General features: G+C 37.8%; 9 protein-coding genes, 2 long non-coding RNA genes and 1 other non-coding gene across 24 annotated transcripts; 5 read left to right on the forward strand and 7 right to left on the reverse strand.

Annotated features, from left to right (window-relative positions):
- Positions 1 to 20,483: 20,483 nt before the first annotated feature.
- On the forward strand, positions 20,484 to 24,506 carry LOC111888859 (probable pectinesterase/pectinesterase inhibitor 34). The gene is made up of 3 exons (XM_023884985.3): positions 20,484 to 21,636; positions 22,342 to 22,481; positions 23,601 to 24,506. The coding sequence occupies exons 1-3, from the start codon at positions 20,666 to 20,668 to the stop codon at positions 24,296 to 24,298; spliced, it is 1,809 nt and encodes a 602-aa protein (XP_023740753.1). The 5' UTR covers positions 20,484 to 20,665; the 3' UTR covers positions 24,299 to 24,506.
- A 1,885-nt stretch (positions 24,507 to 26,391) lies between these two features.
- LOC128132133 (uncharacterized) lies at positions 26,392 to 28,984 on the forward strand. Its single transcript, XR_008230074.1, has 2 exons — positions 26,392 to 27,298; positions 28,783 to 28,984. It is a non-coding gene; the product is annotated as an uncharacterized LOC128132133 (long non-coding RNA).
- Positions 28,985 to 32,514: 3,530 nt separating this feature from the next.
- On the reverse strand, positions 32,515 to 36,860 carry LOC111888815 (uncharacterized). 4 transcript variants are annotated; one of them, XM_023884929.3, is made up of 7 exons: positions 36,673 to 36,860; positions 36,278 to 36,509; positions 34,845 to 35,419; positions 34,565 to 34,753; positions 34,454 to 34,483; positions 33,273 to 34,364; positions 32,515 to 33,188 (listed from the first exon to the last, which is right to left on the reverse strand). In XM_023884929.3, exons 3-7 carry the CDS (start codon positions 35,262 to 35,264, stop codon positions 32,637 to 32,639), a joined length of 2,283 nt encoding a protein of 760 aa, XP_023740697.1. In that variant the 5' UTR covers positions 35,265 to 35,419; positions 36,278 to 36,509; positions 36,673 to 36,860; the 3' UTR covers positions 32,515 to 32,636. The 4 variants fall into 4 exon arrangements, with proteins under 4 accessions (XP_023740697.1, XP_023740694.1, XP_023740693.1 ...); XM_023884926.3 differs by having other exon boundaries at positions 36,278 to 36,566; XM_023884925.3 differs by lacking the exon at positions 36,278 to 36,509.
- Positions 36,861 to 37,147: 287 nt separating this feature from the next.
- On the reverse strand, positions 37,148 to 39,030 carry LOC111888816 (E3 ubiquitin-protein ligase SINAT3). The gene is made up of 3 exons (XM_023884931.3): positions 38,479 to 39,030; positions 37,827 to 38,213; positions 37,148 to 37,751 (listed from the first exon to the last, which is right to left on the reverse strand). Exons 1-3 carry the CDS (start codon positions 38,650 to 38,652, stop codon positions 37,347 to 37,349), a joined length of 966 nt encoding a protein of 321 aa, XP_023740699.1. The 5' UTR covers positions 38,653 to 39,030; the 3' UTR covers positions 37,148 to 37,346.
- A 16,551-nt stretch (positions 39,031 to 55,581) lies between these two features.
- On the reverse strand, positions 55,582 to 60,064 carry LOC111888823 (CLP protease regulatory subunit CLPX1, mitochondrial). 4 transcript variants are annotated; one of them, XM_023884939.3, is made up of 16 exons: positions 59,925 to 60,064; positions 58,872 to 59,381; positions 58,617 to 58,675; positions 58,300 to 58,400; positions 58,128 to 58,207; positions 57,967 to 58,017; positions 57,372 to 57,446; positions 57,198 to 57,275; positions 56,998 to 57,054; positions 56,835 to 56,905; positions 56,654 to 56,753; positions 56,475 to 56,579; positions 56,317 to 56,379; positions 56,101 to 56,223; positions 55,811 to 55,978; positions 55,582 to 55,732 (listed from the first exon to the last, which is right to left on the reverse strand). In XM_023884939.3, the coding sequence occupies exons 2-16, from the start codon at positions 59,370 to 59,372 to the stop codon at positions 55,691 to 55,693; spliced, it is 1,674 nt and encodes a 557-aa protein (XP_023740707.1). In that variant the 5' UTR covers positions 59,373 to 59,381; positions 59,925 to 60,064; the 3' UTR covers positions 55,582 to 55,690. The 4 variants fall into 4 exon arrangements, 3 of the variants coding, with proteins under 3 accessions (XP_023740707.1, XP_023740708.1, XP_052624716.1); XM_023884940.3 differs by lacking the exon at positions 59,925 to 60,064 and adding an exon at positions 59,482 to 59,789; XM_052768756.1 differs by lacking the exon at positions 59,925 to 60,064 and having other exon boundaries at positions 58,300 to 58,404; positions 58,872 to 59,787.
- A 415-nt stretch (positions 60,065 to 60,479) lies between these two features.
- On the forward strand, positions 60,480 to 60,551 carry TRNAQ-CUG (transfer RNA glutamine (anticodon CUG)). Its single transcript has one exon. It is a non-coding gene; the product is annotated as a tRNA-Gln (tRNA).
- A 1,425-nt stretch (positions 60,552 to 61,976) lies between these two features.
- LOC111888806 (protein DEFECTIVE IN MERISTEM SILENCING 3) lies at positions 61,977 to 65,051 on the reverse strand. 2 transcript variants are annotated; one of them, XM_023884914.3, is made up of 8 exons: positions 64,844 to 65,051; positions 64,202 to 64,418; positions 63,776 to 63,994; positions 63,589 to 63,703; positions 63,254 to 63,476; positions 62,671 to 63,174; positions 62,304 to 62,526; positions 61,977 to 62,219 (listed from the first exon to the last, which is right to left on the reverse strand). In XM_023884914.3, exons 2-8 carry the CDS (start codon positions 64,394 to 64,396, stop codon positions 62,178 to 62,180), a joined length of 1,521 nt encoding a protein of 506 aa, XP_023740682.1. In that variant the 5' UTR covers positions 64,397 to 64,418; positions 64,844 to 65,051; the 3' UTR covers positions 61,977 to 62,177. The 2 variants fall into 2 exon arrangements, with proteins under 2 accessions (XP_023740682.1, XP_023740683.1); XM_023884915.3 differs by lacking the exon at positions 64,202 to 64,418 and having other exon boundaries at positions 64,844 to 65,047.
- Positions 65,052 to 65,533: 482 nt separating this feature from the next.
- Positions 65,534 to 68,190, reverse strand: LOC111888807 (PP2A regulatory subunit TAP46). Its single transcript, XM_023884916.3, has 9 exons — positions 67,966 to 68,190; positions 67,762 to 67,884; positions 67,102 to 67,188; positions 66,929 to 67,033; positions 66,685 to 66,849; positions 66,560 to 66,595; positions 66,420 to 66,491; positions 66,054 to 66,340; positions 65,534 to 65,956 (listed from the first exon to the last, which is right to left on the reverse strand). Exons 1-9 carry the CDS (start codon positions 68,059 to 68,061, stop codon positions 65,710 to 65,712), a joined length of 1,218 nt encoding a protein of 405 aa, XP_023740684.1. The 5' UTR covers positions 68,062 to 68,190; the 3' UTR covers positions 65,534 to 65,709.
- Positions 68,191 to 103,383: 35,193 nt separating this feature from the next.
- Positions 103,384 to 104,009, reverse strand: LOC122196565 (uncharacterized). The gene is made up of 2 exons (XR_006188634.2): positions 103,881 to 104,009; positions 103,384 to 103,580 (listed from the first exon to the last, which is right to left on the reverse strand). It is a non-coding gene; the product is annotated as an uncharacterized LOC122196565 (long non-coding RNA).
- On the forward strand, positions 103,933 to 107,487 carry LOC111888852 (uncharacterized). Of its 4 annotated transcripts, none has more exons than XM_023884976.3 (5): positions 103,933 to 104,072; positions 105,041 to 105,136; positions 105,218 to 106,146; positions 106,212 to 106,921; positions 107,011 to 107,487. In XM_023884976.3, the coding sequence occupies exons 3-5, from the start codon at positions 105,237 to 105,239 to the stop codon at positions 107,317 to 107,319; spliced, it is 1,929 nt and encodes a 642-aa protein (XP_023740744.1). In that variant the 5' UTR covers positions 103,933 to 104,072; positions 105,041 to 105,136; positions 105,218 to 105,236; the 3' UTR covers positions 107,320 to 107,487. The 4 variants fall into 4 exon arrangements, with proteins under 4 accessions (XP_023740744.1, XP_023740746.1, XP_023740743.1 ...); XM_023884975.3 differs by having other exon boundaries at positions 103,950 to 104,721; XM_023884978.2 differs by having other exon boundaries at positions 103,945 to 105,136; positions 107,033 to 107,180.
- Positions 107,488 to 112,079: 4,592 nt separating this feature from the next.
- On the forward strand, positions 112,080 to 113,494 carry LOC111888811 (protein PLASTID TRANSCRIPTIONALLY ACTIVE 7). 2 transcript variants are annotated; one of them, XM_023884921.3, is made up of 4 exons: positions 112,080 to 112,237; positions 112,332 to 112,388; positions 112,465 to 112,518; positions 112,960 to 113,494. In XM_023884921.3, the coding sequence occupies exons 1-4, from the start codon at positions 112,175 to 112,177 to the stop codon at positions 113,302 to 113,304; spliced, it is 519 nt and encodes a 172-aa protein (XP_023740689.1). In that variant the 5' UTR covers positions 112,080 to 112,174; the 3' UTR covers positions 113,305 to 113,494. The 2 variants fall into 2 exon arrangements, with proteins under 2 accessions (XP_023740689.1, XP_042755586.1); XM_042899652.2 differs by having other exon boundaries at positions 112,135 to 112,251.
- Positions 113,495 to 114,943: 1,449 nt separating this feature from the next.
- LOC111888810 (uncharacterized) lies at positions 114,944 to 117,460 on the reverse strand. 2 transcript variants are annotated; one of them, XM_023884919.3, is made up of 7 exons: positions 117,285 to 117,459; positions 117,014 to 117,209; positions 116,530 to 116,612; positions 116,340 to 116,440; positions 116,089 to 116,184; positions 115,568 to 115,982; positions 114,944 to 115,477 (listed from the first exon to the last, which is right to left on the reverse strand). In XM_023884919.3, exons 1-7 carry the CDS (start codon positions 117,376 to 117,378, stop codon positions 115,296 to 115,298), a joined length of 1,167 nt encoding a protein of 388 aa, XP_023740687.1. In that variant the 5' UTR covers positions 117,379 to 117,459; the 3' UTR covers positions 114,944 to 115,295. The 2 variants fall into 2 exon arrangements, with proteins under 2 accessions (XP_023740687.1, XP_023740688.1); XM_023884920.3 differs by having other exon boundaries at positions 115,303 to 115,497; positions 117,285 to 117,460.
- Between the last annotated feature and the right edge of the window lie 17,022 nt (positions 117,461 to 134,482).

A 134,482-nucleotide genomic window follows, 5' to 3' on the forward strand; every position in this document is an offset into this window, starting at 1 on the left:
TAAGTTTACCCTTCAAAACCAGGAGTTGACCAAAAGTCAAGTCTGATCAAAGGTCAACATCTAGGGTCAAAGGTCAACTTTCCCCTCAGTCACCCTCACGTTGTGACCACTAAGTCTTACGTCATGAGGCTGGACTCGACCTAATCCTACTCAGCGAGTCGACTCAGTTTCACTCATCCTACAAAATCCTCAAATCGGGACAACCACCTTGATCACGTTGTGAGACTCCATTTCTCACGCCGTGAGATCGGTTCTGACCAACTTTGTGCATTAAGCTCTTAATCCTTTAAGACATACATTGGGAATTTCCAAAGCACCTTCCTCGACCCTAAGGACCATAAAAATCATAGCTTTTCGGTCATGCATGTCTAATGCATGACATAGACACAAACTAGGTCAAAAGAAAGGTAATAAGATCAAGACTCATGCTTTGATTCCAAAAACAACACCAAAACTCATATCGAAGGATTCACATATAGAAGATGTCCCAATCCATAAATTTGCCAACTTTATGGATCTCATGCATGTTACATAACCCAACCATGGAAATAAAGGCTCTAAAGCTTTAGATCTAGCATGCATGAGGCAAAAAGGTAAGAACTTTATGACTTATAAATGCCCAAAAGCTCAGCAAGACCAAAAGGTAGAAGCTAGATTGCCAAAATAAAGCACCAAAATAGCCTTCTTCCACTTCAAAGAACCAAAAGCCTCCAAGTAACCTCTTCAAGATCACCAACAAGGGCCAAAGGTCTCAAGGAGGTCGAATTTAGGGTTTTCAGGGGGCTAGAGAGTGATAGAGTTTGAGGATGGGAAACCCTAGCTCTCTCATTCCTTTAAATACTCAAAAATTAGGGTTTTGGGTCATCAAGCCTGGCTCACGTCGTGAGACCTTATGCCTCACGTCGTGAGGTTTGACGATACGGGTCAGATAGTCAATGGTCGCTTTGACGTCGTGACCACAATGGATCACATCGTGAGCCTCCTCCAAAATGCAAATATTCAAGAATTTAAGTACCTTAAGGTATCGGATGCTACACATAATCTACTAGGTCGGCATTGTCGTCTTTTCCCCACAAGTACAGTGAGAAAACCTAACCTTATAGTCAGAAAAGATAGCAGAAAAGAACGTTGCCCCAAATGCTAACTCTACAGGTCACTTATAAAATTAAGAGTGACCTAAACTCAAACTACAACTCAAAATACCCAATATTCCCCTAGGTCAAACTTTGTCAAACCTCGGGTCAAAGATCAAAGTCATAAAATCAAAAAAATCAAAGAAAGTCAAGCTAATTGAGTACGCCCTGCGTACTCAGTCACTATGTTGGGTGTAATCGTGGCTCATCCAAAACATGCGGTTCGAACCTAATACGCGCAACGTACCACTTGGTATGCCTGGATACTCCACCTGGACCAACTCTTTATCATTAAGTGCTTATTTCTTAAATACCTTTCACCCAAATTCATATCTAGAACCAAACCATCATTCGAATTCATAAAGTTTTTCCATGTCTAGAAAAGGTCCAAAAGCTAAAACCTTAACTTAATAATCCGTTAAGACATCATAAATCTTGCATGGAAGGAATAGAAGGACCAAGATCACATTTTTATGGCTCTTAACACCTAAAACTGTCTGAAAGGACAACTCTTATACTTAGAGTAATCCATACTCATGAACACCAAGCTTATGGGACCAAAAATGAACACAAACACTAGGTTAGCAAGATCTAAGCAAATAACTCATCAAGTTTCAGACTTTATACCTCTAAAGGATGCTTGAGGGTGAAACACTTCTACATCCAAGATTCCTTGATATTCCAAGATGATTTCCTTTCCTTCTTCTTCCTTCAAGAACACCAAAAAAGCACTCTCGAGCTCAAAAAGGCTCACACAAAGGATTAAGGTTTGTTAGGGAGGAATTGGTAGATGGAGGCTGATGAGGGAAAAAGTCTTGATAAGTTAATGATGCTTAAATAGTGTTCAAATCCTAAAAATTAGGGTTTGCACTTTTTCCACGTACACCCAACGTATATAAGACCATGCCCAACGTACGTGAGAAACCACACCTTTTTCATTAAGTGGCAATAGGACCGATTTTTCAACAAATTTCATTCTAAGGGGTATAAATGGAAAAATACCTGGATCAAGGTGTGTCACACCTTCGTCGCCATATTCGACACCCTCCTTCTTCATCACCACCCCTTCCAATCTTCGACAACATCTTCATTGTTCATCGTCTTCTCTTCCCATCTTGGCAGCCACTATCTCCGACATCTGTCGCCATCCCCTCTCATCGTCTTCAGCCCCTGCAAGATCTGACACCACAATTATTATTATTTGTCCTCACTACTCATCATCTATTGTGTTCTTCATAAACTTTATTCATTATCATGGTTCTTCATCTTCATCGGTGGCGGCAGAGGTCTCCGGTGACTCAAGCAACGATGGGGTTGTAAGTGGATTTCTAGTGATTTTACAGGTAAATAGGTTGTGGGGGAGGAAACCGGTGGTGATGTTGTGAAGGAGGAAATTGGAGGGGGTGGTGGTGTTGTAAGGGAGGATATCGGTGGCGATGATGGTGTAGCAGGTGGTTTCGTTTCTAATAATAATAATAATAATAATAATAATAATAATAATAATAATAATAATAATAATAAAAATAATAATAAATCCATCAGTTAATTGTATTATATATATACGAAATCATAAATAAAAGCATGAATTGATTGCTAGCTTAGTGGTTAAGGCGTTGGCCTCTTTTGTAAGAATTCACGAGTCCGATCCTCGGCTCCCCTGTTTTCTGCAAAAGCTACTTCTTAATTTTTCTTATTAGCATACCAAGCTAGGGATGAGAATTTGGCCCAAAAACCCGAACCGAATTAGGCTCGAATAAGCAATTCAATTCGGGTTTCGGGTATCTATATTATGTTTATTCGGTTCTCGGGTTATTTGGTTCGAGTTACCCAAATAAGAGCTTATTTGATTCTAAATACCCGACCAGAATAAACATTCCTCCTCCCCTTTTTCTGATCGACAAAAATTGTAACATCCCGCTTTAAATAGAATAATTAAAATAATAAACCCGGAACCTCGAGAAGTAATTATTATTATTTTTTATATTATTAGAGCTCAAAATTAAATAATAATTAGTGGGGTGTTGGTTCTGGGAAGCCAAACGACAAGAATTGAATCTCCGGGAGTTAAAGTGTAATTTCAGGATTAATTTTGCAAAGGAAATTAGAAGTCAAGGGGTATTTGGTATCTTTTGGATGGAACATGAAAGGATTTATGGGAACAGGGGTTAAAAAGTAAATTTTGGACCTATGTTGAAAATGATTTGTTGTGAGAGGTGTTGTTGGGTGAATTACGGATTTGATTTGGAAAGGATTCTTAAAGCCAGGGTAGAAATGGTAACTTTTGGATTAAAATTGAAAGAAAAAAAAGATGGAGGGGCTGGTTTCACTATTATGGGAAAATGTTATAAGGGAGCTGGGTATATATCAGCTGCCTTCTCTAACCCTAACCCTATTTCCCAACCGCCAACTTCACCACCATTATACCCCCTCTCCAGCCGCCGTTAATGGTGTAACCACCGTAACCTCGGATCCACTGCTGCATCGCTGGCGTCGAAGCTAGAAACCACAAAGCCAAGAGTCGGTCGCCATCTTTGCCGCCCACTACCCCGTTGTCGAGGTCACAACCCACCGGATGAGCACCTGTTGGAGAAACTTCTGTCGTGTGGGAACCGTAGGACCACCAGAAGCGCCGTCGCACGTGACTTTCCAGCTGCCACCTTACCTGTTGAAGTCGGAGGAGTCGGAACTTCGCTACTGTTGTTCGCTGCTGCTACGCCACCTCCTCCTTCGCTTCTTCCCGTTAGCTACCGCCGTAAACTACCGTGAGGAACAATTGAATTCGAGTTCGCCGTCGGGGGTGTGCGTTTGTCACTGTTGTTAGTCAACGTACGCATGTATGTGTTCGATTGGCCAGAAAAACTCGAGGGAAACCACCGTGGTTGCCGGCCATGGTGGTTGTTGTTGATGACGTCGCCGTTGCCCACTTTCCTGCCGCTGCCGCCGCCTTACGCCACCAGGTGGGTGGCTGGACTCCTTCTCCAAACAGAAGACTTGTATGTGCGTGTTTTTCAGGATAGTGAAGTGGTGTTGGGTGTTTAGTTGGCCGGAAAAAGCCACCACTACCATCGTGAGGTGGTGGTTGCCGCCAAGAACCACCACCGGCCACCACAAGGGGTGGTCGTGTGTGTGTGTGTTGTTTAGATATTATTGTAAATTGCATTGTAATTTGTATGGGAATAATGAAAGAAAAGTCTAAACCACCACCGTAGGGTGGTGGCTGCCGCCACCGGCCGCCGTGTCGAGTGGCGGTGTGCTTTGTTTGCGTTTGGACCTCGTTTGGGATGATTGGACAGAATGGGCCTAATGAAACCCTAGTGGGTCCAATAGAACCCCAATGGGCCCAGTAAAGCCCAAAGTGACCTAAAATCCCAACCAATTAATTAATTGGCTAATATTGGGTATGAAACCCTAATTAAGGTTTGGAAAACCCTAATGGCTTAAAACCCTAATTTTTGGGAATTGATCGGGACACATACACGTGAATTATTTAATAAACTTAAAATAATAAATTATAATCATTGGTAAATAAACCTAAGGTAATAATGGACTTAATGGATTAAGCCCTTAATGGATTAAGTCCTTAATGGGTTAAGTAGGAACACTTAACCCTAATTGCCATTTCATGTGAAAACCCTATGTTTCACTTAGGCCTTGAGTTGGGACTTCCTATTGGGTTTTGCTAGTTGGACTATAGATGGGCTATCTAAGAACAAGTTAATGGACCAAAATAATTAGATGGGCTTTGGGATAATGCCCATGTGAGGACTGGGGCCCAATTTGGAAAATTAGGCCATAGATGGGCCATAACAGGGCCTTTATGATTATAAGAGATTGGGCGATTAGTATGCCAAGTGTTTGGACCAGGAGAATGGTTGGGCCTAAGGGGTAAGGCCCATGTGAAGGGTAGGGCCCAATTTGGAAAATTGGGCCATGTGTTGGGCTTTGGCCCGTTACTTGACTATTGGGTTTTTGTAGGGTGAGTTGGACCTTGGGCTTGGAATGTAACATCCTAAAAACACAACCAATTTAAAATTTTCAAAACAACCCGATTTTCATTAAAATGTTCACAAAAAGGTTTTCAATATAATTCATTTAAGTATTCCCAGAATCACGTTGTTACAAAATCATGAGGAACGGTACGATCGCGCCTTCGCCTTGCCACAGTCTCCTGAAGAACCTGAAAAACATTAAACCACAACTGTAAGCCCGAAAGCTTAGTGAGATACCCCCAAAATACCAACCACGCATACGCCTTTCCAGGCCGTGACCTTCCGGTCCAAAGCATATAAATCATACATAACAAAACAGATCATAGAACAGTCATGCATATCGGGTCTATCGTGACTGGTCCGCCTTATCAGGCCTTCAGTCCGTCGGATCCATCCTCCGGGTCTAGTCATGTCCTCCGAGTCTACAGTGGGGTTGGTCCGCCCGCATTGGGCCTTCAACCCACCTGGTCCACTCTCCGAGTCTACAGTGTGACTGGTCCGCCCGCATCGGGCCTTCAGTCATCCTGGTCCACTCTCCGAGCCTCGGCACGTCTGGTCCGCCCTCGTGGGGCCTACAGCCTATCCGGACCGCTCGCTGGGCCTTCGGAACAACCGGTCCGCCCTGGGTATCTTGGCCTACAGCACAAAGCAGGACCCGCCTCAACCCATCTCTAGTCCAAACAACCATGTGCACAAAACATACAGTCATATAACAGTCATAATCAACAAACCGAGTAAACAGATCACATAGCATATCATTACCCTAACCGGGCTAGCGCCCTATTCGATCACTAGCATAGCATTACTCAGCATATCGAGAACTGACCTTTGCAAGGTCCCCTAACATGTACCATCCTAACTACCAGGATGCAGACACAACCAGCACTAACATGATAAACGTAACCGAATCTCAATACAATAAAGGGCCGGCCTTGGTGCCTTAGACCCTGTTGATATAGTGAGGATAACTCACCTCGAACTGACGGCTGAAAAGATAAGATCCCGCTGCTCCGAACTCTGACACAACTCCTCCACTGAACATCAACAATAACCCAATAAACTCCCATGATTACCAAAATACCCCTGGAAGACAACTGGTCAAATCCTTGGTCAAAGACAAGGTCGAAGTCAACCCCTGACTGACCCTACTCGCCGAGTCAACCCTATGACTCGCCGAGTCCCCATACTCAGAACTTCGCTTAACCCGCGACCTAACTCGCCGAGTCACCCCAAGACTCGCCGAGTTCAACGACTCTGAGTCCACTCGCCCTTGACTCACCGATTCCTTAAGATTCCCTTTCTACACGTCGAGTATCCCCTTTTTACTCGACGAGTTCCTCCTGGAAGAATCGTGGGGCCACCCCGACTCAACTTGCCGAGTCTGAAGAACGACTCGACGAGTCCCAGTTAATCTTCAAGCTACTCGCCGAGTCTGAAGAACAACTCGGCGAGTCCATGCCATGCAGACGAGTAACTGCTTCCTGGGTTAGGTCTCGTCCCGAAGTACACATGCATGGGACCCTCTGGACCTCTAAAGGTCCTAATGCAAGACTATAATCGTGGGGTAACAAGGCATTTCTTCATCAAATCACTAAATGGGTCTATAAACCCTAATTTCATAAATACATCAAAATAACATATTTGGTCCGAGTATTACCTGAAAACGCACCCTCTGTGTCCCCCAAATCTCAGGACTCAATCCTCCTTGATATTCCTTTAGCCAAATCCCTCTTCTTCTTGCCTAACCAATTCTTCCAAGTTCCAAAGCTTTCTCCCTTGCTCTAGGCGTCCACAACGATTAGGGTTCTTCTCAATCGACCAAAAGACGGACAATGACGGCCTAAGGGGCGTTATATACGATCCAAAACCGAACGATTAGGGTTTCTGCTGAACAGCGTCGACTCGCCGAGTCCGCATCTGGACTCGTCGAGTCCAGTCGCGAACCCGCGACCAAATCTGCGATCCTACTCGGCGAGTCTAGGCTCCAACTCGCCGAGTCCCCTCTTAAATCACCCCCAAAAACATAATTATATCAATATCTGAAATTCCGGCTGTTACAACTCTCCCCCACTTAAATTAGGCTTCGCCCTCGAAGCCTTCGGCATCTCATCTTCAATCCACTTCCCACTCTGCGCCACTTGACCTTGACCGAGCCAAGCCCCTCAAAGTACAACCATAGAACCAGAAGCTCACTTTCTCATCCCATGCGGTGTTCCCACCACCTACTCAAACCGGCACCCATTGTACCCTCCGATAACCACACTCAACAACCGAGAATTACCCATGATGCCTTACTGCTCCTATTCTCATCTTCCACTTGACTCACATGGCTATAAAGCCACGCACCCTCGGATTCCCGATCCAAATTCCACTCTACCCTTATCATAACGACCGAAAGACTCATTCTTCCATTTCGGAGCAACTCCCCCGAGTTCCCCTATCGCAATCACACCTACATGCCGATCTAGCTCTAGCACCCTCAGGTGCGGATAACCTGATATATAGACGATATCCTCAACATCCTTCCAGGATAAACCACTGATACATACCCAGAATCCCTGATCATGATCTCACTGAGAGTCCAAGACTCTTGCTCTGCATCCCTTCCTAACTCCTCTCCCTGACTCCACGTCGCGATATTCCCTCTGCGCCCAAAGCAACATATCGAGTCGAATAAACTCATATTCCGCCGCCGCAACACACTACTCAAAGATCATCGACGGACCACTGCGATCGCAACTCTGCACTGCCGCTTTCACCTCCGTGAAACCCCACTTGTCTGCCCAGCCACCATGGGGCTCATCCTACGCCACATTACCACTTTAGGGCGTACCCAATATCCATGCATTACCGCTACTCTGGCTCTTAGCACAAGGACTCTCAAGCCCATGCACTACCTTCACTGCTCAAGATCGCTAGCCGGGGCCAGACCTCCCAATGTAATCCCATCGCGACATACGTAACCCGTAGCCTCTAACCGATTCAATATTACCCGCAGAGTCTTCAGCATGACTGGACCGCCTCCCCGGGCCTTCAGCCAATCTGGACCACTCTCAGAACCTTCAGCCAATCTGACTGGACCGTCCTCCGAGCCTTCGGCCTGACTGGTACGCCTACCGGCCTTCAGTCTATCCGGACCGCTCCACAATCACTCATCATTCCAACTATCTCTTCGGGAAATCCTCCCGTGCATACCGTTCTAGCCCTCTAGGGTTCCGAACTCTACCTCCATCATACATACTCGATCCCGGCCTGCACCCATGCCTTCCTCAATCAACTGCTCTAGGTCTGTATTTCGCCCCGCACGCCTACTGCTCACCCATCCGAGCCTGCTCCCATCTGATAGAAATACCGCTGAATTCCCAAGCGGCTAAACAACCTCCCATGCCCAACGACCATCCAGGGAATTTCCAATTCTCCCCCACTTAAGACGCTGACAGATAATCACCGGTCGCCATCACCGATCTCCCAAGGCACCTCGTAGGAATCAGCACATGCACTCCAAGTGCGTCTCACCAGTACCGACAACTTTCATACAAATCATGCTCCTACGCCGTACAACCCGCTCGAAAGCGACTCAATCTTCATCTTCCCATTCCTCAGATTGCAGAATCCAACTAGCCTCCAAACTAACACCGCATCCGCCACCAATCTTCTCAAAGATAATCAATGATGGCTCGAAGTACAATCCCAAAACCATAACGATCCCTCAAGGGACACAAGATACTAAAACCAAAATTCCGATCACCACTCGCCAATCCCTCAAGGAACAACGAATACCACAAGAAACCCGAAACGCAATTCCATAGCCAACCAACGAAACTAGCAGATAACAATACTCCACAACAAGCATAAATAATCAAAACATCAGAAAGAAACATACCCGCAACAGCAGCTGAAAAACACGACCCTAAGCCCTTGGGGGCTCCGCTCCACCCTGACCTCCACCTGTGATCCTCAACGTAGCCGGTGCTGGAGCCTGCACCGATCCTGCAGCAATCTGTGGACAGTTGACCTTCAAATGTCCAACCTGATGACAATGATAGCATATCCTCAAATCCCGAACCGGCACCGACTGCCGACAATCCCTCGCATAGTGTCCCTCCTTCCCGCACTTGCGGCATGCTCCACCGGACCGACAAACCCCGGCATGACCCCTTCCACACTTACCACAGACGTGGCCACCCTGATCTCCCATCCTGAAATCAACGGTCTTAGACCGTTTCGTCGCCGGCTGCGACTGAACCGGAGCTTGCCTCAGCTCACGCATCTGCAACTCAATCTCTAACTCACGCCGCCTGGCGGCCTCCTGCAACTCCAGCAAAGTCTCGCACCTCTGCGCAGACACAAACTGTCTGATATCCCTCTTTAGCATACTCAGATATCGGGACATCTGAGCCTGCTCCGAAGCGAACTCAGGACAAAACATCGCCCTCTCAGTAAACATCCTGGTGATTTCCGTCACCGATTCCGAGTCCTGCTTTAGCTCCAAGAACTCCTGAGCCAACCTCTCCCTCTCGACCTGTGGAACATAGCGAGTACTGAACATCTCCCTGAACCGATCCCATGAAATCGCAGCCCTCTGCGCATCCGAATACGATCCCGTGGTCAATCTCCACCAATCCTTTGCTCCGAGCCTCAACAGGTTCAAAGCACACCTCACCCTCTGATCAGCAGGGCATGAACAAGTGAAGAAACATCCTTCCACATCTGATAACCACCTCATAGCAACGATCGGATCCTGAACTCCATCAAAAGTGGGAGGCTTCGTATTATCGAAGTCCCGATACTGAAAACCTCTACTGGCTCCTCCTCCTGCCGCCGCTACTGCTGCGGTAGCCGCCGCGGCAGCCGTCTCCGTGAGAGCCGCATAACGCTCATCAAAATACTCCACCATGGCGGTCTTGATCGACCCAAACAACTCTGGCAGCTCGGCCCGAATCAATGCGGCAACCTCATCATGCAGAATCTCGCGAATCCTCGCATCCAACTCGTGCGTACTCATCTGACTGACAACCTCTGGCTGTGCAGACCCACTTGGAGCTCCCTCTCCTGCTCCTGATCCTGACCCGGATCCACCCCCAGCGTGCCCTGGAATCTCCATACTGAAAATAAAACACCAAACTCAGACATATTCCACTAACCGGGAACCAACTCTCATCCCAACCCTAGAGGTCATGATTTCCCTGATACGCGTATGAGTCCGTGCTTTCAGTAGTACGGGCCCATACTACCTTCCGCACCAACCCATATTTGTATGAAGTACTCCCACAACACTCTAGCGACACATATAACAACGCTCTATCCTCACCACTAGAGGAACACTAGAAATCTCTCGCAAGGAACCCTAGGCTAGCAGGCATCATAAATCAGGCAACTCATCAATAAATCCTGAAGATCCCTAGCCTAACTCTAGCATGCTGTTCTATCAAAGCTCAATAAAACAATTGCCATGTATGATATTTTGGGGTTACTTACTGGCTCCGGCTGATCGTACCTCCGCGTCCTCCTTTACTTGTTTTGAAAACCATTTTAATTTCTCTTTTTGAAAACTCTCCTCGATTTGAGACTGGAGTCACACAAGTGTTCCTCCAATTCACTCAAACCAAGGCTCTGATACCAACTTGTAACATCCTAAAAACACAACCAATTTAAAATTTTCAAAACAACCCGATTTTCATTAAAATGTTCACAAAAAGGTTTTCAATATAATTCATTTAAGTATTCCCAGAATCACGTTGTTACAAAATCATGAGGAACGGTACGATCGCGCCTTCGCCTTGCCACAGTCTCCTGAAGAACCTGAAAAACATTAAACCACAACTGTAAGCCCGAAAGCTTAGTGAGATACCCCCAAAATACCAACCACGCATACGCCTTTCCAGGCCGTGACCTTCCGGTCCAAAGCATATAAATCATACATAACAAAACAGATCATAGAACAGTCATGCATATCGGGTCTATCGTGACTGGTCCGCCTTATCAGGCCTTCAGTCCGTCGGATCCATCCTCCGGGTCTAGTCATGTCCTCCGAGTCTACAGTGGGGTTGGTCCGCCCGCATTGGGCCTTCAACCCACCTGGTCCACTCTCCGAGTCTACAGTGTGACTGGTCCGCCCGCATCGGGCCTTCAGTCATCCTGGTCCACTCTCCGAGCCTCGGCACGTCTGGTCCGCCCTCGTGGGGCCTACAGCCTATCCGGACCGCTCGCTGGGCCTTCGGAACAACTGGTCCGCCCTGGGTATCTTGGCCTACAGCACAAAGCAGGACCCGCCTCAACCCATCTCTAGTCCAAACAACCATGTGCACAAAACATACAGTCATATAACAGTCATAATCAACAAACCGAGTAAACAGATCACATAGCATATCATTACCCTAACCGGGCTAGCGCCCTATTCGATCACTAGCATAGCATTACTCAGCATATCGAGAACTGACCTTTGCAAGGTCCCCTAACATGTACCATCCTAACTACCAGGATGCAGACACAACCAGCACTAACATGATAAACGTAACCGAATCTCAATACAATAAAGGGCCGGCCTTGGTGCCTTAGACCCTGTTGATATAGTGAGGATAACTCACCTCGAACTGACGGCTGAAAAGATAAGATCCCGCTGCTCCGAACTCTGACACAACTCCTCCACTGAACATCAACAATAACCCAATAAACTCCCATGATTACCAAAATACCCCTGGAAGACAACTGGTCAAATCCTTGGTCAAAGACAAGGTCGAAGTCAACCCCTGACTGACCCTACTCGCCGAGTCAACCCTATGACTCGCCGAGTCCCCATACTCAGAACTTCGCTTAACCCGCGACCTAACTCGCCGAGTCACCCCAAGACTCGCCGAGTTCAACGACTCTGAGTCCACTCGCCCTTGACTCACCGATTCCTTAAGATTCCCTTTCTACACGTCGAGTATCCCCTTTTTACTCGACGAGTTCCTCCTGGAAGAATCGTGGGGCCACCCCGACTCAACTTGCCGAGTCTGAAGAACGACTCGACGAGTCCCAGTTAATCTTCAAGCTACTCGCCGAGTCTGAAGAACAACTCGGCGAGTCCATGCCATGCAGACGAGTAACTGCTTCCTGGGTTAGGTCTCGTCCCGAAGTACACATGCATGGGACCCTCTGGACCTCTAAAGGTCCTAATGCAAGACTATAATCGTGGGGTAACAAGGCATTTCTTCATCAAATCACTAAATGGGTCTATAAACCCTAATTTCATAAATACATCAAAATAACATATTTGGTCCGAGTATTACCTGAAAACGCACCCTCTGTGTCCCCCAAATCTCAGGACTCAATCCTCCTTGATATTCCTTTAGCCAAATCCCTCTTCTTCTTGCCTAACCAATTCTTCCAAGTTCCAAAGCTTTCTCCCTTGCTCTAGGCGTCCACAACGATTAGGGTTCTTCTCAATCGACCAAAAGACGGACAATGACGGCCTAAGGGGCGTTATATACGATCCAAAACCGAACGATTAGGGTTTCTGCTGAACAGCGTCGACTCGCCGAGTCCGCATCTGGACTCGTCGAGTCCAGTCGCGAACCCGCGACCAAATCTGCGATCCTACTCGGCGAGTCTAGGCTCCAACTCGCCGAGTCCCCTCTTAAATCACCCCCAAAAACATAATTATATCAATATCTGAAATTCCGGCTGTTACAACTCTCCCCCACTTAAATTAGGCTTCGCCCTCGAAGCCTTCGGCATCTCATCTTCAATCCACTTCCCACTCTGCGCCACTTGACCTTGACCGAGCCAAGCCCCTCAAAGTACAACCATAGAACCAGAAGCTCACTTTCTCATCCCATGCGGTGTTCCCACCACCTACTCAAACCGGCACCCATTGTACCCTCCGATAACCACACTCAACAACCGAGAATTACCCATGATGCCTTACTGCTCCTATTCTCATCTTCCACTTGACTCACATGGCTATAAAGCCACGCACCCTCGGATTCCCGATCCAAATTCCACTCTACCCTTATCATAACGACCGAAAGACTCATTCTTCCATTTCGGAGCAACTCCCCCGAGTTCCCCTATCGCAATCACACCTACATGCCGATCTAGCTCTAGCACCCTCAGGTGCGGATAACCTGATATATAGACGATATCCTCAACATCCTTCCAGGATAAACCACTGATACATACCCAGAATCCCTGATCATGATCTCACTGAGAGTCCAAGACTCTTGCTCTGCATCCCTTCCTAACTCCTCTCCCTGACTCCACGTCGCGATATTCCCTCTGCGCCCAAAGCAACATATCGAGTCGAATAAACTCATATTCCGCCGCCGCAACACACTACTCAAAGATCATCGACGGACCACTGCGATCGCAACTCTGCACTGCCGCTTTCACCTCCGTGAAACCCCACTTGTCTGCCCAGCCACCATGGGGCTCATCCTACGCCACATTACCACTTTAGGGCGTACCCAATATCCATGCATTACCGCTACTCTGGCTCTTAGCACAAGGACTCTCAAGCCCATGCACTACCTTCACTGCTCAAGATCGCTAGCCGGGGCCAGACCTCCCAATGTAATCCCATCGCGACATACGTAACCCGTAGCCTCTAACCGATTCAATATTACCCGCAGAGTCTTCAGCATGACTGGACCGCCTCCCCGGGCCTTCAGCCAATCTGGACCACTCTCAGAACCTTCAGCCAATCTGACTGGACCGTCCTCCGAGCCTTCGGCCTGACTGGTACGCCTACCGGCCTTCAGTCTATCCGGACCGCTCCACAATCACTCATCATTCCAACTATCTCTTCGGGAAATCCTCCCGTGCATACCGTTCTAGCCCTCTAGGGTTCCGAACTCTACCTCCATCATACATACTCGATCCCGGCCTGCACCCATGCCTTCCTCAATCAACTGCTCTAGGTCTGTATTTCGCCCCGCACGCCTACTGCTCACCCATCCGAGCCTGCTCCCATCTGATAGAAATACCGCTGAATTCCCAAGCGGCTAAACAACCTCCCATGCCCAACGACCATCCAGGGAATTTCCAATTCTCCCCCACTTAAGACGCTGACAGATAATCACCGGTCGCCATCACCGATCTCCCAAGGCACCTCGTAGGAATCAGCACATGCACTCCAAGTGCGTCTCACCAGTACCGACAACTTTCATACAAATCATGCTCCTACGCCGTACAACCCGCTCGAAAGCGACTCAATCTTCATCTTCCCATTCCTCAGATTGCAGAATCCAACTAGCCTCCAAACTAACACCGCATCCGCCACCAATCTTCTCAAAGATAATCAATGATGGCTCGAAGTACAATCCCAAAACCATAACGATCCCTCAAGGGACACAAGATACTAAAACCAAAATTCCGATCACCACTCGCCAATCCCTCAAGGAACAACGAATACCACAAGAAACCCGAAACGCAATTCCATAGCCAACCAACGAAACTAGCAGATAACAATACTCCACAACAAGCATAAATAATCAAAACATCAGAAAGAAACATACCCGCAACAGCAGCTGAAAAACACGACCCTAAGCCCTTGGGGGCTCCGCTCCACCCTGACCTCCACCTGTGATCCTCAACGTAGCCGGTGCTGGAGCCTGCACCGATCCTGCAGCAATCTGTGGACAGTTGACCTTCAAATGTCCAACCTGATGACAATGATAGCATATCCTCAAATCCCGAACCGGCACCGACTGCCGACAATCCCTCGCATAGTGTCCCTCCTTCCCGCACTTGCGGCATGCTCCACCGGACCGACAAACCCCGGCATGACCCCTTCCACACTTACCACAGACGTGGCCACCCTGATCTCCCATCCTGAAATCAACGGTCTTAGACCGTTTCGTCGCCGGCTGCGACTGAACCGGAGCTTGCCTCAGCTCACGCATCTGCAACTCAATCTCTAACTCACGCCGCCTGGCGGCCTCCTGCAACTCCAGCAAAGTCTCGCACCTCTGCGCAGACACAAACTGTCTGATATCCCTCTTTAGCATACTCAGATATCGGGACATCTGAGCCTGCTCCGAAGCGAACTCAGGACAAAACATCGCCCTCTCAGTAAACATCCTGGTGATTTCCGTCACCGATTCCGAGTCCTGCTTTAGCTCCAAGAACTCCTGAGCCAACCTCTCCCTCTCGACCTGTGGAACATAGCGAGTACTGAACATCTCCCTGAACCGATCCCATGAAATCGCAGCCCTCTGCGCATCCGAATACGATCCCGTGGTCAATCTCCACCAATCCTTTGCTCCGAGCCTCAACAGGTTCAAAGCACACCTCACCCTCTGATCAGCAGGGCATGAACAAGTGAAGAAACATCCTTCCACATCTGATAACCACCTCATAGCAACGATCGGATCCTGAACTCCATCAAAAGTGGGAGGCTTCGTATTATCGAAGTCCCGATACTGAAAACCTCTACTGGCTCCTCCTCCTGCCGCCGCTACTGCTGCGGTAGCCGCCGCGGCAGCCGTCTCCGTGAGAGCCGCATAACGCTCATCAAAATACTCCACCATGGCGGTCTTGATCGACCCAAACAACTCTGGCAGCTCGGCCCGAATCAATGCGGCAACCTCATCATGCAGAATCTCGCGAATCCTCGCATCCAACTCGTGCGTACTCATCTGACTGACAACCTCTGGCTGTGCAGACCCACTTGGAGCTCCCTCTCCTGCTCCTGATCCTGACCCGGATCCACCCCCAGCGTGCCCTGGAATCTCCATACTGAAAATAAAACACCAAACTCAGACATATTCCACTAACCGGGAACCAACTCTCATCCCAACCCTAGAGGTCATGATTTCCCTGATACGCGTATGAGTCCGTGCTTTCAGTAGTACGGGCCCATACTACCTTCCGCACCAACCCATATTTGTATGAAGTACTCCCACAACACTCTAGCGACACATATAACAACGCTCTATCCTCACCACTAGAGGAACACTAGAAATCTCTCGCAAGGAACCCTAGGCTAGCAGGCATCATAAATCAGGCAACTCATCAATAAATCCTGAAGATCCCTAGCCTAACTCTAGCATGCTGTTCTATCAAAGCTCAATAAAACAATTGCCATGTATGATATTTTGGGGTTACTTACTGGCTCCGGCTGATCGTACCTCCGCGTCCTCCTTTACTTGTTTTGAAAACCATTTTAATTTCTCTTTTTGAAAACTCTCCTCGATTTGAGACTGGAGTCACACAAGTGTTCCTCCAATTCACTCAAACCAAGGCTCTGATACCAACTTGTAACATCCTAAAAACACAACCAATTTAAAATTTTCAAAACAACCCGATTTTCATTAAAATGTTCACAAAAAGGTTTTCAATATAATTCATTTAAGTATTCCCAGAATCACGTTGTTACAAAATCATGAGGAACGGTACGATCGCGCCTTCGCCTTGCCACAGTCTCCTGAAGAACCTGAAAAACATTAAACCACAACTGTAAGCCCGAAAGCTTAGTGAGATACCCCCAAAATACCAACCACGCATACGCCTTTCCAGGCCGTGACCTTCCGGTCCAAAGCATATAAATCATACATAACAAAACAGATCATAGAACAGTCATGCATATCGGGTCTATCGTGACTGGTCCGCCTTATCAGGCCTTCAGTCCGTCGGATCCATCCTCCGGGTCTAGTCATGTCCTCCGAGTCTACAGTGGGGTTGGTCCGCCCGCATTGGGCCTTCAACCCACCTGGTCCACTCTCCGAGTCTACAGTGTGACTGGTCCGCCCGCATCGGGCCTTCAGTCATCCTGGTCCACTCTCCGAGCCTCGGCACGTCTGGTCCGCCCTCGTGGGGCCTACAGCCTATCCGGACCGCTCGCTGGGCCTTCGGAACAACTGGTCCGCCCTGGGTATCTTGGCCTACAGCACAAAGCAGGACCCGCCTCAACCCATCTCTAGTCCAAACAACCATGTGCACAAAACATACAGTCATATAACAGTCATAATCAACAAACCGAGTAAACAGATCACATAGCATATCATTACCCTAACCGGGCTAGCGCCCTATTCGATCACTAGCATAGCATTACTCAGCATATCGAGAACTGACCTTTGCAAGGTCCCCTAACATGTACCATCCTAACTACCAGGATGCAGACACAACCAGCACTAACATGATAAACGTAACCGAATCTCAATACAATAAAGGGCCGGCCTTGGTGCCTTAGACCCTGTTGATATAGTGAGGATAACTCACCTCGAACTGACGGCTGAAAAGATAAGATCCCGCTGCTCCGAACTCTGACACAACTCCTCCACTGAACATCAACAATAACCCAATAAACTCCCATGATTACCAAAATACCCCTGGAAGACAACTGGTCAAATCCTTGGTCAAAGACAAGGTCGAAGTCAACCCCTGACTGACCCTACTCGCCGAGTCAACCCTATGACTCGCCGAGTCCCCATACTCAGAACTTCGCTTAACCCGCGACCTAACTCGCCGAGTCACCCCAAGACTCGCCGAGTTCAACGACTCTGAGTCCACTCGCCCTTGACTCACCGATTCCTTAAGATTCCCTTTCTACACGTCGAGTATCCCCTTTTTACTCGACGAGTTCCTCCTGGAAGAATCGTGGGGCCACCCCGACTCAACTTGCCGAGTCTGAAGAACGACTCGACGAGTCCCAGTTAATCTTCAAGCTACTCGCCGAGTCTGAAGAACAACTCGGCGAGTCCATGCCATGCAGACGAGTAACTGCTTCCTGGGTTAGGTCTCGTCCCGAAGTACACATGCATGGGACCCTCTGGACCTCTAAAGGTCCTAATGCAAGACTATAATCGTGGGGTAACAAGGCATTTCTTCATCAAATCACTAAATGGGTCTATAAACCCTAATTTCATAAATACATCAAAATAACATATTTGGTCCGAGTATTACCTGAAAACGCACCCTCTGTGTCCCCCAAATCTCAGGACTCAATCCTCCTTGATATTCCTTTAGCCAAATCCCTCTTCTTCTTGCCTAACCAATTCTTCCAAGTTCCAAAGCTTTCTCCCTTGCTCTAGGCGTCCACAACGATTAGGGTTCTTCTCAATCGACCAAAAGACGGACAATGACGGCCTAAGGGGCGTTATATACGATCCAAAACCGAACGATTAGGGTTTCTGCTGAACAGCGTCGACTCGCCGAGTCCGCATCTGGACTCGTCGAGTCCAGTCGCGAACCCGCGACCAAATCTGCGATCCTACTCGGCGAGTCTAGGCTCCAACTCGCCGAGTCCCCTCTTAAATCACCCCCAAAAACATAATTATATCAATATCTGAAATTCCGGCTGTTACATGGAACCTAATTATTAATCGGGTATTGTTTGATGTTGACAGTTCGGGAATCTGTCAACCAGTAGCTGGGTTTTATTCGCGGGACTTCAGCAGTGTCAGGTGAGTTCTCCTCACTATACTGACAGGGTCTATGACATTAGTTCGGTCCCTCCAGATTAATATTCAGGTAGTTATTGATATGTTGTATGCATATATGATTCGTTAGATTGGCATCCTGGTAGATAGGATGGTATTATGTAGTATGTGGTATGATATGTTAGATCGGTATCCTGGTAAATAGGATAGTATTATATGTTATGTGGTCTGATCTGTTAGATCATTTTGTTGTTTATAGACTGCTATGTGATTATCTGTTATATGTGCACATGTTGTTTGGCGATTAAGGCTTATCTGCTTTGTGCGAAAGCCAATATACCTGGGCATTCCAACCTGTTGGTTGTAGGCCGTGAGTATTCCATCCCGAGGATGATTGGACTCGTAGTATGTGGGCATTCCAACCTGGTGATTGTGGGCCTGGGGTATTCCAACCTGATGGTTGATTGGACCCGTAGTGTTTTGGCATTCCAATCTGTTGGTTGAGGGCCTGAGGTATTCCAACCCGATGGTTGATTGGACCCATAGTATGTTGTTCTTGTTGATATGATATTGTTATGGTTTGTATGAGTTTTTTGGGGGTAACTCACTAAGCCTTCGAGCTTACATTTATCGATTATTGTTTCAAGTTCAGCGGATGACCGCGGGAAGGCGAAGGCGTGACCGTACACTTCCTCATATTTGATTTGGGTTTCTTGGATACTATAATATGAAACTATTTTGAAAACAAGTTGTAATAAAATAATGGTTTTTTGGATATTTGAAAAAGTTTTTAATTGGCTTGAATTTTATGGGTGTCACAAAAATCAAAATCACGATTCACACTTCTGTTCTCGTCATTCATAACAGAAAAAAAAACCTAGGCTCGCTCTCATTGTTTCAAAATCAACCAATCTTCTCATCTATTTCCAAACTCGAAATCACTTATGTCAATCCTTCATCTTGTTTCAAACTTTCAAAAATTAACCATTCATATTGTCTCTAAGGATTCACGAATTCCTACTTTGTCTAGTTATGGAAAATTGGGGTCTAATTCAAGAAACTCAAGTAAGAAATTAATTCTCATTATGTTAATCTACTATGTAAATGTTATTATTTCAATGTGTTATTATGTTATGTTAGTCTTTGAATGTTTTATGTTGATGTATAAAAGTACATTGTTATTCTATTATTCGGATTATAGAATCTTAATACGGTTTATTTGGGTTTTTTCGGTTATATTAGGTCTTTAATCATCTTGTATATGTTATTTGGGTAATAACCGAACCGAACGGATTAATACCCAAACCGAACCGAACCCGTATTGGTTAATCGGTTCGGTTTTCGGTTCATTCAATTACCCTTATTCGGTTTTTTGGTTATTTGGATTCGGGTTGGGTCGGTTCGGTCCGGTTCCGACCCGAATAACATCCCTATACCAAGCTGACATGGTATGTCATATTAGCAGTTACAACTAAGTAAGCATTTGAGATGAGGTGGTGGCCAGAAAATTTCATAAAATTCCAAAAATGACAAAATCTTGGCAAATATGAAGCATTAAAAGACCTAAAAAACCACTTAGGGTAATACCGACAAAAAGTTACAAAATTAAGGGCTTTTATGATATTTGGCCATCAAACTAAATATAATATAGTTATGTTAACTGAAGTATTTATTATTTGAATTTAAATATATTGAAATCTAGACTAAATATAATTCATTTATTTTTTTATTTTTTAGTTTTTTGAACCACAAATATAATCTACTATTAAACTACTTTTAATTTACAATTATATTGAACCCTTAACCTGAAAAAGAAAGCACAACATAATACCGTTGTGGGGGAGAAACCTTGGTAATTAAATATTTTAGCTGAATTATTTAGTTCTTATATCGACTATATTTGAATATAATCTTTGTAACTAATACAAAAGTAAACAAGAAAAAACAATACGGCAAAAAAAAAAAGGTAAACAGGGGAATGGATAATTGGGTGCCGGTAGTTGCCACCAGCTAAGCCCTCAGACATCGACTTCACAACAACTGCTGCTACTGCCATTGCTATTACTACTGCCGCCCCATATACATATATATAGTTTATAGTTTATATACACACACACACCAAATCACTTCACTCATTTAACCATCATCACCACTTTCGATCGATTCTCATCTGAAATTAAACATGGAGTACGGCAGGCTCGGCAAGTACCAGCCGGGAAAGAACCGACCTGATACTCCATTAACGCCAAGTGATTATTCCATCCACTCATCTTCAGGGTCAACAACCAACTCTAGTTCAAAAATAAAGCTGCTTCTCATCTTTGCATTCACACTCATTGTCGCGTCGGCGGTGTCGGTGGGTTTGGTGATGCGTCTCCGAACTAAACCCCACGAAGAATCTCAGTCAATAATTCACCCCCGGCCGACGGAAGCCATGTCACGAGTTTGTGGTCGGACACGTTACCAGAATCTGTGTATGAAGTCGCTTCTGGATTTTCCGGGATCACTGAGCGCGTCAGATAAAGACATGATCCACATTTCGGTGAACATGACGCTGCAGCGCGTCGGAAAGGCGTTGTACACGTCAGCCGGGATTAGTAATGTTCAGATGAACACACGTGTACGATCGGCATATGAGGACTGTCTCGAACTTCTTGAAGACTCCGTGGACCAGCTTTCACGTTCACTGTTTTCGGTGGCTCCGTCTGTCGGTGTCGGTGGCAAAAACGGGCAGCAGCGCGTCGGGTCAACACAGGACGTGATGACGTGGCTCAGCGCTGCGCTCACGAACCAGGACACGTGTACGGAAGGTTTGTCGGAGGTGGAAAACGGGTACGTGAAAAAGCAAATGGAGGAGAAGCTAAAGGACTTGTCGCAGCTGGTGAGCAATTGTTTGGCGATATACGCGGCGGCGAGCGACGGTGATGATTTCAATGGAGTTCCGATACAGCACCGACGTAGGAGGTTAATGTCGTATCCGAAGTGGTTGGGTAGGAAGGAGAGAAGGTTGCTGCAGTCGCCGGTGGCCGCCATTCAAGCCGACATAGTGGTGTCGAAGGACGGCAATGGGACGTGTAAAACGATCATGGAGGCGATAAAGAAAGCGCCTGAATATAGTAGCCGCCGGATCATAATCTACGTGAAGGCAGGAAGGTAATTTTCCAAATCACTTTTTAGGTAAAACGCGTCATTTCATTATTTCCTTTTTTATGTTCAATCACATGCATTTCTAGTTATTAGCATTTAGCTACATGGATGATATTAGGAATTATATATCCTCTTAAGCTTAATTTTATTAATAATGATAATGGTAATTGGTAACTTATTTTTTATATAGAACTGAATGACGTACCGAACAAACAAAATGTGGGGACAAGAATAACTTTTTTATTAAATGAAAAGGTTGGACTTTAAATACTCTCATAAAATGTGATTGATATCACGTTAAAACTTAATGATGGTTCCTTTGTGTTGAATGCAAAAAGATTAGAGAAATTTTGTTACGTAAGGTAATAATTATGCAATAAGATCTAGTTGATTAACTTGCTTCCTTTTGACTAATTAATTGTGGCGTTTTTGTTTCAATATAAAATCGATAATTATATAACAAACTATGTAAAAATAGATATAATTAAAGAATGTTGGTGGATATATATGATGTTGAAATTGGAATGGAAAATATGTCGCGTTCCAATTTCTCTCGAGTACTTTTATAACGAACCAATTTAATTAAGATTGGGACGTGGGTCATCATCATATATTTATGATGATATTTTTATTAACGCAAATTTGCTAAAAAGTAAATTTGCAAATTGTCTTTGATGCTAACGTTTCATCTTTGTGTTTTGGGAATGCCAGATATGAAGAGAATAATTTGAAGGTAGGGAGGAAGAAAACGAATTTGATGTTCATAGGGGATGGGAAGGGCAAAACCGTCATTACAGGAGGAGTAAGTGTAGTGGCTAACAATGTCACAACTTTCCACACCGCGTCTTTCGGTAAATATTCCTTTTTTCCACTTTTATCCCCGTTTCCCTTTTTGTCGTTTTTATCTTCACATGTTAATCTCCTCTACTCGTTTGACTAAATTACCCTCCTGTTTTCGTGTAAAAAGGTAAAAGGGAAAAGCTACTTTCCAAATCAAGGATAATCCTAGAATTTTGCGATTATTACCATTTTGCCCTAATGACTTTTTCAAGTACTATAACCCTAATGACTTTCTCTTTTGGGAATTTGATTTTAAACATATCAATTTAACATAATATCATAAAATCTTATGATTGTTTTTTGTAATTTTATTATTTTTTTGGTTTGTATTTTCATTATTAAAGAAAACCTGAGGCTAGAAACTGAAAACAAGAATATTAATGGAGTCACATTACTTGTTGGGGGTCATGGGTATCCAATGCAATGCAAGTAAGTCCATATGGTCAAGGTATTTTAAATTCAAATTATAATCATCAACACCCACCTCCCCATCTACTCTTCTATCCATTCCAATACCTTTTTTTTAAGATAAGTATTAATTGAATTATATGTTTTTCGTTTTATTAAGTATATAAATGGTTTAACTGTAATTGGTATTTTCAATTTTGGTTGTTACACACTCACAGTTTTTACATGAAAGTGTATTGTTCGATTTAATAGGATTGTCGGTAGTGGAGCAGTAAGTCTACAAATAAATAAGAGTTAATTACAACTTTTTTTTTCTTTTGATATTATAAGTTTTTTGTTTTGTACCATTTAACTTAACTATGTAAATTGGAAGGAAGACAGCCACAAACTTGCTGACCCCACTCTGACACTGTACAACAGGATGAAAGCTTAGTCCAACTAGTAAATGTATATGACTTATTTGGCACATAAAAATAGAAATTAAAAAATCATTAGTCAAAAAGTAGATTCTTAATTAGTTTAAAGTAAACATAAAACCACATGTGTAAGTGTAACCGATCATATTAGTTTTGAAACATTCGAACAATATACCAAAAAAAGAACCTTTTGTTATTAAATTATATATAGTTGTTTATAATGTATTAAAAGAGCACCATATTCATATCATATATAAGATTGCTGACGTGTGTTGTGTTAAAAACATTGAATAATTTGAAAAACAGCGGCGACCGGCGCTGGTTTCATAGCAAGGGACATGACATTCGAGAACTACGCCGGCCCTGCGAAGCACCAAGCCGTAGCACTAAGAGTTGGTGCAGACCACGCGGTGGTTTACCGCTGCAACATCATCGGATACCAAGACACGTTGTACGTTCACTCTCAACGCCAATTCTTCCGTGAATGCGACATCTACGGGACCGTCGATTTCATCTTTGGAAACGCCGCGGTGGTCTTTCAAAACTGCAGCATGTATGCCCGAAAGCCCATGGCCCTCCAAAAGATCACCATCACCGCCCAAAACCGGAAAGACCCGAACCAAAACACGGGGATTTCAATCCATGCTTGCCGCCTCCTCGCCCAACCGGATCTGGAGGCATCGAAGGGTAGTTTCCCGACGTATCTTGGGCGGCCATGGAAGCTGTTTTCCCGGACGGTGTACATGTTAACCTACATGGGGGACCACATTCACCCTCGGGGTTGGCTCGAATGGAACGCAACCTTCGCGCTTGATACACTCTACTACGGTGAGTACATGAATTACGGGCCAGGTGGCGCCATCGGCCAACGGGTCAACTGGCCAGGGTATCGTGTTATCACCACCACTGTCGAGGCCAGCCGGTTCACCGTTGCACAGTTTATATATGGGTCGTCCTGGTTGCCTTCTACCGGAGTTGCGTTCTTAGCTGGTTTATCTGAGTAATTAATTCTATATATATATCTCTCTAATAATTAACACTTGAAAAAAAAATATTTTTCCATTTATATATAGGTGTTGAATTAAAAATAAACATGAAAGAGAAAAACTTATGCATGTTAATTAGTTGGATATAAGGTTAACGGACGTTGCAAAACATAGTCGCATAGTACCATCTTGTACTATAAATAATATTCCTTTGTATTTGATTTAATATTTTCTTTGGATTACGAATTCAGTAAACAGTCTTGAATTATTTGAAACGGAAACAAAACATCTTTGTACTTGTACGTACGTAAATCAATATCATGTATGTGCTTACGAATTCATTATCAGCTTATCATTTTTTAACACCAAAAATATCAATATTCTTCAAATGGTGCGTTAAAGCATATTTAGGCTCAAAAAATTAATTGACGATTTTTTTTTAGTTTTTTGTATGACTGCTGATGAACACGATCGGCAGTCATATAAACTGTTGATTGCTCATCAGCAGTCTATATGGTTGTCGGTTGTTCATCATCAATCTATATGATTGTTAATTGTATACATTAGTAGTCTATATAACTGCTGATTATGCATACATGCATATTTCAAAGAAAAAAAAATTCTTAAATCTTTTTTTTAATCTAGATATAACTTAAACACACCATTAAGAGAAGATTAATGTTTTTAATTTTGAAAAATGATGAATTGATTATGAGTTCGTAAATTAAGATATTTTTTTAGCCTAGATATGGCTTAAACACACCAAGGAATCATTATTTTTTCAACTTTTAGATCTTATTATTTATCGAATAAAATTCAGGAAATATAGAAATTCATAATTTCTTATCTTCTTTCCATTGATATCAAATTTGATTAATAAAACATTTCTTTTACTTTTTTTATATGTTTAAATTCAAATTGTGAATCTGAACTATAACTCATTAATTTTGTATAAATTTGCACAAATTCACAATGTGAATCTGCATAAATTTATAGTGTGAATCTACACAGATTTCACTGGGTGAATCTGTACAGATTCACAATGTGAATTTGAACAAATTCACAGTATAAATCAGAACAGGTCAATTTTTATTTTTATTTTTTTATCACATTTGATATCAAAGATGGAGAATAAAAAATTATGAATTTCTATACTCTTAGTTTTTTTATGAAAAAATTGCTCTAAAAGTTGAAAAAAGATTTGTTCCTTGGTTCTAAAATTTAAAGTGATTCATTGTTGAACATGTCACGTTATATATATATATATATATATATATATATATATATATATATATATATATATATATATATATATATATATATATATATATATATATATATATATATATATGGGATAGGGAATATACATTACAGCCTCATCTAAGCTTAGGTATTAAACCTCTAAAATATGTCGTTTTAACATGCTAAATATATGCCCGATTTGGTTTCACTTGGTAAATATATCATCCTCCATAACATTTCTTTCTTTCATTATTGTTTTACCATCTTTATTTTCTTTCCTCAATTATCGTTTATTTATTACTTCACCCAAGTGAACTACTAAACCCTAAACCTAAACCCTAAACCCTAAATTTAAACCCTAAACCTAAACCCTAAACCCTAAATCTAATCCCTAAACCCTAAACCTTAACCCTAAACCCTAAACCCTAAACTCTATTGTGTCGATCTTGAATTTACATCTTGAAGTATTAACCGTGAATCCATTAACCGTAATCTTTATTATAGTAAAACAATGTATTTTCAAGAGGTTTAGTACCTAAGCTTAGGTGGGGCTGTAATATATATATATATATATATATATATATATATATATATATATATATATATAGGAATGAGTTCTATAGAAAACAAATAACTAGGGCAACATCTACCGGAACCAATAATCAAATGACACGTGTCCATTTCTTTCTTCACAAGTAATGTATTGTGGAAGTTATTATGGAAGTGATGTGTTGTCATGTTTTCATTGGTTCAAATATGTGTTGCCCTAATCATTCATTATATATATATATATATATATATATATATATATATATATATATATATATATATATATATATATATATATATATATATATAGGTTGGACATGTCACGTTACTTCGTTGTTAGCAAGCTAATTAATTTTCCACAAAATAAAAACAGATAACATGGTTGGGACACGGGACATGTCATTATTAGGTTGGTTGCAGTTGACCCGTTCTCCACCTTCACTTCAAAATACCATACAAAAAAGGCAGGTGAAGTAATTTGGCCATTTGGGTAACCTATTAATTAATACAGTTTCGACTTAAAAGACGCTAAATATTTAGGCTGATGCAATACGGGTCTGTCAGGTTTCTTTGATCCATGATCATCTTTTTTTCTTCCATACTAAATGACCTTAAACGAGATACGTTTACGAAAAAAATAATAATAAAAAAATACATGGCTCATTCTACATGCATTATAGTCAATTCAAACCATACAAAGACTCCAACTACAAACCACATATATATAATATATATGCACCATCATGATCATGTATACACCATACTTACATGCATTGACGTTATAATAAAATGAAGGTCTAATCATATAAATGTTACGCCTGTTTCTGGTATTATTTAAAATCATAATTTATTTATTTTTGTATAGAAACTCGACAAGTTGGAGGCCCCAAACTGGTCGAGTAGGGATGTAATTAGGACGCAAGTTAAGAAGTCTACTCGACGAGTTGAGAACCCTCAACTCGACGAATAGACTGACAAAATGAAACCCTAATTTTCAAGGTTTTGCACCCTATTTAAATATCTTAATCCCCATAAGCTGACCTCATTTCCAACCTCCATTGTCACAAACCCTAGCCTTAAAACCCTAATTCACTTTTGAGAGTTTTGAGCCAATTTTTGTCTATTCCTGGTGATTTTGAAGAAGAAGGTACTTGAAGAAGGAGCAATTAAGGACGTGTAGGAGGAGAGTAGATCCAGAAGTTGGGCTTCATTTCTGGTTCATCTGAGGTATAAAGCTCCTACCTTGTCAATAGCATGCTTAGATCTAGTTTTAGGATGTTTTCTTCTTGTTTTGGTCCAAGAATATTGGTTTATGGGATTCGGATGCCCTTTGTGGGCAAACCCTTCAAATCTAGGGTCTTGATGGGACTTCATGGCATAAAAGCGCTAACTTTATGGTCATGGAAGTCTCATGCAACTTTTAGACCATCTTTTTGGTCTTTTGAGCCAAGTAGGCCATGCATGCAAGTAAATATAAGAACTTTACGTAACCAAACCATCCCTAGAGTCTAGATCTATGACCCCCACGACTTATCTTGAAGTTTTGATGGCTTTTGGAGTTGGATCTAAGCCATTTTGATTTAGGGTTAGAGCTCATTTCTTCTAGGATGGTCTTAATGGGTAAAGTCGGAAACTTTACCTTACTAGATGAGTATTCAGCCCAGATCTGGATTATGGGACTTAGATTCGAAGAATAATGGCTCAATGCATTAAGAAGGCTTAATAGACTGAAGAACTTGATGAGTTCATAAAGGAACTCGATGAGTTGAGTCGAAGTGTCCCGATTCTGTTAGAGGAAGGACTCGACGAGTTCAACGACAGACTCGACGAGTTGATTTGGAAAGTCCCGATTTTGTTGATAGGAGGAACTCGACGAGTTCATGAAAGAACTCGACGAGTTGGATCACGATTTTAGGGTTTTATGATTTATGGACTCGGCAAGTTGAAGGGCCAACTCAATGAGTTGAGTCAACTCGGAATGTTGACTTTAACTTTGACCAAAGTTGACCCTTAAGGGGTTATGAGTATGAAAGGATAATTAAAGGGCATCTTTTATGTGTAGGAGTTTGAGTGGGGTTGACTTCAGAGCTGAGGACTGTCCAGCTACTTTACAACATTTGAGGTGAGTTACCTTCCAGTAGAAGTGGGTCGAAGGCACTAATGTCGACCCACTAGTAGTTGATTATAGTAGAGATGGTTGTCTTTGTGATAATTTTCCGGTATGCCACTACCAGTTATGCTTTATGTGCTAGTATGCTATGATATTATGTGATAAGGTAGGAGGGGTGGGATAGACTCTGTAACCGGTCGAAGGACCGAAGGGGTAGCCCATCACCGAGATGTGCTAGGCATTATGTGACTTATATGTTTATGTACTAGGATGATATGTGGTAGTGTAGGGGGTGAAATAGTCCCCGTTATCGGTTGAAAGAGATTAAAGGGGTAGGCCGACACCCAGATATGCTAGGTAGTTAACGGTTGAAAGAGACTGAATGGGTAGGACAACACCATAATATGCTAGGCGATTACCGGTTGAAAGAGACCGATGGGGTAGGCCAGCAACCTGATATGCTAGACGATTACCGGTTGAAAGAGACCGAAGGGGTAGGCCAGCGCTCGGATATGCTAGGCATTATGTTTATTGTATGGTATGTGGTATGATGTGGGAACTCACTAAGCTTTGTGTTTATGGTTTTCAATTTTGGTTTCAGGTACTTCCTCTTCGAATGGAAAGGAGTCAGCATGATCGCAGCGCATCACACTAAGTTTTTCGTACATGAGATCTTTGGGAGTTATACTCTGATGTTGTTTTATCATGACATGTTTTCACTATTGATATATTGGTTTTGATATGAGTTGATGCTATAGATGTTTTCAGACAAATGGTTTTATAATTATTAAATTTAAAATGAATTTTTTGGTCTTAAATTTTGGGATGTTATAATAAAAATCCTTAAGTTTTACATAAATGTTTGGGTTTATCCTTTTACATATTTTCGGTTCATTAAAACTAGAAATTTGCAACTTTGTTTTTTGTTTTTCAAGTTTACCCTTTTGCGCTTTGTGGTTTATTAAAAGTTTTAAGATGACATGGATGTTTAGTTTTACCATTTTTTTTCTGGTTTATTAAACCCTTAATTAGTTTGACATATATGTAAGGTTACAAAATAAACCAGAAAAAAATTGGTAAAATTGAAAGAAAAGAAAATAGCAAGCCTCTAGGATTAATGACCATAAATAGAGAAAATTGCAAAATTAACCAATAATGTTAATTACTTTGTAAAAAATAGCCAAAAAATCCAAATTACATTTTTAGCCATCAAAATCGCAGATGGATTAATCTCATCTGCAACTTTGGCTACCCATCTACGAGCGTACAAGTCACTAAAGCATTGTCGGGCTTTAGCGACTTGTATATTCACAGATGGACTAGTCCATCTGTAAACATAGAAACTCATCTATGAACATAGTTGTGCTAAGTATAAAAACACAAAAAAAATTGTTTCATTTTTCACTATTTTTCATTGAGAAACTCTCTCTAATAAACGATTTTCTTAGCCCATCTGTGATTATGGACGAGTTAGTAGTCAATCCCTATTTATTTCATAGTTAAAATAAAAAATTAAAAAAAAAATTGAAATCGCAGTTCGAATGAGAGGAAATCGCAGATACGCTTAGTCCATGTGTGATTTTAAGCAAACAAAGCAGGTATTTATACAGCAAAAAAAACATCTGCAGATATACAAGTCACTAAAACAAGATTGTGTTTTAACGATTTGTACGTTCGCAGATGGCTTGCTAAAATCACAGATGAGCTTAATCCATTTGTGATTTTGATGGCTAAAAATGTAATTTGGATTTTTTTTTTTTTTCCACAAAATAATTAACATATTTGCCTAAATTTGTAATTTTTTCCCATAAATACGCAAAACGATAAATATTTGACTTTTATATGATTAGGCCTAAAAAGAATGTATGGTCATGTTCCTTTACCCTATGGATTTATAGATGGAGCCTTAATTTGAAAGTGAAACCTTTATCTTTGTTATTATTATTATTATTATTTGGAATAATTCCAAAAATAAAATAAAAATATTAAATAGAAAAGTGAATTTAATAATAATAGAGTGGTTGTGACAATTAAACGGATAAATGGACCAATTAAGTTTGGGCAAGTTGAAGGACAGCCGGTGACAGGCCCACCACTCAACAGTCCACCACTAGTTACTTCACCATCACCAATGACCAAACCAAACCTTCACTCCACTCCACTCTACTCCACTTACAAAATACAAAATACAAAATACAAAATACAAATGGACCAATTTACAAACTCGAACTTCCTTATGAATTATGCCCTGTAACTAAGGAAAATATAATAATTAGCATTAGGCTATATAGAATAGATAAGCTAATGTTTGAAAAATATCCATATTTTATAATCTTACAAGATAACTAACTAACTTTAATTTATAGGTATTCTAAAATAACGAATTCACAGATGAAACTGATCTTGTCGACCAAAGCTGTCTAAAACTATTCTTAACAAATTGAAATGCATACCATTAGGAAGGGAAGGACTGTTCATTGTACATGTGGTTTGGGAAACGTCTTTAATTTGTCTGGAGAGGTTATTTATTTATTAATGAGGACTTGGGGCGTTACGTTATTAAACTTATATATATCATCCTATATATGTGATAAAAGATGAGGATGAAAGCGAGCGGACATTTGAGAATGAAGTTAACGTTGTCTATTTTAGTATATTGTTACTTCAAACTTAAGTTTGACCCACAATACTTTATCTTTTTGGATTTTCATTCTTTGCTCTCAACCAGAATAATAAACATCAATGATAAAATATTTTAGTTACATGTTTAAATACTTTTTGGCACAGAGATTAAACTTAGTGTTGTTATCATTTTGTAATAATTACAACAAAGGAATAAACTTAAAAATAAACTGTTATAAAAAAAGAACACAAACATATATGTTTGAAACAAATTTGAAGTAATGTTAAATTATTTTAGGAGCTAGGGCGGAAGGAAAGATACGAAACAGAGGTTGGTCTGTGGTAAAAAATTAAGAGTTTTAAGTTTGAATTTTACAAATGTAATCAATTCTCTAAAACTACTACTTCAGTGGTTATATATAATGCCAAAATTCTGTTTTGTTTACATGTTTTATTTATTTTTTAAATGCCATTATGCCTTAATAACATAACTACAGAATAGTTAGGTGCAAAGTAAGGATAATATCCATTTATATAATATTTTTAAAACGTTCTTTTTAATTATATGACATCATGCATGACATGTACATGAATCACAGGAACATATTTTATTTTATGTATAAAGATTATGTCTTTTGAGTAACAAAAATTACATATGAAATAAACCCCAACAATCCAATCGATCTCGGAAAATCATATATGTTGATATCAAAGAATTTTCAACAACTACGTACCGTTATATATAAGATAAGATTACCCATGAAATTGAATATCCGAGTTGGTAGTAGGAAATTCTTACTTTTTTTTTTTTTTCACAAACTATAATTGTATTAAGGGTGGTGTTTATCTATCCTACATAATTATTTTTTTAGCATGCAAATCTCGACGTTCAGTTTTAAATCATCTCAAACCAACTTGTTCTTTTATAAATTTTATGCAAAAACCAGTTGTATATTAAATTTATACATGTTTAAGTATGTCGATTGTGTCTATGATGTTGGAAAAGTTTTGTGTACATGTAATCGAAGTCTGCACTTTGGATCGTGTTGTTGGATATATTTCCCGAAAATAGGAGAACTTTGGATCCTATGTATGGTCAATTGGTCATGGCCTGGTTTATATGAAATCTTGACCGGAAGAGAGAACTTGACGTTGTTGGCCTATGAATAAACAATAACGGTGGTGCTGGTGCATGAAAAAAGTATTAAACATAACAATAACACTTGGTTTTTTTTTTTGCATATATCATTCTAAAAAGTTATTTATTATTTATAAAGCTGAATTCGAAAACAAAACAATACAATTATGGTATGGTGGTGCACAAAGGGTAGTTTGGGTAGCATCCACTAGTGGTCACAACCATCATAAAAGAGAAAAAAAATCAAAATATAATTTACAAGTCAAATCAAATTTATGAATGATTTTAGATGACACGTCGGCCCATTCATACTGAAAAAACGAATTACATAAGTGACTTATCACAGAACAGAAGAGAAGAAAAATGAGATAAGCTTGACGTTTTAAAAACAGAAACTAAATGGACCATCCATCACCAACGCAATCTCCACAACTCAAATGCCCTCTCACCATAACTATATTTTAATTTTACTTTACCTTCCTCGCAAGTATTTGTACGTAATTTATATTTCTGATTTTGTAAGTTTTTTTTTTTTAATTAATTAATTAATTAATAAAAAGAACCAGCTGGAGGTTGAGAAATGAAATCTTGTTTGAGTCCAACACCATCCAATCCATCATATTTTTGTATATTATATGGTCATAAAATAAAAGTAAAACAGGTGAGCTGAGAAAAAAAAAAAAAAAAATAGTTATTCATAAAGCGGTTTGAATGAAGTCCCAAATTCTTTGTTCCATGTAAAGGCGATCCTTGAGAGGGCGAGGCATATGGCGTGCATCCGGGAACAGCAACAGCTCGTACGGCTTGCGAGCAGCCACCAAGGCATTCAAAAGGCGGGCCGTATGCCTGAAATGAACATTCTCATCAATCAACCCGTGAACCAACAAAAGCTTCCCTTTCATCTTGCCCACATGGTTCATCACCGACCCGAACCAATAACCCGTTTTGTTTTCATCCGGCATACCCATATACTTCTCTGTGTAAAACGAATCATACCCGTCCCATGAGCTCACAGGCGCACCGGCAACCCCACACCTGAACATCTCCGGAAACCGACACAGTGCCATGGCCGACAGGTATCCTCCGTAGCTCCACCCGTACAGCCCAATGTGCTCCGCTTTCGCCAGCCCTTCTTTTATCAGCCATTCCGCTCCCGCCACCTGGTCCTCCGCGTCATAACGCCCAAAATTGTACTTCACTGCACTTTCAAACTCCAGCCCTCGCCTCAAGCTACCCCTGTTATCCATCTATAACAACAACAACAACACATTTTAGCATATTTATTATAGATACCACTTTAAGGCTTTAAGCTAAAAGGTTTTTGGACTAACCTTCCATACTAGGATGCCTTTACTTCTAAGAAACTGAGCTCTCATATCAACAGTGTTGGCCCACGAATCGCTCACAAGCTGTACACCCGGACCACCATACACAGCAATCATGGTTTTATAAGGCGGAGGTCCGAATTTTGCTTCGTCCGGTTTATATAAAGCCCCGTATAGAAGCGTCCCGTCTTTCGCTTGGATTTCAAACATCTTTGGAGGGTCGATCTGTAATTTCTTCACTCTTGGGATTGTAGCCGCTTGTTGCTCATAAAGACACCTAATCAGGGACCCATCATGCAACGAGCAGAGTGACACTCTAGGAGGCGAATCCAGAGACTCATGAATATCTACAAATTTCTGCATCTGATGATCAAGCACCACAATGTGTTTTCCCTTACCAGGTGTCAGCTTCACCGGCCTTTCTAATTCATTTGCTGGAAGAGACAGTTTAGCACGATAAAGATGACACTCGAGAGGCCCGTCTAAGGTTCCGGTGAAATATATGAACCCGGAGGCTTCATTCACCCCGACAATCTGTTCAACCATCCATTCACCTTGCGTTATGGGTCCCATGCACACACCGTTTTCATCATGCAGATAAACATGTCTATATCCAGTTTTTTCACTGGCCCATAAAAACCCGCCTCCTTTATCCAAAGGCGTGAAGCAATCGTGCAGATTGATCCACTTGTCGTGTTCTTCAACAAAGATGCATTTTCCTTTGCCTGTTTTGATGTCAAACTTGAGGAGCTTAAGTTTGGAATGAGACCTGTTTAATACTTGGGCGATCACGGCATTTCCATGCATCCAGTTGACTCTAGCTAAATACTCGTTTTCACCATCGGTCCCACTCCCACCGCAGCAAAGATCCATCCAGGTGACGGCCCCACCAATAACAGGGACAACACCAAGACGGACCTTCACATTTGTGGCCCCCGCAAAAGGGTAGGCGTGTTCTTCTTGAGCCTCTGAACCGGTTGTAGTCTTACCCTGGTGCATGATTCTGTAAACAGGTATTTCAGATGAATCCACCTCCGTAAAAGCTATGCATTTGCTGTCTGGGGACCACCAGTAACCATTCCTTCGATCCATCTCTTCCTACAAAACAACCTCAAAACAAGCTCATTTCCATACGCCAAAACAGATATATATAAAATTAACAACCAATTTGGGTGTGTGACTCTTACCTGTGCGATATACTCGGCTACAGCATGTGTCTGTCATCATAAAACAACAAACAGATTGTTATAGTCATACAAGTAAACACAGCTTTTGGTCATGCAGTTACATTGCCTAACCTTAGTGGTCCCATTAGCGCCAGATGTCAAGCGTTTGGACCTGTTGTACAAAAGATCTAATGCGTGTAGTTCATGGTTTCTTACATAAGCAAGCATAGTACCATCCGGAGAAAGATGTGGATCAACAATGGGAGAGGTATCACTGGGAAGCTTCAGCTGTGGTTGTAAAGAACGATCCATGAAATATATCTGCAAAAAAAAAAAAAAGTAATGCCATAAAAAATAAAAGAAAAAGAAATAATTCATCAAGTATAAAATAGTAAAAGAAAAGGACACCAACCCCAGCAGGCAAAGGCACCATGATTGTGGTCTTCTTGGAGCTTGTTTTCACCCATTCATAGCGTGTCACCCCCAAACCACGCTCTCTTGATCTTTCCCTTCTAAACTTCTCTTCTTCTGATAGATTATCTTCATCAAGACCACCATCGGGTGGGCTAAAAAACACTTCTTGCTTACAAGTTGTGAGATCAAAGATGAAGACTTTTCTGTTTAATGTTTGATCCGGACTATACAAGTAAGATATAAGATTATCATCAGGACTAAAATTAACTGAAGTTGGAGAACCGTAACCGGGTAATGGGTACTGCACTATCTTCTCAATTGAAAAAGGAATCTGCTCATCAACACTGTCTGGCTGAGGCATCTTGCTCTTGCATGTCAAATTCGAGTATTTCAACTTCTTGTTTTCACCGGATTGCATCAGATTCACGTGTTTACCACAACAATCAAACTATAAAATTCAATATCATCATTGTAACCATCACAAATCTTCTTCGATGTCCAAGAGGGATCAGATCACACACAATTTGGTGGATGAACTGCCTAAGCAATTACTTACTCATTACATATATGACTCTGCAGAAAAAGCCAGCAACAACTCCTAAGTAAAGATGGATTTGATTAGAAAGAAACAGACATCATTTTTTTTCCATTTGAATCACCCACAAGGAAAATAGCATTTGAAGTTCAATGATTCAGACACACAAGGCCACATGACCATATCCATTTTAGTGAATTATTATATTGGAACTCAATTAGGATGCTAAAACAACCAACTACTTGACACTTCAGCAAACAAAAATTAGCCAACAGTTTTTTTTTTTTTTTTGAAAAGAGAAAATCAGCCAACAGTTGAAGAACTTATGGATTAACAAGCATAAAACTCTTTAATTATTGGAAATGATAATGCCAGAAAAAACTAATTTTAATTTCCAATAACTTAACATATGACTTGATAGATCAAAAGTATTGTTTGGGAATTAACTTTAGGCCAAATGCATATCCCAAAAGTGATCTAAAAAGGTTTCTACTTCTATATGATATTTTTGAAGCTTAATTTCCTTTTGGGGGTTTGATTAAGTGAGATTTTATTAGGTTTTATCGCCCAAACACTAAGAATTACAACCGCAGAAAGAAACAAACAAAACAAACGGCAAAGAGATTAATCATGAATCGCAAATACAACATTGATAACACAAAGGCAGTACGACGCAATCCAATGCAATAAGTTTCCTACAATCAGTGATACCGAGCGGATACCTTGGTTTCGTCAATGCCGTTAAAAAAAAACAATAAACTAAAAAACGAAACCGATTCAATCTAAGAGGATTGAAATAAACCCTACCATAAAACCCCACGCAAATCGATTTGTTGATGGAAAACTGCTGTAATTAAATGATAAGCATTAAAAAACTTATGAAAACCGAATCGAACCTCAGAAAAGATACGATTTTGTGATCAGCAAAAGTTCCGACATGTCGATAGTGACTGATTTGGAAATGGGATCGGATAAATTAGTACCGACTATGGAAGTTGTGAGGAGTATTCTCTTCTGAAAATTAGACGTATATTGGAGAACTAAAAAAGTTCAAATAGGGTGGAGATCACAATTTACGATGCATTGACTTTCTGGTCAAATAATTTCCAATTCTCCATTACCTATATTCTGCATTATTCATCTATCATGAGCAAAATTATGCAACAATTTGTTTTGAATCTGATCCTACATCAATAAAGGATTGATTCGGTTTTTCTGATGGAGAAAACAGAACACTGAACAGGAGAAGCGATAAGAGAGAAATAGAGAGAACTGAGAAGGGAGAACATACCTGATTGATTCCAGCGGGGAGCGGACGAGCGGTGATCACTGATCAGCGAAGGATTGAGCGAGGGTTTGAGCGGGCCGACTGACGAGCAGGGGCCATGATTGTTGACGATCGTTGGACTTTTGGAGTTCTGGTTCGGATTATTGGAGAGCACAACCCTAAGTTTAAATATTCAGGCCTGATTTGCATAAAAAATGTTGGGCTGTAATAAATCAGCTGGCCCTTATAAAGATGCGCCCCCCCTGACAATTAATTAAATGGTTTTGAGACACAACTGTATAGAAACATAGCAATAAGGACATGATATCATCACTTCTCAAACGTGAATGAAAATACAACAAGTAAATTTGAAACAAATATGGTCTAAGTTGATGACGTTTCTTGGATTAGTAATTAGCAAAAACAACAAGGACTTTTTAAGCCACCTTTTTGTTGGTACGAAGAATGAATTATTTTGAAAGGAATTGAAATATGTACATATGGAAACAAGAAACAAATTCTTATATGTTTTCTCAATGTTTGTTTGCGGTATGCACAATAGGATTGGACTGTGGTTGACCTGGCAAAAATATGCATCTATCTATCTATCTTCAACTCCACACATTACATTCGAGATATGTAAATGTTGTTAAGGTACAACCACAAGAGACGTGTAAAAAAGATAAGATGATATCGAGTCATATAAATTGGTTGGGTATGGGTATGCAGAGCACCCCAGCAGCAGCATCTGTAGTAGTGGTAGTAGTAGTATTGGTCTGTTGTTGTTGTTCTTTCCATATCCTCCCTGTAACTCTGAGTTTGAGCTCCTTCCTGTCACCACCTGAGAAAAAAAGTGCCATGTTTCTCTGTATTATGAGCCCATCATGACTGTCCTTCACCTTCCTATGACTATCTCTTATGCTCCTCGGTGTTCCTTCCCAAATCAGCTTCCTTCCATTCCCTCCAACCTCTAAACTGTAGCTGTAGTTTCGAGCCGCCACCTCATCACCCATAAACCGCACAAACGCCATGTACACAGGCGCCACTCCCAACTGAAACGCTTCAAAATGCAGACAGAAATACTCTCCAAAACAATTGAACACCTGAAATCAAACACAAAACTCTTTTCTTTTGTTTTAAACAGAAAGAAAGAAAGGTGTTAAGTCTGTCTGTCTTACAGTCAGCATCCAGGTGGCGTTTTCAACTTCACGTGGGTTAGATTTAACATAACGATGGTTAAAGGTACAGCCTGTGTGCATGTCTACTTTATGGTCGTCTCTCAGATGTGTAACAAGAAAAGGAATATCACCCGTGACTGAGCATTCTGATCCAGCGTATGGGCAGTTATAAGGTCTGAAGTTGCATGACATTTCGTGTTTCAGCTTGCTGTAATACGGGAATGTTTCTGGGCATCCTAATGAGTAATATCTGCATGGGAGTTCAAGAGATTCTGCAACTTTCTCCAATGCTAAACATCTGATATCTCCCAGTTCTTGTCTGCAAGTTGGGCATCGGTTGTGCACTTGTGTTTTACAGGTCGAGCATAACGTGTGCCCATTCAGACACTGCACCAAACCAAACCATATTTCATAACTACAAATGGCACAACCACAAAATCTACCATCACAAATTCATTTTAAGTTTTTCTGTTTCGATGGTGAATGTTCGTTAATTAGTCTGTGATTTAGGGCTAAGTAATCGGTTCCCGTTTTGATACAAAAACTCAGACATGGGATCAAATTGCGATGAACTTGCCCTAATTATACATTTATACTTGTAATCAAATCAAGAAAACACCATGATTCAAGAATTAAGGTAATAGATCAAAACCTGATGAATTGGAGGGTACATTGAACCGGTGCAAACTGGGCACTCCAACAGTTCATGAACACTTGTAGCAGGAGGCATTCCCGTGTTATTACGAGGCTTCGGACCGAAATTTTGGATCTCTGCACCTTCTACTCTATTGGAAGATGATACACACTCTATATTATCCAAATCCATAATCTCTAACCAAGAATATGCTATGTTTTCGGCTCGATTTCCGAAATCCGATACGAAATCCAACAAAAGATTCAAATCCTAATCGAATTTTACTAAAAGAGACAAAGCCTTTTTCAAGAGATCATCAGATCGATGATATCCAGGGGACATGAAGAATAAGGATCAAAACTCAAAAGGCGAAGGAAACAGTTATGAAACAATCGAGAATGAATCAAAGCAGCAACGAGTGATATTTGGCGTTTTTAAATTGGATATTTGGAACGAGTCATTATGCTAGTTGTTTGAGAAGTTTCCAAGACCAAATGAATAGAGAATTGGCAAATGGGGATGAGTTGGAGGGAAAAAAAACAAAGAAATGATTGCTAAATTGAGGGGTATAGGCTGGCACTTGGCATGGCACCAATCCATCAAGAAACCCTTGTAAGTTGTAACCACTCTCTGAATTAGTGTAACTGAATTTAAGGTTAAACCACCTTTTTCTTAATCATTCCTATTTAAAATTTTAAATTCTAAAAATTATTAAGTTTTACCATATAGAAAGGGAACTATCTTTAAACATAGTGGGGGCGGATGCTCTTTAGGGCTAGGAGGGCCATGGCCTCCCCTATTAAAGTTCATTATACCTTATACATATGTAGTTTATCTATATTAAATAAATCAAATATTTAATAAATTTGTAATATAGGCGGATAGGACCCCTATAATAAGCTATAGTTCTTAAAATTCAATAGTTAAATAAGAAACTATGTAACGATTATTCAAGAATCCAGAAAATCACTCCAAAAATAAAACAAATCTTATTTTATTAGGAGATAAAGGTACTATATCTCTTGAAAACTCTATAAAAAAACCAAAAATCTAACTAAATTATCTCGGTATTTGAGTTTAGAAAAACAACAAATTCTGAAGAGTTTATTTCAGCTGCAGAAAAAGTAATTTTTATCGTCCAACCGCCCATCTCCTTTACTAGTAATCGTTATTCTCCATCGATCATCCTATAATTCGCCACTTCACCGGACTGCACCCCACACCTCCATTAGATGTGGTTCTTGTATGCACCCCCTCCATGCACCCATTTTTTGTCATTTTGTTGTCTTTAAACCTATTTTGATTTTACATATTTTGGCTTTTTTTCGTCATTTATTATTCTTATTATTATTAAAATAATTAATTTTATTTGATGTCTTTTTAAGTTTAACTTTATTTTTAATAATAAAGAAATTGATTTGATGTTTTGTTTCCTTCTATAATTATGTACATATAATACAATCGATCGACTGAATACATTCTAAAGTTTTATATATATCATATGTTTGTCTAAATTAATATATCTATAATGATTGAATCATATAGCAAATTTTCAAACTGATTCGGTTTGTTTCTTGTAGATAATTTTAGTATATTTTATTTGTCGAGTATTTAGCACTCATGAAAATTTGAAGGAATTGGTTGACAATGTGGCACAAACTCTTGAATATGTGGACCTTGAAGGTTATAAATGATGAACATAATCATGAGTCTGCAATGTATATGGAGTGTAACATCCCAAATTTTAATACCAAAAATTTCATTTTTAATTAAGTTAGTATAAAACCAAAAGTATAAAAACACTCATAGTGTCATCCCATATCAAAACCAATATGTCAATAATCAAAACATGTCATAATGAAACATCATCAGAGTATAATCCCAAAGATCTCATTTGCGGAAAATATAGTGTGATGCGTTGTGATCATGTTGACTCCTTTCCTTTTGCAAAAGAAGTACCTGAAACCAAAACTAAAAACCGTAAGCACGAAGCTTAATGAGTTCCCCCATCATACCACATACCATACAATACACATACTGCCTAGCATATCTGATGGGATTTGAGCATTCTAACACTCCTATGGTGTACATGCAACCCTATAAACCTTGGATCTATGTTTTCTCTATTATACATGCAATTATTCAATATTCCAAGGTTTCATCCTAACTAGCATAATGTGAAGCAACTACACTACAAGAATCTAGTAGAATGACATACATTTTGATGGAGCTTGAAGTCTTGAATCTTTAAGAGCCTAGTGCCCCAAGTGTTGCACCTCAAATAGTTCACACAACACCAAGAACCCTTGGAATAACTTGAGAATAAGGATACTTGCACCAAATCGGTTTTACCCTCTTGTGTACACACACTAGTGCTCATTTCATGAGCTAGGGACCTTTTTATATAGTGTGGAGGATTGGGGTTACATTCATAAAAACCCTAATACCCATGACCTTTCATTTCCATAGGATCCATGGGTTAAACACTCCATGGACTATCCATGAAAGCTTAGCCCAACCTAAATGAATTTGGCCCACCTTATATATATATATATATATATATATATATATATATATATATATATATATATATATATATATATATATATATAAGAGTCCATACTTAATTAGTTCCTTTTGATCACTAAATTAATTCTAAATTAATTCTTGATCAATACTAATTAAATAATGTGATTTCATATTAATATATTAGAACTTATAATATATTAATATAAATCATAAGTATCCTTTTTCTCATTTTGTCTATCCAATTGTTCTGATGCCATGCAACCCAAATGGACCATGCCAAATCGGGTCAAGTACATACTAATTATAGTTATGGACTTAGACACTAATCCAACAGTCTCCCACTTGGATAAGTCTAAAACTATTATTGTGTATGACTCAAAAACCCGACTAGCAATCGTAGCTCTTAAAGTCATTGTCGAACTCTGATCTAGCCAATGACTTGTCAATTAGATAAGGGATCATATATTCCTCCATTCTAGATATCATATGGACTGAGACATGGATTATAATCATTCTCTCTATCCATTTGTTGTTTCCTGATTTCCGATTTATGACAAACGACTAATTGAACGAATCAAATCAGTCCAAGCTTGGCCAAGCACTTAGGGGTGTCATCACTAAATCATCGAGGGGCCCAGAGATATCGCTTTTATCCCATCAAGGGTAAAAGGAATGGATAAATTTCGACTCATATGCTTGTTCTACCACTCGTTGAATCATACACAAAGACACGTTTTATAACATCGAGTTACCAATGCGTTTTCGTACAATCAATGTATAACTAACTCATAGGCAACAACTCATATCTCTATGTTTGTCATAGGCAACAACTCATATCTCTATGTTTGAAGAATATAAGGTTTGAAGAATATAAGGTTTGAAGAATATAAGGTTTGAAGAATATAAGATATTATTGTCTCATGATCACTCGTGATAAAATCCATGAAGAAAGTCAAATAAGTGTGGGTTTAATCCAATACTCAGAACTTATGAGCACTCATGAATGTTGAAGCAACTCTTGCTATGTCCAACACCTTAGACATCTACAAGCCAACTTCATGACAGTCTTGCCTTAATACCTACTTCCAACGTATTATCGACTGTGGATGGTTTGAATAACTTAGTCATTCGGGAAGAATGACCTAGTTATTATGGAAGTCAAAACATGCAAAGTGAAACACAAGAATAATTGAATCCAATATGGTCTCAAAACTTATGAATATAAATAGAACACCTTTTATTTATCACCATATTTATTACACATTATTCATTGCATAACGTTTCAAATCATCAACTTTATACTTGAATCAAAACAATAGTCATGCCATGCTCTAAGCATGCACACTATGTTTATCCAAACTATATTTATGCCATACACCAAGTATGCACACTATGTTTGTCTATGATCCTTACTTTGTGGAATATATCAATTGAACATAATTACAATGATTCTCATTTCACAATCTCAAATCCTTATCGTAAATGTAAGAATTCTAAATTCCTGCCATTTACCAAAATCTGTTAGATTCTAAACTCAAATGCATTGATCCTCTTGTAATGACTATGCACAAAGTCACAAAGATTTGGCAACAGACATTACAAAGTACTCCAATGGAGATCAATTCCATGGAAATGAAGTCTCAAATTCAAAGTACATTCCTTTGAACATCCTTCTTGCATTAAGTTTTCTAATCTTACACAGATTAATGGATAACTTCCACCTATGAAACATTTCCATATTCCCATTCTGATTATCACTTCTGAACAAGAATTGCCTCTTTTCAGAATATGTCAATATGGTCCTTTCCAAAAAATTTACACCATACTTCCAACTATCCATGAGCAACCAATCTTTGGTAAACCTTAGATTGTCCTCGACAATTGGTTATTCACCTTAGTCATATCCAGTTCTAGTACTTTCTCTCTCTTAATTCCATAGGCATTTGGAAAAATTTATAACAGATGAATATTATAGCACATGCAATCGATCCTATATCCGAAGCATATGGGACATGATTCATGACGTCTCACATAAAGACATGATCCTAGATCAGTCTTTTGCTACATTGTTTTTATTTGCCATGTTTTCATAATTCGACTATGAAGAGGGATGTTGTAATCATAATCGAAATTGAGAACGCAATATATATAGAATTTCCTTAAGTTGAACCATTCCAACATAAAATTCATATATATATATATATATATATATATATATATATATATATATATATCCCTAACTAAAGATGATTAAAATCTCAATCTAAGCTTTTAGGATTGAAATGAAGTATAATTTCCTCTCCCTTAGGTATAGCAAAACAACTTTTCCCAATTGAAACTTTTGTTTTGCTATAATTAACATTGCTAAATTACAACACTTATTATAATTATCATGCTCCCACTAACATGATGATTATTAGCATAACACTTATGTTCCCACTAGCTTTGACATGTACTCAGAAATCAGCTGGACTTCTAGAAATCAATACTTAATTGACTTTCTTACCAAATTCAAATTTCTGATACGAGATGCTTTGATAAAAGTTTATCAAAATCAAATGCCTTTCCTTAGATAGCACACATGTGTGTCTAAATAATTTCAGAACTATGAAAAGGGATGTCGTAATCATAGTCTTAATTGTTTAGACCTTTGACATTCCTCACAAGTCCATGTTAGTGTACCGGTTAACCACACACGCTCCACTAACGACTTTGAGAATGCAAATATCACAATTGCTATCTACTTAAAACCACTTAGTGAAAGCGTTTCCTCACCATCATTTTCATGAATCAGAGAGAAACCTTATGACACTTAGATTTTATGGTATATGTGTTCCTATCCATGTGAATTTGTCAAAACCATAATCACAAGACAAGGTTAGTGACAAATCCAAACTCATATGGACTGAACTTGTGCAATCTTAACTTCGTGCCACCTAGCAGCACAAGGGCCTGTCATTGCTTCCAAGTTGTTATGCAACCAATTGAGAACTCTCAAAACTCATATGCAAATCCAAATTTAACTGGAATGGGCACAAAAATAGGAATATGCCAACATGATAGGTTATAAACCTCAAGTCGTGTGCTAGTGATAAACTACAGGTTTTATTCTTGATTAGATCTTGAAACTCTTTCAGGATCTTTTAGACTCCCACTGTCCTCTTGACATATAAGACTCTCTTGCCAAGACCTATTCCTTGACAAACAAATATTCAAGAGATAGTGTGGATTCTTATCAAGACAAACACTTCACATAATTGGCCTTAGTTGGTCTTTGTTTTATCGAAAACATCACAGCTTACTAATTTCAAATGTACAAGAGTAGAACACATTTTACTCTTACATTTGACAAGTGTTAATAACCTTCTTTAGGATGTGTCACTCAAGTTACAATCTTGGAGTATGACTCTAAGACTTGCTTTGGAATGAAGTATGACTCATCTTCTTGATTTAACCACTTCAATAATTCATGACTCCTCTTCTTAGCCATAAGAAAGCACTAACATGTCCTTAGAGGATGAATTGTGATATGGTCTCACAATCATTAAGATGATCATAAAACATGATACTAAAGTACTCTGGCATCTTTTCAGATTTGAGAAACGTTTATCTTTCTGCCAAATTTGATTCTTCTCATTCGTTCTGCCATACATCGAAACTTTTCCAACGTTTCAAAATTATACTTAAACTTGTAAGTATAACCATATTTACTAAACTTTAGTAAATCATGACGAATAGTCTTATCGATCTTTTGTGGTGGACTTGACCAGTGCACAAGAATGTGTACTCGATCCCTTAGTCCTTCACATATACATGTGAACAAGGAATTAGTCTTAATTTTCCAAAGCTGAAAATTCTCATTCATCATACAATACATCTTGCATGATTCCAAGTTTCGATCCAATTGAAACCTTGGGTGATGAGAATCTTTCCTTATTTGATTGCAGTACAGTGGATGGGTCCCTGGTGTGATGTGACCCTTTCGTTCCTTGGAGTATGATCTGAATCGTTTAGTACGTCTGGTATGAGTGATTGGTAGCTAATTTTTGGGCATTGACTTGTTTCTATCAGACACAACAAGAGAATCAGAGGGGCAGTAAGTTATCGGGGTATGTTATTCGAGGGACGAATAACATGGTGATATCTTGAGAGGGCGGTCTGCAATGAGACAGACCACTAGAGTCTCCAGGTTCTGGAGAGTCAGACTGGGTATCATAGCGGCAGAAGGGTCTGTCCTTTTCCAGGTTTGGGAGTTCCTATTTGGATTCAGGTGTCCATGGAGGAAGATAGTTGTGTGGTATGAGATCCTTTCGGTGGTGCTTTTCAGGTTATTGGGTTCGATCTATGTGTTTTTAAGGAGCGATTTCGAGGGCAAAATTTAATTCAAATGGGGGAGAATTGTAACATCCGGACTCCCAAGTATATTATTGTGTGTTTAATTTTTGAGATTTATTGAGTGACTCGATGAGTTGTGAGTCCAACTCGTCGAGTAGAGTCAAGTTGACCACGTGGGATTAAGGAATGGACTCAGCGAGTCAGTGAGCCGACTCGCCGAGTTGGTGCTGTGTTGTGAAACCCTAATTTCCTGGGGTTAGGGCTTATATAAGGGAACTTATGCCCCCATTTCTGCCTCACCAGTTGCCTAACCTTCTTGTGTAAAACCCTAAGCATGTGTAGTGAGCTAAGAGAGTCTTAGAAGCTAAAATTGGAGTAACCTAGTGCATCTTTTGAAGAGAATAGGAGATTATCCAACAAGGAACCAAGAGAATCGGTTGGATCTAGAGTATCTTCATGTTAGGGCTTCAGTGGGAGGTAAAAGCTTGCACCTTTCTCATTATTTGCCTAGATCTCATTATATTGGAAGATTAGGGTTTCTTCCACCTTTTGTTAGGACTTCGAGCATATAGAGTTATCATGGGGTTTAAACCTCAGATCTGGACCTTGTGAGGTCCCTAGATTCCAAAGGTCCCAACTTTATTCATCCACATGAGGGCTATTGTGCTTAACACCTTGTGAGAGCATGTTTTGGTATATTGGAGCAAAAATTACCATACATGAACGTAAAGATCGAAGCTTTACGTGACAACTGAGTCTTGAGATGCTAGATCTAGTGTTTGGAGTGGTAGATTTGTTTTGAATCGTCTGAATAAGGAATGAGTTTGAATGGACTCGTCGAGTCGATGAGCCGACTCAACGAGTCGGTGAGGTTTGTCCCAATGAGCTTGATCATGCGATAACTCGGCGAGTTGGGGGTCAACTCGACGAGCTGAGTTGGACCTTCACGAGACTTCTGAGGAAAACGTGTAGACTCGACGAGTCACATGGGTGCACTTGGCGAGTCGGGTCAAACATGGGCTATTGACTCGAGTTTGACTTCTGTTGACTTTAGGGTTGGGTCAAACATGAGTAATGGAGATCATGGAGGGGTAAAATGGTCTTTTATCCACTTCAAGAGTTAGAGAGAAAAAGAATAGCCTTTGGGTATTAGAGTCGCGAAAAGAGTATTAATTAGAGATATTCATCCTTTGTGTTAGGCGGAGGTTAGTTCGAGATTCGAGTACGAGGTTATTTGCTTGCTTGCTTGCGAGGTGAGTCTTCTCACTATACTTACCATAAGTGGTATCTTTGTGTGACTGAGATGATTTATGTGTTTATAGTGAGTACTGAGTTATCTTGCATTATGTCTATGTGATTTATGATGTGTATTATTCAATGCTTACTGACTTAGGACCGGAGGGTCCACCCGAGTTATGGGACCGGAGGGTCCCACTAAGACACATCGACCGGAGGGTCTTACTGTGTTATAGCCTCGAGTGGCTAATGAGCCATGTGTGGTATTTTGGGGAACTTACTAAGCTTCGTGCTTACCGTGTTATGTGTTATGTGTTTCAGGTTTTTCTCTGGATCGCGGGAAGGCACCGACTTGATTGTACACACCAGTGAAAGAGTTATGTTTTGAGGATCATGGATTTTAATCAAACAATTATGGAGTTGCGAGTTGTAAATTAAATAAATGAGATTTTGTGAAATGTGTTATGAGAATTATGTGATTTTAAATGAAAAAATTTGGTTGAAATTTTTCAGTGTTACAGTTGGATGAAAGGACTTAAGAGATTAAGCACTTAATGGAGAAGTGCAAATTGGTCGGGTACACCGGGCGTACCTTCGAGTACGCTGCGCATACTCGTATGGGCTCCCGATTCTGGTTGGTAAGTACATCATGCGTACGAGCTGAGTACGTTAGGCGTACTCAGCCTAAAGTTTGACTTATACTTTGACTTCCGTTGACCGTTGACTTTTGACCAAATTTGACCTGAGGCCAAACTTGAGGGTTATGGCCTATTAACTAAGATTTTATATGGTTATGGTATTGATAGCTCAGGAAGTTGGCGGGGCAGCAGCTAGGGATTTTTCAAGTAAGCTTCTACAATCAAGGTGAGTCTCCTCACTCTTTGTATGGGCCGAAGGCACCAATGTTGGCCCATTTGGTTTATATATGGTAGGAAGACCCGGGGGTTAACCCTAGGCATTATGTATGAAAGACCAGAAGGCGGCTCCTGGCACACTGTATTCTATTATGTATGGTAAGAAGACCCAGAGGTTAGCCCTAGGAATTATGTATGAAAGACCAGGAAGTGGCTCCTGGCATACTGTATGTTGATTAGCTAAGTAGAGTAGTATGTATGCTAGTTGTCTTTGTGGTGCTTGCATGGAACTTGGCACTTGTCTGTAAGACCCAGGGAGTGGCCCTCGGCTTGGCAAAAAAGACCATGAGGCGGACCATGGCATAATGGCAAGACTATGTATCGGCACATAGCATCTTTATTGATTATGATATATGAATGATATGTATGGCTCATAGTTATGTATGACATTATCCAATTGAAAGAGATCGAAGGGGTAGGCCAACACCCGGATATGCTAGGCAGTATGTTTATTGTATCGTATGTGGTATTTAGGGAACTCACTAAGTTTCGTGCTTACGGTTTTCAGTTTTGGTTTCAAGTACCTCTAGTTTTCAAATAAGGGAGCTCGGGGCGATCGCATCACATACACCTATGTTTTCCGCAATATGCGATTTTTGGGAACGAACTATGATAAATGTTTTCTTTGAAATGTTTCCACCTTTATGACTTCCATGGATAGGGAAGGTCCAAAAGATAAAACCAAAACTTATTAATCCATTAAGACATCAAAACTCTTGCATGGAAGGGATAGAACGACCAAGATCACATTTTTATGGTTCATACTAGCTTCATAATGGATAAAGTTTCCAACTTTATCCATTATAATGGTCCAACAAATAAGATATAGTCTTTATGTCTCAAAGGGATCAAAAGGGCATCTTTTATCAACTTAATCCATTAAGTCCAAGTCTCCAACTTTCATATCTAAATCAATATGATGTTTAGATGGATAAAGTTTCCAACTTAATCCATAACAATGTCACAAACTTTCAAGATCTAAACTTTATGCACTTAAAATGACCAAAAGCTCATAACACCCAAAACTAGCTAGATCTATCAATTCATCATCAAGATTCAAACTTTATAACTCCAAAAGAAATATCAAGGTGAACAAGGTCTAGATCTATGTCACACCCCTAAACCAAGGATGGCGGAAACGTCCGGGGGTGGAGGACTTCATGTATAGTATCACAACAACGAGTATAATAGTTCTCAAAGTAAATACAACCATCATAAATATAATTGAAAAGGTTACACCATAGTATATGTTTACATGTTCAAAATCAATTACATTATGATGACAAAATGAACTATCTAACGATTTAACGTCCCATCCTCAAAATGCTGCTGATTTCCTGTTTTACTGATTTCCTAAGAATACAAGTAGTTTTGAAAGAATGTCAACAATTAAGTTGGTGAGTTCATAAACTTTTGAATGTGATGCTAAAATCTTTTTCTTTGTAAAAGTGATGTTTGTTCAAGAAAAATCCAATATTTCCCTTATAAAACGTATTATAGTCTTAAAATTTAAGACCGAAATATACAAATATCTTTCCATACTTAAAGTAATTTTATGCAAATTTAAATCGACCTAAACTCGTTAAATTTAAAAGTAAAAACCCGTAAATCTTATGTTTTGTTAATACCACATGTGAGATATTATAACCATACTATGACTCAGACGGCCTCGTAATACGACGTTCTTCAGGCCTCGCAAGTTAAATGACACTTGTCACCTCAGACCTGCCGGCCTAGCTGTTGCATGCAGCTCAGGTGTGGGTTTGTCAGACCCAATATAGATCTATACACAACTATCACGTTCTCCCTACAAGAGACTCTGGTTATAATTTACAGGACTTTTGATTTCGTTACTTGGATGTAATGCGAAGCGAAATGTCTCACAAATTTATTCATTAACAGATTTACGTGAACTGAAAACCTTAGGTAATGAGTTTGAAATGTAATGAAACATAAACTATACCTATTATGTTTTATTATAATTTTTTATAATGTAAAAGCAACATAAACTATACTTCCATAGTTTATCAAATGTTTGTATACAATGGATGTAAACTTTGTTTATAACAATTAATTAATTATCATACTTATTAAGGTAAAAATCCATTTGTTTTCTGATGTATGTCAATAGACCAAGACGAAATGACATATAATGTAAAAACATATATTCACATAATGATACACACCTTGCTCAACAAGTTACAAGGTGCAATTGAAATTGATAGCATTTTTCTAGTGTTAACATTTCTATTACTGTTCTTATAAAATTTATAGAAAAATCATCATAGGTCCAAATCAGAATCCGTAAATTCTGAGAGTTTGGAAAATGAGTATAGTTTATTCATAAATTTTATTATGATTTTTAGTGACCTCCAACTTGTGTGAAAAATTCCATAATCACAGACTGGTCCGGATTTATTCTTGAAATGATAGGCAGTTTTGTAAAAATCACCATAAATTGTAGAAAAATCGTATGGAGATGTGCAAGTAATCATTTTAAAGGTATAAACTTTAACTATTTGCACCTAATACAGTTTTGAAAACTAAAATGTTTAAGTTGACCAAAACAGTCTGTGAATGGAGTTAAACTTTTCTGATGAAAGCTGTTGGATGAGTTTAGTTGTGTTCTTGGTGTTTTAACTTGTATCCCCCCCCCCCCCCCCCCCCCCATTAAAACTTAAGAAAAACATGAAAAGATAAGGGTATGAACTCACCTTGTGTGATTTCAGTAGATGGATGATGAAGAAAAGAAGTGTTCAACTCAAGAACACTTGGGGTATGCTTGAAGATTCGAGGATCTAACAACAATTATGGCGATATTTGCGTAAGGAACTCATGATTTGAGTGAAGAAGTGTAAGGAAATCAAGTGTGGGAAGAGATTTACTTACCAAGGTGTGTAAAGAGCTCAAGATCAGCCTTGAATCTTGAATTCTTGGTGAGAGGGAGTGAGAGAGAATGTGTTTGTTCTCCTTGAGAAAGAGTGAATAAAGTGGGAGGAAAGATAAGGATTTCTCCAGCTTTTGTTCAAGATTATGGCTGAAAAAGAGTGTAAAAAGGACAATGATTGACTAGGTATGGGTGAATAGTGACTGAGGGTTGTACTATGAAGGTATGGGGAGGTTGCTTGTGTCATTGTCCAAAGGAGAAGTCAACACTCCACCTAAATATCTCACCAAATAGATTTTATTCTTAGACTAAGAATTTCCCTCAAAATTGATTAAAATATGAGTTTAGAGAGTTTAAAATGATAAAAATATAAATTTTGTGGAAAATCCTCGTCAAAAACGTCAAAAATAGGCTTAACAGGCGAAAGTAGTCGAAAACCGGACATTTAGGGGTGAACCTGCGAGGTTCGGCTCCTAAGGAGTATGGACCGAATGTAAGGGAGGAGGAACCGAGGCTGCAAAGTTCGGTCCTCTGAGGCTCGGTTCTGACAAGCTCGCTTCTGACAGGTTCGGTCCTAAGGAGTTCGGCTCTAAGAGGGTTCGACTCTAAGAAGGTTCGGCTCTAAGAGGCCGTTTTTTGCATAGCCTTCCGTTTTCGAGCGGTTTTTGACTAAATCAAGGGTCGGGATGCCCTAAGTGATTATAAAAAGTTGAGAGAGATTTGGGAGAGATTTCACATACTTGGAGAGATTTCTCATGCTTAGAGAGATTTGACAGAGATTTCACATACTTAGAGAGATTTGGTAGAGATTTCACATACTTAGAGAGATTTCACATACCTAGAGAGATTTGGGAGAGATTTCACATACTTGGAGAGATTTGGGAGAGATTTCACATACTTGGAGAGATTTGGGAGAGATTTCACATACTTGGAGAGATTTGGGAGAGATTTCACATACTTGGAGAGATTTCTCATACTTAGAGAGATTTGGAAGAGATTTCATATACTTGGAGAGATTTCTCATACTTAGAGAGATTTGGGAGAGATTTCACATACTTAGAGAGATTTAGGAGAGATTTCACATACTTAGAGAGATTTGAGAGAGATTTTACATACTTAGAGAGTTTTGGGAGAGATTTCACATACTTAGAGAGATTTGGGAGATATTTTACATAGAGAGAGATAGAGCGAGAGGGATTTAGAGAGGCTTTATTTGTGACTTTTGTGAGTGTTTTAACTTCGAAATGCAAGGTTTGTAAACCCTGTTATGACTTGTTATGAGTGTTATACACCCCCGAAGGGTATATATTAGTGTCTTATCGAGTAGTTCCATCACTTACCCTAATTTGGGTTTAGATTTTCTGAACACGTGAAACTTCTAAGCGATGCTTTGTATTAAGATGGTGCGTTGTACAATAGTAAACATAAGGTAAACCCTAATATACAAGGGTTAATTAAGTTGACCGGTTTGACTTGTTGACTTTATTTGACTTTGACTTGACCAGAAATTGTCGATTGTCACAATCTACAAGCTCCAATGCGACCAACGCTTCTTAAATGAGTTCCTTCTTCTCCAAGGTGCACCAAGAACATTCCAAAGCAATTAAAAACACTTTTTTGCTTATAAGGCTCAAACTAGGGTTAGGGTTTCAAGAGAGGGTGTTAGAGAGGTGGAGGCTGAGAATGGAATGGGTGTAAAGAAGTTGAGGAGCTTAAATAGGACTCAGACTACGAAAATAGGGTTTGGGCATTGATCGTGTACGCCCAGCATACTAGGGATGCCCTAGTACGCTTACCGTATGCGGCTAACCCAAAAATCGTACTAACTTCAAATGGTCGTAACTTCTTCGTTACAACATTATCTAAATATTATCTAAATAACATGGACTAAAAGCTTCTCGACTAACATTTCCAATAGTAGAACAGGTGTGGGATGACATCACAGTTGTAACATCCGGAATTTCAGGTATTATATTTTTTAATTTTATTTCAAGTTTTGTGGAAGAACTCGGCAAGTTGGTGCGTAGACTCGCCAAGTAGAGACACGATTTCTCACCCGGATTAATGACCGGACTCGACGAGTCGCATTGGTGGACTCGGCGAGTCCGCACTGTTTAATGAAACCCTAATTTCTCGGGTTTGGGACCTATTTATAGGGCCTTATGGCCATCATTTGTGCTTACCAGCCCCCAGAGCGAAACCCTAGTGAGCTTGAGCGATTTGAGTGAGAGAAGGAGCCATTGTCGACTTTGGAGGTGTTGTCTAGCAAGGAAAAGGAAGCTATAGCCAAGAGGAAGCAAGAGAGTTAACTTCCTGAAGGTCTGAGGTCCAAAACATCACGTTTGAGGTACTATTTTCGAACCATTTTCTGTTGTGGTGATGTTCATGTTGATTTAGGGCTTATTGAGCCCTTTTTGTTTCTAGATCTAGTGCCCCCATGGTCCCTTAGCGAGTTAGGTTCTGGATTTGGACCCATGGAGGTCCAGAGTGCCTCTTTGTCCAAGCTTTATATGAGTCTATGGAGGTTTTGGTTTGGGATCATTGTATTTGAGGTTAAAACACCATTTATGAGTCAATAGGTGTGATATGAGCGCCAAGAAATAAACTTTACGTGTTAAATAAGCTTGGAAAGACTGGATCTATGAGTTAGAGGAACAGATCTGACCTCAGAAGGTCGTTTGGGGTTGTGCATGGAATGCACTCGTCGAGTCCATGGGCAGACTCGACGAGTTGGAGCGAGTTGTTCCGTGTTTTCGAACCAGGGGTTGAGTAACCGAGTTGGGTGAGTGACTCGGTGAGTCGGAAGGGATTCAGAGGAATCGGGTCCCCATAGGGACTCGGCGAGTCTACGCCAGACTCGGCGAGTTGGGTTAACCGTTGACCATTGACCAGAGTTGATCGGTGTTGACTTGGTAGAATTAGTCCACCATAGTTGGGATAGTGTTAATTAGAGATATACTTGTGTTATAGGAGGACGATAGCTCGGGAGATCGAGCACTAGTGATTTCCGGGATTTACGCGTTACCGAGATACGCGAGGTGAGTCTTCTCACTATACTTTACCTTGAGTAGGTAATTAGAGTTATGTGATACAATGTTGTATGCTATATATGTGTTATGTGTTGCACTGCATTATTCTATGTGATTTATGTTGTGCATGCTACAGAGTTAGAACCGGAAGGTTCACAGAGATAGAGCCTGAGGGTTCATAGAGTTGGGTGCACGGACCCACAGAGTTATAGCCTCAAGTGGCTAATATGTGTTATATATATGGTATTTTGGGGAACTCACTAAGCTTCGTGCTTACAGTGTTTTGTGCTATTTGTTTCAGGTACTAGTGAGGATCGCGGGAAGGCGCCGGCCTGATCAGTACACACACGGGATTTTTATGCTATGAGATCTTGGGATTGTTATATGCTATGAATTTGAGTTTCAAACAATGATGTTTTTATGAATAATAAATGAATTATGTTTTTATAAAATGCGAAAAATTGTTTTGAAATTTACGGTGTTACAACAGTACAAAAGTATGTGATAGGAAGTTGATGTGTAAACATTGTAATTCAAAATCCATCAGTGGGATCTACATATTAAAACATCACTTAGCATAAACAAGCAACAATGTTACACCTTGTCCAAAGGTACCCAAATATGTTAGACTTCAATTTGCTACTTTGTTAAAAGAAAATACTTTGGCGACAAAAGAAGAAAGAGGTATATTCTCAATCAATGAAGATAGAGAAAGTTGTGAAAAGAACGATAGAGGAAATATGAAAAAAAAATTACAAAGAAAAAGCAAGGTTTAAAACACATTGATTTCAATCTACAAGAAAGATGATCAGATGTATTTCCCACCAAAAACTTGTTGATGACGTCATCATGATGTAGGTTGCGGTTTTGTATATAACTACTCTCAACCAACCTTTTTGGTGCTAATTTAGTGTGTAACCACCATTTAAACACCTTCTTCCTTATATAAAAGGACGTTGAATGTTACAGAAAACAATTACAAATTTTCATACTTGAAATTTCATCATAGCATCCCTCTGTCTCTCTAAAAACATATCACAACAAGTATTCAGTGTTTCTAATCCTGATTAGGCATGTAATCAGAAGTGAAGTTCTTGGATTATCCCACTTTTGAATTCGTGAACCTCAGACTATAAGGACGAAGTATAGATTTCAGAAAGTGATACAATTATGATCCTTGAAACATTCAAGTTATATTATTATTTGAAATCCCTAAACTGTAACAAAGGGGTGGTTTACTAAAGAGGAATCTTCTAATCATCCTTGAAACATTCATATAAATTCCATTCTAGATTGCAGATTCCTTTGAAGGATCATAGATTGTAGATTCCTAAAGAGAAATCTTCTAACCATCATACAAAATTACAAATGAAGAGTTGATGAACCCCTTTGATGGTTCAAGTTCAAGTCAACCTCAAACGTTTTTGCTTGTTGGTGGTGAAGATGATGACTTTCTTTAAAGAGCTATAAAAGATCAATTGTGTGAGTTGTTATTACTTATTCTTATTTATAAAAGATGATGACTTTCTTTAAAGAACTATTTTAGTTTTATGTAATGTTTTCATTTCACTGTAACTATAAGTGTAAGTGTAGGCTGTGGAAAGAAGAAGATGATTTGGATTTAGAAGAGAGAAATGATATAATGCTTCGTTTGTTTTGTTAGAGTAAACTGAATATGTTATGTAGTAACTATCATGAACGTTTTAAACTTTTTATAACTTGTAAAACTAATTGATTAGTATGTATTTTTCATAATTTAGACTTATAACTAAATTATTTTGATCCCAATTCAATCCTATGATCACGATCTTGTAAAGTGAAAATCAATCTTATGTGGGATTGTGATCTTGACATCCTTACATTAAACTAAGACCCGATGTCAAATGAACAAAACTTACAAATTCATGTTCCATCCAAAAAGGTGTACAAGGTTGGGCATGTTCCTAACGTGCATAGAGTTGAGCTTTATTTTGTAGGTTCTATTTATACAGTAGCTAGATTGATGAAAAAAGGGAATGCCAAACATGCTACAAGATCATATCTTAAAATGGACTTTGCTTATATATATATATATATATATATATATATATATATATATATATATATATATATATATATATATATATATATATATATATATATATATATATATATATACATACTAGAGACTAGAGATGACAGGTGGTGCTGGTTTTGCTGCAGAACTGGTTGTTATTACAACTTTATATAATCTATTATTATGCTGTACAGTACACATAACACATGTGAGGCTACTATCAAATATCAATGAAGAACACAATTTACAATGCAGCAATGGATGGCAGTTCAGCTTCTCCATCCGCCTGCAAAGAAACAAACATGTTATGTTTAATTTAATAATTCAATGTTTAACAGATTGTAACAATGGCAGCTTCACCTACCTCTAAATCTTTATTATTATTATTATTATCATGCTGTGATAGATAATGTTCCAGTGCCCCTTCACCATACAAGATTTTGGCCCCACAACCCTGGCCTTGGACTCCCACAGCCTCCTCATCAACAACAACTGCATCTATTATGTCCTTTCCTGTTCTTACATCAGGAATCTGCAATGGAGTTTTAAGCAATGAGGACTTAATGATCTGTGACTTTCTCTATCAAGCCATTCATTTTTTCTGTATTAAGTCGAGCAAAAAGAAACAACACCTAAGAGTAGGAGTAAACAAACCTCGTACATGGCATCCATCAAAATGTTCTCTAACAAGGACCTTAAACCCCGAGCACCAGTGTTTTTGGTTATGGCTTTTTTTGCAATTAGTCTCAATGCACTTTCTGTATAATGAAGCTTAACCTAAAAAATAAAGAACAAGAGTAAATGGTTGGAAGTGAAGTTGTTTGTTATAGTGAAAATATACAAGTGATATCTGAGCATGCAAGAAGTTACTCCGTTCATCTGAAATAATTTCTTGTATTGCTTCCCCAACGCATTCTTTGGCTCAGTTAGCACCTACAGAAAATTTGGTTTGTTTGTTTGTTTTTGAGTTAATCTGATTGATATATTAAAAGCAAGATATGAGTATTATTGACCAAAGTGGTACCTACCTGGACAAGTTGATTCTCTGTAAGAGCTAATAAGTTGACAAGAATCGGAAAGCGTCCAACAAATTCAGGAATCAATCCGTAAGCAATGAGATCACTACTTTCAACCTGAAAAAAAAAAATAATAATTCATGATTAAGGTTTCAAACCAAATGTGAAGAAGCGAGGTTACACTGTCTTACAGTTTCCAACAAAGATGAAGTGACTGCAGCAGTTGTAACGCCTGCGGTTCTCATGTTTGCACGGACAGGTGCCCCAAAACCAATGGAAGAGTCTTGCCGTCTGAAATAACATCACCCAACACAAACCAAACCACATTATTTTTTATTTTTATTAAAATAATTAATATACATGTATGTATACCTTTCAGAAATGGTTTTCTCAAGATCTATAAATGCACCCCCACATATGAACAGAATATCTTTCGTATCAATCTGCAAAAAATACATATATATATATTAATAAAATAAACTAGGAAAACCAATGTATGAATGAACTTTTTTGGTCATAAAAGAGTGTGATTTACCTGAATGTTGTCTCCTCTAGGATGTTTCCGTGCACCCTTCTCAGGGACATTGACAACCTGAATGACATGACATGACATTAATTTTCAACATAACATGCAATGCTATGCTATGCTAGAAATAAATAGTATAGCATTAGTGTGGACTCCAAACAATGTTTAAAAAATAAAAAATGTGTAGCATAAAGAAAGCAACAACATACAGTCCCTTCCAGCATCTTCAGTAATGCCTGCTGCACACCCTCACCCGAGACATCTCTGCTAATGTTAAGACTCTCAGCCTATCATATGATGCAACCAATTAAGACAACACATCAAACTCAAACATGCTCATCCTTACTCCTTAGATTAAATTTTTATTTTTTTTTTAGCAAAACCTTCTTTGTAATTTTGTCAACTTCATCTATATACACAATGCCCTGCTGAGCAGCTGCTACATTATAATCAGCAACCTGAAGTAAGAATAGGTTATAATCAGATACATCATACATCTAAGGATAAATGCAACACATAGCAACATTTATTTGTCTATTATATACTCTCCTACTTCCAATTAATCTAATTACAGCATTCTACTTTCAGTTTTTTCTTATTAGGGTATTGTACTTTGATAAAATCTACCCAACTATCACATTTGACTTTCAATTTTTTTTCTTATTAAACATTATACTTTGAAAATCAACCTAACTGTAGCTGTGAAAATTGGTTTCTACTTACTATTTAGATGACATTAGTATTATTGGGTAGTTTTTTCAAAGTGCATCCTTGTATGCTTGTAGATTGCTATAATAAACCAATAAATGCAAGTACATTGCTATTTCTTGCAATTAACTCATCTGATATATATATATATATATATATATATATATATATATATATATATATATGTTGCATAGATTCTAGTATGAAAATAGCAAAATTGTAACTAAAGGGTATAGAAATTGGTGCTAAGAAAAGGCACAAGTGACATACTGTGAGAAGCTTGTATAGAATAGATTCCACATCTTCCCCAACATAACCAGCCTGCAAATAAATTTAAAAAAAAAAAAAAAAACATGTATGAAAGCTGAAAATATGCACACATAATAAATCATAACCCCTAAATGAATAATGAATAATGAATAAATAGTTGCCTGAGTAAGTGTAGTAGCATCTGCAATAACAAAGGGAACGTTCACTAAGCGTGCCAATGTTTTTGCAAGCAGTGTCTTCCCTGTCATCAATATTATTTTGCAGGTGTAAGGAAAAACAGGATTGCATTCGAATATGAATTAAAAAAAAAAAAAAAAAAAAAAAAAAAATTACCTGAACCAGTTGGGCCCATTACAAGAATATTACTTTTCTCAAGTTCTACTGTTTCACCATCCACACCATTCCCCTTGTCATTTCTTGAATTTCCTGCAGGCCTAACTTTGCAAGTTGTAATAATATCATATATCAGAAGCATTTACCACAAACTATTGTCCCCATGCATGCTCCACATTCCACTCAATTTATTATATATATATATATATATATATATATATATATATATATATATATATATATATATATACATATTTTTTTAATTATCTTTTTCATACTCAAAATGGAACAAACAGATCAGGGAACAATGTGCTTACTTTTGTGAACTGTCCATAAAAATCCTCTTGTAGTGATTGTAAACTGCCACTGACAGCACCTGTATGTATGCATGAATGGAATTATAAGCAGACATCTTTTCATATCCAGCTAAATATTTATTAGGAGCAAATACACAAATTCTTTTTTCAAATTATTCCAAGTGCATTAGTGAGTAAACTAAATAAGCTTCAAAATCACAAGAAAACAAAATTTATTTTAGGCCACCAGAACATTACAGATAGAAGAAGGATAACCTTTTTAGCTCTTTCTTGACCAATAACAAACTTGTCAAGTCCTTTACAGATCTCCTTTGGAGTTGGGAAACTGTTACCCAAATTAGACCCTCCCCAATTCCCATCTCCAGAACCTGACCCGAACCCGTCGGTTGTTGGGTTACCCGCACCGGACAATGGAACAATCTTACCACCATCTCCATGAGGTTGCCAGACCTCAGGCGGCTCTCCAAAACCACCGCCACCGCCAATACTACCACCATACATATTACTTAATCTCCACTTACTATTACTCTTTAAAAATCCATAACCCTTATCAACAGATTCTCCTGAGACCAAAAAGGGTTTATACGATTGGTATTCATCTAATTTGGTTGTTGCGGGCCTCGAACAAGTGAGATGGAAATTAGGAAGAGGACCAGTGTGAAGATCGTGCGTTAGCAAACAGTTTCTCAAGTGTGAGAGCGATGATAAAGAAGCTGTGGCTCTGGATGATTTTGATCTTAGAACAGCAGCAGCCATGACGAATGACTGAAACCCAAAACACAATAAGAAAGATCGATCTTGTAAAGGAAACTTTTGTGGGAATGAAGGTATAAAATCAATGGGATTGAGAGACGAGAAGCTACACCTAAATTAACAATAACAGAAACATTTCGGGGGGAAATTTTGGGTCTTTGCGAATGGGGATGGGAAAGAACACCAACCGACCAAAAATAAATCCAATTTATTGTTTTACAGAAAAAAATTGAGGGAGTTTGATTAGAGTAAAATCATGGATGAAGGTGAATGTTGGATTCCTAGAAGATAATCTTGGGTTCTTTTTCTTTTTTTTTTTTATGAATTGTGAACTGTGAATTGTGAGGGCGAGCAGAATGTAGAGGCACAAACGACTACGACAAGCAAGATCAGATGGAAGACAAATGTCGTCAAAAAAAAAATTAATAATAATAATTTTGGTAATAGTTTACAACAACGGTCTTGTGTAATCTACCTGAATTCCTTTTTATAACTTTCACGCAACAAAATATTCAGTTTTCTTTTTCAAAAGAAGAAAAAAAAGGGTAATCTTACCCTAATCTCTCTCAAATACTGATTACAAAACAAACTTCAAAGATGAATGATTCCATGCCATGCGTTTAAGTCTGATAATAAAAGGTTAACAATTGCAAAATTTCTCCTCGTATGAAACTGAAAATATGTGGTGTTTTCTTATCATTTTAGATTCGGAATCTTGATGACATGTACTTTATGCATCTCGGAGGGTACATTCACATTGTCGATGGAAGGAACACAAAATATCCAACTCTTAGAATGGATGGCCATCACAAATTGATGAGTAAAGATACAAACAAAAATTAGAACTTGTAATAGTTAAATAAGAAAAAGTGACGATTTCGTTAACTTTGAAAATAGAATTTATTATTATTTTTTTATCAAATTTAGATCATAAATAGATGACAAATCTGCATTATATAATCTATATTTATTTATATGGAAAGCTCAATTATTAAATAAGGGATGGTATTATATTTCATATTTTGGGTAAAATCTGACGAGTACCAACTACTATCTTTGTATCTTATTTAAATATGTTATAATAAATATTAACAAGAGAGTAAACAAATTAGTTCTATGGTCTAGCGGTTAGGACATTGGACTCTGAATCCAGTAACCCGAGTTCAATTCTCGGTAGAACCTTCCTTTTTCTATTCCCCTTCTCTTGCATCTAAATTAAATCACTTTTTCCTATAATACTATATAGTATATACATGTTATTTTAATTTAACCTACCACAAAATAAAGGTTATTTTAATTATATGAAAATTGAATTGAATTGTATTAAACCCACGCTAACATGGAAGGTCGGTCAAAAAAAAGGATATAACTTGGGTTGTTATAGAAGAGGGACTTAAGTTAACGCTCCTAAAACCAAGTCTTTTGTGTGTATTTTGGTTGCCATGTTTCATTTAATAATCTCATCTTCAAGGTAATATTTTTCACCTATAATATTGATTGTATTTTTTTTTCACCGGTAAATGTAACATAGGGCATTAAATTTTTATTTTATTTTTTTGATTTTGACACACATTATAGTTTTCACAAAAATCACTATTTTAGTTTTTTTTTTTTCACTTTTAACAGTGACATATCATCATGTCATATTAACGCCACACCATCAAAAAATGTCACATCATTTTGAATCCGTTGACCGGAAATATGATCAAAACCGAACAAAATTGAAAAACACAATGTTCGAATTAAGAAAATTTAATAGTGTCAAAATCGAAAAGATAAAAAACCTAGTATTTTTTGACGTTTGATTAATTGAGAAACCAATATAAGAGACCATCTTTGGTTTTAACTTCTTTGGTTATGTCAAAGATTTGGAATAAATGTAAAAATAAAGACCTTATTTATGGTTATATTTTCATTATAATAAAATAAATAATTAATGAAAATTGAGTAAAGTAACCATTATAAACGAGGTTTTCAAAGCAAATAACCATATTTTTTCAGTTTTTGAAAAATAACCATTTTCTCCGGAATGCTTAATTCCGAAGTATTGTTCATAGCGAAGTATTCTTCATCTATTTTCATTTTTTTTAATTTTTTATTTTGAAAGAAATTATTTTGTTTTTTGGGATTCCGAATGCTACATTTTGTTACGTTTTTCAATAAAATGTCTAATCTGATACACTTATATTGTATATAGTTCATATTATTATGTTTGTTTAATTTTTTGTTAAATTAAGAAAAAAAAATGATTTTTTCTTGAAATTCAAGAATTGTTCTTCAGGTTTCGAACTTGTTCTTGAAATTCCGGAGTTTTTTTTTTCCGAAATCCGAAATTTTAGTCCAGAATATGAACAATACTCCAAAGTTAGGCATTCCTGAGTACTGTCAAAAAAATGTTTTTTCTTGGTCCGGAATGCCTCATTCCGGACAAAATGGTTATTTTGCAAAAAAAAAAAAAAAAATTGGGTTATATTTTTTTCAGATACACGGTGTTTAAAATTTATTAATTTCCCATAAAAAAAATAATAATAAAGACCAAATCTTTTTTGAAAAAACCACTGGGAAATCTTTTTACCCCCAACTAGAATTTTTAAGGGTCCACCAATGTACAGCATGTTGTCCTATGCAGAAACATGCTTCAATCAGATGTATGTTTATGGTTATGTTGGGCAAACAACAAACTAAATAAGAAGCACTACTTGGCTTGGCTACCCTTTATCACACACTCAAAATCATAAACTATAGACTGACTTGCATAACCTAACCTACAATTTTAATAAAATCTTCATTCAGAAATCAGTTATATCATCATCTAGGCGTTGATCTTCTTGGAGTAGCTGGAACTGGGTACTGCATAAGCATAACATTTGAAAAAGAAATTTTTATCAAGATCTTGAAATTGTCAAAAATAGGAAAGGATGTTGATTCATTTACCTGCATAGCAGCATACGGTGAGCATTGGGCCATGAACCTGACAAAATCTTGCTTCTTAAATTCAAAAGTGTAGCGAATGTTTGCCAAGATTGGTTCTTCAATCTGCAGTGTTTCCACCAGTGTTTCCTTTTCCCATTTCAACTCCTTCAACTTCTTTTCAATTTCAACCAAATTCTCAGGCAGATAACTACTTATTGCAAATCTAACATCCATCTCCTTCTCCCTATCAGATCAGATGAACAAACAACCAAACTAAGAATTTAATATATATATATATATATATATATATATATATATATATATATATATATATATATATATATCTTGATAAACAAACAAAAATATAAGCATCTAATTTCTTACTTACCGATTGCCAAAAACAAAGACACCATTGCTCCTTATGATCCCACCATCAAGTGATATGGCTCCATCAGATATACAAGGGACTGCCTGTAGCATATGTGCTCTGCTTCTGTAAACCTGCAGCCTTGAGAAGAGGCTATAAAAAAGAGTCTCTCTAAGACCACATCCATTGCTTGTGAGAGAAGACAGATGTGGAATATCAATATGGATCATATTTACAGCAAACCCTAGAAACCCTGGTGGAGATCTGTCATTGGGTAGCCTTGGTTTCACAAGAGCAAGCCTCCTTTGTGGGTCATCAGCCATAAACTCCCCTACATATGGTCTCAGATTTTCAAGACATATCACATTGAATCGCCCTTCCATGGAAGCTCCAACCCCATAAATCCCACAGCTTTTACTTACAGCTCCTTCTGTGTCATAAGTTTCAAGAGCTTTAACACCATCATCATATGTCATGCAAACTAATGCTAACATGGTATCTACCCCAAGGTACTCGGATAGAAGCCTGCCATCCATATTCCATACAAGTTTCATAATTCATATCAATCAATGATCTACAAAACTATATTTACAATCTGACTAACCTGCTAAGTTTATCATCATAAACTTTTCCAAGAGTTGCAACAACACCTACAACATCTTTAATAGCAGTTGGATGATCATCATGAGCGCCATCATACTTGAATTGGCATACAATGGAAGCAGCTGATTTGCGATGCTGCATTATATGTTCAACTGTTGCCTGCTCAGACAGATCCTTATCTTCTGTCATATGTGGGCTTGATGAATGTTTCTTTCCAAGAGTAACTAACAGATATTTACATGACATGAGAAACAATTTCTTTTTTTTCTTTTCAAAAAAGAAAAAAGAAAAGGGGATACTGAACAGATATGGCTATTTAAAGAAAAAAAGAAAAACCTTGAATATCTGTAATCTGGTCATCTAAGCTGCTTATTTGAGTCTTTAGATATTCAATGTTTTCTTCATGGTCTTTTATATTCCGTCCTAGCAAAAGCAGTTCATCCTCAAGCTTCTGCAAAGATAAATAAGCAGCATAAGTGTTAAGATACAAAAAAATACTGATTAAAAGATTGGAATTTACGACCTTTGAAGAAGAGACGAGTGATTCTGCGTGAGAAAATGCAGGGTTTGGGTTTGGCATTCCATGGATGGCATTAGCAGCAGCAGCATAAGGTGAGTGTGAGTATGAGTCATTCTGAGCAGCAGCAGCAGCAGCATAGTTGGTTGGTGTTGGTGAAGGTGAAGGTGAAGGTGAAGGAACTTGTACACTTAACAGCTTTGCTTGTGCATGTACTGCTGGCATCTGAAAGTAAGAAGAAATGTTTCTGAATATTCATTCTAAATCTGGATGAAACAATTTCATCTCACACCTGCTCTCCTTTACAACTACAAGCTGTTTTGCATTCCCACTTTGACTTGTATATGAAGCATGCAATTAGGCTCGCTAACTTTTTCAACTTTAATTTTGAATACATATTTAAAATTTAATTTACCAAATAACTATACGTACAAGATGATCATGTCTCTGTGCAGCTTCACGATCTCTGCATAAAGCAGATTTTTTTCTTCTTTTACGTGAACTTTCGGCTTCATCAACCAACATGTTGATTGTTTCTTTTACCATTGTTGCGGCAAACATTGTTGCCTTCATCACCCAGTCATCCGATGATGAAGAAGAAGAAGACGAAGAAGATGACGACGACATTTGTGTTGTGTGTGATAGAATACTGAAGGGGAGGAATAGGATGTGAAAATAAAAACTGAAGGGTTAAGTGTGTGTGTGTGTGTGTATATATATATATATATATATATATATATATATATATATATATATATATATATATTTCAACGGTCAAACATTTTGAAAAATGGGAGTGTGTGTGCGGTGAAAAAGGGAGGAGGGGGACTACAATCTAGTTTTCCCCTTCTCAAGGAAGAAGACGAAGAGAAGGAGAAGATGAAGAGATACAAAATTCAGAAATTAAATATAGCCCCCAGCACCAATACTACTAATTAACGAAGCAATTGTCCTATACTCACTCCTACACAAAATTTCAACCTAGAAAACATTTCAATATCTTTCCAAAAAAAAAAAGTATCGACCATGTTGAACAAACAAGAAGAAATGCGAGCCCTAACGGAAAATCGATACCTGTTGGTTAGGTGAAAACATGATGATGCTCGAAAATCGAAATGAATCGGGGTTGCGAAGACTGTGAATTTGTTTGTCTCTCGCACGCACAGTCAGAATGTGGATATGTTACTTTCTAGTTGAACACTTGTTCATCGTCACCAACTGCCCTTTTTGCACTGCTTTCCTTTGCATATAGGTCTGGGTTTGGGTCTGGGGGTGTTTCAAGTTTCTAAGAGTAAATTACGAAAATTCCCTTCAATTACAGCGGTTGGACAAAGCTGATTCTACAACTTTTTCAACGGACATTCTTAGTACTTCCAATTATTGCATTTTACCGAATTGATCCCCAATTTATAATAAATAAATATGTTAAGTCGATCAACAAAGATTACAAGGTCTAAAAAAACTTTTATTTGATTGCATTAGCCATAGAGTCAAGTTGGAGTGCCTAAACCTAAATTAAGTATTATAGTGTGAATAATAAAGAGGTTTTTTTTTTTTTCCATTAGAGAGCCTAAACCTAAATCAAGCGAGTTCATGTACAATGGGGTGTTATTTACCATTGAAATGTGTAGTTGCGGATCCTATTAACTAATGCCCTCAAAAAGAAATGAAGAGATACCACCCACATTGTTTCAGATGAGAATTGAGCCTGCCCACTGCCCAGCTAAAGTGGTGGTTTTCCATGGAAATACTAAAGTAGACAAGTTTGTGATATGCATAACATAATCTTTTATAGTGATTATTGTTTCATCATTAATCTACATAGCAAAAATATATAATCTATCCACCAATCTCCATATGATCTGCCTTAAATGATTATGAATGACATGACGTGTACAACATGAAGCAGCAGTATTCAGAAAAAGCAAAGCAAAGCAAAGCTAGCCACAAGGAGTGAGCTTTGAATTGCCTGCGCCTCGAGGGTTCTCATCTTTCCAGTCATCAAAAGCTCTTGTCCTATCTTCATCTTCATCTTCATCATCCTCACCACCACCTGCCCTGGGCTTCCACTTGTCGTTATGCCATGAAGTATTGGCTTCTTCTATCATCTTAGCAGTCCTCTCTTGCCATTTATTCATCATATCCATCTCCTTCAACCCAGCTTCTTCTATGCTCATTGTTGGCATTCTGAAACACATATCATCCATCAATCAATTCAATATATTGATATAAAATAAAATAAAATTGGTAATTGCAATCATTACAATTATGATGATGATGATACCTGTGACCAGGTTGGAAAACCTGTGCAGCAATCCTTTCCCTGTGGCTTGTACCACCACCGGGTCCCACAAGACTAGCCGGCCCAAACAAGAGCGGTTGTTGGTGTTTGTGATCGTGTGGCTGTGATACTTTGGCCCTTCCCTCCAAAACATCTTGAGCAAAAGTAGCACATGTAATTGGTGCTGCTGGTTTCATGTATCGAGCACGAGCAGCGGCATTTCGATGCCAGTCTTCTACTGTTTTCGCACGTTCCTCGAGTATAGCCTCGGAAATTTCAATTCCTCCTTCCTGCAAAATGCAAATAAAATACACAAACTCTCAACATCATCATCATCATCATCATCATCCATTTCTCATCAGCTTATACCTGCTCTTTCTTTTCCTTTATTGCAGAAAGCATTTCCTCCTCTTTCTTCAGCATTTCCATTAGATCAAGAGCCTGTCATCATTCATATGGTTTCATCAGAATGGAAACAAGAAACTTACTCAAAAACTACACACACTAACCTTGCAGATAGCCAATGAGATTGTTGTAAGCCATGCCTACAAATTTACCAAAAACAAATAATAATATAAAATAAGTGAAGCCCAAACATAATCATGAATTCATGCACTGAAAGCCTAAAACTCACCTCCCTTTCCTCTTCACCATCATCATCATCATCTAGCACATCATTGACATCGGCAGGAGTAGACAGTGGGGCTGCAGCTTTAGTTGAACGCCCACGTCGTTCTTTGCGTTCCTTTAATTCTAAAAGCTTTGACTCTGCAGCACGTTGGCGCTTGAAACGAGCAATCTACAATCACCCAACTTATGTTAATTGTTATTGAAAGCAGTAGTTAGTTTCAAGGGAATTTAATATAATATAATATTACCTTCTTAGCCCTTCTATCTACAAAACTATTCTGACCTCCTTGTTCAGATGTTTCCAACTCATCTTCAGGTACAAGCTCCATTGCATCACAGAATGAAAGAAACTCCTACACAAGGACATGTCCTTCAAAGTTAGGTACGTATGCAAAACACTGCAGACAGTTATTAACAATACCTTTGACTTGGCCTGTGCAACCTTCAAAATCTCTATCCTGTCTTCCTCACCAGTCTTCTCTGTCAATTCAGCAAGATAAAACGGCACCTGTTCCCATAACAAGCCGTATTCGTTACAATTTAATAACCTCTTCAAATCTTACTTATTCACCACATAAAAATGACTCTTCTAACACTGACAGAAGATTTTAGCATTCAAAGGGCACCAAATAAAGTGAGTCATAATAGTTAAAACCATATAATACTTGCTAAACACAGTCCTAGAGGTTTGTGTTTGTCACTAGCAACGACAAACATTTAGCCATTAGTCTCAACTTCACACAAATCATTTTGTATTATTATAATTTATACCAGGCTACGTTTTAACTTTTTGGTCTAATCCGCCCACTCTACGTATTGCCCAATACAACATAATGCAATTAGGTTTACATAAGACTTTTTCATAACACAAAAAAGTTGGCTATCCTTTTCATACTGAAACTTTGTGTAAATTGATAAATAACAAAACCAAAAGACTAAGATACAGCATTTCCTGTTTAACTGATCCTAAAGCTAACCTCAAACTATATCACATAAAATCTACCCAATAATAAATGAACACAAACACGTAAGTTCTCAACGATCTATATAACAAACAGGAGAATTACAAGCTTGTAATTACCAGAATATATTTGAGATTTGTAGTGCTGATATCTTCCTTGGTCTCGTTAGTTGAAAACAACCCTAATTTGCTAATCATTTCCTCGCACTGTTGTAATGCTTCACAGCCCTTTCTCAACACCTCCTATAAATAACAAATTATGATCGCATAATATGCACATGTAAATAAACTCGAAGAAGAATATACATGTATACACATACACACCTTGTCGGCGGCAGAGTCGGTTGCCAGAAGGTGAATTTTACGAGCCTGCTCGAAGAGCGTCGGCAGAGACATGTCTTCCATTTTGAGTGAACCCATCGGCGATCGAAAACTGAGATACAATTGTTGTTTCGTGACAGAGCGATAGAGGGAAACAGAGAGTGGGGCAAATGGCAGGGTATCGGGTGAGAACCCGCTGCAATCGTAGATCCGAAAAAGAAAGAAGAGCAGGGTTTTTCTCCGGTACGAGCACCGACTGTTGTTGACAAATCGTCATGACCGTCAGATCATAGACTATGGACGTTTTAATCAAGCCCAACCGTTAGATGATTTTTTTCGTTAGAGCATTAAGTCATAAACAAATCCATTTAGTAAATTTGTAAATACTATTTTTCTTTCAGGGAAAGTAAGTCTATATAAATAATTATTTTAATAATAATAACCAATTTAAAAATTAATCATCATTATCTTCGTAATAGAACATTTCGGAACAGAAGTATTCACTTAAGAGTTTCTAGTCTGAAACAAAATCTCCATTTCATACCGATAAAGTTTATTCCGATGTATCACTGTCTGAAAGAAGAATCTAAGTACGATTATCAGCTTTGTACTTAGATGTGATAATACTGAGTCACAGACAGACATTCCGGATTATAAAAACGTCATTTTTTAACCCCTACATATAAACTAGGCGAATGCTCACGCGTTGCGCAGAAACACCTATATAATTGAAGTCTTTACAAATATATGTTTTTTTTTAAATATAGCAATAACGTTATTGTTAAATTTGATATAATAATTCGTATATTAAATTAATATAATATATTGATTATTTTGAACTATCTGATAATATATACATCTATTTTAATTGCATAATCTCAATCGTTTGACTTAATTCTATCCGCGAATTACACATGAATAAAATTAAATATAATATATGATTTAATGTTATTTATAGTTTTTGTTATTGTTAATTAATTTTTTAAATTTTATTTGCTTAATGTTTTAATTTCTATCATTATAATTATTTAAAACATCAAACATTATTTTTTGATTTTAAAGGTAACAATATAATTATTTATATAGAGTTATTTTTAACTATTGTTACTGTAAGTTATTTTAAGCTATTTATTTGAAAACTTTTAACAATTATAAAAATATATTTAGGAAATAGTTTAGTTAAATTAAGATTACAATTTAGTTTTTGTATTTATCACTACAATTTATCACTTTTAACTATTTAAAAAATATGTTTTGGTTTTTTCAGGTGGAACTGAATTTTATATTTAAGTTGACATTGTAATGTTATTTTTAAATTAACAATTTAAGTATTCTATCCAAACTGTTCAAAAGTTGTAGTTTTAAACTGATAATAGTTTACATACAACAACATATTAAAATCTAATAAATTAAATATAATATGTTAAAAGTTAAAGACATAACTTTATAAGTAGAATTAAAGATATTATTTTAAAACTGAAATTTATTATATTTATGATTACACTTTAGATTTGATATTTATTTAACCTTATTAACCAACTTATAATCATTATTAGAAAGACACTACAATTAATCACTTTTAAATATTTACAGAATATTCTTTGGGTTGTTTAAGTTCAACTAAAATTTATATTTAAATTGACCCTATAATATTATATTCAAATTAATAATTTAAATATTTTATACAAATTGTTCGAAAATTGAATCTTTTAAAATAATAATGGTTTACATCCAAAAATATATTAAAACTAATAAATTAAGTATAATATGTTAAAAGTTAAAAAAAATAAAAAAAAAACATAACTTTATAAGTAGAAGTAAAGATATTATTTTAATATTGAAATTTAGTTTATATATAATTACACTTTAGGTTTGATATTTATTTAGCCTTATTAACCAACTTATAATTATTATTAGAAAGAAATTGAAAAGTCATGGGAGTTTCAAATGAATGTGATGAAAGGAAAATGCATGAGAGTTTCAAATGAATGTGGTGAAAGGAAAAATGTTTCATTTATAATATAGTATGATATGATGATGATACCTCATGTAGTTAGACGTTTACTTCGGATCATCCGTAATTATCTCTTATAACTGCTTCAAGATGAGTTTTTCAGAGAGTGAGCACGTAAAAGCTTTACCAAGTTGTCTGTTTACCTACACAACCTTAGGCGAACCAATCTTCATACTTACACAAACATCAAAACTTATGTGATGGATCATTTCCAAATATGTTTTGTGGCTACTGGATATGTGGAAATTTGTTTCATATTTTTATTGCTTATTTAAAACTAGTAAGTGAACCCGTGGTGAACCACGGGTCGGGTTTTTTTTGGGGGTTTTTTCTATTTTGAAGTGGGTTTTGTTCTTAGGCCCATACAGTTAGTGTTGATGCTGGTAAATGTTCTATAATTTTTTTTAGGTTTTCTCTTTGTTGAGTGTGAATCATTATAACTATCATACTCATAGTTTTCTTAAAAACTAACTATTGAAATTATATACTTTGTGTATGTTTTTTTTAATTTAAAAAACTATTAGTGATTAGTTTGCACATAAATTTCAGATATAATAATTATAAAACTATTTCACTTTGTTATATATAACTCCCTTACAAGGTAAAATATTGTTGGAGTACTGGTAAAAGAAACAATGTGATGTTTCACAAAAGATAATTCCTTGGTAGGCCTAAACTGTGATGGATCTGCACATGAGCATAAATGGTTAAATTAGTCATTTACAATTGTTATTCAAAAATAAACTAAATTCATAGCAAATACATGATGCTGATAATAGTACCTGCGCCATGGGGTACAAGTTCCTCAAAAATCTCTTTTTCCCATAACTTCCGCTTACGTGTCTGCATTCAGCAAAATTGGCGCTTTTATTTAAGTGATTCCTAATTTTTTGAAATAAGTAGGACTTTTTTAATCATCATATATATTAGAATTCCACGGGCATATTATGTGTGAGGTTGAAGATGCATTTTAAGATTTTTGTAAATAGGTCAATGGCATCCATTGTAACATTTTAATAAAAAAAACAATATTATAATATGTAAAAATAAATTAAGATTCTAACGTTTGCTCTTCGAAAATTCATTTTGAGGGCGTTATAAATTACATGAAACACAACCAAGAAGAGAAGAATATAAAGATATGCAATTGATGCAGTTGCTCAACTCTTATGATCTCCTAATATCCCTCGTCACAATAATGCAATATATATATATATATATATATATATATATATATATATATATATATATATATATATATATATATCGTTATATTTGTTAGAATATGAAATATGCAAGCTAAAGTTTGTTCATTATGATGATCTCCAACTCAAGGAAGCCCCAAATGACGTTACACTTTCAAAGTTCCACCAATTTATAACATTTTAAGAATGCTTTGTAAATATTTAGTTCCTAAGCCTCTATTTCAGCCTTTATCTGCCGCCTTCTCAATAAATAACAATTTCTCTTATCAATTTAAAATCTAACCCTGTTTTTAACATTACTCCTATAAAAATTCTTCATTAGCAATGAAGTAATCCAAGGTGGGTCTTGTATATCATATGCATTAGTAACTTTAAACATTCATGTTCTATAGCCACCCTATTAAACTCAAAGGTTACATCAACATCAGATTATTTTTGTATTCTTGAAGTCTTCTTGATAGTAATACATGCAAAGATGTAGCTAAACGAAGAAGTTGATTATTTTATCATTTAATAATAACGAAGTATACAAATAGTTGTTTTACAAAACACATTATCATTCCATTTAATTAAAAGGTGTAAGTAGAAAGGCAAGTTACCAGTGTTGAACATAAGCTACACATGCATACTGAAACATTACCAATTATTTCTTGCATTTGTTTATTAACTTGTTTAACAACATAAAATAAAAAAAATGGTAAAACTGAAAAGTATGTTGTTATTTGGTGCAGTTCAACAACACTTACAATACACTGCTACCATGCATACTTTATACTTTGCCTTAGATGCCTGCAATCATCCTACAGTTTCAAAACCAAAAATATGAACAATTTAAAAGTTACCATTAATTCTATAAAATATAATAATTTATAACGTAAAAACAAAAGGAATTAAGAGAAACTAATGGAAACATGACTAAACCATTCAACCTCTCCTATGGCATGGATGAAAATATAAAAAGCAATATAACACCTGTGACAAAGGGTAGATTAGAACTGACATGAACCAATTGAGTAATCCTTAATTGCTATTTACAAACATTTAAGTCATGGGACTTGTTGCAATGATCTAACTTACAGCAACAAACAAAAGAAACATGAAGAAATCCATCAAAAACTCAATCAAGTTAAAAGATTCACATTTCACACACCTGAATTCATACAAAACAAAAAAAGAAAGGTTGTGTAGCACATATTAGACTCATTGGAGAGAATCAAGATGTTTTCCGAGAACACTGTAAGATAAAATAGAAGAAATAGGAAAGATGTTAAGATATTTGAAGTGATGACTGAATTTCATGGAAGACACTATGATTTGAAAGAAAGTTACGTTGGAGTAAGCAACCAGTTTTGAAATCAAGTAAGTGAAGTTCATTGAGACATATGAACAAAAAGTTGGTGTGCAAATCAATTTTTTTTTAATTCCACCACCAACGATACCACTATTTATGATATCCTTCTATACCTCGAACATAAAGGGCAAAAACAATGGAAAACTTATATTAAAACTACATAAAACACAAACATATATAAGAATTTGAAGGAAACGCCCACACGAAATTGAGGGTTCAAAGAAAGTGATGTATGTTCTGGTCAATACCAACCGATAGTTGCCATCAATGTTTTTTTATGTAATTGGAAATCCTTAGCGATTACATACCTGACTTGTCGGGAAATTTAGAAATATTTGAAGAACGCACGTTGAATTTCGTTTGGTTACTGCTCCTCTTTCGATTTCGATTTCGAATTATGGGGTTCGTTCGCTGATTATTTTGATTTTTGAAGGATAATTGAGATTGTTTTGGTCCGACTGGTGATGTGTTTGGATGGTTATTGAGATTGTTTTGGGTTTCGATTTGTTGGTGAAGCAGAGGATAAGAGGAAAGACGGTGGAGAAAACGTGGAAGCATAAACTGTGAAACATGTAGCCGATGAAAAGAAATTCGACCGGTAGAGAAGGCGATGGGTTGAAACAACCAACAACATACCGAAATTCCTCAGATTACATGCACTTGGTTACAGGCGTTTGGTGGCGGAAATAGAGCGCAAAAGTTTTTGGTGAGAGAAATCGAAATCCTATATTTTTGGATGAAGTCGTCGGGAGAATCAAAGGAACAGTGGGAGACGAATGAAGAAGAAAGGAAGATAGTCGGGGAGATGAATGAAGAAGAAAGGGGCGGAGGAATTTACAAAGTGATGTGGATGGTTACAAACTGATGTCGATGTTAAACTTAGAAGGATGTAAACAATAATTTTGTTAAAGTGATGTGGCGAAATTCTGAAACGCTGGAAGTTTACTGTTGTCAGATGCGTTGGGTTTTAATATATGTATATAATTGATAACATTTCTACACCTAAAACTAATTGTTTTGTTTTTCCATAAAATACAGCTAAATGCATTCATAGGTTACTATTTGTCATATTTATAGGTAGTGTCCATAAACTGTTTTATGAAAAATTGATAGTGCAAATCATATTGATTATTCTCTTAATGTAACCTAGAAAACCCATCACCTAAGTCAAATTATTTCAACACTCCATCCTTTTGAAGTTAAGTGATGCACTTCTTATTTATATGTCCAATACGACAATGTCATAAGCATGATTTGTCTAAAACATTAGAATAATAAATATTAAATACACCATTGCTCATGTTATTAACATACACAACAGCTTCATATGTTTCATTACAAGGATAAGCTTTAGAAATAAAGACATCGTTCTTATAAACCAAATTTGCACCATTATCATTACCAAACTAGTGACAATATCCTTGTCTAAATAAAAGCATGAAATGAAATTATGTTCCTTGTGTTGGGTTATGAGCAAAACACCAATCATACGGTGCACATGCAAACCTTAAAGCTTTGGATCTAGGTTTTTCTAATTGTACATGCAATAATCATCCAAAGCTTACAAACCATAATACTAGCATACCAAAAAATCAAAATCAACATCTAATAAACATGTTAGAATGTTACTGTAACGCCCATAAAAATTCAAGCCAATTTAAAACTTTTCAAACAATCAAAAAACATTAGTTATTACAAAACTTGTTTTCAAAATGTATAATATCAGAGTATCCCAGAAACATAAACATAAATATGAGGAGTTTTACGATCACGCCTTCGTCTTGCCGTGATCCCCTGATGTACCTGGAACAATAAACTGAAACTGTAAGCCCGAGGCTTAGTGAGTTCCCCCAAAATATCGATACACTGCACATAATACATAACCAAATAACAACATGTATTGGGTCCACCACTTTACAGACTGGATTACCCCTGGGCCCACAGTGTGAGTCTGGAATGCCTACCAGGCCCTCAACTCACATTTGGATTGCCATCGAGCCCTCAGTACGAGTCTGGAATGCCTACTGGGCCCCTCAACTCGTATCTGGAATGCTCTCGAGTCCTCAGTATGAGTCTGGAATGCCTACCGGTCCCTCAGCTCATATCTGGAATACTCTAGGGTTTGTTGGCTACCATACAGAGCAGTACCACCTCAACCCATCCCACATAACATATCAACATAGTACATAACGACTGAACATGCGGATAATCATATAACAACACAGGTAGTCCTACAGACCTACCTAACTAGCATAACCACTAGCATGCCACACTAACTCATACTCAACATCTAACACTCCTATGATCACATATCCAATGGGACGGCCTTGGTGCCTTAGACCCCTTAGTATAGTGAGGATAACTCACCTCGCAAGTAGTGCCGAGATACTACAAATCTCTGACTGTTGTCTCACCGGGAATCCCGAATTGTCACCTAATAATAATAAATACTAAGTTAATACCCATCATTACTCCCTTGACTAAGTGTCCTCATATCCCATTAAGTCCATTCCTTTTTTGTTGGGCCAAGGTCCCACACCATGTCCTTAACTTGAAAGTCCATACTTATAAGTCCATTATTGGCCCAATTTACTAAATTGGGCCCAACCTCCTTATTAGGCCTAACCCCATGATCCCCTACCACCAACTAGCCCAAAACATCTTATTTACTAAGTCTAGCTGTAACGCCTGTGTTTCGGGCTTGCCATTTGTAGCAATGTAATAGTCTAGGTTGACCTTTGTAACCCGTTTTGAAATAATAAAAGTGTATTATTTGAGTATTATGTGTTTTGTGCTTAATTGCTTAATTATGTGATTTGATTAATTAAGAATAAAAATAAGCGTCAAAATTTAAGTGTAAAATAAACTTAATATCTTTGGTTAATGTTGTAGTAATTGAAACGAGGTTTCCGAATATATATAGAACGCCCAAATCTGACTTCGTATGAGGAAGTTATGTTTTATCAAAGTTCCGGCTTAGCGATATACAGTCTGTTTTACTCGATTTGAGATCGAGCGGTTGTTAGCCGAAGCAATCTAAATGAGAATCGAATATCTCATTGTTGGTATTGAAATGATAAAAAGTTAGGCGAGAACGGACGTCAAACGAAGAAGTTATGAATTTATAACGAAAGTTTCTGTCCCGGCCTATTAAAAATAATTAATAAAAATAAAGTCAAAATTAGCCGACGGAGTCTAAACGAAAGTCGTAGAGCATGGTCTCACCTTTCCGTGGATATAAAGAACGTCGAAAACGGAGTTCGTATGAAGAAGATATGAATTTCCGAAGTTTATTAATCATTTTGTATTTATTTTTAATTCAAAATTCGGAAGCATTATCCGAACGAGTCATTGATCTGATCCGAGGTACGCGCCGCGTACTCGAGTACGCCCCGCGTACTCCGAGGGTGTCGACATTGCTGCAAGTGGCTTCGGATGACGCATGCGCTTACGACCATTGGAGCAGTACGCGCTGCGTACTGCTGTACGCCCCGCGTAATTGAGGCTTCCAGCCTCTATATAAAGGATCCGAAGACAGCCTTATTTGTTGTTCATTTTCTTCTCTTCTCTCTAGTCTTTTGCATCGTTTTTCGTGCCGAAGCTATCCCGAAGCCCCGGTATCATACTCTAGCCCCGAGGCAAGTCCCGAGACCCCGAAGATCCCGAGAAGTGCGGTTCCCGAGTCGAAGCTCTGCCCGCGAGAAGTTCGATTTTCGAGGAGATCTTCCAGATCTGCTGTGGATTACTACTTCTATAAGCCGTAGTGCTGTCCGATCATCTTCTGATCAAGTGAGTGTATACTACCTTTCATAAACACAATAATAATACGAGTTTGGTTAGAGTGTATTAAGTATATTGTTGTTTATAAGTGTGAGTGTGTAGTTATTTTCTTTCCAAATACAATAATACGAAGTATTATATATAAAATACGTGCTATGTGTATATATTTGGTTGTGTTATGTGTGAATGAGTATTCACTCTCTTCTATCTTATAGATCTGCTTATTTCTTTATGAGATATGTGTTATGTGTGTGTGTGCCTCATCTGTTATGTGATATATGTGTTGATTAAAGCATGCTATACAGGTTTTCTTTAAACTATGTATACAAATGTATATTTTTATCTACTAATATGTTGGGTAGAACATGGGTAGATAGTTGGTGTGTAATAAACAGATGAGAGGCCTCGTTGTTGTTTGATTGAGTCATCTAGCGGAGTTTAGATGACGACCACTGGCTATTCTAGACAGTCTTGTGGAAACATTAGCAGGTTCGCCACCTGTAGGTGTTAATGAACTTGGGTGTTCATTCGCTGTACTCCATCCCCCTCATGGTTGCCTTATTTGACTTATATTGCTGAGGTACCCCCGAAGCATGTGTTGTCGCCCCGATGAAATATTCTTAGACTAGGTCCCTTATGTTAGTTGTTTTAGGGACATTAAAGTGAGAATAACGGGAATGGGTAATTGGGTTATGGGTTTAGACATTTAATCTAACAGTCGCCCACTCAGATAAGTCGAATAACTATAAATTCAAGTACAACTTCAAAATCCGGTTAGCAATCGTAGCTCTCAAAAGTCGTTGTCGAACTCTGACACATCCTTTAGATAAGGGATCGTATAATCCTCCGTTCTCAAGATATCGTGTGGACAATTACATGGAACAAAGTCATACTTATTGTCCAGCAGTTTGTTTCTCGATCTCTAATTTGTCTGACATATAACTCAATTAAACACATAAATTCAGTCCTGACCGGGCCTAACACATAAGTCAAAACAAAATCATAGATGGGCCCAAGATATCGCTTTTAACCTCGTAGGATAAAAGGAACAGATAAACTTCGATTTATATGCTTGTACTGTTTACTCATCAAATTATACACAACAATATGTTTTATAACATCAAGTTACTGATGCGTTTACGCATTATCAATGCACAACCAACTCGTAAACAACAACTCATATATCTAGGTTTAAAGACTATATGATATTATCATCTCACAATCACTCATGATTATATTCCATGAAGTGATTCATGTGAGCATGCGTTTAATCCAATACTCAAATCATATTTCATAAGCACTCATGAACATTGCAACAAACCTTTGCTAGGTCTAAACACTTAGATAATCTACTAGCCAATTCATGACAGTCTTCTTTCATACTTACTTCAAACGTATGATCAACTGTGGATAGTTTAAATAATCTTATTATTTAGGAAGTCAAAACATGCAAAGTGAAACAATAGTAAATAATTGACACAAGACAATAACATTACTTATAAATAAAACACCTTTATTTAATCATCAAAATGTCAATTACAATTTATCTATTACAAGTTTATAAAAACTATCTAATCACTAAAACTAATATCATCCTTCAGCCCAATGCTTCTAGTGTGCTGCAATTGCTTAACCCTACTCAGTCCCTTCGTAAGCGGATATGTTGGGTTCTCTTCTGACGATACCCTCTTTAGTATGAGGAGTCCCTATTCTACCCAATGTCTAATGGAATGATATTTTCTATCGATATGCCTGGATCAGCCATGATTGTGACATCCCCAAAATCACGGCCAGAAAAGACCGATTTTCATTTATGCTTTTAAATAATTTCAGAGTAAATCCTTTTGATTTTGAAAGAGTTGCGGAATTTGTTCCCAAAACAAAACATGATAAAATAATATGTATCAAAGCATTTCATCAAGAGATGCATTTTCATTATATAATCAAAACTCGGGATGTCATGTTCCGATACAGACCATAAAGCATAAACGATAACATTACAAGTCATTCAGCAAATATATACATATACAAACTTGTAAACAAAACAACTTGATGATTCAACCATCTTATGCCCTCGTGCCACTACCTGTAATACAAATAAAACTGAGTGGATCAGGCTTGGGAGCCTGGTGAGCCTATAGGGCTTTCAACCCACAATAAATAAGTTATATTTAATTTCACCAACCAATCACTATCCCGATTACCCATTCCCGTTATCCTCACTTTACGTCCCTAAAATAACATCTATCTCAAGGGACCTAATCTAGGATTTTCATCGGGACAGACATCACTGTTAAGGGGTTTCCTCAACAATAGATATCCTAAAGGCAACCATGAGGGGGATAGAGTACACCGGTGAACACATCGTTCACAACACCTACAGGTTATGAACCTGCTAGCGTTCCACTGGACTGTCTAGAAAGAGTCCGTGGTCGTTATCCATACTCCGCTGAATAACTAGATCAACAACAACAACAACAGCATCGAGGCCTCTCATCTGTTTATTACACACCAACTATCTACCCATGTTCTACCCAACATATTAGTAGATAAAATATATATTTTCATACATAGTTTAAAACCTGTATATCATTTTCATTCAATATATATTCCACATAACAGATGAGGCATACCCACATAACACGTATTTCACAGAAGGCAATTCAGATCTATGAGATGGAAGAGGGTGAATATACATTCACACATATAACAACAAAATTATACACATAAACAACAATATACTTAATACACTCTAACCATACTTGTATTATTATCGTGTTTATGAAAGGTAGTATACACTCACTTGATCAGAAGACGATCGGACAGCACTACGACTTGCAGAAGTAGTAATCCTCAGCAGATCTGGAAGATCTTCACAAAAATCGAACTTCTCGCGGGCAGAGCTTCGACTCGGGAACCGCACTTCTCGGGATCTTCGGGATCTCGGGACTTGCCTCGGGGCTAGAGTATGATACCGGGGCTTCGGGGTATTTCTGGAACGCAAAACAATGCAAAACGGGAGAGAGAAGAGAAGAAATTGGCAAAAGACTCGGCTGCCTTCGGATTCCTTTTATAGAGGCTGAGCCTCGCACGTACGCGGGGCGTACAAGTCCGAAAAACGTCACTGCTTACGTATCCGAAGCCACTTGCTGCGATGTCGACACCTTCGGAGTACGCAGGGCGTACGCGAGTACGCGGCGCGTACCTCGGATCAGATCGGTGACTACTCTTCGGATAAGGCTTCCGATTTAATGATTTAATTTAATTCCAAAATAATTAATAAACTTCGGAAATTCATATCTTCTCCATACGAACTCCGTTTTCGACGTTCTTTATATCCACCGAAAGGTGAGACTACGCTCTACAACTTTCGTTTAGACTCCGTCGGCTAATTTCGACTTTATTTTTATTATTTATTTTTAATAGGCCGCGACAGAAAAACTTCGTTATAAATTCATAACTTCTTCGTTTGACGTCCGTTCTCGCCTAACTTTTTATCGCTTCGATACCAACAACGAGACCTTCGATCCTCATTTAGAATGCTTCGGCTAAAAACCGCTCGATCTCAAATCGAGTATTTCAGGCTGCATACCGCTAAGTCGAAACTTTGATAAATCATAACTTCCTCATACGAAGTCAGATTTGTGCGTTCTATATATATTCGGAAACCTCGTTTCAACTACTACAACATTAACCAAAGATATTAAGTTTATTTTACACTTAAATTTTGACGCTTATTTTTATTCTTAATTAATCAGACCACATAATTAAGCAATTAAGCACAAAGCACATAATACTCAAATAATACATTCTTATAATTGCAAAACGGGTTACAAAGGTTAACCTAGACTATTACATTGCTAAAAATGGCAAGCCCAGAAACACAGGCGTTACAATGATCCCTCGGTTCCTTGGTCAAGGCAACCGCACTTTCGTAATCGTAGAAAATCTCCATAGGTTCCTTTTGTTTGATTAGTGTCTAAGTCCATAACTATTTTGGTATGTACTTGACCCGATTGTGAGCATGGTCCTTTTGGGTTGCCTTCACCATAACAACTTGTAGGATGAATTAAGGAGAGAAATGATTAATTATGATTTATTAATATATTATAAGAATAATAAGTTAAAGGAGAAATCATAATGTTTAATTAATATTAGTCAAGAATTAATTAAAATTAATTTCGTGGCTAAAAGAGATTAATTAAACTTAGGGACTGGAATTGCAATTATAAGATAGTTGCAATTGGGCTATGGATCACCTTGGAATATAGGTTGGACGAAATCTATGGGAAGCCCATATGATTTTCGTCCAAGGCATGTTCCAGAAGGGTCCATGGGTTGCTTAGGGCTTAAGCAGTCAAATTAGGGTTTCCTTGTTAGATAACCCTAACTGCCTACTTATTTAAAGGCCCCTTGAGACCCAAAAACGTGGCTATCTTTTTCAAGAGGGTTTCTGGACGTTTTTGGAGTTCCCATTCTCTTTCATCTTCATCCTTGTTGTTTAGTGGTGTTTGTGACTCCATTAGAGGTGCAACACTTGAGGCACTAAGCTTTCTGAAGCCAAGGAATATATTGTTATTGCTACATAACAATCAAAGGTAATTTCTAAACCCTTAATTCAGTTCATATTATGATAGATCTAGGGTTATGGATTTGGATGATTCAATTGCATGTTCATTAGACAAACTAGATCCAAAAGCTATTAGGGTTTGCATGTACACCATAGGAATGATGTGGTGCTCGAAACCCATCACCTTTATGGCTGGTACAACTCCAAGGTCTCTGATGAATTTCTTTAACCATATTGCCTCCTTTGACACTTCGCTCGCTGCTATGTACTCTGATTTGCATGTTGAATCAGCTATGGTCTCCTGCTTGGAAATTTTCCAAGTCACTGCTCCTCCATTTAGGGTAAAAACCCAGCCAGACTAAGAGCGGAAATGTAACACCCCGAATCCTAGATGAGAAATTTAAGATTTATAATGCACTTTGGAGGACCTACTCGACGAGTTGGTTGGTCCCGACTTGTCGTGTAGGGGATGAGCTGGCCATGCGGGTTATGAAACCTACTCGTCGAGTCGAAGGGCTGGACTCGACGAGTTGAGTCTGTATTGAGAAAACCCTAATTTTAGGCCTTGCACCCTATTTAAAGGCCCTTAAGCCCTCATTTTCACCTCCCTGACCATTTAGACACACTGAGAGAAATCCTAGAGGAGTTGTAGTCGTTGTGTGTGTGTGTGTGAGAGAGAGAGAGAGAGAGAGAGAGAGAGAGAGAGAGAAAGGCTAAAGACCTTGTGTTTAAGTGCATTTTTATAAGAGGGTTGAGGAGCAAGAAGGTTTGGAACAAGAAAAAGCTTTGGATCCAGTGTTCTTTCGGTGCTAGCTTTCAATTGGAGGTAAAATCTATCTCTTTGATCATTCATTTTGTTAGATCTCTTTATAGAGAGTTTTAGGGCTTTATCCCATCCATCTTTTGGTTTGGAGTTGTTGAGTTGGTCATAGAAGTTGAGACTACAGATCTGAGCTAAATGAGTCCCTATGAGCCCTAAGATTCGAGCTTTATCAAGCTTTGGGCAAGACTTCAAGCACAAAGAACTTTATGGAGCTTGTTTTGGCATCTTGAGCCCTATATGTCATGCATGAACGTAAAGGTTGCAGCTTTACGTGATGATTCAGCCTTAGGAGGCTAGATCCAGAGTATGAGACCTTATTTCTGTCTAAATTCGTCTGAATGAGGAAATAAACTGAATAGACTCGATGAGTTGGTGAGCCGACTCGACGAGTCGGTTAGGGTTTACCCGATGGTTTGCGCGTGCGACAGACTCAGCGAGTTAATTAGACAACTCGACGAGTTGAGAGGGTTTTACCCTTCTTTGGATTCAGAGTGGACTCGACGAGTTGATGAGACAAATCGACGAGTAGGTAAGGTTTTCCTGATCTTTTGGACGTTGCATGGACTCGACGAGTTGAGTCAACATGGATTGTTGACTTTGGTTTGGACTTCCGTTGACTTTTAGAGTTGGATCAGTTTTGACCGTTGACTTTCATTGACTTTAGGGTTTTGGTCAACTGTGCATTTTGGAGGCCATGGAGGGGCGGAGATTTGACTAGCAGCTCGAGTGTGGGATACATTGCTTTACTCCGCGAGGTGAGTCTTCTCACTATACTTACCTTGAGTGGTAATTTGTTTGACCAGAGGGTCTTGTATGCTATTATTTAGTATTGTGATATTATGCATTATGTATTTGTGATTTATACGGTGTGTTGTTCTGTGCTTCTGTTGAGTTAGGACTGGAGGGTCCAAACCGAGTTGTGAGACCTAAAAGATCATGGGCTTGGGTTGCATCGCTCCTCACATCTTGAGCTCTTATTACTCACACCGCGAGCTCAGTCCCGTACAAGGGTCTTCAAGCAACCCATCTCACGTTGTGAGCCTATATGTCTCACGTCGTGAGGCTCAATTTTATCCATGACTCAACCTTTTGACTCCTTGAAACCCCAATTCGATTTGTCAAGGAAAACGGGTGTTACAAGTTAGAAACCTAGACGTTCCAATACAACGAAAACAACTTCTGAAGGCGATTTTTTGCACTTTTTCATCACTTTATGAAGTTCTGAAGGCTGTAGATCATCTTAATCATCCAGTTTAGTAAGAATTAATAGTAATATGTTAAGCCAAAAAAAATGCAATGTTTAATGAGATTTCAAAAATAAAACATAATTTTGTTAGTCACAGAAAGCAATCTTTAAAATGTTGTATTTACTGTACATAAACATATATAAATTAGAATAATTTTAGTTTAACCCTTTATGGATTAAATTGCTTATAAAATACATCTGCTTAATAGTGAATAAAAGATAAATTAAAAGAGACATTTAAAAAAACGAAAAAATAACAACATATTACTGTTAAAAATGGTATAACAATGTTCTTTAAAAGTACATTCCTAAAAATGGTATAATATGAAGTTATTTTATTCGACAATGTAACGCCCGTAGATCAGGGCTAGTCAATTTAGAGACGATAAGCATCAAAAATAACTTTTTGATAGAAGATTATTTAGAATGAATAATCTTAACTAAGTTGTAGTATATGTTACAAGGATTCCGTACATATAAAGAACGCCGAAATCCGAGTTATAACGAAGAAATTATGACCTGTCGAAGTTTCGCGACAGAACCGGCACGACACAGCGCGACGTAAAAAGTGAATTTACGTTAGAGCGATATTTAGCCTTAGCAATCTAAATGAAAGTCGTAGAATACCGTGAGCGTGCATAAAAAGAACATCCAAATCTGACTTCGTATGAGGAAGTTATGATTTTTCTAAGTTTCGACTTAGCGGTATGCAGCCCGAATACTCGATTTGAGATCGAGCGGTTTTTAGCCGAAACAATCTAAATGAGAATCGAATATCTCGTTAATCGTAGTGAAACGATAAAAAGATAGGCGAAAACGGACGTCGGATGAAGAAGTTATGAATTTATAATGAAGTTTTCCTGTCTCGGCCTACTAAAATAATATAATAAAAATAAATTCAAAATTAGCCGACGGAGTCAAAACTAAAGTTGTAGAGTGTAGTCTCACCTACGCGTGGATATAAAGAACGTCGAAAACGGAGTTCGTATGAGGAAGATATGAATTTTTGAAGTTTATTAAATATTTTCGATATTAAATTTAATTATAAATTTTCGATATTATCCAAGGGGGGGAGTCACCGGGCTTATCCAGGTTACGCCCAGCGTAACCTAAGATTACGCCCATCGTAATTCAAAGTTCCAGACCCTATAAAAGGGAGTCGAGTGCATCCGATTCATTTGCTCATTTCTCTTCTTTCTCTTGCGTTTTTGCATCGTTTTTCGTGCAAGAAATATCCTGAAGCCCCGATATCATTCCCGAGCCCCGAAGCAAGTCCCGAGGCCCCGAAGATCCCGAGAAGTGCGATTCCCGAGCCGAAGCTCTGCCCGCGAGAAGCCGATTTTTGTGAAGATCTTCCAGATCTACCGAAGAATACTACTTTTAGAAGCTGTAGTGCTGTCCGATCATCTTCTGATCAAGTGAGTGTATAGTCCTTTTCATAAACACGATTTTAATACAAGTATTGTTTGGATGTATTAAGTATATGTTTGGTGTGAGTGTGTAGTTACTTTCTTCTAATGCATAAATACGAAGTATTTACTATGAAATACGTGTTATGTTTATATATATATATATATATATATATATATATATATATATATATATATATATATATATATATATATATATATATAACGGTGTTGATTTGAAGGGGGTACCTAATCTCTTTCAAATGCACGATTTTATACAAGTATCGATTTAACGTACTAAGTATATGTGTTATGTGAGTGTATCAATGTTATCTTCTAATCTCATAGATATGATTTATTCTCTATGAAATATGTGTTATGTTTATGTGTCTCATCTTTTATCTGGAATGTGTTTTGAATGAACATACTATATAGGTTTTAAACTATGTCTAAAAATGTATATTTTATCTAATAAAATGTTGGGTAGAACATGGGTAGATAGTTGTCTTGTGATAAAAGGATGAGAGGGATCGATGTCATTGTAATCCAGTCATCTAGCGGAATTTAGATGACGACCACAGACTTTTCTAGACAGTCCAGTGGAACGCTAGCAGGCTCATAACCTGTAGGTGTTAATGAATTTGGGTGTTCATTTGCTGTATTCCATCCCCCTCATGGTTGCCTTATTTGACTTATATTGCTGAGGAACCCCCGAAGCATGTGTTGTCGCCCCGATGAAATATTCTTAGACTAGGTCCCTTGTGTTAGTTGTCTTAGGGACGTAAGGTGAAAATAACAGGAACGGGTAATTGGGTTATTATTGGTTGATGAAATTAAATTAATTATTGTGGGTTGAAAACCCTATATGCTCACCAGGCTCCCAAGCCTGACCCACTCAGTTTTCTTTGCATTACAGGTAATGACACAAAAGTACAAGTTGGTGGACTTGACGAGAGGTTTTTGATTATAGATTAGTAGTTATAAATAACTGTTGTAAGGTTTATTTTATATTGTTTATGCTTTTGGTCTGTATCGAACATGACATCCCGAGGTTTTATTATTTAATGAAAATACATTCTCTTTGAGAAATGTTTTGATAAATGGTTATCATATTTTTGTTTTTGGGAACAAATTCCGCAATAGTTTTCTTTAAACAATTACTCTGATTTTAAAAATAAAGTATAAACAAATCGGTATTTTCTGGCCGTGAAATTGGGGATGTCACAGACAACAAGGTCGAAAACAATGACCAAGCTGAGATAATCAAACAAAAAGAAATAGTAGCAATAACCGATTTGATCTATTTTAAAATTAAGTTACCAATTAACCCTTCTGATGGACATTGTTCATACTAAATTAATGATTTACCCTGTGGATATAAAATAAAAGTATCATGCTAAAAGAATCATTTTAGTACATGTATCATCTCAATATCTATTGTTGAATTGCTTTTTCAGTCCAATGTTTTTCTAGTTTCCTAAGTCGAATTACCCTTTTGCCCTTATATTTCCTTATTTAAAGGTTTCCTGCATCTAATTTGCAATCAAATTAAAATAAATCACATACATTTAGGAGTTTATTGATATATTCAAAAGGTAAATTCGAATCTTCTTTCTTTATTCTATCCCAATTAAAATTACCTTTCTGCTCCTAAACCTTAAAATCATACTTAACATTTAAAAAAAAGTTCATCCAACAATATCAATACCCTTTAGTTATGATTTGAATTTAAAGTCACTACTAGAAAAACAACCTTTTACGACGCTCATTGCGCGTCGTAAAACGCTCAGACGACGCGCAAATACGCGTCAAGGAAGGCCCTGTCATAAAGGAAGACAACACGCATTTGTGTGTCGTAACCTTACGACGCGCGTGTTTATGACACGCAATGCGTATCAAGGAAGCCCCTGTTAAGAAAGGCCATGTCATAAATGAAGACGACACACATTTTTGCGTATCGTAATTTTAATTTTTTTTAATTATTTATATATTTACTGATTTTCAAATTAAATTTGCATTTCATGTCTCATAATAGAAAATAAAATACCATATACAAAAAATAAAATACCATATACAAAAAATATAATACATTGTAATACATTGATATTAAAGGGATATGATTGTACATTGTTATTAAGAGGTTTTCCCTAACTATATAACCTAATACTACATTACTATAAAGGGCACCTTCTTTTTTAAGTAACTCATCATTAAGCTGTCATAAGAAGCTCTGAAACCCTTCATGTATCCAACCAATGATCATGTCTATTAGCTTAAATATGAATCCCAACTCTTAATGAAGAACAACACGGAAATCCTACACAATAATCATGTCAGTTGTGCAATATCAATATCAACTAATTAATAATACACATGGTATGTATGTATGAGAGTGGAATCAAAATGATCTACCAATAAGAGTTTTGTATGTATTGACCTCCATGAACTTGAGAAGCAGCCTAAAAGAGCCAATACATACATATTCACATAAAAAATATATATTAGAAACAATATCAAATAATATAAAACAATGGGGGTCAAGTTCAAAGTGAACCTACCAAAGCTGAAAAGCTGCAATCTGATGTTGGGGGAATAGAGCTCACAAGTTGCTCTTTATCTAGGTCCCAAACCATGGTTAATGAAATTTCACCGTAAGCAAACTACATTAATAAGTAAAACATAAGCATATGTTTTTATAAACAAATTAAAGCCTATAAAAATCATCAAAGCGAATGAAAAGTAAGAGTAGTTGATACCATAAAGTCCGATTACTGCTGCCAATCTAAGGTGGGACAAGGACTCACTCTTGATCATTAGAAAAAAGAGAAATAGAAAACCTGGAGCATAGTGAAATTCAATACACCACATGTGTTAATAAAAATGAATTGGAATTAGAATGGAATCTGTCAGAGGAATTGAAATTTGAGGGAATCAGGATCAAAAGGAAATGTGTTTGGTTGGTTAGACGGATGGAATGAAATTCAATAATAAAATTGAATGATTCGTAAGTTTTATTTTTTCTATATTTATTATTTCAATACATATAATGAGGATATTTTGGTCTTTTAGTAAAAAAAAGAAAGAATGGAACTAATTTCCATTGATTTAGCAAACAAACATGCCATGATGGAATGGAATATGGAATTCCAGTTATATGAGTTTTAAGTACTCTAAAAAACACACCTGATTCGTTAATTCAGTTATCTAGGGTCATTTTTCCAAGTTTTCTCCTGCATAACAAACATATCATAAAATCACTCATATATTATTCATTGTTATTTTAAGCATTTGGTAAATAAATCCACAGTCAAATATTCAATGGATTATATTATCCACTTCATTTTTTGTTATTTTTACGTTATTTCAACTTTATTCAGCTCTTCTACTTCATATGAATCAAGGAAAAACCTCCTGTTAACTGGAGGTTTCCAGCTTCGAGGCCTAAGCAAATTAGATATAACTTGCAATGCAAATACATCATATCATAAGTTTTCCCATACATACATACTAGCAACTAGCGGTTACACTTTTTGTGAAAAGTAGTTGTAAACTTACTTTTTTGTGCAGGCCTTGAGGTGACTTTTGCCTAGTGAAATTTTTGGTTAGATAGGAAAGGTCATTTTGGGTAGGAATCATTCGTCTACTCTCGTTTTCAAATTAATCCAAGAATAACTGCCTTACCAATCCACCAAGGTTTCCTACAGTCTCTTTAGCAACTACAACCTGCATCATATCATATTAATAAAAAATAACACTTCTTTGTCATAAAAAAAATAACACCCATGTATTTAAAAATAAAAAATAAAAAAATACATACAACTCTAGGGTGAAGCCTAACGTCTCCCTTTGTATCAACATGCTCTGGAGCATGTGAGTCATCTGAAAGGGGTAAGTTGTTGTCTGAATTTGCAGCTTGTGATTGGGTGTGTGCCTGTGCAACTTACCAAACAGGATTCACATCCTTGGCTTCCTGAGCAGAAGCTTCCACCATCCTCTCCATAGATTCTCTACTGAACAAAATGTATTTTTATGAAATAAACATATATCGCTAAATAAACATATTTAACTTATTTGGAAAATATAAAATATGAATTTCAAATCAAATAGTAAAAAATAACACTTCACGTTAGTTTTTTTTTCATTCCATCATGCACATGGAATGGAATTTTGTAACATACTAACATAACCATTTTTATTTATGTAACTTATAAAATGACATGTTTTTTCTGCAAGTATCCTCCAAAACGGATGCATGTCTATTATATAAAAAAAAATAGAAAAATAACTGTAATTTGTGAAGAGATTTATGAATTATGGGTATAGTTTGCAGTTATATGTAAGTAGCTAAGTTAAGATAACAGAACTAGAAGTCATCAATAGCAACCCACCTTTTAGTATTTGTTTTGCCTTGTGATAGGTTTACCTGATCATTTCAACAGAAAAAGATATAATATATCAGGAAAAGAGAAAAGTTAAAAAGTAGTCACCTATCAAGATGTCTTTTGTCCAGGCCAAGAGAGTGATTCACCGAAATCAAACACCTGCTACATGAACATGAAATCGGAACGTCAAAAAAAATATAACAGGAGTAGTAAAACAGATTAAAATGCCATGCCATGTAACTCATTGCAGAACAAAAAAACATCACACTATGGATATATAACAGGAGTAGTAAAACAGATTAAAAGACCCACTCTTCTCTTGTCTAATTCTATGTATGCATCAAAACTCCAACTACTATCTATTAAATCTCACATTGCTACATTAAAACCAATATATTAGCATACATCATAGACCACTAACTGATGCCACCAACTTATAAGGAAAACATAGCAGCATAAATGTCCAATCTGCTAATTACCTAGACTTGGATACTCTCGGCTGCAGATTCTTCACCAGCTGGGCCAGAGCCCATAACTTCCTATTCTAATTCCTTGTCTTGCTCAGATCTAGCAACAAGTATAAAATATATTCATAGTTATTATTGTCATTATAAAAAATATATTTATTACTACATAACACAACAAATTTATGTAGGCAACTTAAGAAACAAGTCACAAACCTTATTTTCCGAGTAGGCTTTGCAGCCCCTATGACATTGACAAGCTCAAGCTCCAACTCCAACCCCCATAATAAGAAAAAACTGAAGAGGGATACCAATGTAAACAAAAAATCCATGAAAATATGTTGTTGTTTCATGCACTTAACCTAAGCAGAAAGGAGAAATTAGTCAAATTACATACAAGCTCTTGTAGCATATTCGAGTTCAAGAAAGAATGCCACTACAACGCTTCTTTATATATCAATGTCTTGATTACATTAACTTAGGTTTTTTGGCTTAACCCAATAAGGGGCAGCTAAATCTACAGATGTACGATTATCTTCATCATCTGTGAAATAACAACAATATAAGACAAAACATACTAAGATTATACATAAAAAGAGAAGCAAAAAGGATAATAATGGTGGGTGTATTTTGTGATGAAGTGAATCTGTAAGAGGAAATTGATTTGATTCTAAATTTGGTGTTGGTCAGGGAGGGTTACCAACACTAGCAGCACTGGGAGAAGTGACACAGTCTGCAAGACAATTGCTGATTGAAGAAGCTGGAGAATGCTTGATGGTATCTTATTCTTATCTACTAAACTAAACTTCCTAAATTTAACTATCAAGGTTATGTTGATGATTTGTGGTTGCGGCAATTGACATGACAATTAGGGGATCAGAACAATGTAAGTGATCCTGTGACACGGTTAAGGATGCAGTTAAATGCTTTGAGGTCAGGTGCTTTATTACAGAATTTGGGTGCTTTTCTGTTGGAGCTTGGACGAACGACCATGACACTACGATTGGGACAGTCACCCGTGGGTTTTCATAACTTTTAACTATGTTTCCAAGTTTCGTATATTAATTAATTAAAAACAAAAACCAATATATATATATATAATTTTACATATATATATATATATATATATATATATATATATATATATATTACCTTGTTGTTGTAGAGTGATGCAATGGTGAATGTTGGACCTGCTATTTTCATATCAGCATCCGAACCAAATCCAATCATGGTGCAACCTCTACCTTTTCAACCTGGCACGAGTTTTGGAACAACCACACATCCACCTCCACCTCCAAATGTAGTTGTGACAAGGTCAGCCTCTGGCACTAGTAGTTTTGGTTATGCTTTACGTCCAAGGAATATTGATATCAGAATACATACAAGTATGTATTACTTACACTATTCTCATATTCTGATTTTAATGGGCTTCCATTCCATTTATTTCTTATATGCCCTTTCTTTAGGTTCAGCTTCAAATTTCATTAACAACTCTTCAACTGCAAACAGAAAAGAAAATTCTAGTTACTGAAAACCAAATCCATTAATCTACTAAATATTATTATAGATATAAACAGGGAACATGTGATGCAACTAATTCATCCATCCATTAAGGCATTACCAACCACACAGTACTCTCATCAAATTACTATAATAATCTGATCTCTTATGTGAAATACCTTTTATAACCCTGACCTGGTTATGCTCGATAACATAATAATTAATAGTAAGTCAACATTCAACTATTATTTTAATAATTGAAGTAAAAGAGCTCACTGACACGCTGGAATTCAGAAGCCCGACCCCCAGCACCATTTTGTCGTTCAAAGGATAAAGCCCAAGCATTCGGGTCCCCATCGTGTTGTTGTGAAAATTCACTTAACAGACCTTTACGGAACAGCTCCTGGCCTTCCCTTAAAGGATCAGGATGCCCAACATAAGGATTTAAATCAGAAAATACATACAACCCCCTTGAACTCTCAGATTTTTGCTTCATAACAACTTGTTCGTTTAAGTACCTACAAAAACAATACCAATTTACCCAATCCATTCTCCAATAATAAATATAATTATTCTTCCATTGCTTCTATGCTCCAACTCACTCAACTCTCAAGGACTTCAAATACATTTTGGAAAACATAAATTATTCAACGTCAACCACCAGATGATGAATTTTATTTTCTTATTCACTTTTACTCGTATCATCGTGTTGTTTATATTATTATAGTAGGAATTATCTTGTACTTTTTTCTAGACCTATTCTCCTTGAATTTGTATCTTATTTTTATGCAGCAACTAAAACATCCCACTTCTTTCAGGCTATGTGGCTAGGAATTAATAGGAAACTAATAGCTTAAGAAGGAATATGGGGTCAATAATTGGTTAGGGAAGGAATACAAGTTAGTTCTACTTCTACATCGAAAGGAAATGAGTGTTTCTCAACTCAAGGAAAAGGGGTGTTGAGGCGGCCATAAATGTAAGGCAGTAGGTCGTGTTGGTCCAGGTATGTTGTATGGATTAGAATGTTTACAACTTAACTCAAAAGTCAAAATCAACAAGCATTAATGAATTTTGAAAACTTAAAGTGATTTCGTTGTCTTGTCCCTCTTCTTCTTTTTTCATCTCCTCCGATTATCTTTTTTCCAATAAGTTAAGAGAGAGGCAATCAGACTTTATTATAGTCTGTCTAGGTGATTAAGATGTTTTTCAGTAAAAATGACAACTTAATGAACAAGAAAGCTAACTGCTACTAACTCACTTACAACTTAGAAGAAGAAACCAATGCTCAGGAAGGAACAAATAACAAAACTTACTCAAAGAATTGATTAAACACTCAAATCAACAAAGCTAAACCCCTAGTGATTTGCTAGAGATTCTCCCAAAGGTTCCAAGACCAGAACTAGAACTTGACAAAAGATAACACTCCTTCCATCTACTACTCCTTTATAAGCATTCTAAAGAAAATACCTAAAATGCCCCTCCACTAATAAGATGTTATTTATTTTCTCATACTACCCTTTTCTATAATTGGATGTGTAGCAGTAACTAACACGTTTATCTATCCAATGTCTGGCCCAATCAGACTTTAGACATCTATTTAGTGCTTATTGCAAAATAAAAAATATGCCTTGGGGTGAATATTAAGGGTTCTGGATATGAGGAGGAATTCTAAGGTTACTTATATACAAGGGAAGCAGGTTTTGTTGAAATGATTATTAAAACAGCAGATTGTTTTATGTGGAGAAAAGAGGATAGAAGTTGCTCGTCATATGCAGATACCCAATTATCAGCAGAATCATCTTCCAGAATCGCTTCACCAACCTGGCGACCAAATTCATCTGCCCAGTCGTTGGGAAAATTCATCAGCCCATCCATCTGCAGGGGCCCCATGACTTGCGACTCCCCCCAATACTGATCCAGTTTTGCGTATCTACCAGGCATGTGCTCCCTAACCAACCCCCCATGATTATCGATCTCTAAAGAAGATAACAGAGCATTCACCTAAACAAGTATTTGTTAACTTAATTTTCATGGCTTAGAATTTACTAGACTCCTGAAAAATCATTACACAAACATCAAAACAAGAAAGATATATACATAGAGAGAGAGAGATAAACATGTAACAAGGGTGAAGGGGTAGTTTAGACATTTACCAGATGGGACCGTATGCGTCGATTGAGTCGATATAATTCTTCACAAAACAAAAATTTCTATTCAATTTAGAGAAACTAATCAAATTTGTTATAAGAAATAATGGAAAAGTAAAGAAATTATAGGTGTTACACGAAAAATTAAGATATCGGGGAAGAAGAAGAAGAAGAGAATGTTAAACAAGAACCCTAGGTTCGCTCACAATTTGTCTCAGAGAACTGTAGTGAACTATCGATCTAAATCAAGAATGTTGCTTAATTTTTGATTAATAACTATAAAGAAGAAGAAGAAGATGATGAAGACCAAGGCCTAGGGCTTTTTCTTGCTAATTGGAAGAGGCTGGGGGTTTAATTTTTGGGATTCGATAGGCAGGTGAAATCCCCCTTAAAAACGCGTGTTTCATTAAAATGTTATAAAGCGACACATTTAGACGATGCACATTTTATGAAAGGCGCCCTCTGTATTTTTTTTTCTTTTCTGACACTAATTTTAGGCACACACAAATGCATGTCCTTTATCCTTCAAATTTTGCAAAACTGGCATTATTTTTTAGGGCGCGTACAAATGCGCGTCCTCTATCAGTGAGTGTCATTGTTTGCGCGTCATTAAAGGCCTGTTTTCTAGTAGTGAGTTATTACTGCTATAATTCAACCATCGTATTAAGATATTGATATATCACATACATTTAGGAGTTTATTGATATATTCAAAAGGTAAATTAGAATCTTCTTTCTTTATTCTATCCCAATTAAAATTACCTTTCTGCTCCTAAACCTTAAAATCATACTTAACATTTAAAAAAAAAGTTCATCCAACAATATCAATACCCTTTAGTTATGATTTGAATTTAAAGTTATTACTGCTATAATTCAACCATCGTATTAGGATATTAACTTACATTCAAACACTAAAAAAATATATAAATATTCCTATTATACCCTTATCCTCTATTTTCTATTCGATATTACCATATATTTTATCTTAACAAATTATTTGGGTTTTATATCAAGATTGCAATCCATGTAATTCAGCCAATAATTTAAAATATTATATACAATAAAAAACAGTAACCAAGTTGAGATAATCAAACAAACATAAATAGTAGTAGCTCACGATTTGATCCATGTTTAAATTAGATTACTGATTTATCCTTCTGATGAACATTATACATACTAAATTAATGATTTACCAGTCGGATAAAAAATGAAAGTATCATGCTACACAAATACACAAAAAATTTGATTACCATAAATAGGAAAATGGGTAGGGTGCATTTGTCATTCCATCAAATTACTTTGCTATAATGTGTTTTAATTGGTTTCCATCAAAGTATATTTTTTTTTTTTCTGTATTAAAGGTACGTAATATCTTTTTCCTGTTTATTTGAAAAGTTTCAGAAAAGTAGCCAACCGATTTCATGTAATTTGTGACAAAGAAAATCGAAATATATATATATATATATATATATATATATATATATATATATATATATATATATATATATATATATATATATATATATATATATATATATTTGATACAGGAACAAAAAAACAATCGAAAAAAATATAAAAAGTGAAAGAAGGTACTGACCTTCTAGTGCACGACAAGGAAGGTTTGAAACATAGAATGATGATGGAAGTTATAAGCAATAATAATGATATTGTAGGAGAATGTTTGAAGAAAAACAACGATTGAAAATAAGTGTGACCCGCATATTCATTGATGAATCGTGTATATATATATATATATATATATATATATATATATATATATATATATATATATATATATATATATATATATATATATATATATATATATATAATTTGAATATGATTTTTTGGTATTAATGGTTTCCTAATAAAAATTGATTTTATATTAACGGTTTTTTAATATAAACAAATTTATATTAATGGCTAATATTTAATGCTTTAACTGAAATGATTTTTAGTAATATGTTTTTGAAGTTGACCATATTAAAACTTTTATAACTGGAAATTCAAAATTTAAAATATGAGAAACCTTTATTGAAATTAAATACATTACATTTTAACGGATGTAAGTTAATTTTGTTTGACAATTGGAAAGTTTTTATTGAAATTAAATACATTTTATTTGGGGAAGATGATGTCAACAATTTTATTTAAAAGTGAAAAACATAGGATTGAAATACAATTAAGGGCCCAAATTGTTTAAGATTATTTCATAAGGTTTCTATGCTAATTCTTTATATATATATATATATATATATATATATATATATATATATATATATATATATATATATATATTAAAGATGACCATCTTTATGAATAGTGAAGTTGTGTGTTTTTTTGTCAAGAATGGCCCTTGGGTGTTATTTGTTTTTTAAGTGGGTGTTTTTTTTTCTTTAAATGTGTTTTGGGTGTTATTTGTTCTTTCTTTTAAATTAAACCCGCGTTTTCCCTTTGTGTTATCCCGTTGTCTTATGTTTATCTTCATCCTAGATAGTTGTGCTTTGACTGGTGTTTGTTTCTTCATAGGCTTGCTTTTCTTTCAATTTTCGCCGCATCGGTCTTTTCCGTTCCCTTCCTTTTCTTCGTTCCTCTATTTGCAGGTAACATCTCCGTTTTGTGTTGGGTTTTCTTTTGTTCTTTTGGGTTCGTTTTTGTTTTTCCCGCGACGCATTTTTTTGTTGCCTTTGTACGTTTGGTTTGTTTGCAGCCATGGAAGTCCCTATCTATCCAATTAAAGCAATATCAATAATATTTTTTGGAAAGTTGTATATGGAAGGGCTATGATGATCAATTTTGTATTCTTCTTATGAGCAAATATGAAGAGACATTGAAGATTGGTTCTCTGTAGCTTGGTTTGGCAACTTCCGGATGACAAAGTCAGAAGTAACTTTGCAACTGTGTTTGTTTGCAGCCATGGCAAAGTCCCTATCTTCTTTGTCACCACTCCTTAATTACAAATTTGAGCCTAAGGATTTTTCTGGGCAACTTCCATTTTTAGACCTACTCTCCTTTCTTCCGCTTTCGATTCAGATCAAACATGTTTCCGGTTTTTCTTTTTAGCAACTTTGCTTCTTTATTTCTCGGCAGGTACAAGCCGATCCTTCATCTAGGTATGGTTTCTATTTTGGGTTTAATGTGATTTTAATTATACATAGCAAAACTAGCAGCGGAGGTGGTTTTCAGCCAGCTCCAATACCGACTGGTTTTGAAGGAGCTCCGTGTATCCGTTCTCGCATCTGGAATCAGTTCAGGTAAAGGGCTTCAATTACTAATTTTGTTTCTTCCTACACACCTACGTTCACATTTAGTTTTAATTTCATTTTATTTTTAGATAATCAGATGAAGGAGAGCATATCGCGTTAGGTTTTGGCGCATATGTCTTGGTCCAATTCGTTTAGGTTCAATTTTATGTTGCTCAAGTTGGCATCAATATGATTTATGTCTTTGTTTATTTATCTTTTTGTAATATCTCATATGACCTGAAGTTGATATCAAATATCTCCGTTTTATTGCTGCTTTAGGAAGACGACGAGTGTACCCGTGAGGAAGATGAAGCCCTTATACCAAAAGATGAAAGATGATTCAATTGGCTGATTTCAATGTCCTTCAGTTGTCTAGGGGAAGACCTCTACTAGTTTACTTGAATGAGGATATGAATGTCGCTTTCAATAGAACAAAGTTTTTACCTGATTTGAACTTGTGGGGAGATGTTCAAGTGCATTAGTGATGTGGACAAATGTCTTCAAAATCGTATGTTGATATGAATTATCACATTCAAGTATAACATCAAATACCTCCACCATGATGTTTGATGTTATGCCTGAATGGTGGAGGCTATAGTTTAGCATTACAGGTACATTATTTCCTTTTATTTTCGATTGTTCCAGGTTTTTTAAATTAACATTTTGTGATAATTAACAGTGAAAACATTGTAGTACAAAGTTCAAAAATATTATGATGTTTGAGTCTACACTTAATTATGACATTTTTTATTGACTCAACAACATTGTATCCCAATAATTACCCTATTAGTTGAGGTCATCAAGTATGGGCTTATTAGAGATACTCTATTTTTGTAGTGGCAAGAAAAAGAACATGCAAGCTTTGATGTCAAGGTAAATAGATTATTTTGTTAAAATCATAATATGTGAAAAAAAAACTGGAATTTTTAAAAAAGTATGATAAAAATTTCAGATCTTAATGAATGTGATTTTGGTTTTTATGGATCTTGAGGCTTTTGAATATGTTATTGGGTTTTGATTTTTTTTTTTTTTTTTTATTATTAAATTCCAATTCCATGGGGTCTTTTAAATCCGTGTTTAAATAAATTTGAGCATTCAAACCGGAAAGTGGATGGAATTCAACTTCATTCTATCTTTTTTATTAAAAGACCAGAATACCCTTCATTATTTGGTTGACAGGAATTGCAGTTGAATTGAAAAATAAAATTGAATAGATTTTTAGATTTATTTATAATTATTATTTCCTTTTATTTTCAATATATTTTGTGTTGTTTACACCTATGCAAAGTTAGGTACAACCTACTGAATTGAATCTTAAAATTTTTTATGTCGACTCATCTATGATGTTTTCGTTATATAAGTTTTTTTACTCAATTTGAATGTGATTGATTTATAGATGATATGATGCTGAAGACCATGGTTGGGAGTTGTTGGAGGTTAACGTGATACTTTAGGTACCAACCCTTCATGATCTTTTTACCAATTTTGTTTTGTTTTCTAATTATCTATTCAAAATCAAAATAAATAGGAATTTAGAGAAGAGAATGGTGTATCAGATCCCTTCTATGCCTTTTCTTCTATTTTTTAATATTTTCTTCTCTTTTTTTTATTCTTTTTGTAACTAAAGCAGCAGATACAAAAACAATTTTTTTTTTTATTTTTTTACTTTTTTATTTTTAATTTTTTACAATTTGGGGCTTTTAAGTAAAAGTTTCACACCTTTGACAATCAAGATATGGCTTTAAAAGGATTTTAGAATAAATTCAGGTTAAAAAATTTCGATTTTAAAAACTATTATAGTGATTTGTTAAAATACTCATGTAATTTCAATTTTTGCTAGAAAAAATTATATTAAATGTTTTCTTATGTCAAAAAATCATAGTAACATGAATATATTATCGAAAATCATAAAAAGGAAAAATATAAAATTAGACGATTTCATAAAGTCCAAACAATTAAGAATTTAATAAAAATATTTTTTAAATAAAATGTTTATAATATTTATGTTTCCATTACACAAGTATTGGTGTCAATTAACGAAAAAACTACATGTTGAAGTTCTGTTGCAGATGAAATATATAGATTACTATGTACGTATGTAAACTTTCAAAAAAAAAAAAAAACCAACTTATGTCTCCAAAACTAAATGTTCAGGTTCTCTGCACATGTTTAAACGGGTTTCAATACCCTAAATAGCAACATGCTTTGAATTTATATGTATTCTTTCTATTTTTTTGCAACTTCTTTAATTCCTTTACCAAAAAGCAAACATAAATTGTCATTTTGTACATCTTCCATTTTTTTACAAACAATAGAAAAAATTGTCACATCCGACCCCCGCAACGTGGGGTTCCCCACCTAGTATATATTAAAGATGAAAATTAACACATTCATAAATATTTGCCTAAAATAAAAGGATTTGATTGGGTAAGAATCAAATTAATTAATTTAAAAATATTAATTAAAATATAAGATTATAAAATTACATTTATTAGTTTTTTTGAAATGATTGACCTACATTGATTTTCTATATCCACACAATAAAAAACACATAAACCTATGATCTCTGTATATACTAGAAAATAATCGTATTAACATTAGGGTATCCACCGTCCGTTGAACTCTAAGGAGTTCAATGGATTGTCACATCACTGCGATATCAACTTTTCATTTTTTATTCAATTATACTCCTTAACATCCACACTCCATTAAACCCTATACAATTTAATGAAATTTAACATCATCATCATTATATTTTTTAAACATAATTATAAATTTAAAAATAAAAGATATAATAGTTAAAAGAGTACAATACTTAAAATACATTAATTAAAAATTACCAAACCTAAGAGTAGTCGGTATGGGTCCAAACGAGGTTCGACGCGGGTGATCTGGCATCTCTCGATGCAGTCGTAACGGGGGGAACACCGCCCCCTGCTCGTTGCATCTCGTCGAGGTGATTCTCGTTGGCGTGGCGACGGGAAGAAACGGAAGAAAATGACCGTTTGAGTTTGCAACGGTTTGAAAAAAAAGTTAATTATTAAAAAAAAACATTTTATCCTATAAATACTCTCATTTTATTAAAAATTTTCACACACTTTCTCTTCTCCTCTCTACATACTTTCAATTATCTTCAAAAAAAATATGGATCCTTTCGATTCGTCCTATGATTCAGATGACGATATTTTCTTTAGGATGATGTATCATTATTACACTACCGACCTGTTATAACCAGCCCCAACCCCGCTACTAACAAGACGTGCGATGTTAAACAGAAATCGCGAGGAAGGACACGAACATCTATATCGCGATTACTTTGCGGATAATTGTGTATACGGGGCGAAGGACTTCAAAAGAAGATTTCGTTTGAGTAGGGATGTGTTCTTACGAATCGCCAACGCCTTGGAAAGCCGGTATCATTTGTTTACTATATTTTTATACCAAATAAATAAAAATGTACTACATGTTTCTTTAATTTTACAACATATGCAATATATTTTTAAACTGTAGTTAATTTATGTTTAGGTACAAAATTTTTCAATTAAGATATGATGCTAGAGGTAGACGGGGGTTTACAACGTTGCAGAAATGTACTGCAGCCATTCGTTTGATGGCTATGGGGGAGTCACCCGACACCATGGACGACTATATGAGAATGTCCGAAAGAACCGCAAGAGAGAGTTTGTATACATTGTCAAGGGGTGTTGTTGAAACTTTTGGAGACGTGTATTTGCGGAAACCTTCGTTGCATGATTTGCAAGAATTATATGCGGTGTATGAAGAACGTCATGGGTTTCCGGAATGATCGGAAGTGTAACGACCCGTTTCCGGTATGATAATTCCTTGGTTTTTATTTTTAAGTTTTATAGGAGGGACTCGGCGAGTTCATAGCCTGACTCGCCGAGTAGGGTCGGGATTTCGAGCACGTGTTAGCTGGCGACTCGGCGAGTCCATATTCTGGACTCGGCGAGTCTGTCCGTCTGGGAGAAACCCTAAATCCCCGGGTTGCCCACTATTTAAGCCACCTTATAGCCCCCAATCTCGCCTCCTTCACCCTCAAAAGCTGTGAGAAAACCCTAATTCGTTCTTGAGTGATTCTAAGTGACTTTTGTGTGCTATTGTGAAGGCTTGAAGAAGGAGAAGAAGAAAGGAGCAAGGAGAAGGATTGTAGAGCAGAGATTCAAGGGAAAGCAAGAGCTCTTTGAGGTATTCTTCAGTTTTCCTTCTCTTTTATGCCTTAAAACCCTTTCTAGATCTTGTTAATGCCTTTCTCAAAGCTTTATGTTGATATGGAAGCTCTCTTATGCCGAGATAACCTTAGATCTGTTCATTTAGGAGTTGAAGAGCCCAGATCTATTGCCTTTATGGAGTTATTTTGCATATTAACCCTAGATCTACCCCTTTTAAGCATCTTTTAGCCTTTATTCCCTTGTTCATGTGTTTGTACACGTAAAGTTAGAAACTTTACGTGGTAAATCAGCTTATTGGACTCAGATCTATCATTTGTATGTTTTGGATTCGAGCAGAATCGAGTGTAGAATAGTTGCATGGCGGTGACTCGGCGAGTCGGAAGAACGACTCGACGAGTCGAGTCGCGAGTCCCCGATTTCTTCCTTTTGAGCAGTGTCGAGTGGGACCAGTGAGTAGTGGAGTGGACTCAGCGAGTTTGAGGGTAGACTCAGTAATGGAGGGACTCGGCGAGTTGTTCATACAACTCGGCGAGTCTAAGGCAATCTTCTTACACTCAAGAACAACTCGTCGAGTTGTTCATAGGACTCGGCGAGTCGGATGAAGATTGTCTGAGTTCTTGGATCGGGAGAGTACTCGTCGAGTCGATGCCATACTCGACGAGTAGCAGCGAGCAGGGTCGAGGAGTGAGATTAGGGACTCGGCGAGTTGGCGGCCCAACTCGGCGAGTCAGGTCAACTGTGGGTTGACTTTGACTGAGAGTTGACCTTGACCAACAGTTGACTTTGACCAAGGGTAAAAGAGTCATTTTACCCAGTGCAGTGTTTAGTATTTGATTGAGTGTGTTTATGGACTTGTAGTCGGGGAGATACCGGAGCAGCAGCAGTTAGCCCTCAGAGCTATTCACTCAGCAGCCAGTTCACGAGGTGAGTTTCCTTTCGGTAGGAATGGGTCTACGGCCACAATGCCGACCCGTTTAATTATCAGTAGTTCCGGACTTTGGTCTGATGCAGTAGTTAGAGTGCTTGATGTCTTTGTGATACAAGCATGTTTGTGTTATGTGTTCCGGACTCTTTTCCGATGCAGTATGCAGTTTATGTGTTTATAATAGTTGTTATGTTTTATGTTATGCCATGATCAGTCAGTTCCGGACTTCGGTCCGATGCAGTCAGTTCCGGACCCTGGTCCGATGCAGGGGACAAGGTCCCAGTCAGTTCCGGACTTCGGTCCGATGCAGCTAGTTCCAGACTTCGGTCTGATGCAGTGGGCAAGGCCCAGTATGTGCTTTATATATGTATTGTATGGTATGTGGTAGTTTGGGGAAGCTCACTAAGCTTCGTGCTTACAGTTTCAGTTTTGGTTTCAGGTACTTCCGCAAGCAGAGGGAAGAGCTCGGGATGATGACATCGCACACACCATAGCTTCAACTTTTATCCTGGGAGTTGATTTAGTTTCTTTGATTTTGATATGACATAGATATGAAACAGTTTTTCCGCACAGTGTTTTTATCATGTTTGGGATACATCACGTATGGTTTTATGATATGACACTCAGATTATGGTTTTTGGTTATATTGAAAAATGAAATTTTTGGGTCGTACTTTTGGGCCGTTACAGGAAGCATTGATTGCACACACTGGAAATGGAAAAATTGTCCGGTAGCATGGAAAGGGCAATACGCAAGTGGTCATCACGGATCACCTTCATTGGTGTTAGAGGTTGTTGCTTCGCAAGATTTATGGATTTGGCATGCATTTTTTTGGGGTTGCGGGTTCCAACAATGACGTCAACGTTCTTGATCAGTCGCTAATATTTGACGATCTTTTGAATGGAAAAGCCCCGGATGCTCCTTTCACGGTGAATGGAAACGAATACAAATATGGGTATTACCTTACAGATGGAATATATCCTTAGTATTCCACATTCGTGAAGGCATTCCGCCACCCGGTTGAAGAACGAGACAAATTTTTTAAGAGAAGACAAGAAGGAGCACGTAAGGATGTGGAACATGCTTTTGGAGTGCTGAAGGCGAAGTGACATATAGTCGAACATGCAACACGACCATTGGATTTAGAAACTTTACGATATATCATGTATGCATGTATCATAATGCATAACATGGTAGTAGAAGATAAAGGGAGAAATCTTGCACACTATATCCCAACAGAGCCCAGACACGTTTAGTTTCAACCAGGAACAACAGATTATTTGTATCGCGTTGTTGACATTCAGGACGCAAATAAACACAGACAACTTCGAGAGGATTTGGCGGATTATATCTTCTATGGTAACAATAACGATAACGAATAGCGTTGTCTTTTTTTTTTTTTTTTTTTTTTTTTTTTTTGAATTTGGATGTTATTTCTTTTTTTTGTTTTTGGATATTATGTGTAATTTAGTCTTTATGTTAATTTTAATCTTTAAAAATTTTAAATTTTTTTTATAATTTTTAAACATTATGTTTTATTTATTATTTATATTTAAAAAATATTTGTATCAATTTTAAAAAAATTGAAATAAATAAAAAATAAATTATAAAATGAAAAAAAAGTAACAAAAAAACGAAATAGTAAAAAAAATGAAAAATAAAAATATTTATTTTCAAAAAGTTGGTGTTGCATCTTGTTGTCCATTTCTCCACTTGGTGTCATAACACCATTAGCTTAGTTGGCATGTGAGGTGGCACAACTTGGTGTTGCACCTTGTTGCATACACCCAATGCTCTAAAACATTTAATACATAAATACATTAATTAAAAAAACAAAACCTAAAAATACATTAATAAAAAAATTGACACTTTTTTTATTTTGACCTCTTCACAACGGTTCATCCAAATTTGTCGTCCCTCCTCCGACATGCTACTCGGATCCATGATAGTTGAAATTAATGTGTAATGGTTCGATTAATGTAATGTTTTATCGAAATTAGTTTATATTAAATTTGTAACAAATATATTTCTTTTTAAGTGAGTTTTTATTTTTAAATACTTCATTTGTATTATTTATTTTAAAAAATAAGACCTAAAATATATTAAATAATATAATACCTAAAATATGGTTAGCTTTATTTGTGGTTTAATTAAAAAATCTAAAAATCAAATATAAAAAAATAAGAGAATATGATTACATATATATTTGGTTTCAAATTTAATTGAAAAATAAAGATTAATTTTATTCAATTATTCAATTATTATACAACCCTTCCATTCAACCATCCTTCATATCTTCACTCACACTCCATTCAATCTCTATTCAATCATAATCATCAACTCCTATTAAACTTTTATTATGGATGTCCTGATACCAACAAAACAATAGGTTAATTTGAATATAAGCTAGAAAATAATCAAATACTTAACAAAATTGACAATACATCTTACAATTAGAAAAAAATTAATGCAGACAACCGGTTAATTTGAATATAAACCAGAAAATAATTAAATATTGAACAAAATTGAAAATAAGATCTTACAATTTAGGAAAAAAAAATTAATGCATTTTTGGGATATGCAGTGGGTTAAATGTTGTACAATTTTCTGGGTGGCGCTCGTCAATTTATAATTAAGCCGTAAAAAAAAAAAAATAAATAAATTTCACCGTGTTTCAATCATCATGCGTGGATTCATTGGAGCAAGAGATTTAAGAGTTGGAATGTTTGCTTTGTATTCAATCGAGATTGGCAGCAGGGAGCAGCTGGGTTCCATGCCTCCTCAGCAAACTCAGATACCAAGGCCCGATCTTGATAAGTATCTCAAGAAAAAAGTCTGCTTCATGATTCATCCTACTTAGGTTCTCACCCATTTTCATATTTCAATAATCGAAATCAACAACCTATTTCATTGTTTAGCTTTTGCTCAACAAGCGTCCTGCTTTACAGGTCTTCCCCAATAAAACCCTAATCTTGGGATTAATAAAGAATCTAAGTAATCAAGAAAAAAGAAATACAAACAAAATCTTTCTTGCTGATTAAGTCTCTTTAGACTTTAAGGTCCATTAAAACCTGGTTTCTTTTTCATGGGTGTCACATCACAATGTTGGTGATGTCGAAATGACAGTGATTTCCTTCATTATTTCAACTCCATTCGGACCCAATCTAAGAAGCATTTATTATGAAAACCCCATTCTTTACAGATGAACTATGCTTCTTTTTTAATCTTGCTTTTCAATAATTGCATCATGTGGTTGTTCATAAATCGTCTTTTTCAATAACAAGATTAAGTTTTACAAGTAAACCCTGGTTGTATAATCAGAACCCATTTCCCCAAATTGCTTCTTTTGTAAAGAAATAGTCAGCATGGTGTTGAGTGTGGACAAAGAGACACATCAAGTAAGCCACACTGTAAAGCCACACATTAATTCTATATGGGTCTTTCTGTTAGTAATACCTAAAGCTCGACACACATAAGTGAATTTCCATTTTTCCAAAGATGGCGTAAGTGTAAGTGTATTATATACTCATACAAATATATGTACGCTTTTTCTTTCTTTTTGGTAAATAATATGGACAAAAAAACAACTAGGATTTTAAAGCTTTTGCCTCCTGTTGGCCTAACTTGTGCCCCATTTGAGCGAAAAGTTGGGAAAAGTGGGGTTCCATGTTTCTGCCTTTACTGAAACCAAGGGAACAAATTATTTGTTCTTTTTCCCCATACTGACCACTTACAAACTTGCATTATGAATGATCTTTTTAACTGAATTGAAGTCATCCACATGTTTTAAGTCTTTAGCATCTGCTTTTGCTGATTAATATATATCAGAGTTCTGAAACTCAACCACATCATCAAGATCTTGCTGTTTTGATCTCCACCGGTTCATGTTCCAATTCAACACAGACTTGTTCATCTTTGATTCTTGTAAGTTTTGAAACTTCATCTTAGATTCTAGTAACTTTGTACAGAGACCTAACATTTAGTTTTTTTTTTTTTTTTTTACAGGAGTAACCAAATCATTGCCATGAATGAGAAGGGGATCACAGGATCATGTATGATTATAGGTTTGCTTATGTGGAGAATTCAGCGAGAAGAACAAGTGAAAACCGATAAGTTTGAACTTCTAAATAAGCTCAAGAATGCAGAAACAGAGATCAAAGAGTTAAAAAGAAGGCGAGTTGAAGATGCAAAAGCCAATGAGAAAGTTGTCAGCATGTTTGCAGCACATGAGCAGCGCTGGTTAATGGAAAGAAAGAAACTTACACAGCAAATTCGAGCTCTTTTGCATGAATTAAGAGTTATCAATACAAAAACTAAAGAAAATGTATCCGGATTATGTGGTCAGCTTGAAGAAAAAGAAAAGTTGTTGGAGGAAGAAAAGGATAAGAGGAGAGAGCAAGAGGAAAGTGTAAAAAAGGCTGAGAAAATAAACGAGGAGTTGAGAGAAACATTGAAACGTGAAGCTCAAGAGCATTCGAAAGAGATTTGGAAGCATAAAAGTGCGTTTATTGAGCTTGTATCAACACAAAGACAGCTTGAAGCAGAGATGGGTAGAGCTGTTAGACAGATGGAAGCAGAAAAACAAGAAGTTAATGGAGTTTTAGAGCAAAAGGAACAGTATGTGTTGATGACACAAAAGCTGTCAATGGAACTTATCAAAACCCGCAAAGATTTGGAGCAAAAAGACAAGATTTTGTCGGCTATGCTGAGGAAATCAAAACTGGATACAGCTGAGAAGAAAATGTTACTGAAAGAGGTCAAAATGTCAAAGTCAAAGACAGTGCCTGAGTCAAGACACGAGAGATATTCACTGAGAAGTATGCTTTCTAGACACCACAAATCCAAACCGGAGCAATTAGAGTTGAAGGACGATCAATGCTCTGCTTCTCCATTTTCTCAACAATCCATCATCACAGAGGGAAGCCAAGAATTCGGTAAGACCACCTTTTATGAACATATATATTTTGTTTATAGTATCATGTATTTGACTTTGTTGAAGATGTTGCAGCAAATATTGGGCAATTGGAAGGATGGGTTCAATGTGAAACTGAGAAATACATAAGTGTTGTTGAGCAAAGGCATGAGGTTGAGGTAAATGCTTTTGCAGAACAATTGAGATTGAAAGATGAGAAATTAGAAGCTTTTCGTTGGCATTCAATGAGCATGGATATCGAGATGAAACGACTTCATTCCCATATTGAAGGACTTGATCATGATCTAACAAACCTTAAACAACAAAACCATAAACTTGAATCTTTATTGTTCAACCGTGAATCAGAATTGCATGCCTTGAAATCAGAATTACAACTCAACACTCCAAAACCCCAGAAAGAAAAAGATGAACAAGTTCCTTCCAAAGCAATGGTGCTGGCAGTTCAATCTCCAGATAAGGAATTTGAAGATAAGAAAGATTTAGTTTCTGTTGGAGAAGAATGTTCAAGGAAAAAAGATATTGTCAGTGGTGAAAACATATCATCATCATCATCATCATGGAAGATGGATCTTCATGCTCTCGGGGTGTTGTACAAGATCAAGAGGCTAAAACAACAGCTTGTCATGTTTGAGAGATTGACTGGAAAGCAAGAAAGTTGTGAAAATAGGGAATATGATGATAAAAGGAAGCTGTATAGCCTGGTGTCTGTAGTCAGTAAACAAGTTAGCAGATATCAGTCTCTCCAAGAGAAGGCTAACGATATCTGCAAGCGAATGGTGAGTGTGTTTTTTTTTTTTTTTTTTTTTTTTAATTTTAAAGTTTGTTATGATTTATTATGAGTTTTGGGTAAAAATTTGTTTTACAGTATGAGAATGATGGGGATGCAGGCAGTGGAGTGAAGATGAAGAAATTGGAGCATTTTCTTGAAGAGACATTTCAGCTGCAAAGATACATAGTGGCAACAGGACAGAAGTTGATTGAGATACAGTCCAAGATTGCTTCTGGTTTTGTTGGAGGTGTGAATGATGGATTTGACATGAAGAAATTTGGTGATTGTGTACGAAGCCTTTTCAGAGAAGTCCAAAGAGGTCTTGAAGTTAGAATATCAAGAATCATAGGAGACCTTGAAGCCCCTCTTGCTTGGGATGGAATCATACATCATCCTACAACTTAACTTAACTTAACTTAACTTATATACCTCTTTCTTTAGGTTTATCTTTTTCGCATATAATCTGTTGTATAGGAACATAGCCAAATGTGTATACGAAAATAAACAAACTTTTGTCCCTTTTATTACATAAAGATTCCAGCAGCATGCAGCTCGCCCTTGCTGAGTTGGCAATTAGGTGTCTGTGTCTCATCACATTACGTGAAACTTGACCCTTCTCTTCTCTTTCTCACACACCTACCATTCATTTCTTTGTTTTACTGGTATCAGGAATTCAGTGAAAGGATCACAGTTGTCAAAATGTTGGGAATGATTTAACTAAAACCAAGTCATTCAAGTTAGATTAATTTGACCATGGTTCCTTCTTCTTGAGAAAATCTTGCTGGGTTCATCAAAGTCCTATTGCATTGTGTGTTCCAGAAAGAAGCAGAGCATTATTGGCATTATGTTGCTGGTAGGACCACCATTTGATGTCTGGTGATGAATCATTATATCTTCATTCTTTTCTTCGATTCTGATTTAGAAGGGGAGGATATGGGATAAACAGATAAAGCTAGCTAGAAGCACGCCATTTTTAATCTACCTACTAATCAAAAATAAAATCATACTGGTATCATAAGAAAAATATTTTATAAAAAGGAACATGCATTCTTAGAATGTTGGTGGTAGTTTTCTACTTTGATGATTCAACTAGTAATTGTACCCAAATAGCTATCACATGTACCAAGAATTGGTTATAGAATTGCAAATCATAAAAAATATAGCTAAGTTAATTAGTGATTCTAATTAAAGTTCTCAAGCAAAGATAATCCATTCATTTGAAGTCATGAGCCGTTTGTTTTTAATGATGGAACCATCAGTTTTAGCCTTTAGGGTACACGAGGGTCATCAAAAAGTGCATTTTTCTCAAATTTCACTTAATTCATCTATTAAATATACCAAATACAGTACAATATTTTCAGATGTTTGATAATTACTAATGAGATGCATTGAAAAGGGGTTATTTATCGCAAGCACGGTCTCTAGCATGGTTAGAATCACATATAAGATTTTAACGAGAAACTGATGTGTACCTTGGCGCTCACAAAACCTGCAACTCTTCCATACCATATAGTCATAGCTGCCTAACCAAAACTATGCATATTATTTCAACACGAAAATCAAGCCCGTGTTTGTGTTAATCGCAGTCTACACCCCCAATGATTTCGCTAAATGCTTAACAATCACATGTCGGGTCTAGTTATATCCAAAAGCCTTGAACGTTAGCCAACAAACATCTAATTGACATGTCTACTAAAATTGTGTCAACGTGATTTGAAAAACAAAAGTAAATTGCTTGTTTCATAAAATATATTGCTAGGATTGATGAATAATGAAAGAAAAAAAAAATACAAGATGTTGTAATAAAAAAAAAAACGGAGAGAACTCGAGAAGTTTTTATTTGTGATTAACCAATGAATATTCATCAATTGACGAGTTATGAAAAAAATGGTTTTTGCCATTTTATGTGTTGTAAATCATAATAGATAGAAACAAGAAATTGACAGTTAATATTGAAAATTATATGTAAATCTAATTATTATTATTATTAGTTATCAAGTTTCGTCACAAACCAGATCGATGTTTAACGATTATATATGATTATAAGAAAGGTAGAATGAACGTTATCGAGCAAAATTAAAGGATGAAATAGTAATATAAACCAACCTCGAGTTGTTGATATTCGACTTGTAAAACGAATGCACGATCCTGTCCTTAATGTTTTTTACATTGCTCTAAAACTGTAATCTTTTGTAACATTCCAGTTTCAGGGTGTTTTTGATTTCAGGTTAGTGGATTGTAATTTGATCGAATAAAGGTGGGCTTCAAGGGAATAGAGATTAGACCATATTTGATGTTGATAATGTTGGTTAAATGATTTAAACCATTGAATTGTGCTTTGGAGCCAAAGGGTAAAATGATAAAAATGATACTTCAGACCTCTTGCATGAATTAATGAATTTAGTTCTATATGTTTTAAGTCAAAAGTAACTAGAGAGAATTATGGAGCTTGTTAATACGTTCACGTGCATATAGAAATAACTAAAAACAAAGTTGAACCGATGAAGTTATGACTATTTGAAGCTGAAATAAAAATTGGGTAAACCTCATCACCATGGCATGGTGAGAAGTTCACCACGACATGGTGGGCTGTACAATCCAAGCTCATTAAATTAGAGTTTGGTTTGTATTTAAAGGCTTCAACCGCATGTTTTAGGTCATTTTACAGCCTCCATTGCATTAAGAACCCCTGTTTTTTTAGCAAACCATAGCCTCCCTTCATAGATTAAGCTCATCTTCTCTCATCTCATCCATATTCTTAAGTTTTTATGGCTTTTGGGTGTTGTATTTTTCAAAGACTTGGTTTTGAAGCTTTATAATTGAAGCGATCAGCCTTATCTACCTTCTAGACCCTTGTGAGTTGCAAAGATCCTTGCTTTATTGTGTTTCATCATTAGATTTATAAGTATTTGGTATTTTGGTCCATTTTAATGAGTTTTCGTCCCTTTGTGATGTGTCCCATGGAGTTTGAAGAACTCCATGATTTTTGGTTAATGTTTAACGTTCAAATATAGTGATTTGGTAGAGTAAAGAGTGTATGCAAGAACTCTTCTTACTCCATAAAAATAGAAAGTGGATTTTGGACATTTCTTATCTTAGGGTTGTAGATATTGGAAATTTGTGGCATCATTATGGATAAAGTTGGAAACTTTATCCATCTAGGCATTATGTTGATTCAGATTTGAAAGTTGGAGGCTTGGACTTAATGGATTAAGTCGAGAAAGATGCATTCTTAGAATCTTTGAGACTTAAAGTTTAGATATTTGTTGTTTGGACCATCCTAATGGATAAAGTTGGAAACTTTATCCATTGTGAAGCTATTAAGTACCATATATGGAAAGTTGGAAGCTTGGACTTAAGGGTTAAGTGCTTAACCGATTAAGCTGTTTTGGGCTCTAGCCACGGCATGGTGGCATGTTGAAACATGAGTATTTCATCTTTTAGCCCGTAGCCACCACGACCCGACCATGGTGTTGGTTACAATACGATGCTCGACCATTGACTTTGACAATTGACCATTGCCATTTCACCGGTTTGACTTTTGGTCAAACCTGGGTAGGATTGAGTAATTGACTAAGGACTAGTCTCAGTTTGGCCTTAGGTGGATTTTGTTAGCTGCTATGTTGCTGATGGTTGTTGTTGAGCTTATGCTGGTTAGCTCAGGCGAGTTTTCTCAGTATACCTTGTGGCTTGTACTACAATATGGATCATCTGTATGTTAGGATGTTGGTATGTTGTAGTGATTTGTTATATAAGTAGATTTGTTAATATTTGTCTGTAACGGTGTGTATGGTTATTGTATGTGTCTACATATTGTGGACGGGTTGAGGGCGGCTCATTTGTGTGCTGAAGGAAAAGATATCTGGACGATTCAGTTGATATTGTAGGCCTAAAGGGAGATGTCCAACCAAATGTTGTATGCTCAAGGAGAGGTCCAACTAATTGTTATAGACTCAGGTGGTGGTCCAACTTTGTGTTGTAGGCCTTATGTGCATGCATTGTATGTGTATTTTTGTGTGAGGTATTTCATGGAACTCACTAAGTTTTGGCTTACAGTTATGGATTAAATGTTTTTCAGGTACATTATCAGTTCGTAGGAAGGCAAAGACGTGGCTGTACACCCATCAACAGTTTAATTATGTGAGATTCCGCAATACTTTTCCTTATTGGGCGCTAATATGGCCATGCGTTGAACTCCTTTTCATGACCCTTTAGAAGATAAACCATTAATCTTCTTTTGAGGCCGCACCACATCTAGATCATATAGGTAAAGTTTTACAACATCTTTGTTGCTTAGATGTCTCCAAAACTTTGTTAAGAGCCTTAACTCAACCTCATTCTCGGTAATGACGTACTATCGTACTTACATGGATCTATTTATTGTTAATGATAGTACCTCCTATCGTCAGTGACTTCGTTGTTACCATTTAATTGAAAATTAGGAAAACTAATGTCAATTCGGGTTTCCATCACTAAACGATTCTACTTTTATTTTCATGATGAATCTAGGAAGATGAGCAACAACAAACGAGATATGAACCCTTGATGTGTCTATGGGTGGAGCAAAGAGATAGAGGAGGGAACGACGATGAGTGGTGTGAGGGTGGCCGAATTTTCAATGAAGAGATTGTATGGTGTCTTAGTTCACCCAGGGGGCATGGTTCTCGAATAGAGATAAAATCGAGGGAGAATGCAGATTAGAGAGAATATAAAAAGAGAAAGGAAGAGAGTGAATGAAACATACGATCGTCAACATCGATGACAAAGACATTGAAAGAAAGGAAGAAGATGTGAATATACCTAATATATTCTTTTAAAATCATATGATGATATCTACACGGACAAGTGCAATACATGTCATTTTAGCCACATTAAACCGATTGGTGTACCAAGGAACCGCACCTTGCGGTGGGTTACGTGGCACCGCGTTGGGTTGGCCGAGCCACCATGCTAGAAGAACTTCTGGCACCTTGTGTTTAGTGTTTCTTGTTGCTTCTTGTGCATAAGAGTGTGTACCTTGTGCCATTAAAATATATAAAATTAATTGAAATGAGTAAATGACCTTATAAAACCAATGACAAAAAATAGTTAAATTTATCATTAACCATAAAAAATGGTGTAAAAAGAGTGGAGGAAAGTTTTTCTGATCTCCCGATTAAACCCTTGAATATTCGTCGATATGATAGCAGGGTTTTTGCCATTTCCTGAGCTATAAAAACGAAACCCATGAAGATAAGAGTTTGAGCTCCAACATTTAGACATGGCAATGGCAATAGCGACGAAGTCCTTTGGATTCACTGACCTCCAGTCACTATATTCATCTGTAAATAATCCATGGTCTTATCTTAACTTATTCAAGATCTGCGATTATTCATCATCATAACTTTTACAAAATCCTCAATAATATCTTTCTGCAGAAACTCGAGTTGAGTCAAGCTCATACACGGCGTTCCAACCTTTCTATCCAATCCAAGGTCATAGATAGTTGTCAATTGTTTCCTTGTTTATAAGTGTATTTCAGTATCTAATTTGATATTTTTCATTTTCTAGGGCGCACCGGACGGAGGCGGTGGGCGTCGGCGGATATGGAGGAGAAGAAAATTGGTACCAACCTACTTAACTTGTGGCTCTACATTGTATGTATTTTAGGATTTGAGATTCCGGGAGGTTCATTGTTATCTGTTGATGTGAAAGTTGTCCAATCATAAATCACACAATTATGACCGTAAGATATTGTTTTGGATAGTATTTAGCTAATTTTTCCTGAGATCTGCCTAGGATCGGTAAGTTCTTCCCTCCCTCAGTTCCAAAAAAAAAAAAAAAAAAGATTAATAAGCATTCCCGATACAGTTTTTTCTTAATTTATAGCTGCGGTAAGCTTTGAGTTTAGTAAAATGTGAGGTTTCAAGTGTTTGATGGGTGGGTTGGGTATGTATGTGAGTTGAGGATGAACAAGTTACTTTTTGTTTGTGTATTCATGGTCTAAAACTGTTTGAGTGAAGTCTGGTTTTATTGATGATGTTATGAGTAATTTTGTAAATGCAGACGAAAAAAGATGAAATGATTCGATACGCACAGGAAAGAACCCCGTTTGTGGAAGAGCAGGTGAGGGACATATGGGAGACTGGGAAGCTGGTGGGGTATGACATAGAGAGGCTGAAGCTGTGGGAGGATAATGTGTTTGTGTTTGTGAGGAATTTGGCTGCTGAGGCGAATGAGTTGGTGGAAAACAACAAAGACGAATATGGAGGGAAAAAGAAAGCAATACTTCATGCAATCAGCAATAGAATGAATGAGATGGGGTTTTACAGACCAGAAGCCTATATGCGAACCGACCCCTTCAAGCATATCACAAAAGCAGATACCGACACCCATCAACAGGATGACTAGTTACTCTACTTGGATTTGTAATATTTTTTTTATGTTTTAGTTCTGGGAGGATTATATAACCACTAAACTAAAACGACCCACCAAAATATAGCATATCACCCATGACCCACCCATCTTGTAAAATGGATTTTGCCAAGTTACTTTATGAATGTACCTTAGGTTTCATTTGCTATTTATTCATTTTACCAAACACTGGGTATTTGTGAAATTACTTTCTGACAATTCCACCTTTTTTTTTTATACTAATAAAATAATTTAGGGTAACTTGTTATCTTGTATCCTGCCTCCATTGTCAATTTGTCATTGTCTTCTACATAACTCCATGCCTCCTACAGAAACACAAGGAAAAGTTAAGAAAAATTATTTGTTATTTTCCACATACCGACTGGTTACAAGCTTGCATTATGAATAATGTTCTTTTTTTTTTAACTGAATTGAAGTCATCCACATGTACATGTTTCAAGTCATTAGCACCTGCTTTTGCTTTTGATTTATATATATATCAAATTTCTCAAACTCAACCACGTCATCAACTTCTTGCTGTTTTGATTTTCACTGACACAGAATTCTTCATCTTTGATTCTTGTAAGTTTTGAAACTTCATCTTTGATTCTTGTAACTTTGTATGGAGACCTAACATTTTTTCTTTCTTTATAGGACAGGATCAAACAAATCCTTGGCCTTGCAATTAGATTCCAAAGAAGAGCAGTTTTTTCTCAACAATGGGAATTCCTTTTTCTCAACATTCATTTTGTTTACCTGTGAAACTTTATTGGACAATTACAAGTGAGTGAAACTGAGAAATACATAACTACTGTTGTTGAGCTTGAGGTGCATGAATGCTTTTGATTTGCACAACAATTGGAAGCTTTCATTGGCATGGATATTGAGTTGAAACGATATAATTCTCATATTAAAGGGACTTGGTCATAGTTTAACAAACAAATCTTAAACAACAAAACCATACACTTGAAGCTTTATTGCTGGAGCTGGAGTTGCATGCCTTGAAAGTGTGAATGGAATCACAAGTACGACTCACAGTTTCCCAATCCCGGAAAGAAAAAGATAAAGAAGTTCCTTCAAAAGTTCAAAGGAATTTGAAGATAAGAAAGATGTAATTTCTGTTGGAGAATAATGTTCAAGGAAAATAGATATTGCCAATGGTGAAAACATATCATCATCTTCATGCTCTCGGGGTGTTGTAACTTGTACAAGATGAAGAGACTAAAACAACAGCTTGTCATGTTTGAGAGATTGACTGGAAAGCAAGAAAGATGTGAAAATAGCGAATATGATGATAAAAAAGTCTCAAAGAGAAGGGTAATGATATTTGCAAGCGAATGGTGAGGTTTTGGTTTTCGGGTGTATCAACTAAACTTCTTTTATAATTATTTATTGCTTCTTTTTTTAACAGAGGAGAGCCCACAAACCCAAACTCCAAAGGCAGCATCCAGCCAATATTTTATTTAGTTATGTTATGTTACTGCCACCACCTCTGCTGATTGGTGATGATGTAAGCAGTGGAGCATTTTTTTCAAGGGACATTCCAGTTGCAAGGATACGTACATCTTTCATATTTTTTAGTCTTTTGGCATATGTATTGTAGTGCTTAATCTGATTTAGGAACACATAGGAAAAATGAGCAGCAAAATCCCTTTATATTAATTAGATACAACTTTTTACATTGTATGGCTGAAAGTACATCATCACATAGGTGATATGGATTCAGAATATTCCAATGGCATATTGCTAAAACTGCTCCATTTGGAATATTATGTTACAGCTTACAGGTAAGGTAATATTCTCTTTACTGTTCATAAATCAACTTAAGGAGATGTTTTGTGTGTGGCCATATATGCAGATTCAGCCTCCAGTTCAGACGAGTCTCTTATGCAGCAGCAGGTATAAATATGTTCAATCTTGTTTCTTGTAATCTCAATTAGGTTTCATTCCAGAGTTTCAAGTGTCAATATATTTTCCATCAAATCAAATCATACCCTGATTGGCTTTAGACATCCCAAAACTCTTGCTCTTTTTATGTACTCAAGTACCACCAAAAATAAGCCCAATATATACAAAATCATAATTCTCATCTTTTCTGCAAGTGCAATCCCAGAATTGCTGCTTTCTGTCTCTGAATTTAATCTGCTGCTAGATGATGATGTCCAACAGTCTGAGAATAAAAACAACAGTCTATTCTTCATATTCATTAATTAATTATCTTTTGAAAGACGATAGCCTGCCTAACTGTAGTAATACTTACTAGAGGTAGAGGTGTTTGGGGATAAATTAGTCCAGTCAAATGGGCTTGTCTTGGTTTCTGATGCTCTGATCAAATCCAGTAGAGCTTCATTCACCTCTTTACTCCTCTCATGACTCACAAGATGACCTCCCGGAAGCTCTACCATTTTTGCAAGTGGATAAAGTTTGTGTGCAAGCCTTTTTGCATGAGATATTTGAGCAATCACATCACACCTCCCATGAATGACTGATATCAAGAAACCATTCTTGCCAATCATTTCAACTTCTTTTTTAGAAACTCTGTGTGTCCAGCAGGCGTTGACCTGCCCATCAAACCCATGATTTGACTGCATCCCAGTTGCTGATATCCCTTCCACATATCCCTGATATAATACCTGTCTTCTTGTTTTAACTCCAATGTGTTGTTCAAGATATTCCTGCATAGATACAAGGGGTGAGCTTCAAACTGTATTATGGATAATGGATAATGGATAATATAAACATCATCATCATATGATATGGTATAAAAGAATGAAACCTAACCTGTGTGTAATGAGTGTCCAGATCAACAGCTGCCCTTTGCTCTGGAGTTTTGGCCATCAAGAAACGCATTGCAATGGATAAGGTTTGACGATCAAACTGCATCAACCATTTTCACCATATTAGTAGATGATGATATCAATAATCAATTAAATTATTTTATAAAAAGAGAAGAAAAGGTGATTTAGGAAGGAGTGGCATGAATCAATCTATTACTAGTAGTGTAGTCAGTACTCAGTAGTGTGTGTGTGTACCTTGGGGAAACATTCATAGCCTCCACCGGTTACATTTAGCAAAGCCAAGGACAGAACCCTATCTGGGAAAACAGCAGCCACTTTGCAAGCTATCATACCACCTATATTGTATTTGTATGTATCAATGTATCAATTATAATTAAATAAGTATACTGAAACAAAATATAAGTATAAGAAATTTATGACTCACCCATTGAATGCCCAAATACATGAGCTTTCTTCCAACCTAAATGCTCCATTACAGATATTGCATCTGCGGCCATGATTTTAGTTCTGCGCTCAACATTCAACATTCAACATTCAACATTATCCATATGCTGTTTGGTTGGAACTTGGAAGTATTTCTGCCACTTTAAGTTGTAATTTGTTTGAAAATATTTATTATTGAAAAAGATAAATAGATGATGAAATATATACCACGAGACGAGTACAAGTTAGTGAGTTATAATTTGTTTGACTGAAATTTGATTCTTTATTATTTACTCTTAAAATAATTAATATCGCCTGGAACCAAAAAGTGTAAAAGTTGGTGTTTCCCTTTTTTTTTTTTTTTTTTTTTTTCTTCTGCGAGTTCAATTACGCCATGAACCCCCAATGTTATGCACCAAAAGTTCACACAAATAAGACATAAAATTCTGATGATTTTTGACTGAAATGACAACAGGCTTACGTACGTGTATTCGGATTTGTGTTTAGGTATGGAGCTTCGACCCATTCCTCGATTATCAAAAACACAAATTTCTATCCCATTCCCATTCCCATTGCACACACCGTCTTCGGAGCTCCGATTATCATCAATATCATTCGCCCGCGTCGTCCCAACCAGCCCCTCGATTTGTGGCTTCCATGAATCGTGTGTCCCAGCCAATCCTGACACGAAATCCAACCACGTAAATCGAAGATCATAATTTATTCAGGGAAACACTAACAGTAATATATAGATACCTATGATCATGAGAACTTTAACTGGTCCGCCGCCGTAGGTTCTGTAGAAAATCTTGATACCATTGTTGGTAGTTCCGACGTTGCAGTATGGCATCGTTTCTCACCAGAATTTTCAGAGAGAGGAGAGGGAAGGTGGGTGTTGTCTGAGCTGTAGTTTATTTTTGTAGAAAATAACGAAAATAAATAAATAAATAGATATGTTCATTTTAAAGAAATGGGAAGGAGGGAGGAATTTCCCTTTCAAAATGAGGATAAAATAGCGGACACGACGACACGTAACCAGGTAAGATGGTCAGCAGTGGCAGCTTGGTCAAAATACACAGTCAACCCGCGTGTCAAACCTTTGTATCACATTTCAATTTCTATTTTTTATTTCAAAATTAAGACAAATACTATAAGTTATATTAATTTATTTTTAAAAAATGCATTTATATAAATCTTTTTAAAATAATAAAAAAGAAGTCAAACGACCACTTGATTGGGTTTTTTTTATTTTATTTTATTTTAGCACCTTTTGTAGTCAAATACACCCATCTCAAAACAAACAAATAAAGGCACCTACATATATTATACTGTATTAATTAATTGAGTATATAAAATATTCATCAACAATGAATGAGCAAATAGATATAAGTTGTGGATAAAATAGTATTACCGTATGAAAATTTTACATAAACTTAAGTTGAAATTTCTATAAGAAATAATCTAAAAGGGCCAAGTTGAAAATAATTCGATTTTATGTAAGATATGGATATTAAAATTGTGGCCAAGATTCATCACTATCACATAAGATAAATGCACTACAAGCACATGCGATTCTGGCCTCACGAGTTAAAGGTTGCATATGCGAACTGCAGAACCAGAAGAGTTTTTGGAGTCATAGACTCATAGTTGATGGCGACCTTTATGAATCGGCCAAGTTAAAAAATAATGGACAAGTGTTCAAATAAGAGTCGACGACCTTTAGCTATATTCTTGCCGTTGTGACACGTGTGTCATCCCGATGTCTAGCATAACTGTCACATTGCATAACTAACATATATTAATAATCTAGTTCAAGCGTTTTACTAAGTTTAAGGTCGAAGGGAATGGCTCACTAGCCAAGCTCGCCTCCAACTCGTTACAAGACCCCAACATCACCCTGTAGGACGTAACCCTCATTAGATGACTCGTTAGAATGACCTCGCTACCTGGTTAACAAGAGGAAAGAGAAAGATGTTAAAGAGAAGAAGGCTCGTATTGGTCCATTTCCTTTTGTTTTGTTTTTTTTTTTTTTTTTAAATCAAAGGATTATGATTGGTTGTTTTTCATTTGTTGTTTTTTTCTTCAGAATTCAAGTGTAAATGAAACTAGATGGCAGGTAAAAACATGATGTGACAATGTGCTAAAGATGTTACCACTCCATATATCTTAATACTTCCCCTTAATTAAACTAGGCTTGGATTACGCCCAATCTAACCTTCATCTTTACAAATCTCCAACCTAGCTTTAAAACTTTAGCGAACAGTTTGATCATTTGATTTGCAAAAGTTGACTTCAACTTCTTCACGTGGTATGTACTAACTACCAAATGAAGTGATATTTGATCCTTATATGCTTGCATGCTACCACTCCATATAGTCTAATACTCTCCCTTAATTAAACTAGACTTGGATTACGCCCAATCTAGCTTTCATCTTTACAAATTTCCAACCTAGCTTTAAAACTTTAGTGAGCTGTTTGATCACTTGATTTGCAAAAGTTGACTTCAACTTCTTCACATGGTATGTACTAACTCCCAAATGAAGTGATATTTGATCCTTATATGCTTTCTTTTCCAGTGTACACTGAGTTATTAGTGCTATTTATGATTTATTGTCATAACAACTTATTGTTGGTTCATTTTGAGGGAACTTTAATTCTTCAACTACCACTTTTTGTTTCTTAGATTGCCATGAAATCACACCTAAACCCAAACTAAATACATAACCAGAAAGCGCTTTTGCTATCGTTGATATCCCCCCCACCCAACATAGGCATTGTCACAATAAACCATTAACTTCGGATTTGCAACCTTCTAATATGTAATACAAGGGCAGACGCAGGATTTCGTAGTAGGTGTTGCCAGTGACACATTTTTTTTACGTAGTGGCACAATAGTAGAAAAAACGAGAAATTAAAAATAGTTTACATTGCGTCCGAAAAAATAAGGGTTGCCGGTGCCACTATGGGCACCATAGTGGAACCGCCTTTGTGTAATACCATAATCGAATGTTCCTTTAATATATCGCCAAGACCCTTTTTCCAGTCGATCTCCTAATGACTTTGCTCGGGTGATTCCATGAATCTGCTCACTATAAACATGATGTCCAACCTTGTACTAGTAAGTCCATATGAAACATTTTTGCATGGATGGTCCTTACGAAGCAAACCTTGCCCACAAATGGCCCTTAGTGGGGATGCTCCATGTGCCTTGCACATGTGGGTATTTTCTTCATTTCACATAGGGTTTATAACATTTACTTATATATTGACCTCTTTTTCATCATATTCCTCTAAGACTTCATATGTGAAGTGTACGAAGCTTAAGAACACTAAGAAGAATGGTGATTTTCCATCGTGGAAGCTGGCATCTTGTTATTGTCACATCATGATCTAATCGTAACCCTAGAAGGTGATTTTGGTCTTGTGCTAGTAGTGAGAGCAGGTGCAGTTGGGCTGGGTGGTATAATGACCACATGTGTCCTAGATCGGTAGAAGTGATACCTGGGTTACTTAGGTCTATCAACAAACTCCAACAATCCATTTAAGAAGCTACAATGCAAGCAAGGATGTATACGTTAATCCATTTTTTAATTGGATTTTTTGTGGTAATTCGTTACTTAAAACATGGTTGAGTAGATTTTCGGGTTAATGTCTTTTTTGGCTTGAACGTATGAAAGTGTAGACTTGGTTGCAGGCTTAATGTACCGGTGGTATTATTTTGAGTCTGATGTAATGTCTAAATGCAAGAAGGTATAGGCTTGGCGTCACACCTTCAACCAGCAGCGAAAGCGTCGGGTTAGCTTCATATAGTCTTGCTGTCACAATTTGTTACTTAGGTCCTTTATGAAAAATGGTTTTGGATGTTTAACTTATGTTTTTAAAATAAAATTTTGGTTTGAAATTTGGGATGGTACAAAAATCTGTATGACTTTTGGTAGGCATATTCATGTTAGTTATCCAAGTTTGTTACTGACCAATGAGCCGATGTCTTATAAAACACAAGTTATACCCACATACAAAACAAAGGAGTATTCAAACTTTTTATTTTTGTGATTTTGTTAATTATTATTAATGGGCCATGTATTTTCTTTTCATTAAAATGAATTTCAAATACATTCAACAACTATTTTTCAAAAGTCTCTGGTCGGTACATACACACCCAACTACAAAAATCCAAAAGTACACAAACCACTTCCACTCAACCAAAGTCTATCACATCCCAAACATAAGACGCTGAAAGTTGGAACAGTACTCGAAACACTTGATATTCAAAGTACCCTGTAACATCCCAAAAATTTCATAAAGTTTAAACTTTTCAAAACAACATTTTTCTATAGAAGTGTTTACAAAAAAAAAAAAAAAAAAAAAAAAAACTATTGTTCCCAAAAAATTATTTAAAAATCAGAATATCTTTCAACATAGTTTTCAAAACATTCACATTATCAGAGTTTCCCAAAAATCATAAGTCCAAAACGTGAGGATGTTTACGGTCACGCCTTCACCTTGCCACGATCCATTGAAGTACCTGAAACCATAAATCAAAACTGTAAGCACGAAGCTTAGTGAGTTCCCCCAAAGTACCAACACCCAAAAAGATAACATATACAAATAACAGTATGTATACAGGGCCTTCAACATGACTGGAACCCCCCACCGGCCTACAATCCATCTGGTACGTCACAGAGCCTTCAGTCTGACTAGAACGCCCCACCGGCCTACAGTTTATCTGGTACGCCTCAGCGGGCCTTCAGCTTATCCGGACCCTTCTTCGGGCCTTCGGCTTGACTGGTACACCCCACTGGCCTTCAGTCTATCCGGGACACCTTGGGTCTATTGGCCTTCAGCACAAAGCAGGTCTGCCTCAACCCAACCACACACACAAACCATGTCGACATATACATAACGGATAAGCATACATATAATGTACCGATATAAACATTATTAGGTTTGTTGACTAGCTGCACTAAGTAGTACTGTCTCAAACCAACTTCACTACATCAACACATGCTACTGGAAAACATATAGCCAGAATAGATATCAGACAGATCTAACAGATCACTAAGCATAACAACTTCCTATCTACCATGATACCGATCTAACAGATCATAACATCATAACAACATCCCATCTACCAGGATACCGACCTAACAGATCATAACAATATAATAGCATGCATAACATGATATCAATCCAATGGGCCGGAATTGATGCCTTTGACCCACAAGTATAGTGAGGACAACTCACCTAGAATGCAGAAGCTTCCCGAAAGAAATCCCTAGTTGCTGCCCTGCTGGCTTCCCGAGCTATCAATACCAACAACACACCTAATTAGCAATTGGGTTCCATGCCATAATCCATAATCCATACTTGGGGTAAAATGTTCATTTTACCCCTTGTAACGACCGAAAAAAATACAACCAATTTTAAATTTTTCAAAAACAGCTCGATTCCATTAAATCTTTACAAAAAGGTTTGCAATACAAAATATTTAACGTATTTCCAGAATCACATTACTACAAAATCATGAGGAGCGGTACGATCACGCCTTCGCCTGGCCACGGTCTCCTGAAGAACCTGAAAAATATAAAACCACAACTGTAAGCCCGAAAGCTTAGTGAGATATCCCCAAAATACCAACCACATACACCATACACGCATAACATGCCACAACATATCAGATCACAGAACAGCCATGCACTTCGGGTCTACTGTGTGACTGGTCCGCCGCACCGACCTACAGTCCACCTGGTCCACCCTCTGAGTCTATCCACATACATCGAGTCTGCAGTGTGATTGGTCCGCCCGCACCGGGCCTTCAATCCACCTGGTCCGCTCTCTGAGTCTACAGTATGACTGGTCCATCCACACCGGGCCTTTAGTCTGCCTGGTCCACTCTCCGAGCCTCGACACGTCTGGTCCGCCCTCTTGGGGCCTACAACCTATCCGGACCGCTCGCTGGGCCTTCGGAACAACCGGTCCGCCCTGGGTATCTTAGCCTACAGCACAAAGCAGGACCCGCCTCAACCCAACTCCAATCCAAACCACCATGTGCACATATACATACAATCATATAGAAATTCACAGTCAACAAGCAGATCAAACATATCACATAACATATCATCATCCTAACCAGGATACCGACCTAACAGGTCACTAGCATAGCATCTCCCTATCTCTCAGGATACCGATCTCAATCAGGTCTCTAACATATACCATCCTAGCTCTCAGGATGCAAACATATCACAGCAACAACATAACAACAACTACCCAGATCTTAATTCGATAAGGGCCGGCCTTGGTGCCTTAGACCCTGTTGATATAGTGAGGATAACTCACCTCGCGAATGTCGATACTCTAAACTGAAGAATCGAACCACCAACTCACCGCAAATCCCGAACTAACCATCATAACAAATAAACATTAGGTCAAACATACTTCCACATATTGGACCAAGACCAAAATCCAAGTCTCATACAAAGTCCAACATTGGCCCAATTTACCAAATTGGGCCCACTTCACCAAATGGGCCTAGAACCAAAGTCCATAACAATAATTAGGCCCAAAACACTCTTTCCATAAATTCCCAGACTTGGCCCAACAACCAACTGCCCACCAACGGCCCAAACTCGAAGCCCAAAAACTGAAAGTCCAACAGGAGAAGTACGTTGGGCGTACCCTCCTTGGTACGCGGGGCGTACAACATTGACTCGCAAAGAAAATCAGGGCACTGGCCCGCTACGCGGGGTGTACACTAAGGCTACGCGAGGCGTAACCCTGATGCTCAACAAATTCACATAATGACTTAATGGTTTAAGCTCTTAAGCCCAAACTTCAGATCCTTAAGCCAAAAATGATTAGAACTCATAAAGTCTCAGACTTTATCACTTGGGACGTCCTTAAGCTCTTAATCCAAGGTCTTAATCCATTAAGACCTATATATCTCACACATGGAGCAACTACAGCCCTTGGGACCTCAATTTTCCCACTCAAGACCTCCCTAAAGGTCTGAAAGGACAGATAATCTTGACCAAATCGAAATATGCAACAAGGTAAGGACTTTTGGGACAAGAATGGGGACAAAGCTTCAAAATACATAGATCTATACAATATGAAGGTCAAGCAAGAAGCTTTATACCTCAAACAAGCTCCAAAGGATGGTATCTCTTCAGATCTACAAGCTCCAATCGTCCCTCTTCTTCCTTGACAACTTCCCTTTTCTCCTTCAAGCCTTTCTTTTGCCAACAAGAGCTTTCCAAGGTCAAACACACTCAAATATAGAGGGAATACGAGATTTAGGGTTTCTCTGAGGTTGAAGATGAGCATAAGGAGGCTAAGGGGTGAACCAACATGTTCCTTATATAGTGGCTGACCCAAAATTAGGGTTTGGAGTTTATGAGAGTACGCTGGGCGTACTCACCCGGCCATCCCGCGTACATCACACCATTACGCTGGGCGTACCCAGCCAGACTCCAAAACACATGCATGCCATGCATGCATGGGACCCTTCTTCCACTTATACCACAACGAGCTATAAACAATAATCATCTTTGAAACACCGCAACTCCTCTAATCTAAACCTACTCCCAAATAACTTACATTCATACGGGGTGACGAGAAGCCCAATGCTTCTAACACATACGCTAGCCCAAAACCTTCTCGGATGAAACTCATTTCTCGCAAAAGGACCAGAATTAACCTTCCTCTTAATTCTCAGGGACTCATAGTTACACACTTAAAGAACAGGGTGTTACAATTCTCCCCCACTTAAATTAGGCTTCGTCCTCGAAGCCTGCAACAACTCTACTTCAAAATACTCCTACGACGCGCCACCTGGCCCTAACCAGACCAGGTTCCCCAAAGCATAACCATCGAAACTCGAACTCATTTCCTCTTCCTTGCGGTGTCCTGACCACCGTCTCAAACTGGCACCGGCTGTACCCTCTGATAATCACACTCAACAACCGAGAATTACCCATGATGCATCATTGCTCCAAATCTCAACAATCACTCGACCCATATGGCTAGAAAACCATGAACCATCGGATCCCCGATCCGAATCCCACTCTATCCATTCCATGTTGACGGAAAGACCCATTCTTCAATCTCTGAGCAACTCCTCTTGCAATCACATACATATGCTGAACTAGCTCAAGCACCCCCAGGTTGGGAAAACCCGATACACTGATGATATCCTCAAACATCCCCTAGGATGAACCCCTAACACATACCCAATACCCTGATCGGAATCACACCGAGAGCCTAAGACTCTCTCCCTGCATCCCTTCCGAGCCTCCTGGCTCTACACCTGCGGAATTCCTTTCGCGACCTCAGCAAACATCCCAAACCGGATGAGCTTCTATTCCACTGCCGCAAACACGCTGCTCAATAACCATACTCAAATTACTCTAATCATAACTCTGCTCTGTCGCTTTCACTTCCGTGAACTTGCACCCCCTTTCGGAGTTACACACCTCTCTCTTTCCTTTTCCAAGGAAACCACTTGACCACGTTGTCACTTCGACAAGTGTCACGGTGCTTGCCCAACGCTACACCACCCTTTTTATAGCGCATCCGCTATCCATCCAACACCCATACTCTGACTTTCATCGCAGGGACTCTCAAGCCCATGCACTATCTCAACTAATCAAGATCACTACCCGGGGCCAGACCTTCTAATGCAATCACACTGCAACATACACAATCCATATCCTCGACCCGATCCAACAATACCTGCAGAGTCTTCAGCATGATTGGACCGCCTCACCAGGCCTTCAGCCGATTTGGACCACTCTCAGAACCTTCAGCCAATCTGGACCACTCTCAGTGCCTTCAGTTTGGCCGGACCGTTCTCCAAGCCTCCGGCCTGACTGGTACGCCTACCGGCCTTCAGTCTATCCAGACTGCTCCACTAGCACTAACCATTCCGAGCTATCACTCCCGGAAATCCTCCTATGCGCACTGTTCTAGCCCTTTACGGGTTCCGAACTCTGACTCAATCACAAATGCTCGATCTCGGCCTGCTCCCAGGCCCTCCACAATAAAATGCCCTAGGTCTGTATCCCGCCCCGCATGCCCGACACTTGCTCCTATCAGCCTATACTCTGGGCTGACAGAACACTGCTGAATCCCAACAGCTAAGCACCCTTAAATACTCATCGATCTCCCGGAGAATTCTCCAATTCTCCCCCACTTGTAGCACTGATTAACAACCATCGGTCGCCATCACCGACCTCTCAGAACAACTCTGCACAAAGAAAACACTTACACGCGGACTGCTTCCCACAAGCATAAACAACCTTAACAAGATCCCACCTCAACACTGATTATCCCGCTCGAAAGAAACTCAATCTGCATCTAACCACTCCTCAGAAAGCAGATGCTACCCGGCCTTCAAACCAATGCCAGGCTCCCACTAATAACTCTCATGGATGATAACCAACGAAATTCCCAAAACAATAACCCATAACCAAACCGCAACCCTCAAAACGACGAATACCACATCGAGAACCAAACAAAATACCAACACACAAACAATACACCACAATAATCACAAGATAACAAGATATCAAGAAAGAAACATACCCGCAGCTGCATCCGACACTGCTCTGACCTCCTCTGCCGTAAGCTGATAAGCACGACCCTGAGCCCTTGGGGGCTCCGCTCCACCCTGACCTCCACCTGTGATCCTCAAAGTGGCCGGTGCTGGAGCCTGCACCGGTCCTGCAGCAAGTTGTGGACAGTTGACCCTCAAATGTCCAACCTGATGACAATGATAACAAATCCTCAAATCCCGAACCGGCGCTGGCTGCCGACAATCCCTCGCATAGTGCCCCTCCTTTCCGCACTTGCGGCATGCACCACCGGACCTACAAACTCCGGTGTGACCCCTCCCACACTTCCCACAAGTGTGGCTGCTCAGATCCCCCACTCTAACATCAACGGTCTTGGACCGTTTCGGTGCCGGCTGCGACTGCACCTGAGCCTGCCTCAGCTCGCACAACTGCAACTCAATCTCTAACTCACGCCGCCTGGCGGCCTCCTGCAACTCCAACAAGGTCTCGCACCTCTGTGTAGATACAAACTGTCTGATGTCCCTCTTGAGCATGCTCAGATATCGAGACATCTGAGCCTGCTCCGAAGCAAACTCTGGGCAAAACATCGCCCTCTCAGTGAACATCTTGGTGATCTCAGTCACCGACTCCGAACCCTGCTTCAGCTCAAGGAACTCCTGAGCCAATCTCTCCCTCTCAACTTGCGGAACATAACGAGTACTGAACATCTCCCTGAACTGATCCCATGAAACCGCGGCCCTCTGCGCATCCGAATATGACCCCATGGTCAATCTCCACCAATCCTTCACCCCGAGCCTCAACAGGTTCAGAGCACACCTCACCCTCTGATCAGCAGGGCATGAACACGTGAAGAAACACCCCTCCACGTCTGATAACCACCTCATAGCAACAATCGGGTCCTGAACTCCATCGAAGGTGGGAGGCTTCGTATTATCGAAGTCCCGATACTGAAAACCCCGACTAGCTCCTCCCCCTGCCGCTGCTACAGCCGCTGTAGCCGCCGCGACAGCCGTCTCTGTGAGAGCTGGATAGCGCTCATCAAAATACTCAACCATGGCGGTCTTAATCGACCCAAACAGCTCTGGAAACTCAGCCCGGAACAACTCAGCAATCTCCTCACGCAGGATCTCACGAATCCTCGCATCCAACTCGCCCGTGCTCATCTGACCGATAACCTCGGGCGGTACCGATCCGCCCGGAACTCTCTCTCCTGCTCCCGATCCTGATCCGGATCCACTCTCATCATGCCTCGGAATCTCCATACTGAAAAACACCACACAAAATCTTAGACTCTTCCCACTGTCCTGGGATCCAACTCTCTCTCAACCCAACCCTAGAGATCATGGTTTCCCTGATACGCGTATGGGTCATGTGCTTTCAGTAGTACGGGCCCATACTACCTTCCACACCTACCCATATTTGTATGAAGTACTACCACGTCACCCTAGAGAAACATGCATAACAACGCTCAACCCTCACCACTAGAGGAACACTGAAAATCTCCCATAAGGAACCCTAGGCTACAGGCATCACAAATCAGGCAACATTATCATGAAATCCTGAAGATCCCTAGCCTATCACTAGCATGCTGTTCTATCAAAGCTCAAAAACAAATAACATGTATGGTATTTTGGGGTTACTTACTGGCTCCGGCTGATCGTACCTCCGCGTCCTTCCTTACTCATTTTGAAAACCATTTTAAATACTCTTTTGAAAACTCTCCTCGATTTGAGACTGGAGTCACACGAATGTTCCTCCAATTCACTCAAACCAAGGCTCTGATACCAACTTGCAACGACTGAAAGAAATACAACCAATTTTAAATTTTTCAAAAACAGCTCGATTCCATTAAATCTTTACAAAAAGGTTTGCAATACAAAATATTTAACGTATTTCCAGAATCACATTACTACAAAATCATGAGGAGCGGTACGATCATGCCTTCGCCTAGCCACGGTCTCCTGAAGAACCTGAAAAATATAAAACCACAACTGTAAGCCCGAAAGCTTAGTGAGATATCCCCAAAATACCAACCACATACACCATACACGCATAACATGCCACAACATATCAGATCACAGAACAACCATGCACTTCGGGTCTACTGTGTGACTGGTCCGCCGCACCGACCTACAGTCCACCTGGTCCACCCTCTGAGTCTATCCACATACATCGAGTCTACAGTGTGATTGGTCCGCCCGCACCGGGCCTTCAATCCACCTGGTCCACTCTCTGAGTCTACAATATGACTGGTCCGTCCACACCGGGCCTTTAGTCTGCCTGGTCCACTCTCCGAGCCTCGGCACGTCTGGTCCGCCCTCTTGGGGTCTACAGCCTATCCGGACCGCTCGCTGGGCCTTCGGAACAACCGGTCCGCCCTGGGTATCTTAGCCTACAGCACAAAGCAGGACCCGCCTCAACCCAACTCCAATCCAAACCACCATGTGCACATATACATACAATCATATAGAAATTCACAGTCAACAAGCAGATCAAACAGATCACATAACATATCATCATCCTAACCAGGATACCGACCTAACAGGTCACTAGCATAGCATCTCCCTATCTCTCAGGATACCGATCTCAATCAGGTCTCTAACATATACCATCCTAGCTCTCAGGATGCAAACATATCACAACAACAACATAACAACAACTACCCGGATCTTAATCCGATAAGGGCCGGCCTTGGTGCCTTAGACCCTATTGATATAGTGAGGATAACTCACCTCGCGAATGTCGATACTCTAAACTGAAGAATCGAACCACCAACTCACCGCAAATCCCGAACTAACCATCATAACAAATAAACATTAGGTCAAACATACTTCCACATATCGGACCAAGACCAAAATCCAAGTCTCATACAAAGTCCAACATTGGCCCAATTTACCAAATTGGGCCCACTTCACCAAATGGGCCTAGAACCAAAGTCCATAACAATAATTGGGCCCAAAACACTCTTTCCATAAATTCCCAGACTTGGCCCAACAACCAACTGCCCACCAACGGCCCAAACTCGAAGCCCAAAAACTGAAAGTCCAACAGGAGAAGTACGCTGGGCGTACCCTCCTTGGTACGCGGGGCGTACAACATTGACTCGCAAAGGAAATCGGGGCACTGGCCCGCTACGCGGGGTGTACACTAAGGCTACGCGAGGCGTAACCCTGATGCTCAACAAATTCACATAATGACTTAATGGTTTAAGCTCTTAAGCCCAACCTTCAGATCCTTAAGCCAAAAATGATTAGAACTCATAAAGTCTCAGACTTTATCACTTGGGACGTCCTTAAGCTCTTAATCCAAGGTCTTAATCCATTAAGACCTATATATCTCACACATGGAACAACTACAGCCCTTGGGACCTCAATTTTCCCACTCAAGACCTCCCTAAAGGTCTGAAAGGACAGATAATCTTGACCAAATCGAAATATGCAACAAGGTGAGGACTTTTGGGACAAGAATGGGGACAAAGCTTCAAAATACATAGATCCATACAATATGAAGGTCAAGCAAGAAGCTTTATACCTCAAACAAGCTCCAAAGGATGGTATCTCTTCAGATCTACAAGCTCCAATCGTCCCTCTTCTTCCTTGACAACTTCCCTTTTCTCCTTCAAGCCTTTCTTTTGCCAACAAGAGCTTTCCAAGGTCAAACACACTCAAATATGGAGGGAATACGAGATTTAGGGTTTCTCTGAGGTTGAAGATGAGCATAAGGAGGCTAAGGGGTGAACCAAAATGTTCCTTATATAGTGGCTGACCCAAAATTAGGGTTTGGAGTTTCTGAGAGTATGCTGGGCGTACTCACCCGGCCATCCCGCGTACATCACACCATTACGTTGGGCGTACCCAGCCAGACTCCAAAACACATGCATGCCATGCATGCATGGGACCCTTCTTCCACTTATACCACAACGAGCTATAAACAATAATCATCTTCGAAACACCGCAACTCCTCTAATCTAAACCCGCTCCCAAATAACTTACATTCATACGGGGTGACAAGAAGCCCAATGCTTCTAACACATACGCCAGCCCAAAACCTTCTCGGATGAAACTCATTTCTCGCAAAAGGACCAGAATTAACCTTCCTCTTAATTCTCGGGGACTCATAGTTACACACTCGTCGAGTTTATCCAACAAAATCACCCAGTTCGCCAGAAACCCACCGCTTAACACATTAAGCACTTAATCCATGAGGTCATGACTCCAAACCATATATCTGACTTCCTTGAGCTGGAAAACCACGTAAAGTTGCCAACTTTATGTTCATGCAAGTCTAAATGAAGCTCTTAAGCTTGGAATGGACTTAATAATTGACTTAATGCATGCATGACACCAAAATCCTCATAAAGTTTGCACCTTTAAGCTCAAGGGTACCAAAACCAACGTAAATCTTGAAGAACAACCCCTATAATGACTTTACTCCATCATCATCCCAAAAAAGAAGCCAAAACACCACATAACCCAAAATAAGGAGATCTAATCAAAACCTGAGGCTGCTATGAACCAAGCTCCCACCCTACCATTAAGGGTAAGCACACCTGAAGACTGGAGGGACTTAGAATACACCCAACTGGAAGGTAGCTGACGCATTCCTTGACCTTTAACTGACACCACTTAAATCCTTCAAAGAATTTATGCTGAATAATGAACCCAACGACCAATGGTCTCGAATACCTTAACACCCAAACCAAAAAACCACAAACTACCTGGAGCTGAACATACCTGCTTTTAAAAAGGGGCCACCAACCAACATCTGCCCAACAAATCTGAAAGCAGCAAACCAACCGGTGAACTGACAGAACCTTGGCGAGGATGGGGTTCGTTTGATCCATTCCTGGAGGACCATTGTTCGGGTGATATTTGTTTCATGGTCAGGTATGGTTGTACCTGGATGGGCTGCTTGGGTTATGTTTTGGTTCATCACCACTGGGCGATGGTTTGAGTTCTAAGTGGGGAAGAATTGGAATTCTCAAGTTTAACGTCAGTCATTGAGGGTTCTGTCAGTCATTGAGGGTTCCAAACACACATCCCTAGATGCAACCCACACAACAATCCGACGCCTGGCCTTCCCATCTCCTAAGGATACGACTCGTGCTCACATCACTAAGATACCCGTGCCACATCAAAACACTTGCACACACCAGAGCTGACATGTTGTTTCCAACCACCGCGACTAACATACCTCAAGCTGAGAATCTAACCTAACTCGGAAGGTCAAAAGCCTACCTACTCCCTCTAACTCGGAAAATCGAAGGCAAAAATCCTTGCCATAGATAAAGATAACCCAAACCGACAATCCGCCACTTAAATCCCATATGCAATTCTAAACAGATCATGGCAACCACTTCCTCTCCATGTCTCGAGGCTCGAGGCACGACCTTTAACTAACCCTCGAGACTTCCAATCAACATACTCATCCAGTTCCGAACCATTCAACCCACACCAATATTGACACAAGGGGCTGAACAACACAAAACCCATCCTCGCCTGAGCGACCCAAGCCAAAAGATCAATAGATACGAAACCATTGACTCGAACCATGGTATCCAACCATGCTATCTACCTTGAACATTCCTTAGAATCTCTGAAATGCTCATCGATTTGAGTATAGATCTTGTGCTTCCAGTAGTACGGGTCCCAATACTACCTTCCACGCCTATCCATACTCTCCTCACGAATCCTCTCGGGTCCTCTAAGACATAATCATAAAATACTCTTGAAATCTGCTCAACAGCGAAACAACTGCACCAAAATACTCTCTAGGCTATCCTAGGGTTCCACACTTCTCTGTCATCAGTTGCTGAAGAACTCCTCACAATGTCAATTAGCTATTCCATGAATACAACAGGTAATCCTTTGAGTAACATACTCATCCCTACAACGGTTGAACTCAAATGAGAGCTGCGCAGCAGGGTCAAATTTGTCCCTCTGATATCCAAACTTTTTCACATGTGACTTGACTTATTCACTTAATAGCTAACTCACATCACTCACGAGTTCTACAAATCACAGAGCAAGCAACATTTGAGCAGAGAAGCCGACTAGCACTAAAATGCAGTAAAATCAGACTCATCCTCGATCTCCAACTCCCAGTACCACGAGTACACCTTTTCCCTGCTGTCACTCTCTCAAGAGTGGCTAATCAATCCTTGCGTTGGCCTACTAAACACTGCACCCACTCATGAAACTTTCACCAACCATGCAGCACTCGTGTTTGCTAGCCATACATAACACTGGATCCTATAGACAGTTGAATATCTGATCCTACCCTAAGCCCTACATCAAACAAGAACAGAAAATAAGGCCAAATCAAACATTCTTAGGCTATAGAGTCTTAGTTATGTACAACTATGATGCATACACAAAGCAACTACAATAATGATGTCAATTTCATATAAAGGAGAATCCTAGGCTATCAGGCATCATATAATCAGACAATTCTATCATGCAATTCCTAAAGGTCCCTAGCCTATCACTAGCATGCTGTTCTAACATATCACAATATCAAATAACAGTATGGTATTTTAGGGCATGCTTACTGGCTCCAGCTGATCGTACACATCGTATCCTCTTCAAGTATTTTAAAAACCAATTTAAAAAAATCATTTTGAAAATCTTTTCCTTAGTTTTAGTATGGATTCACCCGAGTGTTCCTCCAATTCACTCAAACCAAGGCTCTGATACCAACTTGTAACATCCTAAAAATTTCATAAAATTTAAACTTTTCGAAACTACTCTTTTTTCTATAGAAGTGTTTACAAAAAAGACCATTGTTCCCATAACATTATTTAAAAATAAGAATCTCATTCAACATAGTTTTCAAAACATTCACATTATCATAGTTTCCCATAAATCATAAGTCCAAAATGCGAGGATGTGTACGGTCACGCCTTTACCTTGCCACGATCCACTGAAGTACCTGAAACCATAAACCAAAACTGTAAGCACGAAGCTTAGTGAGTTCCCCCAAAGTACCAACACCCAAACAAATAACATATACAAATAACATCATGTATACAGGGCCTTCAACATGACTGGAACGCCCCACCGCCCTACAGTCCATCTGGTACGCCACAGCCTTCAGTCTGACCGGAACGTCCCACCGGCCTACAGTCTATCTGGTATGCTCACAGAACCTTCAACATGACTGGTACGCCTCATTGGGCCTTCAGCCTACCTGGACCGTTCTCCGGGCCTTCGGCCTGACTGGTACGCCCCACTGGCCTTCAGTCTATCTGGGACGCCCTACGTCTGTTGGCCTACAACACAAAGCAGGTCCGTCTCAACACAATCACTTACACAAACCATGTCGACATATACATAACAGATAAGCATACATATAATGTACCGATATAAACATTACCGAGTTTGTTGACTGGCTCCACTAAGCAGTACAGTCTCAACCCAACCTCACTACATCAACACATGCTATTGGAAAACATATAGCCAAAACAGATATCAGACAGATCTAACAGATCACTAAGCATAACAACTTCATATCTACTAGGATACTGATCTAACGGATCATAACAACATAGCAACATCCTATCTACCAGGATACCGACCTAACATATCATAACAATACAATAGCATGCATAACAAGATATTAATCCAGTGGGCTGGCACTCACCTCGAATGCATAAGCTTTTCGAAAGAAATCCCTAACTGCTTCCCTGCCGGCTTCCCGAGCTATCAATACCAACAACACACCCAATTAGCAATTGGGTTCCATGCCATAATCCATAATCCATACTTAGGGTAAAATGACCATTTTACCCTTGACCCAACATACACCAAAAGTGAGGCCCAAAAGCAAAAGATCCACAAAGGCCTACTAATGGCCTAATTTTCCGAATTAGGACCAACCCTGTATGGGTCTTATCCTAAGCCTATATTTTCCTTAAATGCAAATCAGGTTATTATAAAACATCCCTCGGGACAAACTTGGTTGAAGACATACGTTAAAAGTCAAAGTCAACGGCCCAAGTTGACCCAAAGTGTTGAGTTGTCCTTCAACTCGTCGAGTTTCTCCATCAATCTGCACAGATCGGGAAAAACCAAGTCAACTCGCCGAGTTGACCCACCAACTCACCGAGTTCCTCTATAAATCTGAAAATATCGGGGAAAACCGAGCCAACTCGCTGAGTTTATCCAACAAACTCGCTGAGTTCGCCAGAAACCCACCACTTAACACATTAAGCACTTAAGGGTTTGGACTAGCACTAGAGGTCAAAACTTTTCATTTTGTTGCGAGTTTGATCCAATTTGCTTTAAACTTTTTTCAAATGACATATTTGCCCCTATTAATTTCTTTTTCTATTTTTCTATATTTCAATAACTAAAAAAAGAAAAAAAATATGTTGTTACCTCC

The sequence above is a fragment of the Lactuca sativa genome, chromosome 2 (genome assembly GCF_002870075.4).
Source record: "Lactuca sativa cultivar Salinas chromosome 2, Lsat_Salinas_v11, whole genome shotgun sequence".
In the NCBI taxonomy this organism is placed as follows: Eukaryota; Viridiplantae; Streptophyta; class Magnoliopsida; order Asterales; family Asteraceae; genus Lactuca; species Lactuca sativa.

Coding starts and splice junctions, on each gene's coding strand:
- LOC111888816 (XM_023884931.3), bottom strand. CDS start 38,652: ATGGATTTGGATAATATAGAGTGTGTATCATCTTCCAATAGAGTAGAA. Junction 38,214..38,478: donor TGTACCCTCCAATTCATCAG/GTTTTGATCTAT, acceptor GGTTTGGTGCAG/TGTCTGAATGGGCACACGTT. Junction 37,752..37,826: donor ACGCCACCTGGATGCTGACT/GTAAGACAGACA, acceptor GTTTGATTTCAG/GTGTTCAATTGTTTTGGAGA.
- LOC111888823 (XM_023884939.3), bottom strand. CDS start 59,372: ATGGCTGCTGCTGTTCTAAGATCAAAATCATCCAGAGCCACAGCTTCT. Junction 57,055..57,197: donor TGAAGATGCTGGAAGGGACT/GTATGTTGTTGC, acceptor CATGTCATTCAG/GTTGTCAATGTCCCTGAGAA. Junction 56,754..56,834: donor GAGAAAACCATTTCTGAAAG/GTATACATACAT, acceptor ATGTTATTTCAG/ACGGCAAGACTCTTCCATTG.
- LOC111888810 (XM_023884919.3), bottom strand. CDS start 117,378: ATGCCATACTGCAACGTCGGAACTACCAACAATGGTATCAAGATTTTC. Junction 116,613..117,013: donor AAACACAAATCCGAATACAC/GTACGTAAGCCT, acceptor TGTTGAGCGCAG/AACTAAAATCATGGCCGCAG. Junction 115,983..116,088: donor TGGACACTCATTACACACAG/GTTAGGTTTCAT, acceptor GTATCTATGCAG/GAATATCTTGAACAACACAT.
- LOC111888815 (XM_023884925.3), bottom strand. CDS start 35,264: ATGCAATCCGGTGAAAACAAGAAGTTGAAATACTCGAATTTGACATGC. Junction 34,484..34,564: donor GCGCTAATGGGACCACTAAG/GTTAGGCAATGT, acceptor TTATGATGACAG/ACACATGCTGTAGCCGAGTA. Junction 33,189..33,272: donor AAGGCATCCTAGTATGGAAG/GTTAGTCCAAAA, acceptor TTGTTGTTATAG/ATGGATAACAGGGGTAGCTT.
- LOC111888807 (XM_023884916.3), bottom strand. CDS start 68,061: ATGGGTTCACTCAAAATGGAAGACATGTCTCTGCCGACGCTCTTCGAG. Junction 67,189..67,761: donor CAAATCTCAAATATATTCTG/GTAATTACAAGC, acceptor TTATGGGAACAG/GTGCCGTTTTATCTTGCTGA. Junction 66,850..66,928: donor TAGATAGAAGGGCTAAGAAG/GTAATATTATAT, acceptor GGGTGATTGTAG/ATTGCTCGTTTCAAGCGCCA.
- LOC111888811 (XM_023884921.3), top strand. CDS start 112,175: ATGGCAATGGCAATAGCGACGAAGTCCTTTGGATTCACTGACCTCCAG. Junction 112,238..112,331: donor TCCAGTCACTATATTCATCT/GTAAATAATCCA, acceptor ATCTTTCTGCAG/AAACTCGAGTTGAGTCAAGC. Junction 112,389..112,464: donor ACCTTTCTATCCAATCCAAG/GTCATAGATAGT, acceptor TTCATTTTCTAG/GGCGCACCGGACGGAGGCGG.
- LOC111888806 (XM_023884914.3), bottom strand. CDS start 64,396: ATGTCGTCGTCATCTTCTTCGTCTTCTTCTTCTTCATCATCGGATGAC. Junction 63,477..63,588: donor CCAGATTACAGATATTCAAG/GTTTTTCTTTTT, acceptor AATATCTGTTAG/TTACTCTTGGAAAGAAACAT. Junction 62,220..62,303: donor CACCGTATGCTGCTATGCAG/GTAAATGAATCA, acceptor ATGCTTATGCAG/TACCCAGTTCCAGCTACTCC.
- LOC111888859 (XM_023884985.3), top strand. CDS start 20,666: ATGGAGTACGGCAGGCTCGGCAAGTACCAGCCGGGAAAGAACCGACCT. Junction 21,637..22,341: donor ATCTACGTGAAGGCAGGAAG/GTAATTTTCCAA, acceptor TGGGAATGCCAG/ATATGAAGAGAATAATTTGA. Junction 22,482..23,600: donor TTTCCACACCGCGTCTTTCG/GTAAATATTCCT, acceptor TTTGAAAAACAG/CGGCGACCGGCGCTGGTTTC.
- LOC111888852 (XM_023884976.3), top strand. CDS start 105,237: ATGAATGAGAAGGGGATCACAGGATCATGTATGATTATAGGTTTGCTT. Junction 106,147..106,211: donor AGAGGGAAGCCAAGAATTCG/GTAAGACCACCT, acceptor ACTTTGTTGAAG/ATGTTGCAGCAAATATTGGG. Junction 106,922..107,010: donor ACGATATCTGCAAGCGAATG/GTGAGTGTGTTT, acceptor TTTGTTTTACAG/TATGAGAATGATGGGGATGC.